Here is a 144,179-nt window from a genome sequence, read left to right as displayed (position 1 = left end):
TTTCTGTACCTTCTACATTACCTTTTAAATGATAAAATACATGGTATAACATATATATAAATCGATACATTGTTACACATAGATAACACATTATATAAATTATTGATTAACATATGTTGTAAACTAAATATACCATACAGAGATATATATAATATAATTATGATTATATAAATTGAACATCATACAGCAGGTGTGCCTCAAGGATATGAATCCTTATCAAGTCATTGCTTATCCACCAAATAACCTAGTTCTCCCCAGACAGACATGTCTTAGGGCTCTTTCACACTTGCGTTGTCCGGATCCGTCGTGCACTCCATTTGCCGGAGGTGCCCGCCGGATCCGTAACAACGCAAGTGAACTGAAAACATTTGAAGACGGATCCGTCTTCAAAATGCGTTCAGTGTTACTATGGCACCCAGGACGCTATTAAAGTCCTGGCTGCCATAGTAGTAGTGGGGAGCGAGGGAGCAGTATACTTACCGTCCGTGCGGCTCCCAGGGTGCTCCAGAATGACGTCAGGACGCCCCATGCGCATGGATGACGTGATCCATGTGATCACGTCACCCATGCGCGTGGGGCGCCCTGACGTCACTCTGAAGCGCCCTGGGAGCCGCACGGACGGTAAGTATACTGCTCCCCCGCTCCCCACTACACTTTACCATGGCAAACAGGACTTTAGTGGGAGCCATGGTAACCATTCAGAAAAAGCTAAACGTCGGATCCGGTAATGCGCCGAAACGACGTTTAGCTTAAGGCCGGATCCAGATTAATGCCTTTCAATTGGCATTAATTCCGAATCCGGCCTTGCGGCAAGTGTTCAGGATTTTTGACCGGAGCAAAAAGCGCAGTATGCTGCGGTATTTTCTCCGGCCAAAAAAACGTTCCGTTCCGGAATTGAAGACATCCTGATGCATCCTGAACGGATTTCTCTCCATTCAGAATGCATTAGGATAATCCTGATCAGGATTCTTCCGGCATAGAGCCCCGACGACGGAACTCTATGCCGGAAAAGAACAATGCTTGTGTGAAAGAGCCCTTAGGAAGTTGGCTTACTCCTTACAGATAATCCCATATCTTTATTAATAACTTTTAAATACAATGTCCGTTTATGTTCACAATTATTTTTATATAAACTGAACTTGCCATGAATTCATCTTGGCTTCCTCAGCCATATAATAGAACTTTGGTTCAGGCTGATTTTATTCTTAAAGGCAATGAGATGAGCATACATTTTGATTATAATGTCATTTGATAATATTGTATACGTATGAAAATGCACAACAACTCCTCTTCGCTCCTGCAGACTCCTCTGTTCCCCTCCAGACTCCTCTGTCACCTCCAGAGTCCTCTGTCACCTCCAGGCTCCTCTGTTCCCCTCCAGACTCCTCTGTCACCTCCAGAGTCCTCTAATCCCCTCCAGGCTCCTCTGTTCCCCTGCAGACTCCTCTGTTCCCCTCCAGACTCCTCTGTTCCCCTCCAGACTCCTCTGTTCCCCTCCAGACTCCTCTGTTCCCCTCCAGACTCCTCTGTTCCCCTCCAGACCCCTCTGTTCCCCTCCAGGCTCCCCTGTTCCCCTCCAGACTCCTCTTTCACCTTCAGAGTCCTCTGTTCCCCTCCAGACTCCTCTGTTCCCCTCCAGACCCCTCTGTTCCCCTTCCAGACTCCTCTCCTGCAGACTCCTCTGTTTCCCTCCAGACTCCTCTGGTACCTCCAGACTCCTCTGTTCCCCTCCAGACCCCTCTGTTTCCCTCCAGACCCCTCTGTCCCTCTTCCAGTCTCCTCTTTTGCAGACTCCTCTGTTCCCCTCCAGACTCCTCTGTCACCTCCAGAGTCCTCTGTTCCCCTCCAGACTCCTCTGTTCCCCTCCAGACCCCTCTTTTCCCCTCCAGACTCCTCTCCTGCAGACTCCTCTGTTCCCCTCCAGACTCCTCTGTCACCTCCAGGCTCCTCTGTTTCCCTCCAGACTCCTCTGTTCCCCTCCAGACTCCTCTGTTCCCCTCCAGACCCCTCTGTTCCCCTCCAGACCCCTCTGTTCCCCTCCAGACCACTCTGTTCCCCTTCCAGACCACTCTGTTCCCCTTCCAGACCACTCTGTTCCCCTTCCAGACTCCTCTGTTCCCCTCCAGACTCCTCTGTCACCTCCAGAGTCCTCTGTTCCCCTCCAGACTCCTCTGTTCCCCTCCAGACCCCTCTGTTCCCCTCCAGACTCCTCTGTCCCCCTCCAGACTCCTCTGTCACCTCCAGGCTCCTCTGTTTCCCTCCAGACCCCTCTGTCACCTCCTGAGTCCTCTGTTCCCCTCCAGACTCCTCTCTGCTCCTGCAGACTCCTCTGTTCCCCTCCAGACTCCTCTCTGCTCCTGCAGACTCCTCTGTTCCCCTCCAGACTCCTCTGTTCCCCTCCAGACTCCTCTGTTCCCCTTCAGACTCCTCTGTTCCCTCTATGGAAGCTTTTAGAAGGTTCCCATTAAAAAATGTAATGCTCATGGAAACCAAGCCCTGCAGGACTAGGTAGGATTGAAGTGGCTTCTGCTTGTCCCTGGTCTTCTTCAGGACTCGGAAACGAGAGGGATGGGAGAAAAAATGTAGACAAATATTATCCAGCAGGTAATGGGTAGACCGTCCAGCTCCTCAGGATAATCAGCCGTCAGACTTCTCTCACATCACCATCACACCCATATCTGGAGCTCTCAGTTTCTGAATGATATGGAGAAGAAGATGAGTATTTAACCCTTACTCCGCTGAGTGGATTGTCTTGCAGATTAGCAGATTGGATTTGCCATTGACATTGCCTCTGATATGAACTGTAGAAATGCTTCTCAAAGTGACCTCCGCCCAACACACAATCTGTCTCCATTCTTCTGACAGGGAAAGGCGTCTGTTTCCACCTTGTTTATGGGGAAAAAAACATCCACCGTGTTGTCTGTCTGAATCAGAATCCGCCTGAATTAAGGGCTGAGAAGCGTAAATTTTGACGTAAATTTGTTTTCCCTTAGTCCTAACAGCAGCACAAGTGGGGGGCATTTGCCCCTGTGAAGCTGGTCAGGACAGGCGGAATTTTTGTTAAATAAAAATTCTGCATCATTAGTAATTAATTAGTTAATTAATTTGGGGGGAATAAGGAGGGGGTCCTTATATAGGCCGTCCTCCATAGGGCTAGTTGCTTTTTTAAAAAGTAATCATAACAGCATAGAGGGAGGGATATTTATGTGCTGCTGTTAGGACTAAGGGAAAACAAATTTACGTCAAAATTGACGCTTCCCTTTCGTCCTAACCAGCAGCACAAGTGGAGAAGTAGCAAGGAACCTCACACAAATTTTGGGAGGGCTAAAGGACTTTCTACTAAGTAGTTGAACTATCCCACAGGAGTTAGAGAGCTGACCTATGGACGAGCAGCATTTAACACAGACCGTCCAAAGGCTGTTCCCTCTGAACGCCTACTCTCTAGGCGGTAATGGGAAATAAAGGTGTTTTGCGTACTCCACGAGGCAGCAGCACAAATTTGCTCTAAAGGGATTAGTTTCCTTTCCGCATATGATGTAGAAACTGCCCTTGTAGAATGGGCAGATAAGAAGGATGGCGGTGGTAAGTCTTGGGACGTAAACGACAGCTTAATAGCCTCTTTAATCCAACTGCTCATGGTGGGCTTGGAGCCCTCTGTTGTTCCCCGAATCCTCAGTTCTGTTCAAGTATATTCTGAGGACCCTTGGGATGTCCAAGGAAAGTAATCTCTCCTCCTCAGGAGTGTTAGAAGTAGGAGAAAACACCGGCAGTGTTATCGTCTGATTGGTATTCACAAACGAAGGAACCTTTGGTAGAAAGGTAGGCAGAAATCTTAACAGGACCTTGTCCTGCAGAAAACTTAAATATGGTTCCACTGCCCCCAGAGCCTGGAGCTCCCTAACCCTCTTGGCTGAGGTTATGGCCAAGAGAAATGTAACTTTGAGGGAAAGGTATTTTAAGTCTACCTGTTCCAAAGGCTCGAAGGGGGGGGGGCACAACCCCCTTAAGACCACTGGTAGCTCCCACTCAGGGATTGGTCTCTGGATGCTGGGCCTAAGCCTCTGAGCACCTTTAAGGAACCTCTTGATTAGGGGGTCCTGAGAAATTGGTTTACCAATGCATGCTGACAAGGCAGCAACGTGAGCTCTCAGTGTAGATGGGCTTAGACCCTTGTCTAGACCATCCTGCAGGAATTGAACAATATCAGAGAGAGGAGGATCTGAGGAAACTACCTCTCTATTCGAACACCATCGCATAAATATCTTGAATATGCGGGAATATTTCTGATTCGTAGAATCCGCTCTGGAGTGAGAGATTGTTCTCAGGACCTCCACTGAAAGCCCTCTAGCTTCTAGAAGGGACCGGTCAGTCTCCAGGCTGTCAGACTGAGCCTCCTCAGATCTAGACAGGGACCTGTGTTCTGGTACACTAGGTTCTGTATTAGGGGAAGCTTGATTTTGGATGAGAGGAGAAAAGTGATTGAGGGCTAACCTGACCGCCCTCAGCTCCCTCAGATTGGATGAGAGGAGTCTCTCCTGCCAGTGACGCACTTCCGGTTTCACGTCCGACTCACCGGAGCTGTACACACAATGTAAAAGGGGGACGGAGGCGAAGGTACAGAGGGAGGGGAGGGGATGGGCCGCAGTGGAGAAGGGATAGGGGGAAATGGAGCTCTGCACGTATCCTGGTCACGTGCGCGCCCCTGTCTAACTTACAGGCTACGACATAGCCAGGATGCTCTCATACTTACGCCCGACTGACAGGCAGGAGACAGCCGTCCTCTGCCTGAACCTGTAAGAGAAGAATTACAGATATAAGAATTAATGCAGAAAGTTAGCAATTTCTCCCCAAAACTACAGGGGGAGAGACTCTGGGTAGAGTCATGCCTTTCTGACCAAACAGACAGGACAGAAAAAAAGCAACTAGCCCTATGGAGGACGGCCTATATAAGGAGGGGGGAATTAATTAACTAATTAATTACTAATGATGCAGAATTTTTATTTAACAAAAATTCCGCCTCTCCTGACCAGCTTCACAGGGGCAAATACCCCCCACTTGTGCTGCTGGTTAGGACGAAAGGGAAATGAGTAAGGCCAATGTGATTGCCCTGAGTTCCTTCATCTTTATTGACAGGAGATCTGATGACAGGCACTTCTTTTCTATCCAATGATTCTTGACATGGGCACCCCAACCTGAGCCTGAAGTATCCGTGTTGAGGAGGAACTTCTCCAGATGAACCAAACATTTCCTTGCAGACAAGTAGTCTTCTGCTACATCAGTTTAGATGTTTGTAATCACATAGAAGGATTCTAAAATGACTGTCCAGAGAGTTTGGATTCTTGTCCCAGACACAGAGGAGGTAACAGTGCAGAGATTATGTGAGATATGGCCCAGAAGACCTCCTGGATTGGTGACCAGGTCTACAATACTTATTGAACTGTACAATTTGACAGACTCGAGAAATGACTTACCTCCTGGTGAATGGTAGTTATTTTTTATTACATTTTAAAGAGTACAACAAACTCTTCAGGTAAAACAATCCCCAGACAGTCCCACCAGCACAGTTAGTCCATTAGTCTCCCCTGAGCAGAGTCAGGGTCACATTTGCATAAGACATCGGTCCGAGAAAACTCAAAATCCCAATAGGAAATCCAAAGTGCACAAACACGGTCATTCCTCCACACCGACACTTAGACACACCGACACACATCCACACCGACACTCAGACACACATCCACACCAACACTCACTCCCCCATGGACCATACAGAAGAAATCCGACTCAACCAAGGTATTAGGCCCCTCGCAGACGAGCGTGTCCGGATTAGGTCCAGATGCGTCTGCAATCAGGGAAAATCATGCGAGTGCGAGTCTATGTTCCCAAGGTGGTTTGAGGCGTCTCTTACACTGGAGCATGGCTCCTACAGTCCGGAACAGATGGTTTACATATCTGTCCCTTTACTTCCTGCCGCGCTGCACTGTGGGTCCCAGTGCTTCTCCTGTCTAACATCGAGTCCCTGCACCCGCCCCCCTCATACATATTAATGCATCCTGCACAGCCTTCACTCCTCCTTCCATCCGCCCCCCTCATACATATTCATGCTTCCTGCACAGCCTCCACTCCTCCTTTTATCCGCCCCCTCATACATACTCATGCCTCCTGCACATTCAAGTACCGGGAAGATTCCGATCCTTGCTGGGAGACTGGGGGGAGGTCCCTCGTTAGTAATAAAGGACTTGATCCAGGGGAAAACACATCCAATTCGGATTTTGGCCTGCTCCGCCGCTGCTTTAAGGGCCATACCCTCTTCGTGGTCACCCTTAGCAACGGCCTAGAGAGCGAAGTCCAGCGTGAGTCTGCCTACAGGACTTGCCTCCATAGACCACGCCATGTCCACCTCCGAGGAAACATGGCAGGTGGCCCCCAACGAGCCTTCTGTAATTCACGCAGCTTGCGGCAGCATCCAGTCTGATGCCGCTGACCATGCCATATTATTTCGGGGCCCCCTGGTTCCCGCGATATTCCGGGGAAGCCCACAAACTGAAAGACTTTAAAGACCAGATCCTGGCCTTATTCCGGCTCTATCCTATCTCCGCTGAGCAAGAGATGTATATTCTCTTAGCGCAGTTAGAAGGGGCCGCCCGCAGGGAGGTAATGTCATGGCCCAGCTCCGAAAAAAATAACATGGAACAGATCTTTGATCGCCTCGGCACCACCTTTGAAGCCAGGACGGTGTCGGAAGTTAAGATGCGATTTTTCAGCCGGAAGCAACAGCCCGGTGAGTCACTTCGTGATTTTGCTTTGTCCCTGCAAGAGACCTTGAGGGCTGTGGTCCAGGTGGACCCCCGAGAGGCTGAGGACCAGGACCGGACTCTGAGAGAGCAGTTCATTGCGGGTGTAAACGCTAAGCACTTAAAGGGCCAGCTGAGGATGCTGTCGGCCCAACACCCCAATTGTGCGTTTTTGGACTTTAAAGAGCTGGCCATCAGTATCCTGGGTCAAAACCCACCCACAGGGCCGGCAGTCTCCCTTGAACCTCAGGCCTGCCAGCCAAAAATTATTGATGTGAAACCGTCCGGAGCCAGTCAAGCCACCCAGGCTCCAGTAACAGATGTGGTGGCAGCGTTAATGGAGCAAGTTAACCATCTCACTAAGAGCCTGGAGAAGGTGTGCAGGAAAATAGAGGAATGGGAAAGACCATTGTTGTTGGAAGACGAAAGCCCCCTACCTCAAAGGCTCCTCCCGCCTGCATATAAAGAGGTCTACCCCAAAGAACCCGATGGACGACCGAGTTACCGGTCTAAGAATCGCAAACAGCCTGTCTGCACCTATTGTAAAAAATATGGCCATACTGAAACAACATGTTGGCAGTTAAACAGGCCACCCCCGAGGCCGAGGACCGCCCCTCGGGAGTTAGAACAGTAGGTCCAAAGGATCCAAGTTGGATGCCCAGATACGTGGGATCTCGCCCAAAAATTAACATATGCATTAACGGGATAACTTTTGAAGCCCTGCTGGATACTGGGTCTCAGGTCACCACCATCCAACGACCCACCTTTGACAAATTCTGGGATTCAAGTCTCCTCACCCAGCCACCGGAATCCTGGCTGGATATCATTGCTAGCAACGGCAAGCCGGTGAAAGTCCATGGGTACTGGGAGCCTACACTTCAGGTGGGAGAAGCCACCTTACCACAGCAAGGTGTGATTGTGGTGCAAGCCGGAGATAAAAGGGGACACCCTGTGATCTTAGGGACTAATGTCTTTAAAAATTGTTACTCCGATGTGCTTGAGGCACTGAACCAATCCATACCTTCAGCTTCACCTGCTTCTAAAAGAGTCATTTAAAAGACTATCAGTGTGCTGTGTGCTCAGCAAAAATTTGCGAATGGAAAAGGAGAAATCTGTACTGCCTGGATCCGGGAAAACCGGCCGGTAATCCTGCCACCGAATTCCCAGATCATTCTGTGGTGCCGTGCTGTACTAGGGATCCAGGGCCAAGACTATCAAGCCCTGGTGGAGCCTATCCAAATTGAGAATCATCCCTTCGTGCGAGCAGCCAAGAGCCTGGTGACTGTATCTCAAGGTAAAGTGCTTGTCCGTTTGATTAATTTCAGTGATCACCCTGTTGCTCTCTCTAAGCACTGCCCTGTTGCTCAACTTTTCCAGGTATCCTTCCAGGATGTTATCCGTCTGCCTGCCACGGAGTCTTCTCAAACCGCACAGAGCAGCAGCGCCCCTGCCAGCACCTCTTCAGTATCCTGGTGGGAGGAAGTTCATGTGGGGAACGAATCCACCCCGAAGGATCAAATAGAGGGAGTCCTGAATCTGGTGAAAGAGCACCACAAGGCTTTTAGCAAGCACTCCACGGACTATGGAGAGGTCAGTGTAATCAAACACACCATACCCACTGGCTCTCATCCTCCTATCAAGGAGAGATACAGACCCATACCACCTACTACTTACCAGTCTATAAAAGAGATACAGGAAATGAAGGACTCTAATGTAATCTGGGACAGTCATAGTCCCTGGGCTACGCCCCTAGTTCTTGTTCGTAAAAAAGATGGCAGCATTAGGTTCTGTGTGGACTATAGAAAAATCAATCAAATCACCCACAAAGACGCTTATCCGTTGCCACGCATTGAAGAGTCTTTGACTGCCCTGGGGTCATCAGCCTACTTCTCAACTCTGGACTTAACCAGTGGATACTGGCAGGTACCTATGGCCGCGGAAGACCGGGAAAAGACCGCTTTCACTACGCCTATGGGCCTGTTTGAATTCAACTACATGCCTTTCGGACTGTGTAATGCTCCAGGGACGTTCCAGCGGTTGATGGAGCGTTGTTTAGGCCATAAGAACTTTGAGACTGTATTGCTATACTTGGATGACGTCATTATCTACTCCAAGACATATGAGGATCATTTAAAACATCTGGCTGAAGTGTTTCAAGTCCTCGTTAAATATGGCCTTAAAATCAAGCCGTCCAAGTGCCATCTGCTGAAACCAGCGGTAAAGTACCTGGGACACGTTGTTAGTGCAGAAGGAGTCCAGCCTGATCCTGATAAACTTGCTGCTGTCCGTAATTGGCCTACTCCTTCCACCGTGAAGGAGGTGAAAAGTTTCCTCAGCTTTGCAGGATATTACAGATGCTTCATCCCGTATTTTGCACAGATTGCGGATCCGATCCAGGAACTCCTAAGGGGGCATCCCAAAAAGAGTCCAAAGACTCCTATCCCCGTTGAATGGAATGAAGAACGGGAGATTGCCTTTCAGCTCCTAAAGAAAAAGCTGACCGAACCCCCTGTCCTGGGTTACTCGGATTATCAGAAGCCGTTTCACCTCTATACGGATGCCAGTAAAAGAGGCCTGGGAGCCGTGTTGGCTCAGGTGCAAGACAATAAAGAAAGGGTGATTGCCTACGCCAGCAGATCCCCGAGGGGAGTTGAGAAAAGCAATCAGAATTATAGTTCCTTCAAACTGGAATTCCTTGCTTTAGTGTGGGCTGTGACTGAAAAATTCAAGGACTACCTTGCCGCCATTCCATTTGTCACCTTCTCTGACAACAATCCCCTGGCGCATCTGAATACAGCCAAGTTAGGGGCTCTGGAGAAAAGATGGGCCTCCCGCCTTGCCAACTATGACTTCACTGTGAAATACAGGGCAGGCCGCTCAAATGATAATGCTGATGCCCTGTCTCGGCTTCCCACTACAGAAGCACCAGACAAACCAAAGGATGACTGGGAAGAAGTGGAGTTGCCGGCGTTTTACAACAAATTGGCTCAACAAGATAATGTTCACACTGAAAATAACTCAGCTGCTAATCCCTCTTCATCAAACAATTCTGAGTCCAGGGGCGAACAAGAAAGGTGGATTAAGCTCCAGTCAGAAAGTAGAGTCCTCGGTGAACTGCTCGACTTCCTTACTAGTGGGAGAACTCCTGAAAGAGTCCGCAGGAAGAGTGCAGACCCAGAACTATTGAAACTGTGGAGACATCGCCACCAACTCTTCCTTCAAAAAGGCCTGTTGCTAAGAAGGAGCCTGCATACAGTGTCCTGTAATAGGGTGTACCAGATCCTCATACCACGTCGAGACGCCAGTCTTGTATTATAGATGTACCACAACCGGTCCGGACATTTCGGCGTGCAGAACACTGAGGCCACCATTCGCAGAAGGTTCTATTGGATTGGGATGAGAGAAGACATTGAAAAATGGTGCCGGGAATGTACTGCCTGTGCCGTCGTGAGAAGTGAGCGCCATGACCAGAGAGCGCCTCTCCATCCTATTGTGAGTAAAACTCCCCTGGAGCTTGTTGCCATTGATCATGTGAAGTTGGAGCCAAGTTGCTCAGGTTAATTTTGTTATCGCAGTGCCCGTGAAGGACCTGACAGCCAAGACTGCGGCGGAAGCATTCTGGAAGTATTTCCTCCTGCCCTATGGCTGCCCAGAGAGAATCCTCCCCGACCAGGGGTCTGCGTTTGAATCCCAGCTGTTCCAGGAGATGTGCCTGCTCCACAATTGCCAGAAAGTCCGGACCACGGCCTATCATCCGCAAGGTAATGGACTGTGCGAAAAGATGAATCAAACTCTCATTGAAATGTTGAGAGCAGTACCCCCTGAGACAAGGGGTAATTGGCCTACTCTGCTGCCACAACTTATGTATACGTATAACAATACAATTCACTGCTCCACCGGGTATACGCCTTTCTATTTGATGTTCGGCCGTCAAGGGAGGCTGCCTGCCGACCACTCCCTGGACGTGCAAGTACCCGATGTCATCAACCCACTACCAAAGACTGATTTGGTGGTGGAGCATCAAAGACGTCTTCTTAATGCCAAAGAGATTGTTCAGGAGCACATGGAAAGTGCCCGAGAGCGGCAACAGAGAGACTATGACCTGGCTGCTTATGCGGAACCTCTTGATATAAGAGACGTGGTGTGGTTTAGGAATAACCACCGAATCAGTAAACTGGACAGTAAGTAGGAGAGGACTCCTTACGTCATAACTGATATTTCTAATGCTGAGGCCCACATTTACCAAATTTCCAGGGAAGGTAAAGGTTCCCAGACTGTACACAGGAACCGTTTAAAGCCCTGCATAGAAGGAGAAACTGCAGCAGGGGACGTTGAGCCAGAGTCCCCTGAGCCAGAGTCGTCAGCCCAACCTGTTGATCCTATGCAGGCTGTTGAAAACCTGTTACATGATAAAGAGCCACTTTATTGGTTCCTCACACCCTGGTTGAACTTGGTGGTACCGGCTCCAGTTCCTGCTAGTCCTCGACCCCAGGATGACCTATCCCAGGGTATACCTGAAAGGGCTCCAGAGCCTGTGGATCCCTCTGGCCCCCCTGAGCCAAGGCAAGAAGAGTCTCTGCCAGTAAGGAGGTCTACTAGGGGGCACCCACCTGTGAGATTCGAAGACTATGTTGTTGACCAGAGTACCTCACCCCGGGAAACTCTTGTTTAACTGTCTACAAGACCCGGGTATGAACTCATGTTTGTCTTTTGAGCCTCCAGGAACTTATGTTATTGTTGCAATTTTATTATTATGGACTATCTTGGTTATTCCTGATATGCTGTACCAGGTCAGCGCCCCTGTTCCCTGTTTTATCCTGTGAAGAGAACGACTGCCCCCTTCACCGCATTTGTCCTTTGCCAACGGAGCTGCCTGATATTTTATTGTAAATGTAGTGATTGTTGTATATGCCTGCTTTGCATTTTTGTCTTTCAGGTCACAGTCTCCAGCTGGGCGGGCCCCTGTGTTGCGCCGAGGACGGGCAACCTCAAAGCAGCGGGGTATGTAGTGTCCCACTATGTAAATGTGGGCACTACTCAAGGGTCAATTGGGTCACGTTGTTCTCCACCTCCTGTGGAACATGGTCATGGTATTTTGTATTGCATTTTAATGTATGTCGTCATATTATCTCCTGTGTACCAGGCCTGTTAGGGGTGTAGTTCCTCCTCCTAGGCAGTAGAGGGAGCTAGGGAACCCCCTAGTATATATAGTTAGGCCCAGACAGGAAAGAGGGGGTGCAGTCTAGTCCAGGAGGCTAGGTAGTGCAGTCTAGCCTGCCTGAAGTGCTGAGCAAGTAGCTCAGAAGTTAATCCAGGAGAAGAAGTTGCCTCCTGAAGATATCTAGCACCTTGCAGAGTACAGAGCAGAGCGACCTTTATCCAGCCAAGTAGAAAGCTGAAGGGCAAAAGGATATTTACAGCAAGAGGATTTATACCAGAGGAAGGTTTCCCTACCCAAGGATAAAGCCAGCAATAGGGCATACGGGCCTTGGAGAAAGCCAGACAGGATCTGAAGACAGTACAGCCTGATCTGTGAGTGCTTATACCCTCTGTGTATCTTGCAAAGACTTTGCCTGCCATTTATGTGAAGCCTGCCTGTTATCAAGACCCTGCATATGAAACCAACTGAAACCTGTATATAGTTGAACTGTTCAGTAAAAAGGAGTTCTGGTTCACTACAACCGTGTGTACCTCAATTATTCCTACAATAAATCGGTGTGCCACCGTTACCGGCACTGGCGTCACAAACTATAAGGGATCTTGCCACCGCCACACTAAACCTACAACACCCAGGGCACCTCACCTACCACCAGGCCCGGTCCCTATTTACAGAGAGTGCCCCAGAGGATCCATGTGCCAGCCTCTCCATCACTGCTGTACGCCTGCCCAGGGCATATAAAAACTGTGAGTACCAATAGCAACCCTCGGTCTGTTAACTGCCCCTGTGACCTCACAATCGCTCACCCTGCAGGACTGGCGTACTGAACCTACACCCTGCACTAAACCCTATCAGCTACACTATTAACTAACTAACCTACACTATCTCACACTAACTATCTGGATTATATATATGACTGAGCTACCTAACTAATGTACCTAACACCCTACACTGGAACCTAATCAGCTAACCTATTCCCTAACTAACCTACACTATCTCACACTAAATATCTGGATTATATATGAGGTATCAGAAGTATTAGAAAACAGCAATTCAGCACAGCACAATTATCACACTGCTCTCTCTCACAACTGCATGAAACAGCACAAAATGGCTGCTGGAAATGTTCTTATATAGTAAGGGGTAGGCAACTTTTCTATTGGTTGCTAGGGAGTGCTCCCCCTTAGGCCTCTTGCACACGACCATATGGCTTTTTCAGTATTTTGCGGTCTGCAAACAACAGATCCGCAAAAAATACGGATGACGTCCGTGTGCATTCCGTTTTTTGCGGAACGGAACAGCTGTCCCCTGATAGAACAGTACTATCCTTGTCCGTTATGCGGACAATAATGGGACATGTTCTATCTTTGAACGGAACGGAAAAATGGAAACGGAAGGCATATACGCCATCTTCCGGTTTTTTTTGTGGATCCATTGAAATTAATGGTTCCTTATACGGAACGTAAACGGAAAAAAAAAAAACGTTTGTGTGCAAGAGGCCTTAGACTGTGTCTATATTTATAGGGAGTGTGGTCACAGAACTAGGGGTAATTTAGCTCATTAATCTAATACTCACTGAAGTAAGGCACATGAGAAGAGATGCCATATGTAGGTAAACAGACAAAGCTAAGGATCTGGATGGGCCATAAAATCACTACAGATCACAAGCATTACAACAGTCACATAAATCACTGGTCAATTGGAAGAGCATCTCTAGGACTAATCACAAGGATATCAGACTTGCAGAAAATAGTATACATTGATGAATAGGCAAAGTTCTACACCAGGGAAGATGGAAGCTGCACTATTAGGCCCCTTTCACGCGGGCGAGTATTCCGCGCGGATGCAATGCGTGAGTTGAACGCATTGCACCCGCACTGAATCCTGACCCATTCATTTCTATGGGGCTGTGCACATGAGCGATGTTTTTCACACATCAGTTCTGCGTTGCGTGAAAATCGCAGCATGTTCTGTATTCAGCATTTTTCACGCACCATAGAAGTGAATGGGGCTGCGTGAAAAACGCATTGCATCCGCAAGCAAGTGTGGGTGCGATGCGTTTTTCACTGATGGTTGCTAAGAGATGTTTGTAAACCTTCAGTTTTTTATCACGGGCGTGAAAAACGCATCAAAACGCATTGCACCCGCGCAGAAAAAACTGAACAACTGAACGCAATCGCAGACAAAACTGACTGAACTTGCTTGCAAAATAGTGCAAGTTCCACTGAACGCACCCGGACCTTATCCGGACACGCTCATGTGAAAGAGGCCTAAGAGCAGCTGTTACTATCCCACTCAGCTCCTCCATTGCTCCCAGCCTGAGAGAACGCTCTCCTGTCTCCAGGTCTTCTTGTAGGGCCACCTGGTTGCACAATGCCCCTGATGAGCATTAGGTCTCTTTCACACGGGGGTTGCGGGAAAATGTGCGGGTGCGTTGCGGGAACACCCGCGATTTTTTCCGCGCGAGTGCAAAACATTGTAATGCGCTTTGCACTCGCGTGAGAAAAATTGCGCGTGTTTGGTACCCAAACCCAAACTTCTTCACAGAAGTTCGGGCTTGGGATCGGTGTTCTGTAGATTGTATTATTTTCCCTTATAACATGGTTATAAGGCGACATAATAGCATTCTGTATACAGAATGCATAGTAAACCATGTTATAAGGGAAAATAATAATGATCGGTCTCCATCCCGATCGTCTCCTAGCAACCGTGCGTGAAAATCGCACCGCATCCGCACTTGCTTACGGATGCTTGCGATTTTCACGCAGCCCCATTCATTTCTATGGGGCCTGCGTTACGTGAAAAACGCACAAAGAGGAGCATGCTGCGATTTTCATGCAACGCACAAGTGATGCGTGAAAATCAGCGCTCATGTGCACAGCCCCATAGAAATGAATGGGTCGGTATTCAGTGCGGGTGCAATGCGTTCAACTCCCTCATCTCATCCGCGCGGAATACTCGCTCGTGTGAAAGGTGCCTTAATGAAACATGCGTGGGATGGAGAAATAGAGATACATAGGGCGACTAGTATAGGGTAAGGATCTGGACAGAGTCACCCTTCTCAGGGTGGGTGCTCCGTGGTTAGGTCCCCAGGGCCTGGGTACCAAACATGCCGATTTTTCTCACGTGCGTGCAAAACGCATTAAAAAGCTTTGCACTCGTGGGAAAAAATTGCGCATTTTCCCGCAACGCACCCGCATCTTTTCCCGCACGTCACCCGCAACGCCCATGTGAACCAAGCCTAAGGGTTGAATACTCATCTTCTTCTCCAAATCATTCAGAAACTGAGAGCTCCAGATATGGTGATGTGATGTGAGAAAAGTCTTAGGGCTGAATATCCTGAGGAGCTGGACGGTCTATCCATTACCTGCTGGATAATATTTGTCTACATTTTTTCTCCCATCCTTCTTGTTCCCGAGTCCTGAAGAAGACCAGGGACAAGCAGAAGCCACTTCAATCCTACCTAGTCCTGCAGGGCTTGGTTTCCATGAGCATTACATTTTTTAATGGGAGCCTTCTAGAAGCTTCCATAAAGGGAACAGATGAGCCTGGAGGTGACAGAGGGGTCTGGAGGGGAACAGAGGAGTCTGGAGGGGAACAGAGGAGTCTGGAGGAGTCCGAATGGTATAGAGCAGCGGTTCTCAACCTGGGGGTCGATCGGCCCTTTCCGGGGGGTCGCCTGAGGCTTCCTATTGTGGGTCGCCCGCACAACGGCAGCGGCCCCTTATCCTCGCGCACAGGAAGTGATGTCCTATCACTGCCTGTGCTTGAAAGAGCCTGTCTGCTGAGGTCCGAGTTTTTTCGTTAATGACACCGCCGCTGAGCACCACTGCCACCAATGATTTAATTGATCCTGGCTAATTTTATTTTAATTATTTGGCTGAGCAAGGCTTAATTTATTTGGGGGGACATGAAGCACCGCTGATTTATTTATTTGGGGGACCCTGAGCACTTCTGATTTATTTATTTGGGGGACCCTGAGCACCATTGATTTATTTATTTGGGGGAAACCTGATGCACCGCTGATTTATTTATTTGGGGGAGACCTGAAGCCCCGCTGATTTATTTATTTGGGGGAAACCTGATGCACCACTGATTTATTTATTTGGGGGAGACCTGAAGCCCCGCTGATTTATTTATTTGGGGGACCCTGAGCACCACAGATTTATTTATTTGGGGGGGACTTGAAGCACCACTGATTTATATACCATGCTTCAATACAAAATTTCATTTATTTGTAATTAGAAATAAATATTTGACAATATATAACATTTGGTCTTTGTGATTAATTACTCTGCTTTAATTATGTTCAATTTGTAGCAATAAAAATACATCCTGCATATCAGATATTTACATTACAATTCATAACAGTAGCAAAATTAGTTATGACGTAGCAAGGAAAAAAATGTAATGGTTGGGGGTCACCACAACATGAGGAACTGTATTAAGGGGCTTTAGAAAGGTTGAGAACCACTGGTATAGAGGGATCTGGAGGGGACATAGAAGTCTGGAGGGGAAGAGAAGAGCCTGGAGGGAAGCTGAGGACGTGGAACGTGTAGAAGCCAAACCGCAATCCACGCGAGAAGCAGTGTTTGGCAGCACGGAGACGGAGCGGAGGAGGAGCCGTCTAGGATCTAATCTGCTTGTGGATCCTAGAGGAGCAGCGCCGTCCGTTCTTCTTGCTTTTTATGTCTGGTGTGAACTGAACCCACTTCACAAGGGACCTGCAGCGCTCACACGAGGAGATACAACTCGAGACTAAGGCCTCATGCACACAACAGTATTTTTTCACGGTCCGCAAAATGGGGTTCCGCTGTTCCGTGATCCGTTTCCGTTTTTGTTTCTGTGTGTCTTCCTTGATTTTTGGAGGATCACCAGACATGAAGGAAAGTAAAAAAAAGTAGTTTTGGTGTCCGCCTGGCCATGCGGAGCCAAACGGATCCGTCCTGACTTACAATGCAAGTCAATGGGTACGGATCCGTTTGACGTTGACACAATATGGTGCAATTGCAAACGGATCCGTCCCCCATTGACTTTCAATGTAAAGTCAGGAGTCCCTATTAATATACCATCGGATCAGAGTTTTCTCCAATCCGATGGTATATTTTAACTTGAAGCGTCCCCATCACCATGGGAACGCCTCTATGTTAGAATATACCATCGGATTTGAGTTAGATCGTGAAAACTCAGATCTGACAGTATATTCTAACACAGAGGCGTTCCCATAGTGATGGGGACGCTTTAAGTTAGAATATACTAAGAACTGTGTACATGACTGCCCCCTGCTGCCTGGCAGCACCCGATCTCTTACAGGGGGCTTTGATCCGCACAATTAACCCCTCAGGTGCCGCACCTGAGGGGTTAATTGTGCGTATCATAGCCCCCTGTAAGAGATCGGGTGCTGCCAGGCAGCAGGGGGCAGACCCCCCTCCCTCCCCAGTTTTAAATTCATTGGTGGCCAGTGCGGCCCCCCCTCCCTCCCCTGTATTAAATTCATTGGTGGCCAGTGCGGCCCCCCTCCCTCCCTCCCCAGTATTAAATGCATTGGTGGCCAGTGCGGCCCCCCCTCCCTCCCCAGTATTAAATTCATTGGTGGCCAGTGCCGCCCCCCTCCCTCCCTCCCCTGTATTAAATTCATTGGTGGCCAGTGCGGCCCCCCCTCCCTCCCTCCCCAGTATTAAATTCATTGGTGGCCAGTGTGGCCCCCCTCCCTCCCTCCCCAGTATTAAATTCATTGGTGGCCAGTGCGGCCCCCCCTCCCTCCCCTGTATTAAATTCATTGGTGGCCAGTGCGGCCCCCCTCCCTCCCCAGTATTAAATTCATTGGTGGCCAGTGCGGCCTCCCCCCCCACCCCATCATTGGTGGCAGCGGTGAGTTCCGATCGGAGTCCCAGTATAATCGCTGGGGCTCCGATCGGTTACCATGGCAACCAGGATGCTACTGCAGTCCTGGCTGCCATGGTTACTTAGCAATTTTAGAAGCATTATACTTACCTGCGATGTCTGTGACCGGTCGGGCGCTCCTCTTACTGGTAAGTGACAGGTCTGTGCTATAAGCAATGTGCCGCACAGACCTTTCACTTACCAGTAGGAGGAGCGCCCGGCCGGCCACAGACAGCGCAGGTAAGTATAAGGCTTCTAAAATTGCTAAGTAAACATGGCTTCCAGGACTGCAGTAGCGCCCTGGTTGCCATGGTAACCGATCGAAGCCCCAGCGATTAAACTGGGACTCCGATCGGAACTCTCCGCTGCCACCAATGATGGGGGGGGGATTTTAATTAGGGGGGGGAGGCCGCACTGGCCACCAATGAATATAATACTGGGGAGGTAGGGAGGGGGGCCGCACTGGCCACCAATGAATTTAAAACTGGGGAGGGAGGGGGGTCTGCCCCCTGCTGCCTGGCAGCACCCGATCTCTTACAGGGGGCTATGATACGCACAATTAACCCCTCAGGTGCGGCACCTAAGGGGTTAATTGTGCGGATCACAGCCCCCTGTAAGAGATCGGGTGCTGCCAGGCAGCAGGGGGCAGTCATGTACACAGTTCTTAGTATATTCTAACTTGAAGCGTCCCCATCACCATGGGAACGCCTCTGTGTTAGAATATACTGTCGGATCTGAGTTTTCACAATGTGAAAACTCAGATCTGAAAAAGCTGTAATGCAGATGGATCTGCGGATCCGTCTGTGCAAAAGTAGCCTACGGACACGGATCATGGACGCGGATGAGAATCTTGTGTGCCTCCGTGTTTTTTCACGGACCCATTGACTTGAATGGGTCCGCGAACCGTTGTCCGTCAAAAAAATAGGACAGGTCATATTTTTTGGACGGACAGGAAACACGGATCACGGACGCGAATGACAAACGGTGCATTTTCCGAGTTTTCAACTGACCCATTGAAAGTCAATGGGTCCGCAGAAAATCACGGAAAACGGACACAGATGCACACAACGGTCGTGTGCATGAGGTCTTATTCTATAATTTTTAACATCTCAGTATAGATAACACAGGATCCACTATTTACAATAGGTGTCACAGCTTACCTCCTCCCCCTCCCTGCACAATGACCTCTGCTCAGTTCACAAAGCATGCCCACTAGTGTTGGGCAAGCATGCTCTGCCGAACACTAATTTTACTTGAGCATTGCGATGCTAGGCACATCGCGTTGTTGTCACGGCCAGTGGTTTGTTTTGTGACACTTTCTTTCACTTGGTTGCCCGTGGCAACGTGTGGTGTTGTGTGCATGTGGTGGCAGTGTCTCAGCCCTATGGCTGATCCCCAGGACATGATTGCCATGCATGCCGTTGCCCACGGCAACAGGTGAAGTGTGTTTGTTTATGTGTGTATTCCCCTTTAAGAGTCCGTCTTCCCTTCCCTGGTGTTGGAAGGGTTAAATCCCTTCTGTGTGTGTGAACACTGGGTGTGTCTGTGAGGGTGTGGCTACTTGGGCCTATAAATCCTCAGTGAATATCCCTTGTCTGAGGGGTGCTTCAGCCATGGTTAGCTGGAGCAGCCTCCTGTGTATTCCATCTGCCAGTGGGGGCCACCCTTGTGGTCATAGGTTTATGTATGGTGTTTAGTAGATGTTTGTTTGGTCTTTATTTATTGCAGAATATGGTTTCCTGGGTTCCCGTGTGATGTCTGTGTGTGCGGTGTCCTTTGTGTTGTTTGTGGACAGCAGCACTTGCACGTGGGTTCCAGGTTGTGTGTCTGTGGCAGGTAAGTGTAGTACTAGTCTCACTTACCTGTCATTGCCATATGTCTGTTTCTGTTCCCCTTTGTAGCTTGGCCACTTTAGACTCCTGTTCCTCCGTGTCCAGGAGGAAGGGGCTGTCTACCCAGCTCCTAGCTCAGGGATCGGTGCAGTGTCAGTAGGGATCCGAGGTTCCTGAGCATGAGCCCTCCTACCTTCAAGGGCGGCTCATGCAGCTAGGAGTCAGGGTCAGATTAGGGAAGCTCTAGGAGGTGACCTGCTCCCTAATTCTGTGGTTCTGGCCAAGTAGCGACCTAACATCTCGTGGCACCACACGGCTGAGGGTTTTTCCCATCCTCAGCCGTGACAGTTGTTCGGCCGAACACAGTGTGTGCTCGAGGGCAATGCTTGAGTCTCTTCTCCGCACGTTTGGTGGCTGCTACACAGCCAATAAACGTGCATGTAAGTGCTGCCATTTACTGTAATGCCGTAGCCATGTTGGCTACTGGCATAACAGTGATTTGCTGGCCGGAATGCTATATAGCACCCGATGACACGTGTTCGGCTCCGTCTTAGTTAGGGAGAGCTGTGCTGAAGAAGGGACAAATAGTGTAGGGAGTGAAATAGTAATATTTTATTGAAAAAACTTGTTAGAGACCCAAAAGTCATTTTAAGGACTATTGTATCTGGCAGTAATGTAGTTATTAGCGCAACCTATGCTAAATTCCGTGGAATTGTTAGAGAGACTCAAAAGTCCTTTCAAGGACTATAGTTGTATCTGGCAGCAATATATATTTTTAGTGCAACCTGCGCTAAATAGCTTTCAATTGTTTGTCCGCTGCAGACAGCAACATTATCTGCGCTACATCTCCTGTGTAACGTGTGCGCAGCCTAAAAATATCTGTGACATCCAGTGTATTTTTTCTGTAGACGGTGTCCGCTGCGGACAGTTACATTACCTGCGCTACATCTCCTGTATAACATTTGCGCATCCTAAATATGAAGTGACATTAATTCAGTGTAATTTTTTATTAGCCGCTGGTGACAACGACATTACTTGCGCTATACCTCCTATTTAACGTTTGCAGATCCTAAATATCAGTGACATTCAGTGTACTTTATTTGCGCATACAGTTACAAAACCTGCGCTACTGTACGTGTGACATACTTGCAAGCATATATACCATTTAATATGTGAAAGGCGAGCAGTAAGGGACGGGGAAGTGGGCGCGCTGCTGATGGTACATGCAGAGGCCGTGGCCCTGGGTGTGGTGAAATTGTGCCTGCTGCCAGAGCACAAGAAACACACTCATGCACGATACCTAGCTTCATGTCCAAGTTTGCAGGGTGGCACAGGACACCACTCTCTAAGTCAGACCAGTGCGACCAGGTGGTCGGTTGGATTGCAGCAGATAATGCTTCCAGTCGGTTAAGCACCACCCTGTCTTCCACAAAGTCCAGCCTTAGTGGCCAAGAGTCTGGTCAACAGAATCCTCGCCCTGATACTCCTTCCTCCCACCATGAAGAGTCTTGCCAAACAAGTGATCCCACACTCGGATATTCCGAGGAGCTCTTTTCAGCACTATTTCTTGACAAGCCTGCTTGAAGAGGGACATGAGATGATACTGTGTCCTGATTCCTAAACACTTGAGCATCCACAGTCCCAAGAAGATGACGGTGGGGAACGGCAATTAGTGTTTCACGAGGTGGATGATGATGATGAGACACAGTTGCCAATAAGTCAACCGTAATTAGTGTCTCTAAAGGTTGATGATGAGGATGAGACATAGTTGTCAATAACTGAGGTTGTTGTTAGATCAACAAGTCAGGAGGATAACAAGAGTGAGGAAGTGGAAGAGGAGGTGGTGGAGGATGAAGTCACAAGACGCAGGCCCGAATGCCTCCCGCCATGCACCTGGACCTTTGAAAGCACCATCAGCTACCACATCCACTTCTTTGTCCTAGCGCAGAGTACAGATGTCTATACCCCAGGCCTTTGAACGAAAGCGCAAATACCCAGCCACCCACTCACAGGCCATAACACTAAATGCGCACCTTTCCAAATTGCTGGCCCTGCCATTTAGGCTTGTGGGCACTGAGTCTTTCCGTAGCCTGATGCTTGTGGCTGTCCCGCGTTACTCTGTCCCCAGCCGCCAATATTTTTCACGGTGTGCATTCCTAGCCTTACACCAGCATGTGTCCCGTAACATCACCCGTGCCCTGACCAACGCAGTTATTGGGAAGGTCCACTTAACGACTGACACATGGAGAAGTGCTTTTGGCCAGGGACGCTACATTTCCCTGACGGCACACTGGGTGAACGTTGTGGAGGCCGGGAGCGAGTCGTAACCTGGGATGGCACTGGTGCTACCGACGCCAAGGATTGCAGGCCCTACTTCCATCAGGGTTTCCACCACCACCTACGTTAGTGGCTGCAACCCCCCTACTCCACCTCTGAATTATCATCTTGCAGCACCAGTCAGTAGCTGGAAGCAGTGTAGCACTGCAGTAGGGAAGCGTCAACAGGCCGTGCTGAAACTGTTCTGCTTAGGTGACAAACAGCACACCACCGCAGAGCTATGGCAGGGGATAAGGGACCAGACTGAGCTGTGGCTCTCGCCACCCAACCTACAACCAGGCATGGTTGTGTCTGATAATGGCCGTAACTTGGTGGCGGCTTTGGAGCTCGGCAAGCTCAGACACATCCCGTGCCTAGCCCACGTGTTCAACCTAGTGGTTCAGTGGTTTCTCAAAACCTACCACAATTTGCATGAGCTACTGGTGAAAGTGCGCCGTGTGTGTGCCCATTTCAGGAAGTCATCGACAGCTTCCGCCGGTCTGCCAACACTGCAGCAGCGCTTGAAATTGCCAGCTCACCGACTGTTATACGACGTGAGCATGTGCTGGAACTCCACGTTCCACATGTTGGCCAGGCTTTGTGAGCAGCAGATGGCAGTAGTGGAATACCAGCTGCAACATGGTCGTCGCCTTTCCAGTCAGCTTCCACTCTTCACAAGCGATGAATGGGCATGGATGTCTGACCTCTGTGAGGTTTTGCGCAACTTTGAGGAATCAACACAGATGGTCAGCGGCGATAACACTATTATCAGTGTCACCATCCCACTTCTGTGTCTACTAAAACGCTCGCTGCTCACAATTAAGGCCGACACTTTGCATGTGGAAGAGGTGGAAATGGGGGAAGACATTACACAGGGTGATTGCCAGACCACTCTCAGTTCATCTTCTCAGTGCGGATTGGATGATGATAAGGAGGAGGAGGAGCAGGAGACTGTTGCCTCCGCTACAGAGGGTAGTACCCATGGAAGTTTTATTCCATCTGTTCAGCGTGGATGGGTAGAAGAGGATGAGGAGATTGAGAGTTATCCTCCTGATGAGGACAGCGAAGTCTTGCCTGTTGGGACTCTGGCACACATGGCTGACTTTATGTTAGACTGACTTTCCCGTGACCCTCGCGTTGTATGCATTTTGGCCAACACCGATGACTGGTTGTTCACCCTTCTCGACCCCCGCTACAAAGAGAACTTCTCATCATTTTTGTGGTGGAGAGGACCAGAAAAATGGTGCAATACCAGATGGTCCTTGTGAAAAAATTGCTCCAAACATTTCTAGCTGACAACGCTGGCGGCAGAGTCCGTAGTTCCTTGGCCAACCGAGGAGTGGAGACGAGGGGAACATACAGCAGTTCCAACAGAGGCAGGGCAAAACTCTCCAAGGCCTGGGACAGTTTCATGACACCCCCGCCAGTACCCTCAACCTGATGCACGGCCTACTTTCACAAGGAGGGAAAGATTTTGGAAGGAGTACGTAGCAGACCGTGTCAGCGTCCTCAATGATCCCTGAGTGCTGTACAACTATTGGGTGTCCAAGCTGGACACATGGCATGAAATGGAGCTCTACGTCTTGGAGGTGCTGGCCTGCCCCGCCGACAGCGTTTTTTCAGAGCGGGTATTTAGTGCTGCTGGAGGCATAATAACTGAAAAGCATATCCGCCTGTCAACTGAAAATGCTGACAGGTTGACTCTTATAAAAATGAACGAGGCCTGGATTGACCATGACTTCTCGACTCCACCAGAGGAAAGCGGCTGAACATAAAGGCACTTTAAATGTGGCTTTTATGGTGTATTGAATACACTGTATTCCCATGCACCCCTTCCACCACTAAAAAGGGTCACCAGCAGGCCCTCGCCCATAATGTTTTTGAGGGTCACCAGCAGGCCCTCGCCCATAATGTTTTTGAGGGTCACCAGCAGGCCATCAATCATAATTTTTCAAGGCTGTGTATGATGCCCTCCTTTATGTGTAACAAAGGGTGTATTGAAGTTCCTTGTAATTTTTGGCAGCCCTTGCACTTTCTATACAAGTTGGTAAGGCTGATTAGTCAGCCTGCATTTGTGGGAGGGGCGGAGGCTCTTCATATACGAGCCACAGCCTCACTCACAGGCGTGTGTTCTCAGGTGCACAGGCCGCATGTTACCTTGTCCGTCCAGGTTCAGCCACGGCTGATACTATATGTTTTTGTCTTGTTACCTGGATCGCCCAGGCCACGTTAAATGTTGTATGTCACCTGGATCGCCCAGGTTCAGCCACTGCAGATCACGGCTATGTCATTTGTCTTGTTACCTGGATCGCCCAGGCCGAGTTACATGTTGTATGTCACCTAGATCGCCCAGGCCACGTTAAATGTTGTATGTCACCTGGATCGCCCAGGCCACGTTAAATGTTGTATGTCACCTGGATCGTCCAGGCCACGTTAAATGTTGTATGTCACCTGGATCGCCCAGGCCACGTTAAATGTTGTATGTCACCTGGATCGCCCAGGCCACGTTAAATGTTGTATGTCACCTAGATCGTCCAGGCCACGTTAAATGTTGTATGTCACCTGGATCGCCCAGGCCACGTTAAATGTTGTATGTCACCTGGATCGCCCAGGCCGAGTTAAATGTTGTATGTCACCTGGATCGCCCAGGCCGAGTTATATGTTGTATGTCACCTGGATCGTCCAGGCCAAGTTAAATGTATGTCACCTGGATCGTCCAGGCCGAGTTAAATGTATGTCACCTGGATCGCCCAGGCCGAGTTATATGTTGTATGTCACCTGGATCGTCCAGGCCAAGTTAAATGTATGTCACCTGGATCGTCCAGGCCGAGTTGAATGTATGTCACCTGGATCGCCCAGGCCGAGTTATATGTTGTATGTCACCTGGATTGCCCAGGTTCAGCTACTGCAGATACCATGCTATGTCATTTGTCTTGTCACCTGGATCACCCAGGACAAGCTAAATGTTGGGTGACAACTGGACCGTCAGGTTCAGCCGCTGCTGATACTACGCTATATGTCATGTTTTGTTGTTAGAATAAGTCTCTGCCATACCCCACTCTATCGGTATATTGGGTTTACTCTACTCGCACCCAGAGCTGCTTTCACACGTCCTATACTACTACAGGTTCTTTCCAGGCCCATTTCAAGAACTGCATTCATGTCGCTGTTACATCTATGTTATGCTCCGTTCACAACCAGAGCTGCTTTTATACCAAATTTCATGCTCTGCTTATACCCAGAGTTGTGTTCACACTTATACTGCTACACCAGGTCGCATACCCCACTCACCAAAGCCGCTTTCCATGTCTGCTGTCACATCAAGTTAATATTCCGTTCACATCCAAAGCTGCGTCCGCATGTCTGCTTTTACATCTTGTCCTATACTCCATTCACTACTAGAGCTGGGTTCACGTGTCTGCTTTCGCATCACGTCAATACTCTGCTCACTTTCAAATTGCATTCATACGTCTGCTTATACCATGCTTTTCATGCGCTACCCATACTCAGAGCTGCGCCCATTCCATGTTTTTTAGGTACCACTCGCATCCAAAGCTCCATTCACCCATTTGTTGTTACATCATGTGTTGTACTCTGCTTCCACTCAAAGCTGCATTCTCCTGTTCATTGCTACGTCATGGTTTTACTCAATAGTCTCACCGGGGCAGTCTGCACCCACCGCTCTGGTTCTTTAATCCTGGTTCATATTCACTCAGACTGGTCTCCTTTTACTTCTGGTTCGTATTCACTCAGATTGGTCTCCTGCCCCAGTTCACCAAACAGCTCCTCAGCGGAGGTCAGTCGGCCAATAGGAGTAAGTTCCTGCTATGTTTTCACAGCTGTTCATTTGTTTGTCACGATAAGAGACTTCTCTTAGCGAACTTGCAATGCCTCAGGCTCTTGTTTTTCTCCCATCTCTGTTTCAATTTCATGTTTACGTTTTATGGTTCGCGGTGGTTAGTGTTATGTATGCATGTGCTTCGGATTTCTAATGTCTATATTTTCAAAGCCTGTTGGCAGTTATGTTCCTTAGGCCACCTTCTAGCCAATCCAATCATTCAAGCCTCTGCATATCCTATCAGGTCCGGCTTACGTTTTAATTACTTATCGTCACCGCAACGTCATCCCTCTGGCTTCGGGGGCCCTATGACTGATCCGGCCTCATGGCTCCGGGGGCCCCTTGACCGTTTTTCATGTTTTGTTTTGTTTGTTAGGGGTACGACATGGTTGTAGGCTGGTTAGTGTCCCAGGTTTTCTGTTGGAGGGGGTTATGGCTATGCGAGTCCCCAAGGCATTCTGGTGCTGCATAAGTGGTTTAAAAAAAAAACAAAAAAAACATAAGAGGCTCATCCGAGTGGCTGTTCGCTTATAGGACCTCACGATTGGCACTGACACATGGAGTTCGAACGGCCATCTGATACTTTTTTCCGCCATAAGAGTCTCGCACGCATAGCTCCCACCATAAGAGACTTGCACGCATGGCTCCCGCCATAAGGGACTCGCACGCATGCCTCCCGCCATAAGGGACTCGCACGCATGGCTCCCGCCATAAGGCGCACCTTTCAGAAGTTTTCTTTTGTTCATTTATATTTTACAGATTAGTACTTGCGGTTCATTTCAGCCTCATTTCATTAAGAAGCTTTACCCCATGTCTTTGTCTTTCTAGGTTATCGAGTCCCGGTTGATTACTAAACCCGTCGGGTTAAGCCCCAATCTTTTCCCCAGCCGTCCTTAATTCTAAGGTTCGCATCCCGGCGGCTGCCCGGCCCCATGGGCCCTGGTGGTTGCTTCGGCCCCATGGCTTCAGGGGTCCGACCAATGGTTGTCTGTCCACCTGTGCAGCTATGCTTTTGGTTTTGAATGACTCACATCTTTATCTGCTTGCCAATTTATGTTATTTAGGTTTCATTTTAGTTAATGTCCGTTATTATCTCCATTTTCTGTCACGTTTCCCTTCGTCTTTTCAGGTCATGCAGTTGAATTCATGTTGGGGGTCACCTTCCACGTCGGTCAGGTCTCGTTCCTAACGATATTTTGCCTTGCATGTTATTCAGGCCACGTAGTTTATCTTAGGTATCGCCTGCCACATCGGTCAGGCTCATGGTTTAATGTCACCTGCACCTTATTCAGGTCACTTATTATAGTCATAATTTCTTGATTTAAAAAACAAACAAACAAAAAAAACTCTGCCCCATGGCTTCGGGGGCCCGACGACTGCTTCGGCCCCATGGCTTCGGGGGCCCAATGACTGCTTCGGCCCCATGGCTTCGGGGCCCGACGACTGCTTCGGCCCCATGGCTTCGGGGGCCCGACGATGGCTTCGGCCCCATGGCTTCAGGGGCCCCAATGACAGCTTCGGCCCCATGGCTTCGGGGCCCCGATGACGGCTTCGGCTCCATGGCTTCGGGGGCCCGATGATGGCTTCGGGGCCCGATAACGGCTTCGGCCCCATGGCTTCGGGGGCCCGATGACTGCTTCGGCCCCATGGCTTCGGGGGCCCGATGACTGTTTTCAGTCCTGCTGGGCTGATTGCCTGGTTGGTTGTCCATCTGGGCTGATTTGGCCCCTATGTATCACATACATACCTGCTTCCCTAATAATCCATGTTGATCGCTCACTTTATGTTTTGACCGCAAACCGGTCCGGTTCGCCCTACAGCATCATTGTCATGTCTTACGCAGATATTTCGTCTTGCTTTAATTGTTCATGCTTTCGTTCAGGTCCTGCCAGAGGAAGAACAAGTAGGGTAATTCCCTCCAGCATTTCAATCTCCGATCGTAGTCTCAACCAGATCCCCGCGCAAAGTCTTTGCCTTTTTACCACGACTAGGAATTCATTTTCGCCGGTAGCTTCATTGCAATTGCATTCTCTCACTCATGGGAGGGCATAGACAGAATCTTGTATATTATGGCTTTGTAGCCTCTTGCCGCACTAACCTCAGACTCCCTACAACCACGTTGAATCTGGTTTTGGACAAGGTCTAGCATTTCCTCACGGTAGAAGATTCAGATAGTAGGTCGGTCTTCACGTCTCAAGCGTTAAAACAATTCTCAGGGGCACACAGTAGAACAACGCGCGGACCACGGCTAGCAGATAGCTGTTGTCTGAGGAACTATTCAAGGATTATCTTCCTATCTACATAGTTCTTTTTGTCCCTCATTCCTGCATAGTCTAGGCAGTTAGGTTTCGGTCCCACAATCTCCTGAGGCTAGGGCATTGCCAGTACTCCGTAGAACCAAAACTTTACAAGGTTCAGTTGGTTTTCATGATCCATTTCACAACATATTCCCGGTCCTCCATTCTGCTTTGGGGCAGTATCCACAATATTGAGCATCATGTCATCCACAAGATGGGTTGTAGGTCTCCTTCTGGCCTTGCCTCACACACCCCGAATTTTTCGCTCTAGATCCCTGACGCCTTGCAGTTGGCTTGGGGATCAGTTTGCACATGCCATTCGAGTTCTTTTTCTACCCTACTTGGCTTGGTTTTTGCCCACTTACAGGCCTACCCTCGATCATGGCTTAGGGCACACAACAGCCATTTAGTCAGGTTAGTTAAGACACGCCTAGCTGGGTTAGGTTGTTCCCGTTGTTTCTCTCCCCAGGGTTCTTCGGACATCTCTTGGCCGTAGCCATGACCACAAGTAAATATACAGGGAAGAATGTTTCCAAACCATTTTTCCTCTAAAATCGATTTTATCTACTATTATTGTCAGTCTGTAAAAGTGGCGCACTACTCGGACAACATCGCTCCCAGCAGCGACCTGGGAGTCCAAGATGCATCCAGACATCCTCCTCCCCATGCTGTTCCCGGACCATTTCAGTGGTGTTTCCATCACTTTCTGACCTTTTCATGTGAACCAGACACCTTCCTCTCTTCAGAGCAGGGGGTGCTTAGTTTAATGCTCGGGTTCTCCCACTGACTTCCATTGTGCTCAGCAGAGCCCCCGAGCATCCTGAGGTGTTCGACCCGAGCACTTTGGTGGTCGACCAACACTAATGCCCACAATCCTCTCCTGTCTACTGTGCCCATAGTCCATGCAGCTGCTATAAATCATAGCTCTAAATGCTGCTCTCAGCATCGGGAAAGATGGCCACCCCCGTAATCATGTGCAGAAACAGAGGAGAGAACTACAACTCCCAGCATGTCCAGGCTGTCATTATAGTATAGCAGAGAAAAGGACTATAACTCCCAGGCTATCACAAAAAATCTAAGGAGAGAACTACAATTCCCAGCACATCCAGACTGCTATGATAGGATATCAGAGAACTACAACTCCCAGCATTTCCTCGGCTGTAAAGAGAAAAAAAAATACTCAATCCTACAGTTCCTTCTCCACAGAAAGCTCCGCCCCCTCATGTCACATGACTAACATCACTGCTTCTTCCCCACCTCTTCACTGCTGACCCCGCCCCCTGCACTGATCACATGACAGTGACATCACCCCAGATCCTTCACCACCTCCTCTCCTCTCTACTGCTGAGCCCCGCCCCCTGCACTGATAACATGATGGTGACATCATCACAGGTCCTTCACCACCTCATTTCCCCACCAATGCTGAGCCCCGCCCCCTGCAGTGATCACATGACTGTGACGTCACCCCAGGTCCTTCAGCTCTGGCAGTGCAGCAGATACTGGGCAGGTCCTGGTCGGTAGTCAGGGCTCTTGTTCTCTCTGGTATCAGCCATTCCTCCAGCCTGCAGGTAAGATGAGCTGTGAGGAGACAGTGTGGTGGAGAGCTCAGACATGTCACCTCTGGAGATTCTCCTCCATTACACACAAGGAATCCTTCTCTGCTCCTCAGCTTAGTATGATGGGGGGAGGAGTAGTGGGGATAGTGGGGGTTGTCATCATTCGCTGGCCCCTGGAAATCATGTGGTGGGGCCCTGAGAAGCGGGGCCCCTCCAGGCTCAGGAAGTGCGGTTCTGGAGTAGGGTTGGGCGATATACCGCGGTATTAAAAAAACTGCGATATGGCGATATTGCTGTTTCCTAATTACCGCAGTATTTTGTGACGTCATAGAAGCGGTCATGTGCGCTGACCGCTTCTAAATCTGCGTCCCCGGCCTCCCGCCCCAGCATGAACCGATACTGGACATTTGCAGAGTACTTGTACTCGTGCAAATGTCCCTGATGCCTGCTGGCCCCTTGCGGCGGCGCTCTTAGCAGTTCGGCGTGGGGGAAGGAATTCTGTGACTCGCATTCCCGGCACCCGACCTCTGAGAGGACGCTGTGATCCGCGCAATTAACCCCTCAGGTGTGGCACCTGAGGGGTTAATTGCGCGGATCACAGCATCCTCTCAGAGGTCGGGTCCCGGGAATGTTCTTCAGTCTCTGCATTGGTGGCAGTGGGCAGTGCGCCCCCCCCTCCCTCCCCAGTATTAATCATTGGTGGCAGTGGCCACAGGGTCCCCCTCCTCCCCCCCATCATCAGTGGCAGTGGGCAGTTCCGACCTGAGTCCCAGCAGTGTAATGCTGGGGCTCCAATCGGTTACCATGGCAGCCAAGATGCTACTGAAGTCCTGGCTGCCATGGTATGTTAGTGAGCAGCATTATACTCACGTGCGCTGTGGCCGCCAGGCGCTCCTTCTTCTGTCTGTGCGGTGCATTGCTAATGCACAGACCTATGAGAAGAAGGAGCGCCTGGCGGCCACAGCGCACGTGAGTATAATGCTGCCCACTGCCACCAATGATGGGGGGGAGGAGGGGGACCCTGTGGCCACTGCCACCAATGATTAATACTGGGGGGGGGAGGGGGGCGCACTGCCCACTGCCACCAATGATGGGGGGGAGGAGGGGGACCCTGTGGCCACTGCCACCAATGATTAATACTGGGGGGGGGGGGGGGGTACCAGAGGGGGCTGATAAGAGGGAGAGGCTGGGGGGCTGATCAGAGGCTGGGGGCTGTTTTTTGGACTTTTGGTTGGTCAGTGGTCACAAAATAAATGTGTTATTTATTTAATTGTTATAATTGGTATCGGTGAGTACTTAAAGGGATTCTGTCACCTCGTATAACACAAATTCTGATTTTAAACCAGTCATGCTCCACAGCTTACCTTGGATCGGCTGTGCTGTTCTATATTGTAATCCGTCCAGCAGTTTTGCAGAAAAACGACTTTTATAAAACCCTGAAGGTGCCCAGAGGGGCGTTATGTTCCCCTTAGTGTGCCCAGTAACGCCCCTCTTACAGTGCCCAGAACGCCTTCCTCCAGAATCCCTAACCGCCCACAGCGTCTCATCCCTCTCCTCCCCCTCCCCCCCCCTCCCTGACGGCCGAGCGAAGTCTCGCGCGAGCATCTGACGTCACTGGGCTCGGCGCATGCCCAGTGACGACGATGAAGCTCCTGCCCTCAGTCTTCAGCAAATCGCACTGGCGCAGCCCTCAGTGGGTACTGCGTCTGCGCGAGACTTTGCTCGGCCGTCAGGGAGGGGGAGGGGAGGGATGAGACGCTGTGGGCGGTTAGGCATTCTGGAGGGCACTGTAAGAGGGGCGTTACTGGGCACACTAAGGGGAACATAACGCCCCTCTGGGCACCTTCAGGGTTTTATAAAAGTTGTTTTTCTGCAAAACTGCTGGACGGATTACAATATAGAACAGCACAGCCGATCCAAGGTAAGCTGTGGAGCATGACTGGTTTAAAATCTGAATTTGTGTTATACGAGGTGACAGAATCCCTTTAAATAAGAGTATCAGTACTCGTACTCGGTCTAAAAAAATGGTATCGGGACATTCCTACTACAAACCTCGTTCTGGTACAGAATTAACCCTGTAATGTTTTTGTTGTTACTAGAAGTCAATCGACTAGTTACAGATACCCGAAATGGTGAAAAATTACATATAAAAGTATAACAATTAACGTCTCCTTGTGGCCCCAAGTGTTTTTTTCTTCTAAATGGGCATTTATCGCGATAAATTTCTTAATATCGTTATCGTGTGAATATTTTTGATATCGTCCAACCCTATTCTGGAGGTGACATCTGGTCTTGTCCCCTGGATGATTTCCTCTCCTCTTCTCATAAAGGCGCCTGCAGTACTAGAAGCCTCCAGCTCCTCCAGTTCTCTCCTCTTCTCCTGAACGAGCCACCAAGGATGGACAGGAAGGAGATCAGCAGAAGAATATTAGACCTCACCTTGGAGATCATCTCCCTGCTGAGCGGAGAGGTAAACTTTTCTAGATTTCTCTCCTCTGTATTGTATTCTGTAACAAGTCAGACATCGGGAAGGAGAATCCATCATAGGAAGTGATAGGAAGAGTCCAGGGTCTTAATGCCCATCTTCCTGTCATGCTGAAGGTTATGCACAGGCAAAACTGCAGAGAATGAAACAGTTGATGCAACCTCCCGTATATCCTTTCCAAGTGTATGAAAAGCTTCTTTCACCTTTGAAACCTCATTGCAAGCCAGATCGTTTGTCCCAAGATGGAGAATAACATCCACTTCCCTTTCCTGCTTTGCTTGCCTAACAATATTAAGGATCCGTCGTCTATCCCTGCTAGCGGTAGCACCAGGGAGACATCTCACAACACCATTCTCCTCAAACTTCACACCTCTTATGATGGAATCGCCCACCAACAGCTGCTTACTATCAATCCTCACCTTCTCCTTTTTGTCTTTGGCTGCAGTCTAACATACTTTAGGCATGGGAGATGATTGTTTCTCACCCACTGTGCTTGAGCCATCCTCCATGTTGCTCTTGCACTCTGAAAGTGCTGCAAATGAATTATGGAGAGCCACAGACTGTGGGACATGCCTTCTATCCACAACTCCTAGTCTACCAGAACCTACAGTAACCCATCTTCCATTTCTAGGGGGCCTCTGTGGCAGTGGCATTGCAACGTTCTCAGCCTGAGTTTGTTTAGTGGTTAATTTAAAAATCTCATATTTCAAAAAGGTAATTTCCTGCTGCTTTATGGAGAGCTGTCTACAGATCAGACAGTATCCAAACCTCTGAAGAGTGGAACCTGAAGTAAAAGCACAACAATTCCTGCACAGAACCAGGTCTGCCATTGTAAAGAGGGGAAAGATTTTAAACAAACAAATCTTACTTGTTTAGATTGTATCCACCTCCAGATTACCTCCTGAGTATCTCCAATGCACTTATAACAGCAGCCTTGGAAAAGCAGCAAGCTATGATTAGCAAGCTAACACAAATATCCCTCCCTCTATGCTGTTATGATTACTTGTTAAAAAAGCAACTAGCCCTATGGAGGACGGTCTATATAAGGGGGGGGGAATTAATTAACTAATTAATTACTAATGATGCAGAATTTTATTCAGCAAAAATTCCGCCTGTCCTGACCAGCTTCACAGGGGCAAATACCCCACTTGTGCTGCTGTTAGGACTAAGGGAAAACAAATTTATGTCAAAATTGACGCTTCCCCTCTTTATTCTTCTCCTCCTCAGAGGAGGAAAACAGTTTATCCTGAATTCTCCATCAGGGGCTTCCTCTTCAGACCTGCATTCCGGGAACAATTACATCTCAGTCTTTATGTCGTCCATAGGAGACTCTAGAGAGGTGACCACAGCTCTGTACAGACTGTTATATCAGAGAACTACAACCCCCAGCATGTCCAGAGGAGAGAACTACAACTCTCACAATGTCCAGACTGTTATATATCAGAGGAGAAAAGTACAGAATGTTATATGATATCTCAGAGGTAACACTCCAGGCTGTTATTGTAGGTTTCAGAGGCGAGAACTACAACTCCCAGCATTTTTCCAGTTCTGTAGGAAAGAAATCATAAAATGCTTTCTCCATACAAGGATCATTCCTCACATGTCACATGACCACAATTACAGCTCCTCCTCCTTATCTCTGCTCTACAGCTGACCCCGCCCCTTCACTGATCACATGATAGTGACCTCATCACAGGTCCTTCACCACCTCCTCTCCTCTTCTAAGCCCCGCCCCCTGCACTGATCACATGACGTGACGTCACCCCAGGTCCTTCAGCTCTGGCAGTGCAGCAGATACCGGGCAGGTCCTGGTCGGTAGTCAGGGCTCTTGTTCTCTCTGGTATCAGCCATTCCTCCAGCCTGCAGGTAAGATGAGCTGTGAGGAGACAGTGTGGTGGAGAGCTCAGACATGTCACCTCTGGAGATTCTCCTCCATTACACACAAGGAATCCTTCTCCGCTCCTCAGCTTAGTATGATGGGGGAGGAGTAGTGGGGATAGTGGGGGTTGTCATCATTCGCTGGCCCCTGACTGTCCTGGTGAGGGGCCCCTGCCTCCAGGAGGAGAATGAATGGAGCGGGGGCCCGGCCTGAGCTCAGCTCTCTCCAGTTTTTTCTCTAGGAGTTCTGGACACAGCTGAGCACAGCCCAGAGGTGGGACCTGCATCTATCAGACATTTATCTCCTGTGGAGCCACCAGAGATCTCCATGTTGGGGCCCCTAGAATCCATGTGGTGGGGGCTCTGAGAAGCGGGGCCCCTCCAGGTTCAGGAAGTGCGGTTCTGGAGGTGACATCTGGTCTTGTCCCCTGGATGATTTCCTCTCCTCTTCTCATAAAGGCGCCTGCAGTACTAGAAGCCTCCAGCTCCTCCAGTTCTATCCTCTTCTCCTGAATGACCACCAAGGATGGACAGGAAGGAGATCAGCAGAAGAATATTAGACCTCACCTTGGAGATCATCTCCCTGCTGAGCGGAGAGGTAAACTTTTCTTGATTTCTCTCCTCTTTATTGTATTCTATAACAAGTCAGACATCGGGAAGGAGAATCCATCATAGGAAGTGATAGGAAGAGTCCAGGGTCCTGGAGAACGGCCTCCAGACCTTCCAAGTGATGGAGAACCTGAAGATCAGCCCCCAATATGGTGAGTGATGTGTCATGTGACCAGTGACCAATAGTCATGTTGTAGGAGCCATGAGAAGGTAAGTAGGCACGTTGTACCAGGAGGAGAGGGCCGGAGGAGAGCACATGGCCCCTGAGGGGTTTATTCCCTAAGTGTCTCTCTCCATCCACAGGAGTACACAATAGTGAAGAAGACATCGGGGGACTGTGTGACTCCCATCATCCATCTCCAGGAGTCAGGAGGGCGGAGCAGGACCCCTCACCCCATCACAGAGCCTCCCCCTCACCCCCTGATACATGAGCAGAAGATCCTAGAACTCACCCACAAGATGATGGAGCTGCTGACTGGAGAGGTGACACTGCTGGGAATGCTGGGAAATTCTCCAGTAACAGCACTGGAGGGGTCTGGGTGATGACGGTGTCATTGTGTTGTCAGGTTCCTATAAGGTGTCAGGATGTCACTGTCTATTTCTCCATGGAGGAGTGGGAGTATATAGAAGGACACAATGATCTGTACAAGGAGGCCATGATGGAGGAGCACCAGCCTCTTATATCACAGGGTAAGAGCCGTCATGTGCAGTGTATACACGTGTGTGCAGTGACATGTAATGGAGGACACCAGCCTCTTATATCACAAGGTAAGAGCCGTCATGTGCAGTGTATACACGTGTGTGCAGTGACATGTAATGGAGGAGCACCAGCCTCTTATATCACAAGGTAAGAGCCGTCATGTGCAGTGTATACACGTGTGTGCACTGATATGTAATGGAGGAGCACCAGCCTCTTGTATCACAAGGTAAGAGCCGTCATGTGCAGTGTATACACGTGTGTGCAGTGATATGTAATAGAGGAGCACCAGCCTCTTATATCACAAGGTAAGAGCCGTCATGTACAGTGTGTACACGTGTGTGCAGTGACATGTAATGGAGGAGCACCAGCCTCTTATATCACAAGGTAAGAGCCGTCATGTGCAGTGTATACATGTGTGTGCAGTGACATGTAATGGAGGAGCACCAGCCTCTTATATCACAAGGTAAGAGCCGTCATGTGCAGTGTATACACGTGTGTGCAGTGACATGTAATAGAGGAGCACCGGCCTCTTATATCACAAGGTAAGAGCCGTCATGTGCACTGTATACACGTGTGTGCAGTGACATGTAATGGAGGAGCACCAGCCTCTTATATCACAAGGTAAGAGCCGTCATGTGCAGTGTATACACGTGTGTGCAGTGATATGTAATGGAGGAGCACCAGCCTCTTATATCACAGGGTAAGAGCCGTCATGTGCAGTGTATACACGTGTGTGCAGTGACATGTAATGGAGGAGCTCCATCCTCTTATATCACAGGGTAAGAGCCGTCATGTGCAGTGTATACACGTGTGTGCAGTGACATGTAATGGAGGAGCACCAGCCTCTTATGTCACAAGGTAAGACCCATCATGTGCAGTGTACACACGTGTGTGCAGTGACATGTAATGGAAGATCACCAGCCTCTTATATCTCAGGATAAGACCCGTCATGTGCAGTGTATACACGTGTGTGCAGTGACATGTAATGGAGGAGCACCAGCCTCTTATATCACAAGGTAAGACCCGTCATGTGCAGTGTATACACGTGTGTGCAGTGACATGTAATGGAGGAGCTCCACAGTTTCTTCTCACATTACATTAGAGGCTACGTGTTCTTTATATGTCAGTCATATCCATAGGGCTCCAGTCACATGATGAGAGCGTGTCCTTCTGGCCTCCATCGGGCCGGTATAGTAGACTATACTACAGAGACGTCTTGTACAATCCGTGTTCTGCATTGTATATATATTGTAGATCATACATGGAGTTTATGGGCAATGTCCGCCCCTGTACGACTGTTTGTCATCGATGTAGAACAGGCGTGTGTTATGTAAGTCGTTGGTGTCTCAATAAAATGTGAAAAAAATTGTGTTAAAATTCTTGTCTGGCATCGGCTTTAAATTTCTAAATGTGATCATGTTGTCCATCACTTCAGCGATTATCTGCTCATCCCCTTCAGACTGAACGTGTGACTTCTAGCAGTAATTGCATGTCCCAGAATGTTCCAGCTGCATTAGAGCGTGTTCACACAGGGCACATTTATTGTAGACATTTCCATGTATTGGGTTGTTTCTGCAGCAGGTGCATGGATTATTACAAGCCACATTCAGGGTAGCGGGACAGTCACAGAAATGTCTGCAGCTGATCTGCTATGTGTGAACTTGCTGGTAGATAACCAGTGACTGATCTGTGCTGCTCTTATAATCTGTCCAAAAAGGGGGATTTTAAGGTTCCACATATAGAAACAACAGGCAGGTTCTGCAGGGGCGGGGCTTACGATGCTCCATTGTGCAGCAGATCTGTCCTCCAGCCCAAGCTCCTGTGATAAATGTGGAGCATCTCTAGATTTACTCTGTACGTTTTAAACAGGATTACTAAATCTGCCCAGTTGTTTACCCAATGGTTGCAGGGTGTCCAGACCATGAGACAGCAAAGCAGCTCCAAACCATGATGTCCCCTTTCACCAGCTACAAATCATTATGCCACCTTTACCAGCTCCAAACCATGATGCTTCTTGTTTTATTCCAATGATGTCTAGTTGCTGTTGAAAGGCAAAATGTGTTGGCAGAGAGCAGGGCTCGTTTCCAGACATGGTCAGGCTTTTACATTTTTTTAGTTTTGTTAAGTCATTATTTACTGTTTGTAATAAAAGTCATGACCTGGTGCAAACCAGAATCCTGGACTTTGTCAGGAAGTTATAGAAGCTTTGTAAGGCTGGGATCACAAGTGCAGTTTTTTGGCCAAAGTCAGGAATGGATTCCAAATGAATGAACACTTCTCCTTCCTGCTGGATCAACTTCCAGCCGAATTGGAATGTTATAAGCTAAAATTTTAAAATACATTTTCATTTTTATCTTAACAGAAAATCCCAGTAAGAAATGTGAAAATGTCATGTTACCACTAGATGAAGATATCATGCAGCGCTCTTCAGGAGAAAACCTAATTTCCCTTAATGTACATCCAGGACTTCACAGTACAGATCTGTCATATAATCCTCCTAATTATGAGGAACCTTCTCCTGACCAATCACAGATTGTTACCGCAAGTACAAGTCAGAAAAGGATTAAAAGGTTTCATTGTGGTAAAGAATCCACAAACAGCTCAGGACTTTCTACACACCAAAGACATCTCAAAGGAGAGAAAACATATTCATGTTCAGAATGTGGTAAATGTTTCACACGGAAATCATATCTTGCTACACACAAGAGAATTCACACAGGAGAGAAACCGTATTCATGTTCACAATGTGGGAAATGTTTTAGACACAAATCACGTCTTGTTACACATGAGAGAAGTCACACAGGAGAGAAACCATATTCATGTTCAGAATGTGGGAAATGTTTTATAAGCAAATCAAATTTTATTAGACATGAGAGAATTCACACAGGAGAGAAACCGTATTCATGTTCAGAATGTGAGAAATGTTTTACACACAAAGCAAGTCTTGATGCACATGAGAGAAGTCACAAAGGAGAGAAGTCGTATTCATGTTCAGAATGTGGGAAATGTTTTACACAGAAAGCAAGTCTTGATGCACATGAGAAAAGTCACACAGGAGAGAAGTCGTATTCATGTTCAGAATGTGGGAAATGTTTTGAAAAGAAATGCAATCTTATTAGACATGTGAAAATTCATATAGGAAAGAAGCCGTAGTAATGCTCAGAGTGTGAGCAATGTTTTACACAAAAATCAGATCTTGTTAGTTATGAGAGAAGTCACAGAAGAGTAAGGATACGATCACAATTCCAGAATTTAGACTTTGATTTCGATTCCAATTAACACCTTAACGTCCCTGGACGAGAATGCCCTTCCTAAGGCTGCATGCACACGACCGTGGTGTGTTTTGTGGTCCGCGCGCGTTCCGCAATTTGCGCAACGGCACGGACAGCTTTCAATATAAATGCCTATTCTTGTCTTCAAAGTTATATTTTTTTTGCGGGGCCACGGAACTGAGCAACGGACGCGGACAGCACACAGAGTTCTGTCCGCATCTTTTGCGGCCCCATTGAAGTGAATGGGTCCGCATCCGAGCCGCCAAAACAACGGCCGTGTGCATGAGGCCTAACCTTCAGGTACATCAGGCACTAGTTAACTCTATGGAAGATATGTTGTTTATGCTTTTTTAAGGGTAGCATAGAATAACTAAAAGGTAGTGTTCAAAAAACAATTTTTTTTTTATTGATATACAAAATGTAAAAGGCTATCTGCCCACTATAGAAGCAAAATAAAATGAGGGTAGGGAAGAATGTGCATTCAATCAATACAATTGGCTAGGCTGCCACAGCTTGCCCCATTCAATATTCTGGGTCTGGTGAATACGCTCATGCGCCCACTTTGCCCACTTGTAACAGCGGCAATGTGGCACCCCGTCAGGCATACACCGATTGTATTTGAAGCGCACCCACAGACGAACAGTTAGTCCTATGTACCCTAAAAGCACCTGTCCATGCCCTATATGTGATCAGTTAATATATTGCTATGCTAAGTACACTCAGGTACAATGGTGCTATAAATTCTAATTCTCCTCACCATTCAACGCGTTTCTTTGCTGTAAAAACGGCAATTCATCAGGAGCATCTCGGAGATAAGATACATTGTTTAATCACATGTATTGCGCGCCACTGATGGCGTGCACGCGAACAGATCATAGCCAGCGGCACTATGTAGGCCTAGCGCGGCCGCCAAGTTCTATCTTCTAAATAGCTATAGTCAAACCCTCCAGGGGGAGCCTGCCGGCGGAGCATCCAATCAGAGAGGAAACATCAGAAGATCCACCTCCCCTCCATCGTCCTGGTTCTCAGCTTAAAGGGGTTGTCCGGGTTCAGAGGTGAACACTGACATACCTCCATTTTCACCCAGGGCAGCCCCCCTGACTCGAGCATCGGAGCAGTTCATGCTCCGATGCTCTCTTTTGCCCTGCGCTAGATCGTGCAGGGGCACGGGCTCTTTTGTTTACAATAATACACTGCCGGGCTGAAGTTCGGTGATGTCACCGGCTCTGATGGGCGTGCTTTAGTGTTGCCCTAGCCGTTTTACTGGCTAGGGCAGCGCTAAAGCCTAACCATCAGTGCCGGTGACGTTACTGGGCTAACTGGCAGCCCCATGGAGAGCCCGGTTCGTCACCAAAACTCTTGAAAATGCCTTTGCCCTGCGCGAGTTAGCGCAGGGCAAAGGAGAGCATCAGAGCATGAACTGCTCCGATGCTCAAGTCAGGGGGGCTGCCTGGGTGAAAATGGAGGTATATCCGGGTACCAAGTAGCAGTACATTTAGAGCGGTGCCCAGGGACTCCCTGCACTTACTATTATATCTGGGCAGCACTCCGTTCGCCCTCTGTGGCCCCCGTTACCGTCTCCCGTGCTGTATGCTAATTACTACTATGGGAGCAATGGAGAGAAGACATCAGCTTTTCTCCCTGGGCGTTCCTTCTCCTTGGCTGTAGCGCTGACCAATCGCAGCGCAGAGCATCACAGCCAGGGAGAAAAGCTGATGTCTCCTCCCCATTGTTACGATAGTAGTAATTAGCATACATCGTGGGAGACGGTAACGGGGGCCACAGCAGGCGAACGGAGCGGCGCCCAGATATAATAGTAAGTGCACGGAGATCCCTGGGCGCCGCTCTACATGTCCTGCTACTTACGTCCGGACCCATGAAAGGTCCTCTTTATTGCCGATGGTGACATCGATGCAGAATTTAAGGTGAACCCCAGGCGGCTAATACAAACATGTCATAAGTGGGGACACCGCACAGTAATGCACTAGATACAGGTAAAGAAAGTGTTAAATGCTAAAGACGAGGTGATTGAAATTGCGTGAGACGCTTCTGTCATATAACAACGCCTCCCATTGATAGAGGTGGTATAGCGTCCCGCCACTGCAAGTGAGGACATATAGTGGCTACTCCTGCCAATTGATAATCCTATATGGTATGGGGCGCTGATAGTGCAAGTATACAGGTCACACATGGCACATAATTTACTTTCACAAACTCATGATAAATGAGCGTAGCTGGATCCAACTGTACATCAACCACAAAGGAAGGGGGTACCAGTCATGGAGATCAAAACGTATCTCAAAATAGCTTTTTACCGCCCAACTCCCCCAAAAAAAGGAGGCAGTCATAGACACTCACCAATTAGACTCCCTAAATAAAACAGGTGTATGAAATAAATTCATTTAGGCTCCTATGTCTCACAGTTTGCAGCCTAAGGGTCCACTCTGCCTCCTTATCAGTGTCACCTCCTCTAGAGGATGGTCTGACATGCTCAATCCCCTGGAAGCTGATACAATCAGATCTTTCAGGATCGGACTTCATCACATGTTGTGCCAACGGGGTATCGTCTTGTTTTCCAATGTCCGAGAGGTGTTCCCCTATTCTTCTAAACTCAGTTTCCATCTTACCCACGTACTGTTTGGAACAAATACAAGTGGCCAAATAAACCACAGCCACCGTTTTGCAGTTAATAAATAAATTTGTTAAACTGTTACCTGTAACGGAGCTGGTTATTGTGTTGCCTTTCTTGATGGTCTTACAGGCAACACAATTGCCACATTTGAACATGCCTGATGGCTTCTTCGGGAGCCAGGGGTCACTGATGGGAGTATTAAATGTGCTGCGTACCAGCTTGTTCTGGTTCTGATCAATGGTCAGCTAGGTTGATACACTGCTCCAAATTAGATAGATACGTGCATGCACGGCGAGAGAAATAACACTGACACTCTAGATAAGGTCAAAGCAGAACTCTAATTTATTAGGTGGGGTAGGGATGAGTGAACCCGAACTGTATAGTCCGTGTCACGGACCCGAACCCGAACATTTTCGCAAAAGTCTGGGTTCGGTGTTCGGCGCTTTCTTGGCGCTTTTTGAAAGGCTGCAAAGCAGCCAATCAACAAGCGTCATACTACTTGCCCCAAGAGGCCATCACAGCCATGCCTACTATTGGCATGGCTGTGATTGGCCAGTGCAACATGTGACCCAGCCTCTATTTAAGCTGGAGTCACGTAGCGCCGCACGTCACTCTGCTATGATCAGTGTAGGGAGAGGTTGCAGCTGCTGTTAGGGCCAGATTAGACAGTGATTAACTCTGCAAAAACACTTAATTCAGTGATCGATCTACAGCTGTAGATCATTGAACTGCTGCTATTTAATTGCTCACTGTTTTTAGGCTGCCCAGAGCGTTTTTATGTCACTTTTTTCTTGGGTGATCAGGGGCCATTTTGTGGCTTGTGGTGCGCCAGCACAAGCTGCCACCAAGTCCATTTAACCATCAATAGTGTGGTTATTATTTTGCTATATCCTACATCAGGGGCTTGGCTGTGCTTGCTATTTTATTGAGGGGTAATATACAATTGGCCAAAATAGCAGTACCCTAAATCTGGTGTTTCAGCTGTGGCTAGCCAATTGTAATACTGTCTGCCGAAGCACAGTTTTTGTTCTGGGTTGAATACAATTCCCAACTTAGTAATCCCCTAAATCATTTTTTTCTGCTGTATCAGGCCAAGTTTAAATTGATCCATAAAAGGGTATATTAGATTTAAGGTGCGGATAGGGTCATCCTCAATAACTTCACACGCTACCGTGCATCTCCAAGTCTAATTCTGTCCGTAAAAGGGATACCTGTCATCCAGCGCCTAAATACTAGGCCTACAATTTATATTCAGCTAAATCTGTTGTTACTGTTGTGCCTGTATTAGTGTAATACGGTACCTAAATAGATAGCCAGATAGTGTTAGGTGCCTGTAAAAAAAAAAGGCCTGAATTTGAATTCAATACATTGGGCCAAATAATTTTTTTCTTATTGTGGTGAACGGTAACAATGAGGAAAACATCTAGTAAGGGATGTGGACATGGTCGTGGTGGTGTTAGTGGACCCTCTGGTGCTGGGAGAGGACGTGGCTGTTCTGCCACAGCCACACGTCCTAGTGAACCAACTACCTCAGGTCCCAGTAGCCAGCAGAATTTACAGCGATATTTGGTGGGGCCCAATGCCGTTCTAAGGATGCTAAGGCCTGAGCAGGTACAGGCATTAGTCAATTGGGTGGCCGACAGTGGATCCAGCACGTTCACATTATCTCCAACCCAGTCTTCTGCAGATGGCGCATGAAAACCAAGCCCATCAGTCTGTCACATCACCCCCATGCATATCAGGGAAACTGTCTGAGCCTCAAGTTATGCAGCAGTCTCTTATGTTGTTTGAAGACTCTGCTGGCAGGGTTTCCCAAGGGCATCCACCTAGCCCTTCCCCAGGGGTGGAAGAGATAGAATGCACTAACGCACAACCACTTATGTTTCCTAATGATGAGGACATGGGAATACCACCTCAGCACGTCTCTGATGATGACGAAACACAGGTGTCAACTGCTACGTCTTTCTGCAGTGTGCAGACTGAACAGGAGGTCAGGGAGGAAGACTGGGTGGAAGACGATGCAGGGGACGATGAGGTCCTAGACCCCACATGGAATGAAGGTCGTGCCACTGACTTTCAGAATTCGGAGGAAGAGGCAGTGGTGAGACCGAGCCAACAGCGTAGCAAAAGAGGGAGCAGTGGGCAAAAGCAGAACACCCGCTGCCAAGAGAGTCCGTCTGCTATTGGCCACCGCCATCTGGGACCCAGCACCCCAAAGGCAGCTTCAAGGAGTTCCCTAGCGTGGCAGTTCTTCAAACAATGTGCTGACGACAAGACCCGAGTGGTTTGCACGCTGTGCCATCAGAGCCTGAAGCGAGGCATTAACGTTCTGAACCTTAGCACAACCTGCATGACCAGGCACCTGCATGCAAAGCATGAACTGCAGTGGAGTAAACACCTTAAAAACAAGGAACTCACTCAGGCTCCCCCTGCTACCTCTTCTGCTGCTGCTGCCTCGGCCTCTTCCTCCGCCTCTGGAGGAACGTTGGCACCTGCCGCCCAGCAAACAGAGGATGTACCACCAACACCTCCGTCACCAAGCATCTCAACCATGTCACACGGCAGTGTTCAGCTCTCCATCTCACAAACATTTGAGAGAAAGCGTAAATTCCCACCTAGCCACCCTCGATCCCTGGCCCTGAATGCCAGCATTTCTAAACTACTGTGGACACAGACAGCTTCAAACAGCTCATGTCGCTTGCTGTCCCACAGTATGTTGTTCCCAGCCGCCACTACTTCTCCAAGAGAGCCGTGCCTTCCCTGCACAACCAAGTATCCGATAAAATCAAGTGTGCACTGCGCAACGCCATCTGTGGCAAGGTCCACCTAACCACAGATACGTGGACCAGTAAGCACGGCCAGGGACGCTATATCTCCCTAACTGCACACTGGGTAAATGTAGTGGCGGCTGGGCCCCAGACGAAGAGCTGTTTGGCGCACGTCCTTCCGCCGCCAAGGATCGCAGGGCAACATTCTTTGCCTCCTGTTGCCTCCTCCTCCTACTCTGCTTCCTCCTCCTCTTCTTCCACCTGCTCATCCAGTCAGCCACACACCTTCACCACCAACTTCAGCACAGCCCGGGGTAAACGTCAGCAGGCCATTCTGAAACTCATATGTTTGGGGGACAGGCCCCACACCGCACAGGAGTTGTGGCGGGGTATAGAACAACAGACCGACGAGTGGTTGCTGCCGGTGAGCCTCAAGCCTGGCCTGGTGGTGTGCGATAATGGGCGAAATCTCGTTGCAGCTCTGGGACTAGACGGTTTGACGCACATCCCTTGCCTGGCGCATGTGCTGAATTTGGTGGTGCAGAAGTTCATTCACAACTACCCCGACATGTCAGAGCTGCTGCATAAAGTGCGGGCCGTCTGTTCGCGCTTCCAGCGTTCACATCCTTCCGCTGCTCGCCTGTCTGCGCTACAGCGTAACTTCGGCCTTCCCGCTCACCGCCTCATATGCGACATGCCCACCAGGTGGAACTCCACCTTGCACATGCTGGACAGACTGTGCGAGCAGCAGCAGGCTATAGTGGAGTTTCAGCTGCAGCACGCACGGGTCAGTCGCACTGCGGAACAGCACCACTTCACCACCAATGACTGGGCCTCCATGCGAGACCTGTGTGCCCTGTTGCGCTGTTTCGAGTACTCCACCAACATGGCCAGTGGTGATGACGCCGTTATCAGCGTTACAATACCACTTCTATGTCTCCTTGAGAAAACACTTAGGGCGATGATGGAGGAGGAGGTGGCCCAGGAGGAGGAGGAGGAAGAGGGGTCATTTTTAGCACTTTCAGGCCAGTCTCTTAGAAGTGACTCAGAGGGAGTTTTTTTGCAACAGCAGAGGCCAGGTACAAATGTGGCCAGACAGGGCCCACTACTGGAGGACGAGGAGGACGAGGATGTGGAGGAGGACGAGGATGAAGCATGTTTACAGCGGGGTGGCACCCAACGCAGCTCGGGCCCATCACTGGTGCGTGGCTGGGGGGAAACGCAGGACGATGACACTACGCCTCCCACAGAGGACAGCTTGTCCTTACCTCTGGGCAGCCTGGCACACATGAGCGACTACATGCTGCAGTGCCTGCGCAACGACAGCAGAGTTGCCCACATTTTAACGTGTGCGGACTACTGGGTTGCCACCCTGCTGGATCCCCGGTACAAAGACAATGTGCCCACCTTACTTCCTGCACTGGAGCTTGATAGGAAGATGCGCGAGTACAAGCGCGCGTTGGTAGACGCGCTACTGAGAGCATTCCCAAATGTCACAGGGGAACCAGTGGAAGCCCAAGGCGAAGGCAGAGGAGGAGCAAGAGGTCGCCAACGCAGCTGTGTCACGGCCAGCTCCTCTGAGCGCAGGGTTAGCATGGCAGAGATGTGGAAAAGTTTTGTCACCACGCCACAGCTAACTGCACCACCACCTGATACGGAACGTGTTAGCAGGAGGCAACATTTCACTAACATGGTGGAACAGTACCTGTGCACACCCCTCCACTTACTGACTGATGGTTTGGCCCCATTCAACTTCTGGGTCTCCAAATTGTCCACGTGGCCAGAGCTAGCCTTTTATGTCTTGGAGGTGCTGGCCTGCCCGGCGGCCAGTGTTTTGTCTGAACGTGTATTCAGCACGGCAGGGGGCGTCATTACAGACAAACGCAGCCGCCTGTCTACAGCCAATGTGGACAAGCTGACGTTCATAAAAATGAACCAGGCATGGATCCCACAGGACCTGTCCATCCCTTGTGCAGATTAGACATTAACTACCACCCCTTAACCATATATTATTGTACTCCAGGGCACTTCCTCATTCAATCCTATTTTTATTTTAATTTTACCATTATATTGCGGGGCAACCCAAAGTTGAAAGAACCTCTCCTCTGTCTGGGTGCCGGGGCCTAAAAATATCTGACAGTGGCCTGTTCCAGTGTTGGGTGACGTGAAGCATGATTCTCTGCTATGACATGAAGCCTGAATCTTTGCTATGGGACCTCTCTCCTCTGCCTGGGTGCCTGGGCCTAAATATCTGACAATGGACTGTTCCAGTTTTGGGTGACGTGAAGCCTGATTCTCTGCTATGACATGAAGACTGATTCTCTGCTGACACGAAGCCAGATTCTCTGCTATGGGACCTCTCTCCAATTGATATTGGTTAATTTTTATTTATTTTATTTTTATTCATTTCCCTATCCACATTTGTTTGCAGGGGATTTAACTACATTTTGCTGCCTTTTGCAGCCCTCTAGCCCTTTCCTGGGCTGTTTTACAGCCTTTTTAGTGCCGAAAAGTTCGGGTCCCCATGTGCAGCACGCCAGACCTGCAGGGTATAGCGAAGTGAGGTCACGGTTATGGGCAATCGAGGGTTGCTCACTGTATTGGAGAACCCTGGGCAGGCATGCAGCAGTGAAGGGGAGGTAGACACAGTTCCTCTGGGGCACACTCGGTATGTAGGGACCAGGCCTGATGGTGGATGAGGTGCCCTGGATGTTACAGGTATTTTGACTGCCTGGGGCAAGGTCCCTTTTGGATTCGTGACGCCAGTGCCTGTAACGGTGGCACACCGATTTATAGCTGGAATAATTGAGGTACACAGGTGGTATAGTGAACCAAACGTTGCTTTACTTAAAGGGCTTCTGTCACCCCACAAAAGTCTTTTTTTTTTTTTTGGATAGTTACATTCCTTATAGCGCGATATAGGAGAATATAATCTTGTCACTTACTTTCATGCGGCCGTTTCTTTAGAAAACGAAGTTTTATAATATGTAAATCCGGTCTCTACCAGCAAGTAGGGCGTCTACTTGCTGGTAGCAGCTGCAGAAAACCGCCCACTCGCCGTGTTGATTGACAGGGCCAGCCGTGATCTCCTCCTCCGGCCGGCCCTGTCAGTATTTCAAAAATCGGGCGCCTCTGTTCATTCGGCGCAGGCGCTCTGAGATGAGGAGGCTCGTCTCCTCAGAACTCCCTCAGTGCGCCTGCGCCGATGACATCACCGAAAGAGAAGACGTCATCGGCGCAGGCGCACTGAGGGAGTTCTGAGGAGACGAGCCTCCTCATCTCAGAGCGCCTGCGCCGAATGAACAGAGGCGCGCGATTTTTGAAATACTGACAGGGCTGGCCGGAGGAGGAGATCCCGGCTGGCCCTGTCAATCAACACGGCGAGGGGGCGGTTTTCTGCAGCTGCTACCAGCAAGTAGACGCCCTACTTTCTGGTAGAGACCGAATTTACATATTATAAAACTTCGTTTTCTAAAGAAACGGCCGCATGAAAGTAAGTAAGACTATTATATTCTCCTATATCGCGCTATAAGGAATGTAACTATCCAAAAAAAAAAAAAGACTTTTGTGGGGTGACAGAAGCCCTTTAACAGTCCAACTTTGTACATGCAGATGGTAATACAGTCCTTTAGATCAAGTACTTCACAAGCAGGGTTAATCCACAAGATGGCAGGTATTGATTATGCAAGATACTCAGAGGGTAAATCCACAACACACTCAGAATCAGGTTGTACCTTTCCTCAGAAATAGCGTACACTGTCCTTTCTAGAACTCCTGTCTGGTTTCAATCCCAAGGCCCGGATGCCTAAATGCTGGCTTATATCCTTGGTATATATATATATATCTTCCTCTCGTATTAAATCCTTGCTTTGCTTCCTAAAGCATCTGCCTATCAGTGTTACTTATCTTTGCTTGTAATATCCTTGCTTGACTGATGAAGGACTGTGGGTTTCTCCCAGGAGGTCCTGTCCTGCTACTGGGGTGTCTAAACTGAGCTAATCCTAGCCTCAGGAGCTTCAGGTGGACGAAGTAACTCCTCTAGTCCCCTGGAATGAACTAACTTCCCCTGTCTGTGCCTACCAATATATAACCAGGGCTCTCTGGCTCCCTCTAACGCCCGGGAGGCTAAACTGCACCCTGACAGGCCTGACACCAGTTAACACAGGGAAAATGCATACATATGACATTAAATGCAATTAAGACACATTAACCCCTTTTGTGCAGTGCCCCCCTTTACCTAGTGGGACACTACACATTGACTTCAAAGTGGTTCGGGTTCGGGACGAAGTTTGGGTCTGGTTCGGATCCCGAACCCGAACATTTCCGGGAAGTTCGGCCGAACTTCTCGAACCCGAACATCCAGGTGTTCGCTCAACTCTAGGTGGGGGCTTTACATTATATACCCTGAGTGGGCTCACATCATTGGTGTTTTAGCAAAAAGGAATGTAAACAGGAAATAAGTTTAAGGCATATGTATGATAGACTCAGAGGAATTCCTGACAGTTTCAAGTCTTTGCTGCAAATAGTTTCAATCATAGAATGCACGCTGGGGGTTGTCTCTCGGACAGACATCATTTTGTAAGTGACAAGAAAGTGCCCATTATATTCCATAACAGTCCCCACTTGGATTCTTGATTGTAGAACTTTCCCTGCCTTGTGAACCCCTGGGAATACCATTCGCAATCCTCTCCACCCACAGTGGCGACAACCTACCCCTTTTGGGTAGACTCCCGGTTAATCAGACTTATGATAGTACCCTGGGATTCATCTTTCCCTATCTCGGTACGACATCGTAATTGGTGGGGGAACTTGTGTTGAATTCTTTGGTTTCTATTTCTTCTTCACCATATAGCAGCATGATGGGCTGTTCAGTAGTTGAAATCACAATTTTTTTCACATATTTTTCAGACACAGGGTACAATGCAACATAACACTACTGACATTAATACTAGCATCAAGACTATCACCATACCTATCTGGGTGAGGAAGTATTTCCAATTTTTGAACCATCCAAAGTACTTATCCCATGGGTCTGTTATCCCTGAGTTATGTTTTAATTCCCCTGAGAGGTTAGTAAGCTTGTTTATTGCTTCAGTTACCTTCCCTTTGGGGCCAGTGTTATCTGGGATGTAGGTGCAGCAAGTTTTCCCCAATCATTTTACAAACTCCCCCAGTCTCAGCTAGGATCATATCTAGGGCCATCCTGTTCTGAAAGGCCACAGCAGAAGTAGCCTCTAACTGTAACTGCAATTCCTTTTAGGGCATTACGGGTGTAGTTTCCAAATCTTTGCTGATTATAATATATGTAGTTCATCCAGTTGACGTTCTTGTTGATTGTCACCATTGGGAGTAGGGATTCAAATCAGCTGCCACCTGATCTCTGGCCTTAAACTCATTGGGGACCCCCCCCCCTTGGGACTCCTATTGCGTCTAAATACACATGTGGGTCAAAGCTCCCCTGTGGGGTGGCCTTCCTTTTTGACCTCCCTAAATAGGTTTTTTGAGTATACCCTCTAACTGTGGGGTCATCTTCTAGTATGTGAAGGCGCATTATGGCTTTCGCTAGGGCGCATTCCCCAGACCAATTGCCTTCTAACCTAGTTCTTATTTTTCCGTCTCCACAGATCCAATAGATGTCCCCCAAAGATACCCTCTGATTCTGTGTTTCAGTGGACAGGTTGCTGTAGGATGAGCACTACCCCTCTGTGAAGTTGCCCAAGAATCTCTGACTGCCAGGGTTGAAGTAACAGGTGTAGTTACTGGGGTATTTGGTTATGCCTTCATCTGGTTTGGGGGTTTTTATAACCAGGGGGTATTTACTCGTCTTATTGTGTGTGTCAGCATTGTATTTTATCCATTCTAACCACAGGTTGGTGTCAGAAAATCCTGTCTCGGCGGCCATAGTATCTTCAAAGGTCGGGTCTGCTATGGCTGTCATCTCCCGAAGGGAGGTAGTGTAGAGTTTGGACGGACCCTTCTCTATCTTTGTGAGATTATGTAGGGCTTTCAGGTGGAACATGCCCATGTCCCCAGCAGTTACCCCCATCCAGGTGCCTATAAGGTATGTCCCTGCGTCATTGAGGCTAGGGTTTTCTATTGTGAGGGTAAGTGGCATGTTGGAGCCTGTCTGTCCATTTGGGTGGCATCTTCCACTCTTAAACAGTGTAATGCGGGTAAGCAAGGATTTACCCATTTTGTCCTTTTTGTCTCGGGCACTCTGAGGTCTGTATCCCCATGGGTCACCTGTGTTCCACCCAACTTCTCCCCACGAGTTACACTGTTCCCCATACTGGTTATCAATGACACAGATGTATGTGGCTCTATGGCTGCCCATTTGGTACATGCTACATTGCCATGCTGGCATTAGGCACAATACTAGACTGCAGTAATCAAATTTGAAGGTAGCCACGTGAGTGCTGGAGGAATTAAACCAGAAAGTGGTCAATATGTAGCCATCCTTCTCTTTTTGTTGGGTAATGGCCACTTGTCCTCCTGTCTTTGGAAGATTCTGTATATAAGTGATAACTGTTGCAACAGGCATCATGCAGATTCAGCGGTGTTTCCCTCGATATCTGGAGCTGGCACTCGTATTCTTTTGCAATGTGATGCGTGGATCCAGTTAGGTCTCCCCTCGAGTTTTACAGAAGTTGGGGTGGTCAGCAGCACCTGGTAAGGTCCCTCGAATCATGGTTCGAGGGTGCTTCTGAAGTTCTGATATGCTTCTTGACCGCCACCCACTCTCCAGGTTTCAGAGTGTGGCTTCCTTCTAGGGAGTTAGGATCTGGAATGGAAGAGAAAACTTGTGCATGTATGTTATACAATTGTTTACTCAGAGCTATCACATATTTGGCAACAGATTCATAATGCATTTGCAACTGTTGTGGGAAATACTGTCCCATCCTTGGCCCTGTCCCAAATAGGATCTTGTATGGTGTCAGTTTGTGTGGAGGCCTTGGTGTGTGCCTAACTGAAAAGAGTGCTATAGGCAAGCACTGAACCCAATTGAGTCCTGTCTCCCTGGTCATCTTCAACATTTTTGACTGCAACAGCCTGTTCAATCTTTCAACTTTGCCAGTGCTTTGGGGCCTGTAGGGGGTGTGATACGCCAGGTGCGACCCTACCATTTCCCAGACTTCTTGGGTTAATCTGGCAGTGAATGCTGGGCCCTGATCACTCTCAATGACCTCAGGTACTCCGAACCTACAGACAAGCTCCTGCATCAGTGTTTTAGCAGTAGTAGTTGCTGTCTGATTTCAGACGGGGTAGGCTTCTGGCCACCCAGAGAACAAGTCTATCACTGCCCGCACATATTGAAACCCTTGGCACATTGGCATCTGGATGTGGTCGATTTGTATCCTCTGAAAGGGATATAAGGCTTTTGGCATTAGACATTTCTGGGCCGTGGGCTCGGTTCTACCTGGATTACACTCTGCGCAGATGAGGCACGCTTAAGTATGTCTCATCAGGACGTGGGTGATCCCTTGGGCCACCCATATTTTATCCATTAGCTCTTTTATGATGGTTTTGGATTGGTGGGTGGGTCCATGAGCTATTGCGGCTATTAGGGGATAGAGAGTTCTGGGTAGGCATACTCTCTTTCCTTGTGTCCAGAGTCCGGATTCTTCTTCGAGGGCTGACTCTTTCAACTAGGTTTCCTTTTCCCTGGGATTGGCCTGTTTCTGCATTTGTTTCAGTAGGTCCCATGTGACTTCCTCTTGCTCCAGATCTTCTTGTACTGTCAGGATCTGTTCTGTCTGGGCTCCTTCCTCTTCCATTGCTGCTCTCTTCGCGGTTTGATCAGCTAGGGCATTTCCTCTGGCCTCAGGAGTGTCAGTTCGTGTATGGGCCTTTATCTTGATCACTGCCACTTAAGTGGGCAGGAGTACTGCTGCTATTTGAGCCGCTACTGCTGAGGCATTTTTGATTGGGGTTCCTGCAGCTGTGATGTAATCTCGTGCCTTCCATATTAGTCCAAAGTCATGAACCACTCCAAAGGCATATCTGGAATCCGTGTAGATATTAGCGGTGGAATCTTTTGCCATGAGGCAGGCTTCAGTGAGGGCAATGAGTTCAGTCTCCTGTGCTGACTGGTCTGGGCGCAATTGTTTTGCACACAGCACTTCATGCTCACTAGTGACTGCCATGCCTGTGTGGAATTTCCCTTTGTCATCGGCGTACCTTGAGCCGTCCACAAAGAGAACTCAATAAGGGTTTGTCAGAGGAGTGTCTTGGACCGATGGTGGTGTCCCTACTTCAGCTTCCATCATTGTGATGCAATCATGATCCTGTTCCTGGTAAAGAGAGTCAGTTGAGGTCCATAGTTCTTCTTCCTGAACATCTTCTTCACCATGCTGATCAATAAAATCTTCAGAAGCTTCTCCTGAATCTCTATTATACTTCCCCCATGGAAGAGGAAGGAGTGCAGCAGGGTTAAGAATGTGACATTTCTGAATGGTGACATTATCTGGCAGGAGCAGACTACACTGCAGCCGGAGGTGGCGTTGTGCAGTCAGGTGTTTGGGTTGTGTCTGCTGGAGGATGGCAGAGATGTCATGCGGAGCCAAAATAGAGAGGGGGTGCCCAAGCACAATGTCAGATTTGACGTCCGGAAGGGGCAACTCTGGCTACAGGGTCAAGGCGCTTAGAGTACTAGCCCAGCGGTCTGTCGCGTCCACCATGAGTTTTGGTAAGAACTCCAGTAGCGTGACCTTGACGTTCCATGACATACAGCCGGAAGGGAAGGCTGTAGTTAGGAATCCCAAGGGCTGGAGCGGTTGCAATTGCTGTCTTCAACTTGTCAAAGGACTCATTAGCCTCCCTTGTTAACTGGAACACAGAGGTTCCATTCCGGGGAATACACTCATATAGGGGCTGCATCAGTACTGAGGCATCGGGGATCCAGGGTCGGCAGTAGGAAATGAGGCCTAAGAAGGTCTGCAATTGGTGTGGAGTGTCTGGTATCCGTATGTTTGAAACTGCCTTTTTCCTGGAATCAGTCAAGTGTTTACTACCTTGGGCAATACAGTGTCCAAAAAAGACTACCTTGGGTAAACACAATTGGAGTTTGGTTTGAGATACTTTGCAGCCCAATTCGGCCAGGAACTGTAGGAGATAGATTATGCAAGACAGACATTCCTGAAAACTTGAAGCACAAAGGAGGAGGTCATCCACGTATTGTAGGAGTTCAACCTCCAGGTTGTCTGCCTGCCATGGTTGGAGCATGGAGGTCATGGCTTTGCTAAAGCATGATGGGCTATTCTGTGCTCCTTGAGGCATCATAGTCCAAGTGTATTGGTTGCCTGCATGTGTGAATGTGACAATCTTCTTTTAATTTTCTCTTTGGCCTTGCAGACAATGTTCTCGCTTATCACACATGCCAATGTCATGACGTCACTCCCCCTTCCAGCAATGATGGCCCCCTGTCTCTCACTCTGTATTCAATGATCAACAGAGACACGTACGGTGCGGGGCACACAATGCTTTTTAAGTTTCTCCAGAATGAGAGCTGAGTATTCTCCAGTGTTGTTCTTTACTATACTTTGTAGATATGACCACGTACACCCATATGTCTTGTATATTTGATCTAATTTACGGTAAAACAGCATGGGGTGGGTCTCGGGGTCCGGCAACTGACTGACAATTGAATACAGCTGATTTGGTGTGAATGACACATATCTAGGTGGCCCCCTGGATATTGCTTTAGATAAAATGGTCTTTTTTGCATATCTTAAAAATTCAGATTGTTCTCCTGCCACATTCTTCATCTGTTCTTTTATCTCATGTAACTCATACTGTAACCGCTGCTCCTCCTCGGTCAAGTCTGACCGCCGCTTTGGAGTGCTAATATCTACAGGAGAGGGGAAAGTTGTATGCACAGGGCGTGATTCTGCTGGGTTCTCATCCCCACCATCCTCCTCCTCCTTCTTTCCAACCATCACTTGAACAACGTGCTGTGGCAGACTGAATGTGCCATCAGGATTTATCATGGGATAGAGTGCTTGAACTTGTGGGCTTACAGGCAGGATGGAGGGATCTGGGTTACTGGGGGTTAACAGTCCAGCCGTGGGCGTCGGCTGGGAATATGACAGTGTCTCAGGAAGAGCTGTGGGTAGGAGATGTCGGGGAGCTACAGGAATGTGGCTATGTGGGCATGAAGAACCACATACGAGGCACGTAACACTCGAGGGAGGATTCTGTTGCCCACATACGGCGCAGGTCCACCCTCCCCCCTTCTTCTTGATGACACCATAATTATAAGTTGGCTGCTGCCAGGGCATACAGTAATATCTCCCTGTCTTTGCATTATATTTTTGTTCTCCCCCTGTCCGTTCAAATTGTTTGCTGCAGTCAAGCCACACTTCCACTGCATCTGCTATCTTTTCATCAGCAAGCTTGCCTTTTTTTTCATTTAACAGTGCTCTCCATGTATCAACACAAAGAGTGCCACCTTTACACATCTCATAATGTTTCTCCAACCTGGGTAAACACTTTACAAAGCTTTCCCTTTCTTGTCCGCCACATACTGCTCCGGTGAGCAGCATCCCTTCGGGACACTTTCAACATTTCCAATAATGTAATATCTCCTGGAACCGTCTAGTCCGTAACCTGTGCTTGCACCCTGTGTTCCTGAACTACCTGAGTTCTTCTTTGAGTCAGACACGTAGTACACCTTTGGACCGGTTCTGACTGCCTCCTACCCTTCTACTATCCGGACAGACGCCTCTGGCTGTACCACGATGTAGGCTAATGAGGTAGGCTAGACAACTCGGACTCCAATGTGCACTCCTCATGCCAGACAATATTTCTTTTAAAAGATATATATTACTGTGAATCTTGCTACTTTGTTACCAATTACAGATTCAGAAATTGTAGGAATGGAATGGTAGCACAGGTAGCCTTTTGTCTGATTTAGCTGAAAATGATCTTCATGATTGTATACAGTTGATGCAACAAGAAACTTCTAGATTTTCTCATGTGCATGAAAAACCTCTTGATAACCCTGATCTTGAGTATTTTGTAGATGGAAGCAGGTTTATGAGAAAGGACGGCCGGTTCCACACTGGATATGCAGTGGTCACACAACATGAGGTAGCCATTGCTGAACCACTCCCTCCGCACATGTCTGCACAGGAGGCAGAGCTGAAGGCACTCACTGAGGCATGTTAATTGGCTAAGGGGAAGAAGGTGAACATCTATACAGATTCAAGGTATGGTTTTGGTATTGCACATGACTATGGACCCAGATGGCAGGCTAGAGACTTTCTAACTTCTGCAAGTCAGCCCATTAAAAACAAAGACTCTGTGCTTGAACTGATGAACTCATATATATATATATATATATATATATATATATATATATATATATATAAATAAATTTTTATTACATTTTTTCAACCATTTACAATTTTAAATCAGTACATAAAATTTTTACATACATATCAAAATTGTTCATATCAATTTATTTAATTTATGATTATGCCTCCCCCCACCCCACCCTAGCGCACCGTTTGCTCCTTCCAAAAGGGAAGGGAAAAAAAATGTAAAAAATAAAATCCCTCTCTTTCCTCTCTCCCACAGTTCTCTCCCCCCCTCTCCACCTCATCCCCCAACACCACCTTCCTCCCCAAGACCACTCAGTTTTTGTTTACCCATTTCTGCCATAACCTAGTAAATCAGATTTTTTTCTTTCCTACCAAATAAAATTCCTCCCTGGCGAGCGAAACACCGACTGAACCCTCCCATTCCTTAACCGTGGGAGCAACACTCCCCCCCCCAGCGTCCAACAATGCACTTCCTGGCCTGGAATAGCAGTCTGGAAGCTAACTCTCGGTGCTGAGGGACATCCATTCCATCCATCACCCCCAAGATACAGCTTTCAAACTTGGCACTTTAAACTGGTGGTATTCCTCTATTTTTTCATATACCTTTTCCCAGTACTCTTGGATTTTTACACAGGTCCATAATACATGTATATCATCCGCACCTACCTCACCACATTTTGGGCACTTAAACTCTTTAGACTTATAACACTTCATTAACATCTTGGGAGAATAATATAGGCAATACAGTATATTAAATTGAGTAATTCTATGAGAAAAATTTCTTGAGAATTTATTTTTGGCCTGTATGGCCAGTTCCCAAAAATCTTCCCGTTGAGAGTATAGATCACTTGGCCATTTATACCTTAAACTGTCTATTGCTCTTCTCTTGGTCTTTTGATGTAACAAGCATTGATATATTCTTGAGACCAATTTCCTCCCTGGTGTTAATTTGATAATATTAACTAAAGGCTGAAAGTAGGGCGGTTATTTGTGCCCCTTTTCCTAACGTCTTATTCAGTGCTTGTTTTAGTTGGAAAAAAAAAAACTCAACTCTGTTGGCAATTATCTTATGCTTTTCGTAGGGAATTATATCCCCTTCTATCCATACCTGGCCTATTTTATATATTACATGTTTCCACCAAATTTTTGGTTCACTCAACTTTAATTCTGTGAGATAAATATTATCCCACAGTAAAGTATCAGCATGAAAACCACTCTGAGGCCACAAATCTCTTGCCAGCTTCCAAATTTTAGCCATCAACACAATTAGGGGTATTTTATTACATTCCTGTTGCATCAGAGTACCTGCTTCCAGTATTAGAAAAATATTACATTTCTCCAATCTTTTATTAATCCCTGCTATTATATTCTTGTATCTTTGCGTGTTGCTCCATGTTATCATATTTTTTATATAACCGGAAATAAAATAGAGTTCCAAGTCTGGTACAGATAATCCACTCTCCTTCTCGTGAATACACAATATTTGTGCCTTTATCCTCGTTTTTTTCCCCACACCATATTAAATCCGTTAATAAGCTAGTTAATATTTTATAAAATCTCTTGGGGATCGTCATCGGTGTATGCCACAAAATATAATTCAGAGCGGGTAATAAACACATTTTCACCCGAGAGATACGGCCAGCCATCGAGACCTTCAATCTTTTCCAAACCTCTATTTTCTTCCTCATTTCTTGTATTTTTGGGACCACATTCAGCTGTACATAGTCCATGGGATTTAGGGTAATCTGGATACCCAAATATTTAACGGGTTCATTAATCATCTTAATTTCCAACATCCCCGGTCTAAAGTTGTTCAGAGGATCAATCGGGACACAAGCTGATTTAGACCAGTTTATTCTAAGACCGGCATATTCGCCAAACTGATCAAACACTTGAAAAATCTTAGAAAGTGATCCATGTGAACCCACAAACAGCATGATGTCATCTGCATACAAGGCAATTTTTTCCTCGTTAAGTGCCATACCTAAACCCCATAATATCTTTGTCTTGCCTGATCATATCGGCCAGCGGCTCCATAACTATACCAAATAGCAGAGGAGAAAGGGGGCATCCCTGTCTGACCCCCCTACCAATACATATATTTTCAGAATATTCTCCATTCACTATCACCCTTGCGAAAATTTCCGTATATAGTAACTCTATCCAGGAAACAAAGCTATCACCAAATCCCATTTTCCGCAGTGTACCAATCAAAAAGGGCCATTCTATAGTATTGAAAGCCTTTGAAGCATCTATGGTTACGATGATCCGTTCTCCACAATTTGTGGGTTCATACTGGGTGTTTACAAAATATCTCATATTGTTATCAGTTGTAGTTTTCCCTGACATGAACCCCGATTGATCCTCATGAACAAGGACCGAAACTACACTCCTAAGTCTAGTTGCCAAAATCCTAGCCAATATTTTGTTTTCAGTGTTAATTAATGAAATTGGACGGGATGAGTCCGGAAAAGCTGAATCCTTCCCAGGTTTTAAAATAAGTTTAATTAGAGCTTCTTGCAAAGTATCTGGCAGTTTCCCTATCTGCTTCGAGGTTTCCCACATCCTAAGCATTTTAGGTATTAATATTTCTTTATATTTGGCATAAACCTGAAACGGAATACCATCTAATCCTGGGGTCTTATTCTTTATTATCCTAGATAATGTATCATTCACTTCCAAGGAAGTTACAGGAGCTTCCAGGGACTTACATTGATCTATTGTTAGGTGTTTTAGGTGGTGTTTTTTTCCTTATAGTTTTTCAGTGCTTCCTCACTACCCTCCTGTTTTAGTGATTTAAATACTTTCTTTTTGTCTTTTATTGCTTTCTTTACAGTTCTATTTATCCACATTGGTTTCTTCTTGTTCCTTAACCCTTTATTTCTATAAGGTATTGTAAAAAGTAACAAGGGTCCGTCATTGACGGAAGATACACGTCACCGAGGTTCCTGGCCTCGGTGAGGTAAGAACCGGGTTTTTCCCTGAAGTGTCAGTTTTGCAGTTGCAGTCTGACACTTCAGCTGTATGGCTGTAAAGCCGATCCGGGCCGGTTCTTATTGGGAGCAGCCAAAGAGCAGTGTGGGTGGCTGTTGCCCATGGTTCCAGGCCGGGTTTTGGCTGGGATATAAAAAAAAAACAGCCAGCACGTTCAGCTGGTGTGGATTATCCTCCATGACAGAGAAGCTGTGGAGTCTGTGTCTTGAGAGCCGCATGCTGGGTAAACAGGCCTCTAAAGCCTGCTGTGGACTGCGGGTGGAAAACTACTGACCAGGTGAAGGTTTTTTGCACTGTGGACTTTGTGTGGTGTGAGCAGGCACGAAAAACTGAACACCATTACTTTTGGCTTGTTTTTCCTATTGTGTGAATAAAACACAGAACTTTGCTTTACAACCTTGTTTTTGCCTCTGTGCTGCGTTCGCTTACCCTGCCTACCAGAGCGAATCCCCACAGTATGTACCGATCACAATTAGATTTTAGGATGATTTTAAAAATATCCCATTTTGTGGCGGTATTTTTATTCTTGAGGACTTTGTCCCAGTTAGTTAGGCCTATGGCTAAATTTATCTTTTTGAAGTTTGGTATTTTTGTTCCTCCCTGTAGAAACGCTCGTTTGAAGGATAATTGGAAGGTTATTACTTTCTGGTCACTATTTCCCAGGTGTCCCCCGACCTGCACGTCTGTTGTTCTGTCAGGTCTATTGGTTAATACTAAGTCCAGTATGGCCGTCCCTCTAGTCGGGTCCGGAACCAGTTGGGAGAGGTAAGTGTCTTTGGTTGAGATATACAAGTTTCAGTTTCCCAGTCTATATCTGGGTAGTTGAAGTCCCCCATAATAACCACCTCATTATGATTTGCCGCCTCGTCTATCTCGTTTAGTAGTAGATTTTCTGTGGACTCTGGTATATTAGGTGGTTTGTAGTAAACTCCTATTAGTAATTTATTGTTGTTTTTACCTCCATGTATCTCTACCCACAGTGACTCCACATGTTCATGTCCCTCACTTATATCTTCACAGAGTGTGGGCTTTCGACAGGACTTTACATAAAGGCAGACCCCCCCTCCCCCTCTCCGGTTTTGGCGATCCTTTCTAAACAGACTGTAACCTTGTACATTAACTGCCCAGTCATAGCTATCATCCCGCCATGTCTCAGTTATTCCCACTGTTATAGCTATCATCCAGCCGTGTCTCAGTTATTCCCAATGTCATAGCTATCATCCAGCCATGCCTCAGTTATTCCCACTATGTCATAGCTATCATCCCGCCGTGTCTCAGTTATTCCCACTGTTATAGCTATCATCCAGCCGTGTCTCAGTTATTCCCAATGTCATAGCTATCATCCAGCCATGCCTCAGTTATTCCCACTGTCATAGCTATCATCCAGCCATGTCTCAGTTATTCCCACTGTCATAGCTATCATCCAGCCATGCCTCAGTTATTCCCACTGTCATAGCTATCATCCAGCCATGCCTCAGTTATTCCCACTGTCATAGCTATCATCCAGCCATGTCTCAGTTATTCCCACTGTCATAGCTATCATCCAGCCATGTCTCAGTTATTCCCACTGTCATAGCTATCATCCAGCCATGTCTCAGTTATTCCCACTGTCATAGCTATCATCCAGCCATGCCTCAGTTATTCCCACTGTCATAGCTATCATCCAGCCATGTCTCAGTTATTCCCACTGTTATAGCTATCATCCAGCCATGTCTCAGTTATTCCCACTATGTCATAGCTATCATCCAGCCATGTCTCAGTTATTCCCACTGTCATAGTTATCATCCAGCCATGTCTCAGTTATTCCCACTGTCATAGTCCTCCTCACACATCACTAATTCCAGCTCCCCAGTTTTATTAGTCAGGCTTCTGGCATTAGTATACATACATTTGAGAGGGTTATGTATATTTTCTACCCTATACCTTTCCTTCTGAACTGTTCTAGTCCCTCCTTCCATTCCTCCCCCAGTCCCACTACCTTGCCCCCGGTCTCTATCTGCACTATCTTCCCCTCCTATAATGTAATTACCCTCCCCCCCACAAGTCCCTAGTTTAAACCCTCCTCCAACCTTCTAGCCATCTTCTCCCCCAACACAGCTGCCCCTTCTCCATTGAGGTGCAGCCCGTCCCTACGATAGAGCCTGTAGCCCATAGAGAAGTCGGCCCAGTTCTCCAGGAACCCAAACCCCTCCTTCCTACACCAGTTCTTGAGCCACTTGTTAATCTCCCGCTGCCTTTCTTGTGTGGCTCGTGGTACAGGCAGTATTTTGGAAAACACTACCTTTAAGGTCCTTGCCCTAAGCTTTTGACCTAAATCCATAAAATAATTTTTAAGGACTCTCCACTCTTCCTCTAACTTTGTCATTGGTTCCGATATGGACCATAACCGCTGGATCTTCTCCAGCGCCTCCCAGTAATCTGTCAACCCGATCCGCAATGTGTCGAACTCTAGCGCCAGGAAGACAACACACTGTTCGGCGATCACGGTCTTTGTGACAGATCGCGCTTTCTGTACTGCACATGACTATAACTTACTTTGTGATATAAGAGACTGGTGCTCCTCCATTACATGTCACTGCACACACGTGTATACACTGCACATGACGGCTCTTACCTTGTGATATAAGAGGCTGGTGCTCCTCCATTACATGTCACTGCACACACGTGTATACACTGCACATGATGGCTCTTACCCTGTGATATAAGAGGCTGGTGCTCCTCCATTACATGTCACTGCACACACATGTATACACTGCACATGACGGCTCTTACCTTGTGATATAAGAGGCTGGTGCTCCTCCATTACATGTCACTGCACACACGTGTATACACTGCACATGACGGCTCTTACCCTGTGATATAAGAGGCTGGTGCTCCTCCATTACATGTCACTGCACACACATGTATACACTGCACATGACGGCTCTTACCTTGTGATATAAGAGGCTGGTGCTCCTCCATTACATGTCACTGCACACACGTGTATACACTGCACATGACGGCTCTTACCTTGTGATATAAGAGGCTGGTGCTCCTCCATTACATGTCACTGCACACACGTGTATACACTGCACATGACGGCTCTTACCCTGTGATATAAGAGGCTGGTGCTCCTCCATTACATGTCACTGCACACACATGTATACACTGCACATGACGGCTCTTACCTTGTGATATAAGAGGCTGGTGCTCCTCCATTACATGTCACTGCACACACGTGTATACACTGCACATGACGGCTCTTACCTTGTGATATAAGAGGCTGGTGCTCCTCCATTACATGTCACTGCACACACGTGTATACACTGCACATGACGGCTCTTACCCTGTGATATAAGAGGCTGGTGCTCCTCCATTACATGTCACTGCACACACATGTATACACTGCACATGACGGCTCTTACCTTGTGATATAAGAGGCTGGTGCTCCTCCATTACATGTCACTGCACACACGTGTATACACTGCACATGACGGCTCTTACCTTGTGATATAAGAGGCTGGTGCTCCTCCATTACATGTCACTGCACACACATGTATACACTGCACATGACGGCTCTTACCTTGTGATATAAGAGGCTGGTGCTCCTCCATTACATGTCACTGCACACACGTGTATACACTGCACATGACGGCTCTTACCCTGTGATATAAGAGGCTGGTGCTCCTCCATTACATGTCACTGCACACACGTGTATACACTGCACATGACGGCTCTTACCTTGTGATATAAGAGGCTGGTGCTCCTCCATTACATGTCACTGCACACACGTGTATACACTGCACATGACGGCTCTTACCCTGTGATATAAGAGGCTGGTGCTCCTCCATTACATGTCACTGCACACACGTGTATACACTGCACATGACGGCTCTTACCCTGTGATATAAGAGGCTGGTGCTCCTCCATTACATGTCACTGCACACACATGTATACACTGCACATGACGGCTCTTACCTTGTGATATAAGAGGCTGGTGCTCCTCCATTACATGTCACTGCACACACGTGTATACACTGCACATGACGGCTCTTACCTTGTGATATAAGAGGCTGGTGCTCCTCCATTACATGTCACTGCACACACGTGTATACACTGCACATGACGGCTCTTACCTTGTGATATAAGAGGCTGGTGCTCCTCCATTACATGTCACTGCACACACGTGTATACACTGCACATGACGGCTCTTACCTTGTGATATAAGAGGCTGGTGCTCCTCCATTACATGTCACTGCACACACGTGTATACACTGCACATGACGGCTCTTACCTTGTGATATAAGAGGCTGGTGCTCCTCCATTACATGTCACTGCACACACATGTATACACTGCACATGACGGCTCTTACCTTGTGATATAAGAGGCTGGTGCTCCTCCATTACATGTCACTGCACACACGTGTATACACTGCACATGACGGCTCTTACCCTGTGATATAAGAGGCTGGTGCTCCTCCATTACATGTCACTGCACACACGTGTATACTGTGCACCTGACGGCTCTTACCCTGTGATATAAGAGGCTGGTGCTCCTCCATTACATGTCACTGCACACACGTGTATACACTGCACATGACTGCTCTTACCTTGTGATATAAGAGGCTGGTGCTCCTCCATTACATGTCACTGCACACACGTGTATACACTGCACATGATGGCTCTTACCCTGTGATATAAGAGGCTGGTGCTCCTCCATTACATGTCACTGCACACACATGTATACACTGCACATGACGGGTCTTACCTTGTGATATAAGAGGCTGGTTCTCCTCCATTACATGTCACTGCACACACGTGTATACACAGCACATGACGGCTCTTACCTTGTGATATAAGAGGCTGGAGCTCCTCCAATACATGTCACTGCACACACGTGTATACACTGCACATGACGGCTCTTACCCTGTGATATAAGAGGCTGGTGCTCCTCCATTACATGTCACTGCACACACGTGTATACACTGCACATGACGGCTCTTACCTTGAGATATAAGAGGCTGGAGCTCCTCCATTACATGTCACTGCACACACGTGTATACACTGCACATGACGGCTCTTACCTTGTGATATAAGAGGCTGGTGCTCCTCCATTACATGTCACTGCACACACGTGTATACACTGCACATGACGGCTCTTACCTTGTGATATAAGAGGCTGGTGCTCCTCCATTACATGTCACTGCACACACGTGTATACACTGCACATGACGGCTCTTACCTTGTGATATAAGAGGCTGGTGCTCCTCCATCACATATCACTGCACACACGTGCCTAACGGGAATTTTCCCGGTAGGCCAGTCCGGCCCTGCCCACCCCCTCATGCACTGATCACATAACTATGACCTCATCACAGATTCTCCACCACCTGTTCTCCTCTCCACTGCACTGATCACATGACAGTGATGTCATCACAGGTCCTTCCCCCCTTTTCTCCTCTGCACTGGTGAGCTCCGCCCTCTTTACTGGTCACATGACAATGCCATCATCACAGGTCCTTCACGACCTCTTCTGTTCTCTACTGCTGAGCCCCGCCCCTTGGTCACATGACAGTGAGGTCACCCCAGGTCCTTCAGCTCTGGCAGTGCAGCAGATACTGGGCAGGTCCTGGTCGGTAGTCAGGGCTCTTGTTCTCTCTGGTATCAGCCATTCCTCCAGCCTGCAGGTAAGATGAGCTGTGAGGAGACAGTGTGGTGGAGAGCTCAGACATGTCACCTCTGGAGATTCTCCTCCATTACACACAAGGAATCCTTCTCCGCTCCTCAGCTAAGGGCCCTTTCACACTTGCGGCAGGACGGATCCGACATGCTGTTCACCATGTCGGATCCGTCCTTCCGCTATTTCGCTGTGCCGCCGGACCGCCGCTCCGTCCCCATTGACTATAATGGGGACGGGGGGGGGGGGGGGTGCTCCGGCGAAAGCCGCCGGACTAAAAAGTCGGACATGCAGGACTTTTTAGTCCGGCGGCTTTCGCCGAGAGTGGGGGTTATTATTGTTTATTATTAAAGCGCCATTAATTCCATAGCGCTGTACATATGATAAGCGGTGCACATACATAATTCAGGGAATTGCACTAATTATAAACCAGACAAGTTACAGACTGGTACAGAAGGAGAGAGGGCTTACAATCTACATGGTATGGGGGAAGGACACAGTAGGTGCGGGTGAAGCTGGTCATGGCGGTATAGAGGCAGCAGGGTCACTGGTTGTAGGCTAGTCTGAAGAGGTGGTTTTCAGGTTTCTTTGGAAGGATTCCACTGTAGGTGAGAGTCTGATGTGTTGGGGTAGCGAGTTCCAGAGTATGGGGGATGCACGGGAGAAATCTTGGAGGAGATTGTGGGAAGAGGTGATAAGAGAATAGGAGAGAAGGAGGTCTTGTGAGGATCGGAAATTGCGTGTGGGGATCTATTGGTGAGTAGTGGGAATAGTGGGGGTTGTCATCATTCGCTCCTGTGGGTCCACCAGAAATCTCCATATTGGGGCCCCTGGAATCCATGTGGTTGGAGCTCTGAGAAGCGGGGCCCCTCCAGGCTCAGGAAGTGCGGTTCTGGAGGTGACATCTGGTCTTGTCCCCTGGATGATTTCCTCTCCTCTTCTCATAAAGGCGCCTGCAGTACTAGAAGCCTCCAGCTCCTCCAGTTCTCTCCTCTTCTCCTGAATGACCACCAAGGATGGACAGGAAGGAGATCAGCAGAAGAATATTAGACCTCACCTTGGAGATCATCTCCCTGCTGAGCGGAGAGGTAAACTTTTCTAGATTTCTCTCCTCTTTATTGTATTCTGTAACAAGTCAGACATCGGGAAGGAGAATCCATCATAGGAAGTGATAGGAAGAGTCCAGGGTCCTGGAGAACGGCCTCCAGACCTTCCAAGTGATGGAGAACCTGAAGATCAGCCCCAATATGGTGAGTGATGTGTCATGTGACCAGTGACCAATAGTCATGTTGTAGGAGCCATGAGAAGGTAAGTAGGCACGTTGTACCAGGAGGAGAGGGCCGGAGGAGAGCACATGGCCCCTGAAGGGTTTATTCCCTAAGTGTCTCTCTCCATCCACAGGAGTACACAATAGTGAAGAAGACATCGGGGGACTGTGTGACTCCCATCATCCATCTCCAGGAGTCAGGAGGGCGGAGCAGGACCCCTCACCCCATCACAGAGCCTCCCCCTCACTCCCTGATACATGAGCAGAAGATCCTAGAACTCACCCACAAGATGATGGAGCTGCTGACTGGAGAGGTGACACTGCTGGGAATGCTGGGAAATTCTCCAGTAACAGCACTGGAGGGGTCTGGGTGATGACGGTGTCATTGTGTTGTCAGGTTCCTCTAAGGTGTCAGGACGTCACTGTCTATTTCTCCATGGAGGAGTGGGAGTATATAGAAGGACACAAGGATCTGTACAAGGAGGCCATGATGGAGGAGCACCAGCCTCTTATATCACAGGGTAAGAGCCGTCATGTGCAGTGTATACACGTGTGTGCAGTGACATGTAATGGAGGAGCACCAGCCTCTTATATCACAAGGTAAGACCCGTCATGTGCAGTGTATACACGTGTATGCAGTGACATGTAATGGAGGAGCTCCAGCCTCTTATATCACAAGGTAAGAGCCGTCATGGGCAGTGTATACACGTGTGTGCAGTGACATGTAATGGAGGATCACCAGCCTCTTATATCACAGGGTAAGAGCCGTCATGTGCAGTGTATACACGTGTGTGCAGTGACATGTAATAGAGGAGCACCAGCCTCTTATATCACAGGGTAAGAGCCGTCATGTGCAGTGTATACACGTGTGTGCAGTGACATGTAATGGAGGAGCACCAGCCTCTTATATCACAAGGTAAGAGCCGTCATGTGCAGTGTATACACGTGTCTGCAGTGACATGTAATGGAGGAGCACCAGCCTCTTATATCACAAGGTAAGAGCCGTCATGTGCAGTGTATACACGTGTGTGCATTGACATGTAATGGAGGAGCACCAGCCTCTTATATCACAAGGTAAGAGCCGTCATGTGCAGTGTATACACGTGTGTGCAGTGACATGTAATGGAGGAGTACCAGCCTCTTATATCACAAGGTAAGAGCCGTCATGTGCAGTGTATACACGTGTGTGCAGTGACATGTAATGGAGGAGCACCAGCCTCTTATATCACAGGGTAAGAGCCGTCATGTGCAGTGTATACACGTGTGTGCAGTGACATGTATTGGAGGAGCTCCAGCCTCTTATATCACAAGGTAAGAGCCGTCATGTGCAGTGTATACACGTGTATGCAGTGACATGTAATGGAGGAGCTCCAGCCTCTTATATCACAAGGTAAGAGCCGTCATGGGCAGTGTATACACGTGTGTGCAGTGACATGTAATGGAGGAGCACCAGCCTCTTATATCACAAGGTAAGAGCCGTCATGTGCAGTGTATACACGTGTGTGCAGTGACATGTAATGGAGGATCACCAGCCTCTTATATCACAGGGTAAGACCCGTCATGTGCAGTGTATACACGTGTGTGCAGTGACATGTAATAGAGGAGCACCAGCCTCTTATATCACAGGGTAAGAGCCGTCATGTGCAGTGTATACACGTGTGTGCAGTGACATGTAATGGAGGAGCACCAGCCTCTTATATCACAAGGTAAGAGCCGTCATGTGCAGTGTATACACGTGTGTGCAGTGATATGTAATGGAGGAGCACCAGCCTCTTATATCACAAGGTAAGAGCCGTCATGTGCAGTGTATACACGTGTCTGCAGTGACATGTAATGGAGGAGCACCAGCCTCTTATATCACAAGGTAAGAGCCGTCATGTGCAGTGTATACACGTGTGTGCATTGACATGTAATGGAGGAGCACCAGCCTCTTATATCACAAGGTAAGAGCCGTCATGTGCAGTGTATACACGTGTGTGCAGTGACATGTAATGGAGGAGTACCAGCCTCTTATATCACAAGGTAAGAGCCGTCATGTGCAGTGTATACACGTGTGTGCAGTGACATGTAATGGAGGAGCACCAGCCTCTTATATCACAGGGTAAGAGCCGTCATGTGCAGTGTATACACGTGTGTGCAGTGACATGTATTGGAGGAGCTCCAGCCTCTTATATCACAAGGTAAGAGCCGTCATGTGCAGTGTATACACGTGTATGCAGTGACATGTAATGGAGGAGCTCCAGCCTCTTATATCACAAGGTAAGAGCCGTCATGGGCAGTGTATACACGTGTGTGCAGTGACATGTAATGGAGGAGCACCAGCCTCTTATATCACAAGGTAAGAGCCGTCATGTGCAGTGTATACACGTGTGTGCAGTGACATGTAATGGAGGATCACCAGCCTCTTATATCACAGGGTAAGACCCGTCATGTGCAGTGTATACACGTGTGTGCAGTGACATGTAATAGAGGAGCACCAGCCTCTTATATCACAGGGTAAGAGCCGTCATGTGCAGTGTATACACGTGTGTGCAGTGACATGTAATGGAGGAGCACCAGCCTCTTATATCACAAGGTAAGAGCCGTCATGTGCAGTGTATACACGTGTGTGCAGTGATATGTAATGGAGGAGCACCAGCCTCTTATATCACAAGGTAAGAGCCGTCATGTGCAGTGTATACACGTGTCTGCAGTGACATGTAATGGAGGAGCACCAGCCTCTTATATCACAAGGTAAGAGCCGTCATGTGCAGTGTATACACGTGTGTGCATTGACATGTAATGGAGGAGCACCAGCCTCTTATATCACAAGGTAAGAGCCGTCATGTGCAGTGTATACACGTGTGTGCAGTGACATGTAATGGAGGAGCACCAGCCTCTTATATCACAAGGTAAGAGCCGTCATGTGCAGTGTATACACGTGTGTGCAGTGACATGTAATGGAGGAGCACCAGCCTCTTATATCACAGGGTAAGAGCCGTCATGTGCAGTGTATACACGTGTGTGCAGTGACATGTATTGGAGGAGCTCCAGCCTCTTATATCACAAGGTAAGAGCCGTCATGTGCAGTGTATACACGTGTATGCAGTGACATGTAATGGAGGAGCTCCAGCCTCTTATATCACAAGGTAAGAGCCGTCATGGGCAGTGTATACACGTGTGTGCAGTGACATGTAATGGAGGAGCACCAGCCTCTTATATCACAAGGTAAGAGCCGTCATGTGCAGTGTATACACGTGTGTGCAGTGACATGTAATGGAGGATCACCAGCCTCTTATATCACAGGGTAAGACCCGTCATGTGCAGTGTATACACGTGTGTGCAGTGACATGTAATAGAGGAGCACCAGCCTCTTATATCACAGGGTAAGAGCCGTCATGTGCAGTGTATACACGTGTGTGCAGTGACATGTAATGGAGGAGCACCAGCCTCTTATATCACAAGGTAAGAGCCGTCATGTGCAGTGTATACACGTGTGTGCTGTGACATGTAATGGAGGAGCACCAGCCTCTTATATCACAAGGTAAGAGCCGTCATGTGCAGTGTATACACGTGTGTGCATTGACATGTAATGGAGGAGCACCAGCCTCTTATATCACAAGGTAAGAGCCGTCATGTGCAGTGTATACACGTGTGTGCAGTGACATGTAATGGAGGAGTACCAGCCTCTTATATCACAAGGTAAGAGCCGTCATGTGCAGTGTATACACGTGTGTGCAGTGACATGTAATGGAGGAGCACCAGCCTCTTATATCACAGGGTAAGAGCCATCATGTGCAGTGTATACACGTGTGTGCAGTGACATGTAATGGAGGAGCACCAGCCTCTTATATCCCAAGGTAAGAGCCGTCATGTGCAGTGTGTGCAGTGACATGTAATGGAGGAGCACCAGCCTCTTATATCACAAGGTAAGAGCCGTCATGTGCAGTGTATACACGTGTGTGCAGTGACATGTAATGGAGGAGCACCAGCCTCTTATATCACAAGGTAAGAGCCGTCATGTGCAGTGTATACACGTGTGTGCAGTCACATGTAATGGAGGAGCAGCAGCCTCTTATATAACAAGGTAAGAGCCGTCATGTGCAGTGTATACACGTGTGTGCAGTGACATGTAATGGAGGAGCACCAGCCTCTTATATCACAGGGTAAGAGCCGTCATGTGCAGTGTATACACGTGTGTGCAGTGACATGTAATGGAGGAGCACCAGCCTCTTATATAACAAGGTAAGAGCCGTCATGTGCAGTGTATACACGTGTGTGCAGTGACATGTAATGGAGGAGCACCAGCCTCTTATATCACAAGGTAAGAGCCGTCATGTGCAGTGTATACACGTGTGTGCAGTGACATGTAATGGAGGAGCACCAGCCCATGTCATGACGCTCCTGGCTCTTTTTTTTTTTTTTTTTTTTCTGATGTCAGATGTTTGGACTCTGCAGTTATGGAGTCAGCAGCGGGTTGGCGACTATTATGTACTATGCACCTTCGCAATTGGCGACCCTACTGTGTAACTTCACATAGTCTCCACTTTAAGGCTGGGTTGCTGTGGTTCCTTCCAAATAATACCGATCACAGGTGAAGGTGGAATGTTTAGGAGGGAAGACATTTCAGAAAGTGACTTGTGTGAGCTGTGGTTCCTGTTACAGGACCACACTGGAATTCAGGGTGCTCCTTAGAATTTAATAAATGTCTGTATAGGCAGATTGCATGGTCAAGGGTTGGATGTTATACACTGTGGTAATGGTAGACTGTATGGCTAGAGGCTGGATGTTATACACTGTGGTAATGGTAGACTGTATGACTAGAGGATGGATGTTATACATTGTGGTAATGGTAGACTGTATGACTAGAGGCTGGATGTTATACACTGTGGTAATGGTAGACTGCTTGGCTAGAGGATGGATGTTATACACTGTGGTAATGGTAGACTGCATGGCTAGAGGCTGGATGTTATACACTGTGGTAATGGTAGACTGTATGACTAGAGGCTGGCTGTTATACACTGTGGTAATGGTAGACTGTATGACTAGAGGATGGATGTTATACATTGTGGTAATGGTAGACTGTATGACTAGAGGATGGATGTTATACACTGTGGTAATGGTAGACTGTATGACTAGAGGATGGATGTTATACACTGTGGTAATGGTAGACTGCATGGCTAGAGGATGGATGTTATACACTGTGGTAATGGTAGACTGTATGACTAGAGGATGGATGTTATACACTGTGGTAATGGTAGACTGCATGGTTAGAGGATGGATGTTATACACTGTGGTAATGGTAGACTGTATGACTAGAGGATGGATGTTATACACTGTGGTAATGGTAGACTGTATGACTAGAGGATGGATGTTATACACTGTGGTAATGGTAGACTGTATGACTAGAGGATGGATGTTATACACTGTGGTAATGGTAGACTGCATGGTTAGAGGATGGATGTTATACACTGTGGTAATGGTAGACTGTATGACTAGAGGATGGATGTTATACACTGTGGTAATGGTAGACTGCATGGCTAGAGGATGGATGTTATACACTGTGGTAATGGTAGACTGTATGACTAGAGGATGGATGTTATACACTGTGGTAATGGTAGACTGCATGGCTAGAGTCAGGTAGATTCTGACCGGACGATTGCGAAGATATATACTACGCCATACAAAGCAACTGGCGGCAACAGATGAAGACGTGGTAACGTAAAACCAATCAATTAACACAACAGCATTCACTTTGTGTTATTTATATCCCATGCAAGTGCATATGAATCTATGACTTTGAGGTCTAGTTCTACTGAACTGATACCAACTTGATATAAATTGGATTGATCTATCTCCCGGGTCATTTTCACCTCTCATATTGCGTTACGGGCATTGGGACATTGTTTTGACATGTGCGGTATATTTTTTTTATTGTATTTTTAGCTTTTTATGATATGTTACAATCTGTATGTGATAATTTCATGTTTTATGCCTAATTGCTCTAAATTTTATTGTGGATACTAATCAACCATGTGTATGCCTGATATTGAGTGACCCCCTACCAAAGTTTTTACTCCATTTTCTACGTACCAGCATTTGGGAGTGCTGTGGGGTAGTGCACCTTTCCAAAAGTGGAACAGTGAGAGAGCCACCATCTTTTTTCATTTTTTTGATAGCATCATTAATACTTGCTAGCGTCAACAGGGTGAGTTCCGCCATCATACATGATCGAGTTGGATAGCTTTCTTTTCCCCCCTCCACCACCCTCATCATTATCTCCTGATCCTTTATTTTCCTTTTGCCTTTTCAGACACACTGATACATCCATACCGTTCTGTTTGCCCATGGAATCAGGCTTAGGGGGGCTCCAGAAGAAGGAGGGCAGGGCCCGGCAACCTGCGAGGAGGCCTTTGTGCCCTCTGGTACCACATCCTCCTCCTCCCCAACTGGAGTTGGGGGATCCTTGTCAAGGTTGGATACTGGTTGGAGAGATCCACAGGAGGGGCCCCAACTAATTCTTCCTCTGGCATCTGGTCAAGGGTGAGTGGGACAGATGAATCCCACTCCAGAGAGGGCTTGCGACCCTCTCCTTTCTTTTTCCTCATGCTCCGTTTGTTCCTCCTATCCCTCAACCACATCCTGTAATCCTCATCCAAGCTTTCGCCATACGAGGATGCGGATGTAACGGAGAGGTTGGCTTCCTCAGGCTGAACCCCAGGTCCTCCCTCCTCATCGCTGTACGCTGGGTCACTACAACCTGGATCCTTAGCTAAAAGGCCTGCCAGAGGATCAACTAAGGGACCAGCTGCCGCCTGCTCCCTATCTCTACGGCGTTTTTCTTGCTGTTTAATCTTGGAAAACCTTAAGTTCTTAACTGTACCTTGTCTGCTTCTTCCAGTGTTGGTATCACTGGCACTCGTCCCTTCACCAACTGTCCCAGTCCCGGCAGCAGGCCCTTCTTCAACAACAGAACCAGCTTCATGGCTAGCATCCGCTTGAGTCTGGGCCCGGCCCTGAGCCTTGTTGGTAAAGGCAAGCGGACAACGACTGAAGGGATGACCCGGGTCCCCGCACAGGTTACACCGAATCAGCCTAAAGGATGTGGCAAGATGGCCAATGTCCCCACACTTTGCACACTTGCGAACGTCGCATTGTGCGCTAAAGTGGTTGGGACTACCACACCTATAGCAGACCTTTGGCTGTCCCTGATAGAATTATGGTTTTCTATCCCTACCCAAGAAAGCAGAGGAGGGGATATGAGCAACTGAGTTGCCCTGTGCCCTCAGCTTTACGCTGAAGGTCAGGGCACCTGACCAGATGCCATGATCATCCAAAATTTGGCGGGGAATTGTCAAACTTCGTCATAACGACTGAGCCATGTCATAATGTCCACACTAGAAAGTGATTCGTTACAGGTTAAGACCGTCACTTTCTTGACCATCGTCTGGCGGGTTATAGCCTGGACAGAAAATCCCTGCCAGGCCGGGGTGTTCTTTGCCAGTTCATATTTAGACCAGAAGAGCTTAAGCCTCTCTGGTCTAACTAAACTAACATCGAAACTCTTGGTGCCATAGGGATGGATTAGGGCAAAGATGTCATTTACCACAAAGCCCATCCCCAGTAGATGCTCCACAACGTCTTACATGGAAGGTGTTGCTTCCTCACTTCTCCAAGAGAAACGGACCACATTCCTATGGCTCCCCCCGGATGTAGGGAGAGACCAAATGGTCTCTCCCCCTCTTTCCTCTCGGAAGGTTCTCAGACCATGTCTCTCTGTCCAAAAAGACAGGTTAACCGGTTCACCCTCCACCTGTATGGAAGTCTCTTTCCCCTTCCTCAAAGCCTCCAAGAGGCGCCGTTGCAAGTTACCATTACCTGATTCCCTGGGCAAAGAGTCACCTGCAGCCACACTAGCATATGATCTCCTATTTGGACTTACACAATCCCCTGCTTCCCTTGCAACCTGCCTCCTCCCGTCTGCCTCTTCCTCAGCCTCTTCCTCCTCGACTTCCGTATCTGCTGCATAAGCAGCTACCAATTCCTCATTCATACTCTCACCATTTATATTCTCATTTGCCTCACCATTCATTTCACTATTTACATCCTTATTTGTAACAATGTCCTCATTCATACTCTCATTTGCGTCTCCTCCTAAGTTACCACTCGCAACATCTTTTACCTTGCTTACAATCTTATCGCTCTTCACTCCCCTCAGACTGGTTGGGTTCCCTAAAGAAGTACTGGCGTCATCGGGGGCAGGGTTTGAAGGGCCCCCCATTTCAGGAACTGCGGAGGACTTCTTACCCCCCACACCCCTCAACCTCTCTGCAGCCCGCACAGTCCCTGAAGATTCTTTAAATTCTTTACTGGTTTCTTTATAAACCTTCCAGATTTTGCTTTGGCCCTTTCAACTGTCTTTTCCTGAGCCTTGTCCGCAACACTGTCAGGGGTTTGACCCTATCTTCTCCTGTGTTCTCCTTTCCACTGCAGGAAAGGGGGACACCTTCTGCCACCATCTCAGATTCATTCTCCCGTGCTGTTTGGCCTGATTCCACTACAGGAACCGGGCTGGGCTCAGCAATGGGTTCAAAAGGCACAAAACGTAATACTTCTTCTTTTATGATCTTCTTTTTCTTTTCTCTTACCACCAATTTGCCCACCGGGGATTCCAGCTGCCTGATCTCCACCATTGCCCATCTGGTAATGAGTCCACCTCTGATTCAACCGCTAACTCCTTCACATCCATACCGTTCTGTTTGCCGACGGAATCAGGCTTAGCCCCCCTCCAGAAGAAGGAGCGCAGGGCCCGGCAACCTGCGAGCAGGCCTTTGCGCCCTCCGGTACCACATCCTCCTCCTCCCCAACTGGAGTTGGGGGATCCTCGTCAAGGACCTGGTACTGATTGGAGAGATCCACAGGAGGGGCCCCGACTAATTTTTCCTCTGGCATCTGGTCAAGGGTGAGTGGCACAGATGAATCCCACTCCAGAGAGGGCTTGCGACCCTCTCCTTTCTTTTTCCTCCTGCTCCGTTTGTTCCTCCTATCCCTCAACAACATCCTGTAATCCTCGTCCATGCTTTCGCCGTACAAGGATGCGGATCTAGCAGAGGGGTTGGCTTCCTCAGGCTGAACCCCAGGTCCTCCCTCCTCATCGCTGTACGCTGGGTCACTACAACCTGGATCCTTAGCTAAAAGGCCTGCTAGAGGATCAACTAAGGGACCAGCTGCCGCCTGCTCCCTATCTCTTCGCCGTTTTTCTTGCCGTTTAATCTTGGAAGGCCTTAAGTTCTTAACTGTACCTTGTCTGCTTCTTCCAGTGCTGGTATCACCGACACTCGTCCCTTCACCAACTGTCCCAGTCCCAGCAGCAGGCCCTTCTTCAACAACAGAACCAGCTTCATGGCTAGCATCCGCTTGAGTCCGGGCCCGGCCCTGAGCCTTGTTGGCAAAGGCAAGATTCCAGCTGCCTGATCTCCACCATTAGTCTCCCCCCAGACCTTCCTTCATCCCCAGAGGATGACATAACTGGTTCAGAGGGGTCCCCTTGGCCACCCGGTAATGAGTCCACCTCTGATTCAACCGCCAACTCCTTCACCTTCCTCTGGCTTCCAGACCGCAGCCCTAACGGACTGGAGCCAGACATGCTTTCAAACCGACAGTCATTTTTTTATTTTTCAATAAACGGCCCTCCATTTTTCCCTATAGAGACCCTCTTTTCCTCCAAAGTCTCAATCTCCTCCTCCAGCTTCTCTAGCCTGGAGGAGAGGACCGCTCTTGTCCTGAACTTTCATTTTCTTATACTCCAATTTAAGTCGTTTTAATTCCTTCTTTACCTCCTCATACTGGTTTAAAAATACGCCACCCTTGATGAGTATAATGAGGGGGTTTTAGTGGGGCCCATGACACCCCAATTAAACAGTCTCCTGGCCTCTCCAGCTGGTACACCAGAGGAGATACCAGGAGAAGAGCCAGAAATACCAGCAACAACACCAGGAGCTAAGTCACTACTAGTTACACCTGAAGCACCCCTTCTGGGCTGAGGCACAGAAATACTACTAGCTTCACATACCTCACCCTTTGGGGTTTCAGGCTCCATCCCTGCAGCTTTTCTTGGTCCAGAGACTTCGCAGGCTGCTCCGGCTGCTTGTTCAGCAACCCGACCTGCCGGCTCTGCTCTCTGTTCACCCGCTGCCTGCTCAGCAGCGGGCCTTTCTTTTCCATCCAGCTTCCCCGGGTGCAGAGTTATCTGCTCTGAAGAGGAGTCCAGAGAGGATCCTAGGCTTGTTTCCCTCCCAGGACCTCTCCTGACCCTGCCCGGTGCATTGCTGGAGTCACACAGGGATTCCTGTAGTGGATCTCTGCTGCTCATGGTTGCCGATCCACTCCTGCCCGCGATTTGAGCGGGGCTGTCATCTGCTCCCTGCGGCTTTGCAGCCGCACGCTGCGGGGTTCTCTGAGGCTTTTCACTGGCTTCCGGTGTCACATCGCCGCTGTCTCTTGGTGCTTGAGCATCAGGAGGTAAGTCTCCAGTTTCAGGGGGTCTTCCTGCTGCACGCAGGGTTCCGATATGACGTGTAGATAAACGGCGGCAGCCGGGGGCTCAAGGATCCATACCGGGAGAACACGCCACCCCCCTGGGGAAAGGCCAGCGTATCCCCCGGCACACGATGTCATGCTCTCGATCCTCTCCCAGAGCGCAGCACAGAGGAAGAAACACAGCTCCTCCCACAGGATGTTAAACACTGTGGTAATGGTAGACTGCATGACTAGAGGCTGGATGTTATACTCTGTGGTAATGGTAGACTGCATGGCTAGAGGATGGATGTTATACACTGTGGTAATGGCAGATTGCATGACTAGAGGCTGGATGTTATACTCTGTGGTAATGGTAGACTGCATGGCTAGAGGATGGATGTTATACACTGTGGTAATGGTAGACCGCATGGCTAGAGGATAGATAGATATTATATACTGTGGTAATTTTAGACTGCATGGCTAGAGGCTGGATGTTATACACCTGTGGTAATGGCAGACTCCATGACTAGAGGATGGATGTTATACACCTGTGGTAATGGCAGACTCCATGACTAGAGGATGGATGTTATACACCTGTGGTAATGGTAGACTGCATGACTAGAGTATGGATGTTAATTATCTGGGGTTATAGCACTAAATGAAACACATGAATCCAAAGGTTAAGACATCCGGACCAATACTTTACTCCATATAGTGTATATCTACCTAATCATAGATCAAGATACATATGAGATGATATGTGTAATCTATTATATACCACCTCAGATCATGGTCTACACGACTCTGGGACTTTAGCACTGGTGGTGAGGAGCAGAACATTGATAACTAAACCTAAAGAAGCTGAGAGAAGAGTCTGATCTATGGACGGATTTACAGGAGACCATGTATTCAGTCACTGTGTGCTTGTGTCTCCACAGATGGATCCAGGAGGAGAAATCCACCAGAGAGATGTCCCCGTCCTCTGTATTCCCAGGACTGTCCAGAGGAGAAGGTCCCAGAGAACCCTCAGGTAGATGGAGCTGAGCCCTGTACACATCTATATAGGGGGGTCCTGCAGTCATAGAGGGGTCATAGATTGTGGGGGTCTCTTCTGTGGATCTGTTAGATTTCCCACCTGTCTGCTGTATTGTACTGAATTGTTACAGATGACAAATCAGGGGGAAGATCTGACTGATATTAAAGTGGAGGATGAAGAAGAGCGGATGATGGGCGATCCCCCGTTTAAGAGTGAGGTGGAGGAGGACATTCCAGGAGATGTCACCACAGGTATGGAATCATGAATGCAGAAAGGGAATTCCGAGGTTTATAAACCGTTCCACAAATGGACATACAGTTACGTTCATTGGATGGCACAGAAGCTGTGCCCGCACCATTTGTATCAGGAGCTGGGCTCCTACTGCAGTGATTGAGAGGAGCAATAACTCTTATCCCAGCCGTTTAACACCTTAGATGCTGTGGTAGATTGACTGGGTAGCTGTCAAGGACATCAGTCCCCCTTGACTTGTTCGCAGATTGCTAATGTTTCCTATGGCAGCTGAGAGCCTGACAGTGGCCCACCATGGCTGCCATCTTGGTACTCCTATTAGGCCCTGCCCGAGGCCTCTCAATTCAAGCTCCCTTGCTCCCTTTATCGCTGTTCAGGTATCCGTCTTGTAAACTTCTGGATAGACTGGGTCATATGTGCCTCTGCAGCCAATGACTGGCCTCAGTGGGGAGGTGTCCCCGAGCAATACATCACTGCTGGGTCACATGCTGCTTGGGGGCACATCACAGCTAAGGCCAGTCACTGACTGCAGTGGCGCATGTGACCCTAAACGTTTAAAAATTTACAGAAAGTGGAACAGAAGACCACTGAAGGGAGCCGTAACGGAGCAGTGGGGAGCGGGTGAATATGAGTTTTTTCAACAGGTACAACAGACTGGGTTGAAATAAAAAATCTAGACAACCCCTTTAGCCACCGTGACGTATCTGTATGTCATAGTGGCTGAGGGAATGTATGGAGGGGCACCTGGCCGCTATGTCCAGGATCGGGGATGACGCAGAACCTGGTAATTTAACCCCTCAGATACCGCGTTCAAAAGCGATCGCAGCTTCTGTGAGGCTCCCTCTGCCTTTTGATTGGAGCACCTGCAGTGAAATTGTAGGACTCCAATCGGCTACTATGGCAGCCTCAAGCCTGCCAAAGTTGCCCAGGCCTGTCATGGTAACCTGTCTGCTTAGCTGTGCACGAGGCATGGCTCAGCAGGCAGCGCGTCATAATCCCATTCACCATAATAGATCTCTATTATGGTGTACGGGACAAGGGATCAACAGATCCCAGGGACCAAAATGTATTATGTAAAAATAAAGGAAAAAAACATAAAAATAGTAAAAGTTTAAATCATTAAAGTCATTTTCCCAATTTTACATATTAAAATAAATAAACAATAAAATATTTTTCCTGTTCGATGAATTTCGTAACATAAAAAACAAACACGCAATTTGTAATTTTTTGGTCACCTTATCCCCCCAAAATGATTGAATAACAGTGATCAAAAAGTTAAATGTCCCCAAAAATTGTACCAATAAAAACTGCAGTTTGACCTCCAAAAAACAAGCCTTCATACAGCTCTGTAGATGGATGTATTAAATCGTTATGGCGGTCAGAAAATGGTGATTTCTTTCAAATAAAAACGATATGTTTGGTATCGCTGTAATCCTTTTGAGCCGCCGAATAATGAAGTCATCACATTTTTAGTGTACAGTGAAATCCGTAATATCGCACTAAGAATTTTTTCCCATTTTCGATTACAAGACATGATAAATTAAATGTGCCATTAAAAAAGACGACTTATCCTGCAAAAATCTTAAAAAGTTATGGCTATTGGAATATGGGAAGGAAAACGAAAATGACAAAACGGTGGATTTTTGTTGTTTTTTTCATCTCTGCATATCAAAAGCTATAACATTTTTATTTTTCTACTGACATAGCCTATGAGGGATTTCTTTATGTGGGATGAGCTGTATTTTTTAATGCCAACGTTTTGTGGTACATCTACTGTGTTGCATAAGTTTTAAAAAAATTTCCTTTATGCCCATGACAGCACCCTGAGAGACAGGCTGCAGCTCAAAACAGCAAAGAGGCACACCTATGGAGAGCTTTAAAGGGGGGAACACTCCCATCCCCTCCGCTCCTATTTCTTGTCCTGCTGGAGAGTGTGGGAAGTGTAGAGGTGTAGAGCTTCCTTGGCCCTGCAGGACCTCAATGCTGTTTATGTTAGCTAATGCAGTTTATGTTACCTGTGGGTATAAGACTGGTAGCTCCACCTCGTATCCTCCTCAGCCCTGGGCAGAATGTCTGGCAGGCGCTGGATGCCATCCCCTCATGAAGTTTCGGTGAAGTTTTCAGTTTACTGTGCAGTTGACTCCAGGCCATTTTAGCGCCGGATATCTGGTCCTTCTTTTTCCCCTAGGCTGTTTGGAGATCATGTCTGGATGTTCCCCCTAGAAGTGGTATTACGGAAGTCTTTCCTTCAGGTTGCTGGGTGCACTGGACGTGACTACCAGTTTTTGGCTGCATGTGGACGCCAGCAGGGGCGGACATTTAAAATCAGCCTGGTTGGCTGAGCCGTGTTGGAGTAGGAGAGCCCAGCCAGACTTTGTTGGATCGCCAACTTCTTCTTGCTGCTAGGATGTAAAGGTTTTGATCATGTCGCCCCTTTTCGTTTTTCCTCAAGACTATACAAGTTAAATGGGTTTTCCAAGTAATTTTTATTGATGACCCATCTTCACTTCTATGGGACGGTTCTGCAGTAAACACTTGAACAGGAACGAGCCGTCCCATAGTAGTGAATGGGACGGATTAGGTTTAATTACATTGCTCACCGCTGCGATGTCGAGGGTGATCAGGTAATCAATGAAGAAAAGGCTGTGCTGGCACGGCGTACGCCTTCACTTCAAGCAGCTGATTTAAAACAAATGAATGCATATAAAATCAAACAGTGGAGAAAAAGATGCACCGTTTGATTTTATATGCATTCATTTATTTCAAACTTTGTAAGTATAATAAAAAAAAAGTGTGATCATAAGAACCCCTGCGGTACTTCACTATGTTGGGTTGTCTTGCTAATATTTAGGAGACAAGAAGTCCGACTGGAGAGAAAGTCCCGTTGTTTATCCAGTGATCAATTGTATCGAAAATAGGCTGTCTGTGTGCCTTCGAACACTGATACTTCCATTGTGGATTTAGGAGCTGCGCCGTCTTTGTTCGCCTATAACGTTATCGACAAGCTCAATGTACCTCCTCCCCTGCTGCTGCTGGCATCTTACACATACGTAGTGTATTTAGTTTCCAGTAAAATAAAGCAGCGGATGCAATTAGATGCTGTAATAGCACACTGAGACTGTTGCTGGAAGACAGACACTGGGGGCCTGTATACTGTGTGGGGGCCTGTATACTGTGTGGGGGGCCTGTATACTGTGGGGGTTGGCGGTATACTGTGGAGTGCTATACTGCTGTACTGTATAGTGTGGGGTGCTGTATCGTGTATAGTTTGGGGTGCTATATACGGTGAGGTGCTATACTGCTCTACTGTATACTGTGAGGTGTTGTATACTGTGGGGTGCTGTATACTGTGGGCTGCTATACTGCTCTACTATATACTGTGGGGTACTGTATAGTGTGGGGTGCTATACTGCATACTGTGTGGTGCTGTATACTATAGGGTGCTATACTGCATACTGTGGGTTGCTGTATACTATAGGGTGCTATACTGCATACTGTGTGGTGCTGTATACTATAGAGTGCTATACTGCATACTGTGGGTTGCTGTATACTATAGGGTTCTATACTGCATACTGTGGGGTGCTGTATACTATAGTGTGCTATACTGCATACTGTGTGGTACTGTATACTATGGGGTGCTATACTGCATACTGTGGGGTGCTGGGGTGCACTGTAACACTAGGGTGAGCCGAGCCCCGGTCTACTTCCTGCAGAGCGGTGCCCACTTCCAGCCTAAGCCCAGCTGCCCAGAGCACTGATCCTGAGCCGCTGGAGTCTTCAGAACTGGAAGTATTTACAGTCATTCACTGTACTCTACCCGATGTGTGGATTTTTTGTGTGTGTGTTGTGGTGGAGGGCGTGATTGCCTGCTAAGGTGTGGGAAGGCGGGATCCAGGGGGCCCAAGTAAATTTTTGCCCAGGGTCCAATCAATATTAAAGACGGCCCTGGATACTTTTAAGGAAATTCGTATTAAACACACCAATTCACAGTTGGTGTGGAAGAGCACAATGTCTTGGCAGAGTGCAGGGCTAGTAGTTACCAGACATGTTCAGGCTTTTCTACTAATTGATTTTGTCAGGATGTTATAAAAAGCTTTATAAGGATGGAATCACATGTGCAGTTTTTTTTAGTCAAGGACAGGAATGGATTCAAAATGAATGGCTTAGGCTAGTTCCACACTAGCATTTGTCAGATCCGGCAGGCTGTTCCTGCCCTCTCCGTAGCTGTATTTTTCCGTCCGATTCTTGGCATATTTGCCAGGTTAAGGCCAGATCTTCACTGGCCCCCATTATAGAAAATGAGGTAGAATGGCATCCATGCAGCTTCCAGCAACGTCGGATACAGAGAGTTCCAGCAAGCTGTTCCCTGACGGATCTGACAAACACTAGTGTAAAACTAGCCTTATACCTTTCCTTCCAGTCTACTATGAATGTTATATGTTTGTCTACTCTGTAGTTTAGAAAGAAACTCACAAATTTAAATTTTTATCTCAACAGAAAACCCCTGCAAAAACTCTGAGGGAAACTTCATGTTAGCTCTAGATTATAAAGTGGAAGATGAAGACAGCATGCAGCACTTTTCAGCAGAAAGCCATATTACCTTTAATGTACATCCAGGAATTCACAGTACAGATCTGTCATATAATCCTCCTAATCATGAGGAACCTTCTCCTGACCAATCAAAGATTGTTGCCACAAATATAGGTCAGAAAGGAGGTGAAAGGTTTCAGTGTGGTAAACAGTTCACTAAAAGCTCAAGTCTTTCTACACACAAAAGAATTAACACAGGGGAGAAGCCATACTCCTGTTCAGAATGTGGAAAGTGCTTTACAGAGGAATCAACTCTTGTTATACATGAGGGAAATCACATAGGGGAGAAGCCATTTTCATGTTCACATTGTGGGAAGTGTTTTAAACGAAAATCAATTCTTGTTGCGCATGTGAGAATTCATACAGGAGAGAAGCCATATTCATGTTCAGAATGTGGGAAATGGTTTACACGAAAATCAGATCTTGTTACCCACAAGAGAAGTCACACAGGAGAGAAACCATATTCATGCTCAGAATGTGGGAAATGTTTTACATGGAAATCAAATCTTTCTATACATAAGCGAAGTCACACAGGGGAAAAGCTATATTCATGTTCAGAATGTGGGAAATGTTTTACACAGAAATCAAATCTTATTTCACATGAGAAAAGTCATGCAGGAGAGAAGCCATTTTCATGTTCAGAATGTGGGAAATGTTTTACACACAGATCACATCTTGTTAGACATGAGAGAATTCACACAGGAGAGAAACCATATTCCTGTTCAGAATGTGGGAAATGTTTTACACATAAATCAGATCTTGCTAAACATCAGAGATTTCACACAGGAGAGAAACCATATTCATGTTTAGAATGTGGGAAATGTTTTGCACAGAAATCAGATCTCGTTACACATGAGAGAATTCATACAGGAGAGAAGCTATATTCATGTTCAGAATGTGGGAAATGTTTTACACAAAAATCTAATCTTCTTACACATGTGAGATTTCACACAGGAGAGAAGCCATATTCATGTTCTGAATGTGAGAAAAGCTTTACACATAAATCAGATCTTGTTATACATAAGAGAAGTCACACAGGAGAAAAGCCATATTCATGTTCCATATGTGGGAAATGCTTTACACATAAATCACATCTTGTTAGACATGAGAGAATTCACACAGGAGAGAAACCATTTTCACATATTTAACATGCTGAGTTATTCATGGACCTTAAACAACTAGTAACAGTGCTTTTTTAGCCCGGATCTTCCAGACAACCAAATTATATTTTCTAACGGAGACTAAGATCCATGTAGGATACGTACTATGGGTATAAGGAAGTGAATAAGAGCCTTGCTTACTTCCAGAGCAGTAAAGATGAATTGTCCCCATGAACCTTGCTTCTTATCACTGTATTCATACCTCCACCCACACTGCGGAGTGACACGGGGAGAAGTAACAACGCTCCATGTAATAGTTTTATAACGTATGTGGACATATTAATATTTCATCTTCATCCAAACAGTATTTACAGATAAAATAAACTCTTCTATTTTCTCCATGACAGCACCACCATTTTCACTGACAGACATTGTCTTCTTGGCTCATATTATACTTTCTCCTAGCGCTATGACCTTTATTGCTCCTACAGACTAACCCTCCTGTGCGGAGACAGTGATATTGGTGGCATGATGACTATATCACTGATTTATCTGACCGGGTGATCTGTGATAATTAACCTCATATGTACATTCCTGCGGTTTAATGGTAAACCTATCTAGATACTGAAGCTAAGTGATATATCAGTGGTGGGAATTGCTTGTGATTAGGGTTTAGGGACCCGAACTTGACTCGAACCCGAACCCCATTGAAGTCAATGGGGACCCGAACTTTGGTGCACTAAAATAGCTTTAAATTAGTCGCAGTAAGGTCTAGAGGGCTGCAAAGAAAGCAAAATGGGGGTAAGAGCAGGACAGTTGCCCTGCAACCAAATGTGGATAGGGAAATTACTTAAAAAACATAGAATAGAAAAAATAATAATAATAATCTTGAACTGGGAGGCGGAGGTCAAAGTGGAATAGGAGGTTGAGGAGACGGTGGACGTGGCAGTGTAGGTGGAAGCAGCGGTGGAGAAGGACGTAGCCAACACTTTTTTTGTATTTTTATCCCTTTATTTTTTTTATAAATTTGGGAAGACCCCAAAACATTGGGAACTAATAAAGAGAATACAAAGAGAAGGTGCGCTGGAGTCTAACAATGGCTGAGTGCTGCCGATATGCTTGTCTATTCAGCACAAGGTACGGACAAGTCCTGTGGGATCCATGCCTGGTTCATTTTAATGAACGTGAGCTTGTCCACGTTGGCTGTGGTTGTCTGTGATCATCCCCCCTGCCGTGCTAAACACATGTTCGGACAATATACTGGCCGCAGGGCAGGCCAGCAGCTCCAAGGTGTAAAGGACAAGCTCTTGCCATGTGCCCAATTTGGAGACCCTCTGTGGGAGGTGTATCATCTTTGTCCTCTGTATCCCCCCCAGCCACGCTCCAGTGATGCCCATGAGCTGCTTTGGGTGCCATCCTGCTGTGAACACGGTTCTTCCTCCTGATCATCCTCCAGAACTCTGTCCTGGCTGGACAGTTGTGTACCTGGCCTCTGTTGGTGCAGGAACCCACCCCCCGAGCCACTTGTGAATGACTGGCCTGATAACCGTGAAAATGATTCCTTTTCCTCCTGTGCCACATCCTCTTCCATCATCGCCTAAAGTGATTTTTCAAGGAGACATAGAAGTTGGATAGTAACGCTGAAGATGGCGTCATCGGCACTGGCCATGTTAGTGGAGTACTCGAAAGAGCGCAACACGACACGCAAGTCCCGCATGGAGGCCCACTCGTTGGTGAAGTGGTGCTGTTCCGCAGAGTGACTCACCCGTGCATGCTGCAGCTCAAACACCACTATCGCCTGCTGCTGCTAACATAGTCTCTCCAGCATGTGCAAGGCAGTGAGCGGGAAAGCCGAAGTTACGCTGCAGCGCAGATTGGCGAGCAGCAGGGTCAGAACGCCGAAAGCGCGCGGAGACGGCCCGCACTTTCTGCAGCAGCTCTGACATATCGGGGTCATTTTTCAGGAACCTCTGCACCACCAAATTTAGCACATGTGCCAGGCAAGGGATGTGCGTCAAACCGGCTAGGCCCAGAGCTGCTATGAGATTATGCCCGTTATCGCACACCACCCTAACCCTAACCACTCATTGGTCTGTTGTTCCATGCTCATCCACAGCTCCTGCACGGTGTTGTTTTTTTCCCCAAAACAGATGAGTTTCAAAAAAGCCTGCTGTCGTTTCCCCCTGGCTGTGCTGAAGTTGGTGGTGCAGGTGTTACACTGACTGGATGAGGAGGAGGAAGTGGAGTAGGAGGCAACGAGAAATGTCCTGCAATCCTCGGTGGGGGAAGGACATGCCCCAAACTGCTATCCGCCTCAGGCCCAGCCACCACTGCATTTACCCAGTGTGCAGTTAGGGAGATATAATGTCCCTGCCCATGCTTACTGGTCCACATATCGATGGTTATGTGGACCTTGCCACAGATGGCATTGCGCAGTACAAACCTGATTTTGTCTGCCACTTGGTTGTGCAGGACAGGGATGGCTCGCCTGGAAAAGTAGTGGTGGCTGGGAACCACGTACTGTGGGACAGCCACCACCATAAGGTTTTTAAAGGTCTCCGTCTCTATCAGATGGATTGACAGCATTTCAAAGGCCAGGAATTTTGAAATGCTGGCATTCAGGACCAGGGATTGCGGGTGGGTAGGGGGGTACTTCCTCTTTCTCTCCAGTGTTTGGGGGATGGACAGCTGAACGCTTACATGTGTCAGTGTGGAGATACTTTGTGACGGTGGAGGAGATGGTGGTGTTGCTGCCACATCCTCTGTTTGCGGGGTGGCAGGTGCCACTGTCAATCCAGAGGGGGAGGAAGAGGCCGAGACTGCAGCAGAAGAGGGAGCAGGAGGAGCCTGAGATCTTTTGTGGTTTTTGAGGTGTGTACTCCACTGCAGCTCGTGCTTTGCATTTAGATGCCTGGTCATGCAGGTGGTGCTCCGGTTTAGAACATTTATGTCTCACTTCATGCTCCGATTGCACAGCGTGCAAACCACTCGCGTCTTGTGATCAGCAGATTGTGAGAAGAACTGCCACGCCAGGGAACTCCTTTGAGCTGGCTTTGGCGTGCTCAGTCCCTGGGTGTGGTGGGCAGTAGCAGGCATTTTGGCTAGGGTACGGCCACTCTGCTTTTGCACCCTGCTCCTTCTTTTGCTATGTGGCTGGTGCTGTGTGATCGCCACCTCTTTCTCCGAACTGCACAGGTCACTCGCATGACCTTGATTTTTCATGTGGGGTCTAGGACCTCATCATCCTCCACCCACTCCTCACCCCTGCCCTCGTTGCCGGTCTGCACACTGCAGAAAGTCACAGCAGTTGGCACTTGGCACCTGTGTTTTGTCATCAGGGGACGTGCTGCGGTGGTCCTCCCATGTCCACATCCTAAAACATAAGTGGTTGGGCATCAGTGCATTCAATCTCTTCCACTTCTGGGGCAGGGTTAGATGGATGGGCCACGGAAACCCTGCCAGCAGAGGACTCAAAAAGCATAAGAGACTGCTGCATGACTTGGGGCTCAGACTGCTTGCCTAATTTGCAAGGGGGTGAGGTGAAAGACAGATGCCCATGGGCTGCAGGTGCTAACTCTGCGCTTCCAGCAGGGGACCGGGTGGGAGACAATGTGAAGGAACACCCAATCTACTACCAACGTCTCTACTTGTTTTGGCCTCACCATTCGTACAACGGTATTCGGGCCTACAAAATAACGCTGAATGTTCTGTCGCCTACGTGCACCTGAGGAAGGTGTTTCATTTGGGCATGTAGCTGGCACTGATCGACCACGTCCTCTCCCTGCAACAGGAGCTCCATCAATACCAGCAGCACCCCGACCAGGGCCACGTCCATTATTTGATGCTCTCCTCATTCTTTGAGGTCACCCACCGAACTAACAGACGGATTAACTATATTAATATTCCTGTCACGTATGCAGTGCAGGTGTACCTAAAAAAAAAATGTGTATATGTCACTGTCACGATCAGTGTGGGGGGAAAACTCCACACTGAACACAGGAGGGAAGGGGAACAGTAACTGGGTCTGGAAACTAGGGAAGAAACAGGTTACCTCCTAACCAACCCTAATCCGGGCCCTAACTATCTGTAGAAATATTAATATGCAGTATACCTAGGCCTTTATATCCCTATAAGGCCCTGGAAAAAGGTTAGGACCAGAGACAACCCATTCATCCCCAAATGGATGAATGGAAGTCTCTTTCTCAGGCCAAGATACAAACAACACGGAATAAAACAAACACAAACGCGACACTTAACTTCTGTAGACACGGACGAGCAGGAACACCAGAGACAAACTCACACCAGCTCAGCCAGACCCAAATGAAGCTATCTACCGCATAGTCAGAAGGGTGGGGTCAGACTATAAAGGGTAGAAGTGATGACCACTGAGCAACAGCTGAGAAAAGGGAAGTGGTCATTAATCCTATCAATACTGAATCAAGAGAAATCAAGGAGACTGTTAGATTCCTCCACGCACAGCCAATATCTTTGATCTCCTGACATCGGTCACCTGAGGTACCGTGAAAAAAACCTCCCAGGCTGTGAGCTCTGCGCTGCGATTGGACAGCGCTACAGCCTGGGAGAAGGCATGCCCAGGGAGAAACAGGGCAGACTCCTCCCAGCATAACCAAATCAGCGAAACTACCGGGGGACATAGCGGGAGAATGGAGCGGTGCCCCGGAATAATAGTAAGTGCAGTGAGATCCCAGGGTGCCGCTCTACACAGCCTGATAGTTATCTTACAATGTTTGGACCGATGAAAGGTCCTCTTTAAATCTGGTGAAAAACAGCGACCATCTGGCCTGCCTTGGATTCAGTCCTTTAGACGACTCAAGGTAAGCCAGATTTTTGTGATCAGTAATCACCGTAATAGGATGAATTGCTCCTTCCAACCAATGGCGCTATTCTCCAAAAGCCAACTTAATGGCCAGCAATTCCCTATTACCCACGTCATAATTTATTTCAGCAGTCGAGAGTATTTTAGAGAAAAAAGCACATGGGCACCATTTACTAGGTGAAGGACCTTGCGACAAATCTGCTCCCACCCCTACCTCAGATGCGTCAACCTCTACAATGAATGGCTGAGACACGTCCGGTTGCACCAGAATAGGGGCTAAAGCAAAACATTCCTTCACAGCAGAAAAGGTTTGTAATGCAGGCTCAGACCAAACAGAGAAATCGACCCCCTTCCTAGTCATGATAACTGATATACGTGGTCCTTGTGACCTGGATACGTCTTTTTTATGTGCTGCATATTTTTTTAAAACTTCTCTTTTATTTATTTATTATTTTAAACAGCTAATTACACATTATAGACTCTTTAAAAATTCTCAGTCATAGGCTGGCTGGTTAATTATTTTCCTCTTTCACCATTTATTATCTGTATTTCTTTCCAGCAAAAAGTTGTAGCCTCGGCTGTGTATACGCTCCGGCTGGCAGTCACGGTTCCAACCTCCTCTTATGCTATTTCATTAGCTCTTATCTGAGCTTCTACTATTTTTATAGCTCTCCTTTATTTACTGGAGGTTGATATATTGTATTCACTCCAGCCGCTAGAACGCTACTGCCGACGGTCAACCTACACTCCTCACTGCGCTGTCTGATTGCTCTTGTTAGAGCGCCTGTCTGCTATCACTGGTTCTAAAAACATTTAACACACATACACCCTGCGTCCCGACATGTGTCTCTGGACACCCAGCGTCTTCAGGGGAAAAAACAGGTATGTGTGTTTGGGGGCGAGGACTATGCTTTAAAGGTTCGGTATCTGATGACGTTTCTTACTCAACCGTACTGGTCCTTGTACAGTGACCCCTACTCTTCACTACCTTCCTCCAATCCCTGTAGGCTTACCTTCCTCCCAGGTGTCGCCTTCTTTCTACATCATGCCGCAGTCTCATCTTCGCCCGTACGCTGCACAAAGACTTTGCGCAAGCGCATGAACTTAGAAACTCAAGCCTTTCATGTTTCTAATGCGCATGACTGGGGACTTAGTCTGAATTTCATCTTCATCATGCTACATTTTCATCTTCGCCCGTACGCTGCACAAATACTTCGCGCACGGACTTAGAAACTCGAACCTTTCATTTTTCTAATGCGCATGACTGGGAACTTAGTCAGAATTTCCTCTTCATCATTTTCATCTTCGCCCGTACGTCACACAAAGACTTCGTGCATGCGCACGGACTTAGAAACTCTAACCTTTCTTTTTTCTCATGCGCATGACTGGGGACTTAGTCAGAATTTTCTTTTATACGTCCCACTATATTACCAGAGATATCCACATCCACCTATATTATTCTAAGGGGGTATTCTCCAGATGGATAGAATATAGGGGCGGAAAGAGAGGGGAGGGAAGGGGAAAGAAAGGAAAAAGACATTCATGGATTAAATTATAACCATATTGTTTTAATAGGGGATTCAGTATCTATGAACTTATTTTATATGCCCTTATAATGCTGTGTCTATATATTTAATAGATGCTCTCTTTTATTTTTTTATTTTATTTTTATATGTCTTAGTTATGATTTTTCTTCTCCCTTTTATTTTAATTTTCTTTATATAGGAACCGGATTGGTGTGGCGAGAGATGGTGCGTCACTCTTCCAAGGATGTAAGTTGATTGTTTTATGTTTTAGCGATATTTTGTTATTTACCCATATTCTTTCTTTTTAATTTTATATTCCCCTATCCACCTATTCTATTTTTTAGTCTATTAATTTTCTTGTCTCTATAATATGACCTTTTGTTACTTTTTTATTCTTTTTAAGAAAAAGTTTTTTTTATTATTTTGTATGTTGGTCTCCATTACTTTTTTATATAGAAGTAGGATTATAAAAATGAGGCAAAAGTGAAACCCTCATTTATTCCTCCTGGCGAGAGAGATTTCAGGCGATAGCTCCATTTGGTCTCCTCTTGTGTTAGCTTCTTGTCTATATCACCTTGTCTGGGGCCTCTTCTAACCTTCTGTATACCCCATATTTTTAAGCTTGAGGGGTTCCCTTCAAGTTGATCAACTATATGTTTTGATAAAGGTGTTTCTTCATTGGTATTTAGGCTACTCAGATGTTTCGAAATTCTTCTTCTCAGCTCCTGAGTTGTTTTTCCAATATAGAGCTTTGGACATGCACATTGTATTGCGTACACCACTCCTGTGGTCCTACAATTAATGTAGTCTTTTATGGTGTAGATTTAATCCATGAATGTCTGTCTTTTTCCTTTCTTTCCCCTTCCCTCCCCTCTCTTTCCGCCGCTATATTCTATCCATCTGGAGAATACCCCCTTAGAATAATATAGGTGGATGTGGATATCTGGTAATATAGTGGGACGTATAAAAGAAAATTTAGACTAAGTCCCCAGTCATGCGCATTAGAAAAATGAAAGGTTCTAGTCTCTAAGTCCGTGTGCGTGCGCAAAGTCTTTGTGCAGCGTACGGGCGAAGATGAGACTCCGGCATGATGAAGATGAAATTCAGACTGCATGCGCAAAGTCTTTGTGCAGCGATGAGACTGCGGCATGATGTAGAAAGAAGATGACACCTGGGAGGAAGGTAAGCCTACAGGGATTGGAGGAAGGTAGTGAAGAGGAGGGGTCACTGCACAAGGAGCAATACGATTGACTAAGTAAGAAACGTCATCAGATACCGAACCTTTAAAGCATAGTCCCTGCCCCCAAACACACATGCCTGTTTTTTCCCCTGAAGACGCTGGGTGTCCAGAGAAACATGTCGGGACGCAGGGTGTATGTGTGTTAAATGTTTTTAGAACCAGTGATAGCAGGCAGGCGCTCTAACAAGAGCAATCAGACAGCGCAGTGAGGAGTGTAGGTTGACTGTCGACAGTAGCTGTCACGGGTGATGTTGCAGATAGCTGGAACTTATAAATAAACGACTGACTGGCTTGATCCCAAACTAAGGAGCATATGGGTGAGCCCTATAAAACCCTAAGAGCTCTCCCTGACTGCTATGCCCATGCAAGGGTCTCAATGGAAGACGATTGCATGCCCACGTACCTAAGACTGTGTGACACCTGAAAACCCTATAATAGTGAGGGGACACGACCACCGGCTCCCTGCACTTAATACGGACGGAGTCAGGGTCACCTAGAATCAAGCCAGCAAGGAAACACAATAAAGGAAAAAACTTATCTGAGCAAACAGCAGCCGCCTCCAGCAGTGAACACTTCATCCAGGAACTAGTATAAACCGCAAAGTGAGGCAGTATGGGAGGGAATATAAAGGAAGATTAGTCTAAATAAGTGACACCTGGCAGAAGGAAAGGAGATGACAAAGTGAAACCAAAACAAAGAACGTCATACAAGAGGTAGAGAAGAACGTCTGTCAGACCTTCTCACAGAACTGGCGGTGACAGTAGCGCTCTAGCGGCTGGAGTGAATACAATATATCAACCTCCAGTAAATAAAGGAGAGCAATAAAAATAGTAGAAGCTCAGATAAGAGCTAATGAAATAGCATAAGAGGAGGTTGGAACCGTGACTGCCAGCCGGAGCGTATACACAGCCCAGGCTACAACTTTTTGCTGGAAAGAAATACAGATAATAAATGGTGAAAGAGGAAAATAATTAACCAGCCAGCCTATCACTGAGAATTTTTAAAGAGTCTATAATGTCTAATTAGCTGTTTTAAATAATAAATAAATAAAAGTGAAGTTTAAAAAAAAAATACAGAACATAATAAAGACGTATCCAGGTCACAAGGACCACGTATATCAGTTACCTAAAAAGTAAAACGTTTAGATGTGCTGTGAGGTCTTACCCACTTTGCACCTTCCTAGTCATGTCTCTTAGGCTGGGTTCACACGAGCGTGTCCGGATTAGTTCCGGATGCGTCCCGGTGTGTTGCGGCAAACCCGCGCGAGTAGGAATGCAATTGCAGTCAGTTTTGACTGCGATTGCGTTCCGATGTTCAGTTTTTATCGCGCGGGTGCAATGTGTTTTGCACGCGCGTGATAAAAAACCGACTGTGGTACCCAGACCCGAACTTCTTCACAGAAGTTCAGGTTTGGGTTCGGTGTTGTGTAGATGTAATTATTTTCCCTTATAACATGGTTATAAGGGAAAATAATAGCATTCTGATGACAGAATGCATAGTAGGTGATCAGTTGAGGGTTAAAAAAAATAAAAAAATTAACTCACCTTCTCCGTTTGTTCGCGTAGTTCTCCCGGTCTTCAGTTCTTTAAAAAGATGAACTATGGGCTAAAGGACCTTTGATGACGTCAGATCACATGCTCCATCACCGTGGTGATGGACCCTGTGATTGGAGCATGTGATCTGACGTCACCAAAGGTCCTTTAGCCCATAGTTCATCTTTTTAAAGAACTGAAGACCGGGAGAACTACGCGAACAAACGGAGAAGGTGAGTTAATTTTTTTATTTTTTTTAACCCTCAACTGATCACCTACTATGCATTCTGTCATCAGAATGCTATTATTTTCCCTTATAACCATGTTATAAGGGAAAATAATACAGTGTATAGACAGTCACCTAGCAACCGTGCGTGAAAATCGCACCACATCCGCACTTGCTTGCGGATGCATGCGATTTTCACGCAACCCCATTCACTTCTATGGGGCCTGCGTTGCGTGAAAAACGCAGAATATAGAGCATGCTGCGATTTTCACGCAACGCATAAGTGATGCGTGAAAATCATCGCTCATCTGAACAGCCCCATTGAAATGAATGGGTCCAGATTCAGTGCGGGTGCAATGCGTTCACCTACCGCATTGCACCCGCGCGGAAATCTCGCCCGTGTGAACGCAGCCTTAAAGGTTTAACCACAGTTGAATAGTTAAAAATGAATTCACGGTAGTAGTTGGTGAATCCCAAAAACCGCATAAGCGCTTTCAGATTTTCGGGTCGATCCCAGTCCAACACCACAAGGACTTTCTCAGGATCCATATGAAAACCTGAGGATGAGAGCAGGTAACCCAGGAATTGCAATTCCTGAACAGAAAAAACACAATTTTTCCATCTTTGCATAAAATGTATTCTCTCTTAGAATCTGTAACACCTGTCTCACATTATTCTTATGAGTCTCTATGTCTGGAGAATAAATTAGTATGTCATTAGAGTGTATTACTGTACAGCAGCGGGCGCATGGCATCATAGCAACCAATGACACCGTGCGCTCCTGAACTCAGCAGGAATCCAGACCGGTATCTCACGGTCTGTGTTCCACGGACATGTGCATGAGGCTTAAACAAATCCGGAATCAAAGGACGGGGGTAAGGATCACGGACGGTAATACGATTGAGCTCACGGAAGTCCAGACATGGTCTAAGGGTACCATCTTTTTTTTTTTACAAAGAAAATCCCAGCATCCACTGGGGATTTGGATGGTCTGATATGACCCTTCGCCAAGCTCTCGGTAATATACTCTCGCATGGCCTTTCTTTCAGGCTCCAAAAGATTATACAACCGAGATTTGGGCAGTTTAGCTCCAGGAATAAGATTGACGGGACAGTCATACTCCCGATGCGGAGGTAACTCCTGGTTATCACTCTCAGAAAACACATCAGAAAATTCGGTAATGAACGAGGGAACAGTTTTAGTGGTGACCACAGAGAAAGATGCATTAAGACAGTTGTCCATGCAAAAATCACTCCAATCGAGAATCTGTCTCGCTTGCCAGTCGATGGTAGGGTTATGTTTGCTTAACCATGGCAAGCCCAAAACCATTGGAGCAGGCAGACCCTCCAACACATAACATGAGACAGATTCCTGATGGAAATCACCCACTTTTAAATGGATGTCATTTACCACCTGCGACAGGAATTTTTGGGTAAAAGGTGCAGAATCAATTGCAAAGACAGAAATGCTTTTCTCTAGTGCATTAGTAGTCAACCCGTGAATGCGTACAAACTGTCCATCAATCAGGTTAACCACAGCCCCACTGTCGATAAATACCTAGATTTCCACAGTTTTGAACTCTAGCGCCACCTCGGCAGACAGGAGAAATCGGGTACTACCAGTAAATGACAAAAGTAAGTTTTCTTGCTCCCCACCCACGCCACCAATAGTAATTTGGGGATTAAGTGTTTTTTTGTTTGTTTACACCTTGACGCTGAATGAACGGACAAATATTCACGAAATGTCCCTTTTTTCCACAACAAAAACAGACTCCCTTCATATGACCAGAGTTCTTACCAGCAGTCCCAGGAGTATCTCCCCCTAACTGCATAGGCTCCTCACAAGGCGTAACCACAGGTGTCTCTTTACCATGAGTGTCAAAGGAAGCCGCCACCTTATTTGACAGTACGTCCTGAGGGTAAGGACCCTTAGATCTCCCCCTCAGGCGTCTATATAGACGTACAGCAAGGGACATAGCTGCTTCCAATGATTCAGGTTTTTCATGAAAGGCCAATGCGTCCTGCAGCCTCTCAGACAGACCCTGACAGAACTGGCTACGGAGAGCAGGATCATTCCACTCCGTATCCGTAGTCCATCTCCTAAATTCAGAGCAATAGATTTCCACAGAGCGCACTCCCTGCCGTAAACCACGTAACTTGGTCTCAACCTGAGAGATCTGATCCAGGTCATCATAAATAAGACCCAAGGCTCTAAAAAATGTATCTACTGTCTGGAGTGACGGTGATCAGGTCGGCAGAGAAAAAGCCCAAGACTGTGCATGATCCTTAAGCAAAGAAATGATCATACCCACACGTTGACACTCATCCCCAGAAGCAGGGGCTTCGTTAGGTCAAAACATTCGGGGCTTGAGCCCTGGATGTTTTGTCCAGTGCCCCGAATGTTATGCTGGTAGCATTCATTTTTTATTTGGCTATTCCAGGGCCCTTTAATATTGATTGGACCTGGGCAACCCACCACAGACCATCCCCCCACCCCCCTTGTTTTTGTTCTGCTGATCCGCTACTTGCGGGCTGCGTGGGCATGAGTTCAGTCATTTTGGTGCGCAATCCCGTCCTGTGGCGCGGGATCGCGCACCGAAGTGACTGAACTCATGCCCGCGCAGCCTACAAGTAGCGGATCAGCGAAACAAAAACGAGGGGGGTGGGGGGATGATCTGTGGTGGGTTGCCCAGGTCCAATCAATATTAAAGAGCCCAAGCAAAGATTTCTGCAGTGGTGTGGAAATGAAACATAACAGATATTGGAAAGTTACTGAATGTTGTATTATATAATCTCTGCAGTACTGCACTTCATTTGCGTAAACCAGAACACCCCTTTAAGTATACCTTTAATGAGCAATTTCAACACAGTGGGCTTGTGCCCCGGATGTTTTCAGACCCTAGCAACACCCCTGCCCAGAAGAGTATGGACGCAGCTTAAACTACAGGGTGGGCCATTTATATGGATACACCTTAATAAAATGGGAATGGTTGGTGATATTAACTTCCTGTTTGTGGCACATTAGTATATGTGAGGGGGAAACTTTTCAAGATGGGTGGTGACCATGGCGGCCATTTTGAAGTCAGACATTTTGAATCTAACTTTTGTTTTTTCAATAGGAAGAGGGTCATTTGACACATCAAATTTATTGGGAATTTCACAAGAAAAACAATGGTGTGCTTGGTTTTAACGTAACTTTATTCTTTCATGAGTTATTTACAAGTTTCTGACCACTTATAAAATGTGTTCAATGTGCTGCCCATTGTGTTGGATTGTCAATGCAACCCTCTTCTCCCACTCTTCACACACTGATAGCAACACCGCAGGAGAAATGCTAGCACAGGCTTCCAGTATCCGTAGTTTCAGGTGCTGCACATCTCGTATCTTCACAGCATAGACGATTGCCTTCAGATGATACGAGATGTGCAGCACCTGAAACTACGGATACTGGAAGCCTGTGCTAGCATTTCTCCTACGGTGTTGCTATCAGTGTGTGAAGAGTGGGAGAAGAGGGTTGCATTGACAATCCAACACAATGGGCAGCACATTGAACACATTTTATAAGTGGTCAGAAACTTGTAAATAACTCATGAAAGAATAAAGTTACGTTAAAACCAAGCATACCATTGTTTTTCTTGTGAAATTCCCAATAAGTTTGATGTGTCACATGACCCTCTTCCTATTGAAAAAACAAAAGTTGGATTTAAAATGGCCGACTTCAAAATGGCCGCCATGGTCACCACCCATCTTGAAAAGTTTCCCTCCTCACATATACTAATGTGCCACAAACAGGAAGTTAATATCACCAACCATTCCCATTTTATTAAGGTGTATCCATATAAATGGCCCTCCCTGTACAACTTACACGATTCCCTGAACCGAATGAAATTGTCACTACCCCCAGAAAATCTTTCGGGAGAGCAACCTTAGGTTCAGGACAGGCCTGGTACCCACCATCGGAACCAGCCTACTGTGGTCTCTGAATCCGTAAGACTGTCGCGCAGAGGTCAGCTACCTCCAATGACAGTCCCTGCAGCTGTTCGACCATTACAGACATAGGAAATGGCGGTTTTTATGGCGGTAGATAATGTCATGATCAGTGTGGGAATCACTGTCACAGGTTTTGCTTGTGTCATGTGACCACGGAGCGTGAGTGAAGCTCTTGCTATTACTTGCGCTCTGTGGTCACCCGCCAGCCCGCTGCACTGTCCTCATGACACATCGTGCACGTAAGCGCACACTATGACCTGACACTGTGTAACGTCAGGAGGACAGTGCAGTGCGCGGGGAAGAAGATGGACGAGCTGTGGAGCTGCGTCTTTACAGGAAAGGTAAGTATGTTCTTGCACTGGCGTTGGGGACATGGCTAGGAGGGGGAGATGGTGGCACTTGGGGGGGGGGGAAGCTGATGGCACTGGGGAGGAGCTGATGGCACGGGGGGGGTTGATAAGTTTTTATAAAGAAAAACATTCTTTTAATTAGTTTTTGTTATTAGAGTACTCGATTAATCGTTAGAATAGGTAGAATACTCGATTATAAAAATAGTCGATAGCTGCAGCCCTACAGGGAACCTTGGAGCTCAGTCAGGGACCCTCAGCCACTGTCTGGGGAAGGTTTAGTGGGCGCGTGTACTGGCCCTTTAAAAGACTGGACAGGAGCGCAGACATGCCCTAAGGGCAGACTAGACAAGACGATGGAGGGTATGGTGAGTGGTGCAGCGCCTGTCCCTACAACGGACAGCAGGAGGGCGGTGGGCACAAACTGCAGTGCAGCGGTTTTTGTCCGGCCGATTCTCAGCGTATTTGCCGGGTAGCGGCTGGATCTCTGCCGCACCCTATTATAGTCGGGGGGAAGGTGGCAGTATCCGGCAATGCCGGCTCTAGAGAGCTCTGGCTGGGTGTTCTCTGCCACAGATGTGAAACTGGCCTGTGAGAGCGCTCAAAGAACTACGTGAGGAGGCCGTGTCTGCACAATTGTGTCTATTACATCCTGTGTGGAGGACGGCGGTGTCAACGGGGGCCGGGCGAGACGCTGTACCGGTCTCCATAGAGACTGGATTCTAATGGACCCGGCTCAGGCCCACTACGGGGGATGGGGGGGGGTGATACTTTAACTGACTACTTGTGACTGGCTATTAGCTGACCACACCCCCAGCAGGACAAAAAAAAAGAGACTGGTAAGACGCCGACAACCGGCCACTGCCATTATTCATCCTGACACCGACACAATCGGGTCTGCAGAGTGCAGGGGTCAGGATAGGCCTGGGTCCGCCCTTCTCAGGGTGTAGAGCACAGCGGACTAACACCCCGCTAGACGACCACATAACGTGAGTGTGACCCCACAGATCTGAAGACCTGCCCCGCAGCATACTAACAGACGAACACCCCGCTGGACGACCACATAACATAACAGTGACCCCACTGATCTGAAGACCAGCCCCGCAGCATACTGACAGACAAACACCCCGCTGGATGATCCCAGGGTGTGAGAGTGACCCCACAGATCTGAAGACCAGCCCCGCAGCATACTAACAGACGAACACCCCGCTGGACGATCACATAATGTGTGACCCCACAGATCTGAAGACCAGCCCCGCAGCATACTGACAGACAAACACCCCGCTGGACGACCACATAACATGAGAGTGACCCCACTGATCTGAAGACCAGCCCCGCAGCATACTAACAGACGAACACCCCGCTGGACGATCCCAGGGTGTGAGAGTGACCCCACAGATCTGAGGACCAGCCCCGCAGCATACTAACAGACGAACACCCCGCTGGACGATCCCAGGGTGTGAGAGTGACCCCACAGATCTGAGGACCAGCCCCGCAGCATACTAACAGACGAACAACCCGCTGGACGATCACATAATGTGTGACCCCACATATCTGAAGACCAGCCCCGCAGCATACTGACAGACAAACACCCCGCTGGACGACCACATAACATGAGAGTGACCCCACTGATCTGAAGACCAGCCCCGCAGCATACTGACAGACAAACACCCCGCTGGATGATCCCAGGGTGTGAGAGTGACCCCACTGATCTGAGGACCAGCCCCGCAGCATACTAACAGACGAACACCCCGCTGGACGATCCCAGGGTGTGAGAGTGACCCCACTGATCTGAGGACCAGCCCCGCAGCATACTGACAGACAAACACCCCGCTGGATGATCCCAGGGTGTGAGAGTGACCCCACTGATCTGAGGACCAGCCCCGCAGCATACTAACAGACGAACACCCCGCTGGACGATCCCAGGGTGTGAGAGTGACCCCACTGATCTGAGGACCAGCCCCGCAGCATACTAACAGACAAACACCCCGCTGGATGATCCCAGGGTGTGAGAGTGACCCCACTGATCTGAGGACCAGCCCCGCAGCATACTAACAGACGAACAACCCGCTGGACGATCACATAATGTGTGACCCCACATATCTGAAGACCAGCCCCGCAGCATACTGACAGACAAACACCCCGCTGGACGACCACATAACATGAGAGTGACCCTACTGATCTGAAGACCAGCCCCGCAGCATACTGACAGACAAACACCCCGCTGGATGATCCCAGGGTGTGAGAGTGACCCCACAGATCTGAAGACCAGCCCCGCAGCATACTAACAGACGAACACCCCGCTGGACGATCACATAATGTGTGACCCCACAGATCTGAAGACCAGCCCCGCAGCATACTGACAGACAAACACCCCGCTGGACGACCACATAACATGAGAGTGACCCCACTGATCTGAAGACCAGCCCCGCAGCATACTGACAGACAAACACCCCGCTGGACGACCACATAACATGAGAGTGACCCCACAGATCTGAACACCAGCCCCACAGCTGTAGTTCTGTGCCAGGTCCCTGGTACCGTAGAATCCTGATCCTTGTGAAGTACTATTAGCTCTTTTAGATATATGGAGACTTGCAAGTGTAAGGGACTCCTCCCCTAAAAATCTCCTGTTTTTGTGTCTGTACGGGTGCTCCTAATGATGTATCTGCCAACCACTCCAAGACTGATATTTCAGCTGGATTGAACCGGCGGTCACCGTGAAACCAAGAGGTCCTATGGTCGCCGGCGTCTCTCCCTCTATATTGGTTTGCGTGTTTCCAGGTGCATTTCTAAACATTCTGTACAGATTTAACTTTCTGATGGCTTTGAACAGGTCAATTTCAAAATTGACTGGGTCAAACTGCTCCACCAGACGGTAATTAGGCCCCCTGTTGAGGACTCTTTCACAGTCTGGTGGAAGCACGGAGCCGGTCAAGTTGATTACCAAATTGGACATTTTCATCCTCTTCTATTATCGTCTCCAAGAGACTTGCTTTCTTTTGTGTCCTTGTCTTTCATTTTTCTTCCGCCCCTCCTGGTGTTCCTCCCAAAGGGGGCCCTTTACCTTGTCCTTTCATGCTTGTTGCACCCCTTGAGTCATCGGAGATGCTTCAGTCGGAATCTGTTGTCCAATAATCGCTTTTCACCCGGCGTCGCTGTTGGCGTTTCTGGCCCAATTTTCTTTGATTCCAATCAAAAATCCGTTCTTGGTCCTAATCTTGTTTATCTCTGAGGAACTTATCCCGTTTCTTTTCTTTTATCTCACTCTGGATTACAAAGAACTTTTTTTCAAGACGTCTGTTGAATATTTGAAGCAAGCTTTCCGTGAGGCGCGTTTGTAGTTCGCCTCTAGCCTTTTGGAGGTCATCCTTTATTATTAGGTACTCTTTCTCATTTCTTTTTAGTACACTTTCTAATATTCTCATGGAGAAGTCCTGATGTAGGGCCTGCCGTTCCTTTGAGAAATCCTTGTCTTCTTGGTATTGAGACATGTCTTTATATATGCGTAGACCTCTTGGTACTCGACCACTGTCTCCGTATGATTTAAGAGAGCTGATTGGCCAATACAGACCTACCTCATTTTCTGCCAATTGCGTGGTCTTGATCTCTAAGGCTTTTGTACTAAGTGTTTCATATGTATCTTTGAGATTACACGGCATGAAGTATGTGTCCGCCCCTTCTCTGCCTTCTATTACACCCAAGTGCGGTTCTTCTGTAGTGACTTCCATAGCTGGGGATGAATTTGGAGCGTGCTCTACTCTATTAAAAAGTAATATGCAGAAATTGGGACATTTTGGAAGGAGATGACAATTTAACAAATGTAAAGGGCATTCGCCCCATTATTGCATTTAGGAGGTGCCATACGCTCAAAGATAAGATTTGTGTCTTAATACACTATGTAACACCGGCTCCAGGGCGACGTCAGACGAGTGCGCCGAGTCAGTGACGCAGCGGATGACGTCACAATGGTGAGGGCCAGATGAAGCGCTGATGCGCGAAACGGCCGTCGCGGAATTTCAACCACTGCATGCCTGTATGTAAGTCCGTCCCATGCCACACTTACATGTACTCAGCCATATACATGTACCCAGCTTTCTGATGTTTTCAGTCATGGATGTAATCAGTTACAGTTGCTCATGTATTCAGCTTTTGATGTACCCAGCGATCCATCTGTTGCACTGATCGGTGAGTGCCGCCTGAATATTTTCTTTTCATTTTTTGGTATGATACTGCTGAAGGGCAGAGCCCCATCGGGTAGCACGCCACTACACCCCGTGCATTAATAGTGACATTCAACTGGAACCCAGGGGAAAGATAGCAGTGCCACTCAACAATTGTCACCCTACTATACAATCTCTGGGCGGAAAGAACAGGAATGAACTACAACTCCCAGCATTTTTCTGGTTCTGTAGGATGGAAACCATTAAATGCTTTCTCTTTACAAGGCTCATGTCACATGACCACAATTTCAGATCTTTATCCACTTCTTCACCAATCTAATGCTGAGCCCCGCCCCTGCACTGATCACATGACAGTACCACAGGTCCTTCCCCACCTCTTCTCCTCTCCTGAGCCCCGCCCCCACTAATCACATGGTAGTGACGTCACCCCAGGTCCTTCCCCCAACTCTTCTCCTTTCCACTGCTGAGCCCCGCCCCCTGCACTGATCACATGACGGTGACGTCACCCCCAGGTCCTTCAGCTCTGGCAGTGCAGCAGATACTGGGCAGGTCCTGGTCGGTAGTCAGGGCTCTTGTTCTCTCTGGTATCAGCCATTCCTCCAGCCTGCAGGTAAGATGAGCTGTGAGGAGACAGTGTGGTGGAGAGCTCAGACATGTCACCTCTGGAGATTCTCCTCCATTACACACAAGGAATCCTTCTCCGCTCCTCAGCTTAGTATGATGGGGGAGGAGTAGTGGGGATAGTGGGGGTTGTCATCCTTCTCTGCTGGATGAGAGAATCTGCTCCGTGTGAATCTATTGGTAGAAGTCATTATTTTATACAGAAACGTCCTCCAGGCTCCTTCCTCCTCCCCTCACAGGCCGGGCCCTATAGTTACCATGGAGACCGGCCCCGCACAGAAAGTATGTGGCCCAGGGTTTAATGGGAGAGGAGCCTGGAGGACGCTGTCAGCGGATAACTCCCATCATCTATGCTCACGTCCTCATCATTCTAATTATGTGGCCGATGTGATGTAAAGGGTTAGTGCCCCCAGTAATATTAATGCCCCCATTAGTGCCCCCCGGTAATATTAGTGCCCCCATTAGTGCCCCCCAGTAATATTAACCTCTTCAGGACACATGGCGGGGGGATCAGAAACTTCAAATAACCTTTATTTTTGTTATCTGCCGGCGGGCGCAGCGGGGGTGGGGGGGGAAGGGGTGCGGCAGGGAGGGCGGGCGGTGCAGGTGGTGCTTGGGGGGGGCGGGCAGGCATGCGATCATCCGCCCGCCCCCTCTCATAGGATAGCCGAGCGGTTTGCAGAGTGTCAGCACATTGCTGACACTCTGCTTGAAACGCCTGACATCTGTGCTGGCACAGATGCCATGCGTTTAACCCCTTCCATGCCGCGGTCCGTAGGGACCGCTGTATGGAAAAGGTTAAGAGGGAGGGAGCTCCCTCCCTCTCCCATCGGGGGCTGCTGTGCATATTCAGCCCCCGATGGGAGAGGGAGGGGGCCCCCCTCCCTCCCCATCACCCACTGCTCTGCTGTGGCAGAGAGTGATGGGTACCATGGCAACCGGACGCCTTCACAGGCGTCCGGCTGTCCATGGTACTGATCAGAGACTGTCCATGGCGCTGATTAGACTTCTGCTGTACTGTACTATGGTGTACTGTACTGTATTATACAGACATCAGACCCACTGGATCTTCAAGAACCAAGTGGGTCTGGGTCAAAAAAAAGTTAAAAAAAAGTGAAAAAAAAGTAAAAATCAAAAAACACATTTATCACGGATTAAAAATGAAAAAAAATACAATTCCCTACACATGTTTGATATCACTGCGTCCGTAACGACCTGATCTATAAAACGGTCATGTTACTTTACCCGCACGGTGAACGCCATAAAAAAAAAAAACTATGATGAAATTTACATTTTGCCCCCCTTACTTCCCAAAAAAGGTAATTAAAGTGATCAAAAAAGTCATATGGGACTTCCGGTTCCGGCGCCGACATGTGAGGACGCTAGGCACAAGAGCTCCGTAGCAGTTGAGACATAAACATAATCACATTTCCCGTGTGCCGTGGGAAACCGAACGAATTCGATATCTCAATTACCGACAACAACGTATGGATTGGTTTCTGACCACCATGGGCAAGAAAACAAGAGGCAGAGCGACTTCTCCCTCGCGGCCTGAGGAACAGGCTGCTTCAATGATGGCGCCTAACATGCATGAGGCGACGTTGTCTGCTGAGCCGCCGGGAAGCGCAAGTGTTACACAACAAATTGACTATAAGGAGCTGGCGGTGGAGGTAGCCACACAATTAGCCCCGGATTTGCGGGAAACTTTAGCATCTTCGATCGCCAACGTCATGCAACAGTTGCAGGAGGCAGTCCAGCAGCACGAGACCCGACTGGATGAGGCGGAAGGTCGCTTACAAGTAATAGAGGACACCACGGAATCGATTCTTCTAAAGCTCCAAACAGCCTTAGCCCACAACAAGCGCCTGTGGGAAAAGCTGGAGGATTTAGAAAATAGATCCCGGCGCAACAACTTACGGTTAGTGGGTCTCCAGGAATCCATACCCCAGGGGGACTTGCTTAATATTTGTGAGCTGGAATTGCCTCAGGCCCTGGGGATAGCGAGACGCTGCAAAGTGGAGCGCGCTCACAGAGTGGGCCCTCCCCGCCCGGCTATTGATAATCAGCCGAACAGACCGAGACAAGTAGTCATGCGATATCTAGACTACACGGATAAGGAGGCAATCTTCAAGGCTTTTAAAGCCCGCAAAGAACCCGTTACATTAAGGGGAATGAAAATTCTTATGTTCGGGGACTATTCCGTGGAGGTCACGAAGAAGCGCAAGGCCTTCTCCCCCTTATGCACTCCGCTTCATCGCGGGGGAGTCAAATTCGCCCTACTATATCCGGCCACCTTGAAAGTTTTTAAACTTGATGGTTCCAGCAAGACGTATACCTCACCTGAGAAAGCCGTGGCTGACTTGGACGGGAAAATAGGTCCTATAACGCGTGGCCAACGGAACTTATTTAAAAGTGCGCAAGAAGATCCATCTTCAGACGCGGACCAGCAGGACGGCCCGCGTCTTAAAAAGAATCGCTGAAAATCCTGGCAGGTTCAACAGGAGATTCTCAGGAGGTGCTGACGAACTGTAAAGGGAGGGACTCCTGCAGTGATTGTAAAGGGACACTCTCTTTATTATGGGGAGTCTGGAATTAATGTTGCTGGGTAAGAAAGACGAGGTGGGACAGATCATATTGTTCCAAATGTCTTTGCCTTATTGTTTTATATCTTTCTCAATTGTTTCTGTGGTTGGGGAGCATTTGCAGCAGTTCTATGCCTGACGCCACATGTGGAAAAAAGTGAAGTCTGTTAGAGCTGTGGAGGAAGCACTAGTCAGATCTATAGTGCACTTCGCTCTGGGGATGTTATTGTTCAGTATGGTTTACTGTTATAATATGGGGTGTTGTTGGGAGGGTAAGGGGTCTCACAGTGGGGTTTATGTTAGTCACAAGCAAATAACTGCCTCAGAAGGGTGTTTCTATCCTTTTTACGGCTATGAAAATTGTGTCGTGGAACGTTAAAGGGTTGCGCCCCCCGCAAAAGCGCAATATGATTTTAAAACGCTTAAAACATTTAAGGGCTGATATTGCCATATTACAAGAGACCCACTTGTTAGAAAGTGACTTTCACCGCATGGAGAAGTCCTGGGTAGGGAAGGTAGTGGGCTCTCAGGCAGTACAACACAAGGCAGGGGTACTGTTCCTATTGCATAATAATTTTGCCTATGACATTCTTGGGGTTGAATCTGATGATTCGGGGCGCTGGTGTACCTTACACCTAAGTACAAAGTCGGGAGAGATTAAACTGCACAACATATATGACCCCAATGGTGATAATAAACGCTTCTTCGCTGATCTGGCGACCAGACTGAATAGGGACCCGGTGTCCAAACAACTAGTTGGAGGTGATCTGAATACGGTAGTCAGTACGATGGAGGATAGGAGACGAGCAAGTAACCGTTCGGATCTTCCTCATACACATGAAAAAGTGCTTGAGCCCTTCTTGAGGGATACAGCCATGACAGATATATGGAGGCTCGCCAACCCAGACGATAGGGACTTCACTTTTTATTTGCCTCCACATGATTCCTGGTCCAGGATCGATTACTTTCTAGTCTCAGATTCTCTGAGACCGAGAATAATGGATCCGAATATCCACGACATGGTGATCTCGGATCATAGTCCGATTTCTGTGGTGCTTTCGGAGATTCAGCCAAAGGGTCAGGATATCATCTGGAGGTTTCCCTCTTACTTGTATAATGATGGAAACTTTAGTGATGTTCTTCGAGGGTGGTACTTGGAGTTTAGGGGAGACAACATGTCCAGCGTTGAAACTCCGTCTTTATTCTGGGATACAGCTAAGGCTGTCCTTAGGGGTAGTATAATAGCTTATGTAAGGGGCTTGAAGAAAAAAATTTCGGACCAACTCCAGGAACTTAGTTTTTTTACTGAGAAATGCATACACAGCCTATCAAGCTAACATGACTTCACAGAATAAGGAGGCTTGGCATCTGGCTAAAAGGGAATACGAGCTGTGGTACGAGAGAAAAATGAAATGTGATATGTCCAATTTAGAGAACAAGTATTTTAGGGGAGGGAATAAGTCTAGGCGGCAACCCCACATCCTGAAAATAGCTGACGCTGGGGGTGTCATACACAATAAATCTGAAGAAATAGTTTCCATCCTAGGAGATTACTATAGGGACTTGTACAGGGATCCGGGACCCAAGGCCCCATTGTCGTCCTTTCTCTCCAAGTGTGTAAAGCTGCCTACTCTTACAACAACTCAGATGGACGCACTGAACTCCCCAATATCTGAAGATGAAGTGCTTGCAGCCATTAAAGGTTTACATTTACATAAGGCCCCGGGTCCTGATGGATACACAGGGGAATTCTTTAAGATGCTAGGGGACGATCTAAAAAGCCCATTAGCGGCGGTGTTCAATGGTATACTGACGGGTTTTCCGTTGTCGTCGACTGATAACTTAGCATATATTAAGTTAATCCCCAAGCCAGGGAAGGATGCCTTATGCCCTTCTTCGTATCGCCCAATATCTTTAATCAATGTAGACCTTAAATTAGTGGCGAAGATTATGGCGGACAGGCTCTCTTCTTTTGTGCCGGGGTTAGGGTCTCCTTCTCAGTCTGGATTTGTCAAGGGTAGAGCTGCTGTAACCAACATTAGAAAAGTCCTGACGGTACTGGATGCAGTTCAGTGGAACACTTGTCCTTCTCCGCGTCCGTCGCTGATGTCGATAGACGCGGAGAAGGCATTTGATAACGTCAGGTGGGATTGGTTGGATGAGATTTTGGGTAGAATGGGTTTCGGTGGTCCAGTCCGAACTTTTATTTCAGCACTTTATACATCTCCTAAGGTGAGGATAGCAATTCCAGGTTTTTTATCATCTTCTTTCCCACTGTGTAGGGGAACACGTCAGGGATGCCCGCTCCCCCCGTTATTGTTCAATCTAACATTAGAACCGCTGGCTCGCAAGCTGGAAGGGGGAGACGTCTTTAGAGGAATAAAAGTAGGTCAGAAAGAAATATATACATCTCTTTTTGCAGATGATATATTACTGTTCATGGCCGACCCTTCGGAAGATCTGGAGAAAGTTCTACGACTCCTAGATTCTTTTGGGCCTGTCTCAGGCCTCAAAATAAATCGGGATAAATGCGTTCTGATGCCGTTAACGTCACTGAAGATTAGAGAAGTGCTTCCCAAATTGTGTGAGGGTATTAGGGTTAGTGATTCCCAGATGACATATTTAGGAATTAAGATAGGAAAGTCTCCTTCATCCCTTTACAATCTAAACTACCTCCCCTTGTTTAAAACAATTAAAAGCGACCTCGATAGGTGGCAGAGTCTCCCGTTATCCCTGTCAGGCAGGAGTCATCTATTGAAAATGGTATGTTTTCCCAAACTTTCTATTTGTTTATGGAAATGATAAAACTCTGTATCACCTTTGTACTGAATCTGTAATCAAAGTCTTGTATTCTGTGGAATGGTGAAAACAATAAAAAAATAAATACGCGAAAATAGTACCAATCAAACCGTCACCTCATCCCGCAAAAAATTAGACCCTATCTAAGATAATCGCCCAAAAACTGAAAAAACTATGGCTCTCAGACTATGGAGACACTAAAACATGATTATTATTTTTTGTTTCAAAAATGAAATAATTGTGTAAAACTTACATAAATAAAAAAAAGTATACATATTAGGTATCGCCGCGTCCATAATAAACTGCTCTATAAAAATATCACATGACCTAACCCCTCAGATGATTACCGTTAAAAAAAAAGTGCTCCCCGTTATTAATAATGTCCCTATTAGTGCCCCCAGTAATATCAATTTCCCCTTCTCTGCTTGTTAAAAAAAAAATAATAATAATAATCATCTCATACATTTAATTAACCTTTTATTCTTTTTTTTTTGAGGCTGCATGAAGAAAACCAGCAATACGAGCCTTCTCCTGAATGACCACCAAGGATGGACAGGAAGGAGATCAGCAGAAGAATATTAGACCTCACCTTGGAGATCATCTCCCTGCTGAGCGGAGAGGTAAACTTTTCTAGATTTCTCTCCTCTTTATTGTATTCTGTAACAAGTCAGACATCGGGGAGGAGAATCCATCATAGGAAGTGACAGGAAGAGTCCAGGGTCCTGGAGAACGGCCTCCAGACCTTCCAAGTGATGGAGAACCTGAAGATCAGACCCCAATATGGTGAGTGATGTGTCATGTGACCAGTGACCAATAGTCATGTTGTAGGAGCCATGAGGAGGTAAGTAGGCACGTTGTACCAGGAGGAGAGGGCCGGAGGAGAGCACATGGCCCCTGAAGGGTTTATTCCCTAAGTGTCTCTCTCCATCCACAGGAGTACACAATAGTGAAGAAGACATCGGGGGACTGTGTGACTCCCATCATCCATCTCCAGGAGTCAGGAGGGCGGAGCAGGACCCCTCCCCCCATCACAGAGCCTCCCCCTCACCCCCTGATACATGAGCAGAAGATCCTAGAACTCACCCACAAGATGATTGAGCTGCTGACTGGAGAGGTGACACTGCTGGGAATGCTGGGAAATTCTCCAGTAACAGCACTGGAGGGGTCTGGGTGATGACGGTGTCATTGTGTTGTCAGGTTCCTATAAGGTGTCAGGACGTCACTGTCTATTTCTCCATGGAGGAGTGGGAGTATATAGAAGGACACAAGGATCTGTACAAGGAGGCCATGATGGAGGAGCACCAGCCTCTTATATCACAGGGTAAGAGCCGTCATGTGCTGTGTATACACGTGTGTGCAGTGACATGTAATGGAGGAGCACCAGCCTCTTATATCTCAGGGTAAGAGCCGTCATGTGCAGTGTATACACGTGTGTGCAGTGACATGTAATGGAGGAGCACCAGCCTCTTATATCACAGGGTAAGAGCCGTCATGTGCAGTGTATACACGTGTGTGCAGTGACATGTAATGGAGGAGCACCAGCCTCTTATATCACAAGGTAAGACCCGTCATGTGCAGTGTATACACGTGTGTGCAGTGACATGTAATGGAGGAGCACCAGCCTCTTATATCACAAGGTAAGAGCCGTCATGTGCAGTGTATACACGTGTGTGCAGTGACATGTAATGGAGGAGCACCAGCCTCTTATATCACAGGGTAAGAGCCGTCATGTGCAGTGTATACACGTGTGTGCAGTGACATGTAATGGAGGAGCACTAGCCTCTTATATCACAAGGTAAGAGCCGTCATGTGCAGTGTATACACGTGTGTGCAGTGACATGTAATGGAGGAGCACCAGCCTCTTATATCACAAGGTAAGAGCCGTCATGTGCAGTGTATACACGTGTGTGCAGTGACATGTAATGGAGGAGCACCAGCCTCTTATATCACAGGGTAAGAGCCGTCATGTGCAGTGTATACACGTGTGTGCAGTGACATGTAATGGAGGAGCACCAGCCTCTTATATCACAGGGTAAGAGCCGTCATGTGCAGTGTATACACGTGTGTGCAGTGACATGTAATGGAGGAGCACCAGCCTCTTATATCACAGGGTAAGAGCCGTCATGTGCAGTGTATACACGTGTGTGCAGTGACATGTAATGGAGGAGCACCAGCCTCTTATATCACAAGGTAAGACCCGTCATGTGCAGTGTATACACGTGTGTGCAGTGACATGTAATGGAGGAGCACTAGCCTCTTATATCACAAGGTAAGAGCCGTCATGTGCAGTGTATACACGTGTGTGCAGTGACATGTAATGGAGGAGCACCAGCCTCTTATATCACAAGGTAAGACCCGTCATGTGCAGTGTATACACGTGTGTGCAGTGACATGTAATGGAGGAGCACCAGCCTCTTATATCACAAGGTAAGAGCTGTCATGTGCAGTGTATACACGTGTGTGCAGTGACATGTAATGGAGGAGCACCAGCCTCTTATATCACAAGGTAAGACCCGTCATGTGCAGTGTATACACGTGTGTGCAGTGACATGTAATGGAGGAGCACCAGCCTCTTATATCACAAGGTAAGAGCCGTCATGTGCAGTGTATACACGTGTGTGCAGTGACATGTAATGGAGGAGCACTAGCCTCTTATATCACAAGGTAAGAGCCGTCATGTGCAGTGTATACACGTGTGTGCAGTGACATGTAATGGAGGAGCACCAGCCTCTTATATCACAAGGTAAGAGCCGTCATGTGCAGTGTATACACGTGTGTGCAGTGACATGTAATGGAGGAGCACCAGCCTCTTATATCACAGGGTAAGAGCCGTCATGTGCAGTGTATACACGTGTGTGCAGTGACATGTAATGGAGGAGCACCAGCCTCTTATATCACAGGGTAAGAGCCGTCATGTGCAGTGTATACACGTGTGTGCAGTAACATGTAATGGAGGAGCACCAGCCTCTTATATCACAGGGTAAGAGCCGTCATGTGCAGTGTATACACGTGTGTGCAGTGACATGTAATGGAGGAGCACCAGCCTCTTATATCACAGGGTAAGAGCCGTCATGTGCAGTGTATACACGTGTGTGCAGTGACATGTAATGGAGGAGCACCAGCCTCTTATATCACAGGGTAAGAGCCGTCATGTGCAGTGTATACACGTGTGTGCAGTGACATGTAATGGAGGAGCACCAACCTCTTATATCACAGGGTAAGAGCCGTCATGTGCAGTGTATACACGTGTGTGCAGTGACATGTAATGCAGGAGCTCCACAGTTTCTTCTCACATTACATTAGAGGCTACGTGTTCTTTATATGTCAGTCATATCCATAGGGCTCCAGTCACATGATGAGAGCGTGTCCTTCTGGCCTCCATCGGGCCGGTATAGTAGACTATACTACAGAGACGTCTTGTACAATCCGTGTTCTGCATTGTATATATATTGTAGATCATACATGGAGTTTATGGGCAATGTCCGCCCCTGTACGACTGTCTGTCATCGATGTAGAACAGGCGTGTGTTATGTAAGTCGTTGGTGTCTCAATAAAATGTGAGAAAATTTGTATTAAAATTCTTGTCTGGCATCGGCTTTAAATTGCTGAATGTGATCCTGTTGTCCATCACTTCAGCGATAATTGATTGCTGCCCATTACCCCTGAGGAAGCCAGTGTAGCTGGCGAAACATGTCGGGGGGCAGTGTTAGGTTTTAATTAGCGGTCACTCCGTCACTGTCTATTAGTTCCTGAATATCAGTCCGGATGGACTATAGGTTCCACATTGCTAATAGTTGGTATCTTTAGGAGATAGTGTTGGCTAGTTCACGTCGGCACTATCTGTCAGCAGACAGCTAGCACCTCTAGTCGCCTGGTGTTTCGTACACCACAATACATTTCATAGGCTTTTCAGCAAGGCTACTAGAGTTAGTTTCAGACAATACTTGCTGACGTGATACGGCAAACAATTGCCCGTTCCCCTCTGGGGGCTAGGGATTGTGCAGGTTCCTCTCCCACCTTTCTCTTCCCTCCCTACCTCCTATAATACCATGAGCCATAATTAACAGTGGCAGGGTGACTGTGTTTTTAAAGTCCTAGCTACTTTTTTTTTTTTTTTTTTTTTTTTTTTTTTGTTTTCAATGGTCTGTACAACCAAGAACTTTGGTGTTCTATGCATATTATTCTGTTTTTAATGCATATCGAATAAAAGTGATATATTAATTGGACTTGGGCCAAGATAGGTTTATTGCCTACTCAGGCATTTGTAAATAAAGTTAATATTAACCTTGCCCTAGTCTGGTCCTGTAGTTATAGAGAAAACAATCTCAGAATGGCTTGGATAAGTAAAAGCGTTCCAAAGTTATTACCATATAAAGTGACACGTGTCAGATTTGCAAAAAATGGCCAGGTCCTTAAGGTGAAAAATGGCAGGGTCCTTAAGGGGTTAAGGTTCCACATGTAGACACAACAGGCAGGTTCTGCAGGGGCGGGGCTTACGATGCTCCATTGTGACAGAAAAGCCAACCACTAAGTGGTATAGAGGTAGACAGACTTGTGTAGCTGTGCAGCAGATCTGTCCTCCAGCCCAAGCTCCTGTGATAAATGTGGAGCCTCTCTAGATTTACTCTGTACGTTTTTAACAGGATTAGTAAATCTGCCCAGGTAATTACCCAATGGTTGCAGGGTGTCCAGACCATGAGGCAGCAAAGCAGCTCCAAACCATGAAGTCCCCCTTCACTAGCCCCAAATCATGATGTCCCCCTTGATCAGCCCCAAACCATGATGTCCCCTTCACTAGCCCCAAATCATGATGCTCCTTGTTTTATTCAAATGATGTCTAGTTGCTATTGAAATGCAAAATGTGTTGGCAGAGAGCATGTGTCAGGAATCATCCTGTGATGTCTGTTTAGTTCAGACTGTCTTGCCCTTAAGTTTTCCCTCAGTTAAGATGGTGGATTGTGTCTCAGCTGGGTGCCATCTTGCTTCCTGTTTCAGATATAAACCTCTCCAGCCTGTTACTCATTGCTTGAGTATTGTGTTTTAGCTCCTGCTTGTGCAGTCCTCTCGCCTGGAACTTGCTCTCTGGTTTGTTCCTTCTTCTTGCGGTTTACCATGTTATTCCTGGACACCTGCCGACCACTCTTTGGGTTTCCCCCTGACTTCTCGTCTGGATCCCTGCCTTCATCTGCATTCCTGCTACCTCCTGTTCAAGACTCCGTTGCCTCCTGTGTTTAGGCCTTGTCCCTGCCATTGGATTCCAGCAGTATTCCACTGGTATCATGACAGAATACTCAAGTCTAAAAAGGAGTGCTCCGGGACTGGGAGTTCAGAGGTTCGCATTAAACAACTGCAGACTGCTATGGCTTATATGCGCACCGAGATGCAGACTTTGAAAAATAAATATGACGCCTTTGAAGGACAGTCTTCCCACAACATCCAAATTTATGGACAAGCGATTCAAGAGCTACATGGTACCATGCAGACATCTGACCGGATAGTCCACTTTGAGAATCGAGTTTCTGTACCACGCGCTATAGTGCCTGCAATGACCCCTAAGTTGCCACCAATCAGACTTGGCGGAGACAAATCCCGGGGATTGCTCAATCAATGTAGGCTATACTTTGATGCAAATTCAACTCAGTTTCCTAGATGATCTAAAGTCTTATGTATTATTATGCTGCTGACACATAAAGCCATTGTCTGGGCTAGTCCGTCGCCCGGCTAAATCACTTAGAGGACTTTATCAATGCCATGAGTCAAATGTTTGACAATCCCAATCGAGGTGCTACAGCTGAAGCAGCATTACTAGCATTGCACCAGGGCCCTGTCACAGAGTATGCAATGGAGTTGAAGAGGTGGCCTGTAGACACCGATTGGAACGACGCAGCGCAAATGTCTTTTTTTTAGGAAAGGACTATGCAGCGCATTAAAAGATTAACTTGCTTGTGCGGAGGCCCCTTTAGGTTTGGATAATTTTATTAACCATTGCATTCGAATTGATACCCGACTGTCTGAACGACGACAAGAGAAATGGGCTACCTTGAATTATGATACTAAGCAGTCCCAAAAACTCACTGAAAAAAGTGGCCTAAACGGGTGAAAATGCTCCAAACCCAGACACTGTAGCGTGTCTATAACCGGGGGAGCAATTCCTCTGCATGTGGTCCGCAGACAACGGCAATCCCCAGCAAAAAATGCGTACAATGGAGGATGCCGGGGCGGACCGCATGCACCACAAGAACATCTGAGACACCGTGATGTGGTGCATGAGGGGCTCCGATATGTTCCTGACTGGAAAGTATTGGCAAAGTTCTCAGCTTTTAACATCGGCCTGATGAATTAGCTAGTATTGTCAGTTGCATATCATTTTGGTGCATTGTTTGCAGTGAATTGTACTAAGCAGTCCCCCTCCTTTCCAATCTCCATTTCCAAGGAACCCCAAAGAAAGATTTACAGAGAATCAGGAAGTGAGCCTATGCAAGTAGATTCCATACTAAGACATGAAAGCGTTGATGGAAGGGAGCACAGGCTCCGGGAAAGTATATGCTTTTACTGTGAAAAGTTTGACCACTTCCTTATCAACTGCCCTAGTCATCCGTGGAGGTTGGTGGCAGCTATTACAGATCCTGACTTTTCAGATGGAGAATCAATTCCTTCGTAAACATAATTATCTGAGAAAGCAATCATCCATTCCATTCCATCGGTGGCCCCTCATATTAAGAAAGAGAATAAAGACTCCCATTGCTTCCTTCCCATTAAGTTCTTGATTAACTCTCAGTGGATATCCACCGCTGCTATGGTAGACTCCAGGGCTAGTGGCAATTTATGGACCTTTCTTTTGCTCAAAGGCATGGGGTTAAATTTCAGAAAAAACTCTCACCCATGGTAATGGAGACCGTAGATGGATCTCCACTGAGCTCAGGGCCAGTGGATCAAGAGACGGAACCAATTGAAATCATTATAACACCCCATCACCGTGAAGTCCTATAGTTTCTATTGATCTCTTCTCCACATTTCCCTGTTATTATAGGCCTACCCTGGTTGCAAGCACAGAACCCTGTTATCAACTGGGAAACCAAATAAATAAGCTTCCTAGTGGAGGATATTCTTTCGACAGCTCAGTCTGAACAAGGTTCATAAAATCCGGCTCAAGATAATAAGTCAATAGAGTTACCCTCTGTATATAAGGAATTTGCGGGCGTTTATGATAAACAAATTGCGGACAAGCTCCCCCCACACCGACCCTACGATTGTCCTATAGAATTGCTTCCTGGTACATTTATACCTTTTGGAAACATCTACCCTTTGGAAGGCCCTGAACTAAAAGCCCTCAAGGACTACATAGAAGAAAATTGGGCTAATGGGTTTATCCGCCCATCTTCCTCACCGGCGGGGGCTCCCATATTTTTGTTAAGAAGAAGGACTGTTCTCTAAGACCTTGCATTGATTATCGAGAACTTAACAAAATTACAATCAAAAATCGTTATCCTCTACCATTGATCCCCGAGCTTTTGGAGAGAGTGCGACATGCAAAAACCTTTACCAAGTTAGACCTGCGAGGCGCCTATAACCTGGTCCGTATCAGATCTGGAGACGAATGGAAGACAGCTTTTGGGTCATGTTACGGACATTTCAAATATCTTGTTATGCCTTACATTAAGATTGAAAAATTTTAATTTCACCAGACTGAGATCCAATTCCTTGGCTATAAAATATCACCTCATGGTCTACACATGGACTCTAGCAAGATTAAAGCAATAGTAGACTCGCCTACCCCCAGGAGCATAAAATATGTTCAACGTTTCAGGTTTTGCAAATTTTTATAGACGCTTCATTAAGAATTTCTCAGAAATAATTATTCCTATTACACAGTTGACTAAGAAAGAAAATGTTTTTGCCTGGTCTCCCCAAGCACAGGAATCCTTTTGTCTCCTAAAGTCCAAGTTCACAACAGCCCCTGTATTAGTTCATCCTGACCCAGAACTCGCCTTCATTGTGGAAGTAGATGCTTCAGACTGTGCTATAGGGGCTATTCTGTCTCAGAGAACAGTAGACAAGGGTTTATTGCATCCGTGTGCTTTTTTTCTCCCAACGTTTATTCCCTGCAGAGAAGAATTATGATGTGGGGAATAAAGAACTGTTAGCTATCATTGCAGCTGTTAAGGAATGCAGGCATCATCTTCAAGGAACCTCAGCAAATAATAGTTCTAACTGATCACCGTAATTTGGAATTCCTTAGATCTGCCAAATGTTTATCTCCTCGCCAAGCTCGTTGGAGTCTCTTCCTCAATCAATTCAACTTTGTAATCTCGTACAGGCCCAGTTCCCATAACGGCAAGGCAGATGCTCTATCTAAACATTTTTCCAATTATTACACTTCTACGATTCCACTCAAGACTATTGTTCCTGAGTCTAATTTTGTGGGAGTAATCCATAATTAGGACTTGCTTGAAGAGATAAAAAAGGCCTATGACACAGACTCCTTGGTGTCTCGACTACCTGATGATGTGCATTTAAAGGGTTTCTACCACCAGAAATACTGTTATGTAGCTGACTGATATAGCGATGCACTAATGTCAGCACTTCATAACAGTATGTTTCTAACATTAGTCCCTGCAGCCGTTTTTGTAAAAAAAGCACTTTTATTATATGCTAATGAGCTTCTAGGTGCTATGTGGGTGTAAAATCAGCACCTAGAGGCTCCGTCTACTCGCGCTTTATCCCGCCCAGGTCCCCTGTTCTGCCCGCCCAGCTCCTCTTGATTGATTGCACGGTCCACCGCATCGTTGACGAAATCCCGCACCTGCGCCGTTCACTTCTGTCAGTAGAAATTTTAAACTTAAGGTTCCTTCACCAAAACTAGGACAGAAGTTTGTTGGGCCTTATAAGATTATCGGGATAATTAGTCCAGTAGCTGTTCGGCTCAAGCTCCCACGATCTATAAAGATTCATCCTGTTTTTCATGTGTCTCTACTAAAGCCGGCCGTGCCCAACCCTTTTCCAGAACGTGTCCCTCCTCCTCCCTGTAACAGCGTCCTCGTGCGACACTGTCCCCCTGCTAGCCGCCAAGGTGCCGGACGCCGTGCTCACCTGTGATCATGATCTGTGCTTCCCTGTCTCTGCTGCTGCTCTGGAGATTCCGCTCCGCAGCTTCCAGTCAACCTGAATTCTGCTTGTGCTTGGCTGCTGTACGCATCACTCCTTGAGTGGGGCTGTGTTGTGTCAGGTGATTCCATTGACCTACCCTGGCTCTCCTGGAGGTATTTAAGTGGCTCAGCCCTCTACCCAAGTGCCTCAGAGTCAAGGTCCTATCCTGTGCATTTGAGCTTGCTACCACTTGTATTCCTGACTACGTGCCTTATTCCTAGACTACACTCTTCGTCTGATCCCTGCTTGCTTGCATCGCTCCTCCTGTTGCCGACCCGGATTGTCTGACTTTGTTCCTGTGCCGTCTGACCTGAGCCATTGCTTGTCTCGACTACGTCTCTGCCTCATCCACCGATCCTGTCTGGTTGCTCCTGGTAACGACCCTGCCTGTCTAACTACGTCTATACTGTCGGTACCAGATGCTTCTTGGTCTGCCCAGACCAGCTGCTACCAACTCTGGGACTGCCCTGGAGTGGTACCTGGCAGCTACCGTAATGGCCCAAGTCTATCCTCACCACCAGAGGCTCTAGCGAAGACCAGGTAGCTGCTTAGTCAGGCCCCTACAGGGTACAGCCAGTCTGTAGCACAGTGGGTCCACTTCCAATGATTCCTGACACTCCCAATACGGAGGAGATAGATGGGCAAGAACAGTTTGTTGTAGAGAAAATCTTGGACTCTAGAATTTTCAGAAACCATCTACAATACCTCATTAAGTGGCAGGGTTATGGGTCTGAAGAGCATTCTTGGGAACCAGTGAGTAATATTAATGCTCCCCGACTGATCAAACAGTTTCATCAAAGACATCCTGGGAGACCAAGTCAGGTCTCGTCCAGAGGCCGCTGTTGAGGTGGGAGTAATGTCAGGAATCATCCTGTGATGTCTGTTTAGATAACACTGTCTTGCCCTTAAGTTTCCCCTCAGTTAAGATGGTGGATTGTTTCTCAGCTCGGTGCCATTTTCCTGTTTCACATATAAACCTCTCTAGCCTGTTACTCATTGCTTGAGTATTGTGTTTTAGCTCCTGCTTGTGCAGTCCTCTCACCTGGAACTTGCTCTCTGGTTTGTTCCTTCTCCTTGCGGTTTACCCTGCCTTCATCTACATTCCTGCTACCTCCTGTTCAAGACTCCGGTGCCTCCTGTGTTTAGGCCTTGTCCCTGCCATTGGATTCCAGCAGTATTCCACTAGTATTGTGACAGCATGGCTCCTTTCCAAACATGTTTTTTTTTTTTTTTTTCGTTTTGTTAAGTCATTACATAGTAACATAGTACATAAGGCCGAAAAAAGACATTTGTCCATCCAGTTCGGCCTGTTAACCTGCAAGTTGATCCAGAGGAAGGCAAAAAAACTAAACTGTGAGGTAGAAGCCAATTTTCCCCACTTTAGGGGAATAAAAAATTCCTTCCCGACTCCAATCAGGCAATCAGATAACTCCCTGGATCAACGACCCCTCTCTAGTAGCTATAGCCTGTAATATTATTACGCTCCAGAAATACATCCAGGCCCCTCCTGAATTCCTTTATTGTACTCACCATCACCACCACCTCAGACAGAGAGCTCCATAGTCTCACTGCTCTTACCGTAAAGAGTCCTCTTCTATGTTTGTGTACAAACCTTCTTTCCTCCACACGCAGAGGATGTCCCCTCGTCACAGTCCTGGGGATAAATAGATGATGGGAGAGATCTCTGTACTGACCCCTGATATATTTATACATAGTAATTAGATCTCCCCTCAGTCGTCTTTTTTCTAAAGTGAATAACCCTAATTTTGATAATCTTTCAGGATACTGTAGTTGCCCCATTCCAGTTATTACTTTAGTTGCCCTCTTCTGGACCTTCTCCAACTCTGCTATGTCTGCCTTTTTTACAGGAGCCCAGAACTGTACACAGTACTCCATGTGTGGTCTGACCAGTGATGTGTAAAGTGGTAGGACTATGTTCTTATCACGGGCATCTATGCCCCTTCTGATGCAACCCATTATCTTATTGGCCTTGGCAGCAGCTGCCTGACACTGGTTTTTGCAGCTTAGTTGGCTGTTTATTAAAATTCCTAGATCCTTTTCCATGTCAGTGTTACCGAGTGTTTTATCATTTAGTATGTACGGGTGACTTGCATTATTCCTTCCCATGTGCATAACTTTACATTTGTCAGTGTTAAACCTCATCTGCCACTTATCTGCCCAAGCCTCCAGTCTATACAGATCGCTCTGTAGTAGTATACTGTCCTCTGTAGTATATACAGTATACTGTCCTCTGTAGTATATATATATACAGTATACTGTCCTCTTCAGTGTAAATTACTTTACACAGTTTAGTGTCATCTGCGAAAATTGATACTTTACTATGCAAGCCTTCTACAAGATCATTAATAAATATATTGAAGAGAATAGGGCCTAATACTGACCCCTGAGGTACCCCACTAGTGACAGTGACCCAATCTGAGTGTGTACCGTTAATAACCACCCTCTGTTTTCTATCCCTCAGCCAGTTACTTACCCACATACAGACGTTTTCTCCCAGTCCGAGCATTCTCATTTTATATACTAACCTTTTATGTGGTACAGTGTCAAATGCTTTGAAGAAGTCCAGATATACGACATCCATTGATTCTCCGCTGTCAAGTCTAGAACTTACCTCCTCATAGAAACTGATTAAATTAGTTTGGCATGACCGTCCCTCACGAAGCCATGCTGATATGGCGTTATTTGCTTATTTCCGTTGAGATGCTCTAAGATAGCATCTCTCAGAAAACCTTCAAACAGTTTACCCACAACAGATGTTAAACTCACCGGCCTATAGTTTCCAGGCTCTGTTTTTGGACCCTTTTTGAATATTGGCACCACATTTGCCATGCACCAATCCTGTGGGACATTCCCTGTCAGTATAGAGTCCGCAAATATCAGAAATAAGGGTCTGGCTATGACATTACTTAATTCCCTTAGGATACGGGGGTGTATGCCATCCGGTCCTGGCGATTTGTCTATTTTAATCTTTTTAAGTCGCTGTTGTACTTCTTCCTGGGTCAGACAGGACACTTTTAATGGGGAATTTATTTTTACATTCTGCATGTCATCTGACGTGTTTATTTTCCTCAGTGAATACATTGGAGAAAAAAATATTTAACAGCTTTGCTTTCTCCTCGTCGCTCTCTGCGACTCCACCCTCATTACTCTTTAAAGGGCCGACACCTTCAGATTTATACTTTTTAACATTTATATAATTGAAGAACATTTTAGGGTTAGTTTTACTCTCTTTGGCAATTAATCTCTCGGTCTCTAGTTTGGCCGCTTTTATTTGTTTTTTACATGTTCTATTTTTTTCCTTATAGTTTTTCAGTGCTTCCGTGCTACCCTCCTGTTTTAGTGATTTATATGCTTTCTTTTTGTCATTTATTGCTTTCTTTACAGTTCTATTTATCCACATTGGTTTCTTTTTGTTCCTTAACCTTTTATTCCCATACGGTATTTACCTCTCACAATGAGATTTTAGGATGTTTTTAAAGATATCCCATTTTGTGGCTGTATTTTTATTTTTGAGGACTTTGTCCCAGTTAGTTAGGCCTATTTACTGTATGTAATAAAAGTCATGACCGGGTGTAAACCAAAATCCTGGACTTTGTCAGGAAGTTATAGAAGCTTTGTAAGGCTGGGATCAGAAGTGCAGTTTTTTTTTGGCTAAAGTCAGGAATGGATTCCAAATAAATGAACACATCTCCTTCCTGCTGGATCAACTTCCAGCCTAATTGGAATGTTATATGTTTGACTACTATGTTGTTTGCAAAAAAAAACTTTAAAACTAATTTTCATTTTTATCTTAACAGAAAATCCCAGTAAGAAATGCAAAAATGTCATGTTACCACTAGATGAAGATATCATGCAGCACTCTTCAGGAGAAAACCTTGTTACCCCTAATGTACATCCAGGACTTCACAGTACAGATCTGTCATATAATCCTCCTAATTATAAGAAACCTTCTCCTGACCAATCAGAGATTGTTACTGCAAGTACAAGTCAGAAAAGGATTAAAATGTTTCACTGTGGTAAAGAATCCACAAACAGCTCAGGACTTTCCACACACCGAAGACATCACAAAGGAAAGAAAACGTATTCATGTTCAGAATGTGAGAAATGTTTTAGACGAAAATCAGATTTTGTTAAACATGAGAGATGTCACACAGGAGTGAAGCCATATTCATGTTCAGAATGTGGGAAATGCTTTGCCCAGAAAGTATGTCTTGTTACACATAAGAGATATCACACAGGAGAGAAGCCATATTCATGTTCAGAATGTGGGAAATGCTTTGTCCAGAAAGTAAGTCTTGTTACACATAAGAGATGTCACACAGGAGAGAAGCCATATTCATGTTCAGAATGTGGGAAATGTTTCACACGGAAATCATATCTTGTTAAACATGAGAGAATTCACACAGGAGAGAAACCATATTCGTGTTCAGAATGTGGGAAATGTTTTGCAATTAAATCAAATCTTGTTAGACATGAGAGATGTCACACAGGAGTGAAAGCATATACATGTTCAGAATGTGGGAAATGTTTCACACGGAAATCATATCTTGTTATACATGAGAGAAGTCACACAGGAGAGAAAGCATATACATGTTCAGAATGTGGGAAATGTTTTAGACAAAAATCCAATCTTGTTACACATGAGCGAATTCACACTGGGGAAAAGCCGTATTCATGTTCAGAATGTGGGAAATGTTTTACACAGAAATCAAGTTTTCTAAAACATAAGAGGAATCACACATGAGAGAAGCTGCATTATGAATGAGAAAAATGTTTTTGCTTCTAAAGCCATAATTAAGAGTCATTAGTGAAGTCACACAAGAGAAGCCATATGTCCACAATATATCACTGGGTCATAAACATTGTTTTCATTTCGGGTTGTATATTTGGATATAAAAGCTTAATTGATGTCACATAACAGCTTCTATAAAACATCTGATAAATCCTGATTAGGAAGACATATATATTCTGTTCATGACTTATATTTTAAACCTTACAGTTAACCCTTTCAGCCCCAGAGGGTTTTTCGCATTCTCGTTTTTTTGCTCCCTGCCTTTCCAGGACTATTTTCCCGTTTACATAGCTGTATGAGCGCTTGTTTTTTGTAGGACAAGTTGCATTTTCTAATTCTACCATTTAATATTGCAAACGATATAGTGGGGAGATGGAAAAAAATTCCACGTGGGGTGAAATTGTAAAAATAAAGCAATTCCACAACAGTTTTTTGTTTTGTTTTTACGGTGTTCCCTATACGGTAAAACTGACCTGTTACTTTCATTCTCCAGGTCAGTACAATTAGTGCGATACCACATATGTATAGTTTTTCTTGCATTTTTTTTTTTTTTTTTCCTTTTCATCACCATATTGTGGCCTCTATAACTTTTTTTTGTAGTTATGTGTACGCAGCTGTGTGAGGGCTCATTTTTTGAGGAATGATCTGTAGTTTTCATTCATACCATTCCGGGGTATTTTTTTTGTTCACTTTTTTTATTTATTTTTTTCCCGATTTGCCATATCTGAAAAATATTTAATAGTTTGTATGGGCGCTTTCGCACACGGCGATACCCATGATCTGTATTTTTTTTTATAGTTTCCAATTTTTTTATTTATATTTTAGGGAAAGGGGGTGATTTTTTAGATTTTAAAAAATATATGTTTTTAAACTTTTTTTTTCATAGTATTTTAGAGTTCCCATAGGGAACATCAGATTTCTTCTCTCATACACCAACATTGGAGTGTATGAGAGTTACAATGTATTCCTATGAAGCCCTGCCACAGGCAGGGGCTTCTTAGGAGCTAACATGCGGCAGCTTGAGGGCTCTTTCACACTTGCGTTGTCCGGATCCGTCGTGTACTCCATTTGCCGGAGCTGCCCGCCGGATCCGGAAAAACGCAAGTGAACTGAAAGCATTTGAAGACGGATCCGTCTTCAAAATGCATTCAGTGTTACTATGGCACCCAGCACGCTATTAAAGTCCTGGTTGCCATAGTAGTAGTGGGGAGCGGGGGAGCAGTATACTTACAGTCCGTGCGGCTCCCCGGGCGCTCCAGAATGACGTCAGAGCGCCCCATGCGCATGGATGACGTGATCCATGCGACACGTCATCCATGAGCGTGGGGCGCCCTGACGTCACTCTGGAGCGCCCGGGGAGCCGCACGGACAGTAAGTATACTGCTCCCCCGCTCCCCACTACACTTTACCATGGCTGCCAGGACTTTAGCGTCTTGGCAGCCATGGTAACCATTCAGAAAAAGCTAAACGTCGGATCCGGCAATGCGCCGAAACGACGTTTAGCTTAAGGCCGGATCCGGATTAATGCCTTTCAATGGGCATTAATTCCGGATCCGGCCTTGCGGCAAGTGTTCAGGATTTTTGGCCGGAGCAAAAAGCGCAGCATGCTGCGGTATTTTCTCCGGCCAAAAAACGTTCCGGTCCGGAACTGAAGACATCCTGATGCATCCTGAACGGATTTCTCTCCATTCAGAATGCATTAGGATAAAACTGATCAGGATTCTTCCGGCATAGAGCCCCGACGACGTAACTCTATGCCGGAAGACAAGAACGCAAGTGTGAAAGAGCCCTCAGTTCACTACGGAGGACTGAGGCTGCCGCACAATGCATCCGACTCCCCTGATCCTCATGTTTGACCACAGCATCTGAAGGGTTAAAAGTCTGAGATCATTGTTACCGCCAGTCACGGACATTAGCTGCTGGTGTCTTCTATATGAAACATCAGGCACCTGGCAACTATGGCGCGTGCAAGAGCTTATTGTTCCTTCCGGAAATGAAGTAATACATTCTCAACCTTCCTGATCGCTTTACTCCAGGCTAAATAGATCTCAGGACATCTGGAAAGATCTAGGGAATGGAGATGATATTCAACATTACAGTAAAGTTCATAACAGACACTGGAAGGAGGAGACCTGATTACAGTTACCAAAAAACAATCCTTTGGAATAAGAAGGAATCTGAAGTACCGATCCACTAATGACAAGACTAGGATCATCCTGTTCTTATGGCAGGTGTCATGGCCAGATGGAAATTACCTCTTTAGGTTAGGTATTTATGTGGGCCCTCCTCCAGGGATTCAAAGGTAGATGATCTTAAAACTTTTAGGACCAAGGTCAAGTCCTATTTTTAGTATGGAAGGCTACATCTTAGTAAACCATTCAGGAACCTTTTTTATCAAGGACTATTGTGACAAGGATAAACTTACAGAATGGGCAACATTTTGACTTTTTAGGTTCATAATCTAAGGCTTTTTCCAAATTTGTCTTTCAGGAAACCTAAGAGGCTGATAGAACTATCCACCCCTTAATAGAATTCAAGCTGAATAGATTCACTTGATCCTTGTGTATGCCCTTTAAGTGGAGACCTGGTTATGACAAGGTCTTCTGGACTATTTCTTAGAGACCATTAGGTTGATATAGTGGCAGTACGGTTGAGTCTCCACAGGTTCTGGCAGAGCTGAGTGCTCTAGACACACACAATATGCACTGGGGGAAGTCTTCAGATACACCCTTGACTCATTTGAATGAGCTGGAATCAAAATGAACTTTTCATGAATTGAAAACCAGAGTGTGGTAAAGGTCTTCATGATTTAATCAAAGAGTCTTCAAGATAGTTAAAGAGGCTGGTCAAACTTTAGACTGTCAAACTGAACCTCTTCAGGTCTTGACAGAGTTCAGTGTCCTAGACACACAAACTGCAGTGGGGGAAGTCTCCAAGTTATACTATTGACTCAACTGAATGAGTTAGGCCTGAATCTACCAAAAGATTATTTTTCCTAACGTGTGGTAGGATCTTCATGACTACATCAGAGAGGCCTCTAGATAGAAATCGTGGCTAGCAACCTTCAGACTGTCAGACTCAATCTTTCCAGATATTGGCAGAGTTCAGTGCCCCACATATCAAGGGTCTACACTGGGGAAAGTCTCAGTAACACCCTTGACTCATCTGCATGTTGGTAACCATGACCTCTCTGGCCCGAACAGTATGATAGCTGTACTGTCGTCTGGTCTAGCCTGATTTTCATCAATACCCTAATTATCATGAAAACTGGAAGAAAAATGTAGGCCAGCCTGAACCTCCAAGGAATGGACAAGGTATCTGCTGCCATGGGATTGTCCGCCTAATAAAGGGAAAGGAATGTTTCCATCTTGGCACTGAACCTGATTCCAGTGAGCAAATTGTTTGAAGATCTCTGGATTCAGAGACCATTAACCTAGACCTAGACCTTGACTTTCGGTCAGCAACAATGTTGAAGGAGTCTCAAACAAGTACAGTAGACAGAGGGGTCAGGCTTCTGTCCATGTCATGACCTTTCCCACTTCTTTAAGAAGGGTTTCTGATTTGGTGCCAGCCTGTTTATAATGTCTGCTCTTACACTGTTTCCTCATGTCTGTGGGGTGAGTTAGATACGATCTTCTATAGCATTAAAGTCTTTGGGGTTTGAGGAAAGAGACTCCTCAAGGGACTCCAAGAGCCCAATGACTGACTATATGCCCCTCTAGGTGAGTTCTCAACCTAGTTCAGAGCCATTATTGGTCAACAGAATCCAGATCAGGTGGAAAACAACACACTTATCTCTGAAATGTTTCTACCATCTGTAGGATTGACAAGCTTGAAATGACAGGATACACCAAATATTCAACCCCTCTGGGTTACGGTTTCTACAGGCTTAGGATGTCACATTTGGGTGTGGGAGGGAAACACCACGCCAAACATAGGAGGGAAAGGGGTGAAGGAATAAGGCCTGGAAACTAGGGTAGGGAGATGGACACCTAGTAAAACCCTAATCAAAGTCCTGACTAACTACCCGTATGAACAGACCCCAGAGGTCTGAGTTCATACACAGGAATACCTAATGTCTTAACTCACCCAATAGGACCCTGGTACTAATGTCAGGACTGAGACAACCTGTTCATCCAAAAGGAAGGACGAACAGGAGTCTCCCTCAGGCCTTAATACAAATGACAGGGAAAAGCTACACACAAAATAACCCAGACAAAATACAAAAGGGAAAGAAAACACTTAACTTCAAGTGGCAATGGCAGCACCAGGAACTCAGCGAAGATCCACACACCAGCTATCAACAACTCAAACTGAGGCTATAAACTGTATAGCATAGTGGGAGAAACAACCATAAATAGAGAAGGTTAAATGACCATAATAACCACACCTGGGGAAAGAAGGTGCGGCAAGCACCAGAAACAACACAGACGTCATTTGATCCAAACGGAAAACATGTTAGATCAAACCACGTGTTGCCAGTCTCACCGATCTCGTGCCACCTGTTGCGGGAACGTCCGTGACAGTACCCCTCTTTCTACTCGTGACCTCCGGCAACCCAGGACCAACCTTATTCGGGTCAGACTGTTAGGGCAAAACCCCTACTTCTATGACCTGCTGGGGTCCAAATCAGGTATTGATGTGAGTACTCGGAAGAGATAAACAATACAGACTCAAGGTTGTATCAGAATGATCTCTTATCTTTATAGGGCGGATACAAAATATTTATACCCATTTTCTAGAACTCAAGGACAACATAGATATAGTCATTTTACGTAAGCATCGCTTGATTAATAATAATAATTTTCTTTTTTGATGTTTGCAATTACAAAAAACCTTATCTTATCCTTGAGTTGTTCATCCTTGAGAAGTATCTAGAACCAGTTGTACTCCCAGAACATCAGACACACATAGTTCTGAGAACTAACAAGTAATTAACTTTGTTTGCCTCAAGTACACACGGCTCAGCAATTCTCCATTCTAACCTAAAATAAACCAGGAAAGTAAAATGGAATCCAGGATACAAAATGAAGGTGCAATCCCTCACAGAGACCTGTGAAAGGCTTTCACCAAATGACTGGCATTCACGTCAGATGCCGGTACCCACATCCTCTCCTCTGGTCCATAACCCTTCCAGTGAACAAGATACTGAAGAGATCTATAGAGAACTCGAGAGTCAAAATTCTTGGTGATCTGGAATTCCAAACTGCCGTCCACCATGAGAGGTGCAGGTGGCAAGGGGGACGACTCCAAAGGTTCGTGAAGCACAATCTGAATTTTCTGAGCCTGAGGAAGTTCAAGACGAAAAGCTACAGGATGAATAATGGCCGTGATCTTATATGGACCAATAAACCTTGGATGCAACTTCCAAGAAAGAGCCTTCAACTTAATATTTCTTGTGGACAGCCACACAAAATCCCCCACACTTAGGTCCGGACCATTTATACGTTTCCTGTCAGCCGCACGTTTATACAGTTGTGTTCAAAATAATAGCAGTCAGACATCACTAACCTGATCAATCACTGTTTTTGGTAGAAATTATATTTCTACATGGTAAATAATTAGCAGGTGTAGTAGAGTAATAGAAACCCAACAGACCCAACAGTCATGACATGCATAAGGCTGATTCTCTGTAATTCAATCACTTATTGAAAGGGGCATGTTTAAAATAATAGCAGTGTGGAGTTCAATGAGTGAGGTCATTCATTCTTTGAAAACCAGGTGGCAATTATTGCCCTCATTTAAAGCGAACCTTTCACCTGGATTTCACTTAATAAACTATCAAAAGTACCTTATAGATCATCCTCATTGTGTTAGCATGTATATGCATGGAAAAATCGCTTTATAAATTACTCTTCTCCAGCTCCACAAGTTACGGTAGAAGTCAAGGGGGTAGCCCTTCCCTCACTCCAGGCTGTAACTCCCCTGCCCTAACCCCGCTCTAAGCAGTGTAATTGACACCCGGCTCAGTCGCCAGGACCGCGCTTGTACAGGCGGCGCATGCGCCGTCGGACTCAAGTGCGATCCTGTAACTGAATCGCGCAAGCGCCGTTCCCGATGCCTGCATGTCTTCTCTTCCTCACGCGTTAATCAGTTACAGGATCGCGCTTGAGTCCGACGGTGCATGCGCCGCCTGTACAAGCACGGTCCCGGCGACTGAGCCGGGTGTCAATTAGACTGCTTAGAGGCGGGGTTAGGACAGGGGAGTTACAGCCTGGAGTGAGGGAAGGGCTACCCCCTTGACTTCTACCGTGACTTGTGGAGCTGGAGAAGAGTACTTTATAAAGCGATTTTTCCATGCATATACATGCTAACACAATGAGGATGATCTATAAGGTACTTTTGATAGTTTATTAAGTGAAATCCAGGTGAAAGGTTCGCTTTAAGGAAGGAAGGCAACAAATGTTGTACCTGCTGGTTACAGTGCATTTCTCTCTGAAATTCTGAGGAAAATGGGTCGTTCCAAACATTGTTCAGAAGAACAACGTACCTTGATTAAAAAGTTGATTGGAGAGGGGGAAACATATAAAGAAGTGCAGAAAATGATAGGCTGCTCAGCTAAAATGATCGCAAATGCTTTAAAATGGCAACCAAAACCTGAAAGACGTGGAAGAAAGCAAAAAACTACCATTCGAATGGATATAAGAATAGCCAAAATGGCAACAATCAGTTCCAGGAAGATGAAAGAGGTTACAATTTGCCAAAGAGCACACTGATGGCCTAAAGAGACATTTTGTGGACTGATGAAAGTAGGATTGTTCTTTTTGGGTCTAGTGGCCGGAGACAGTTTGTCAGACGACCCCCAAACACTGAATTCAGCCCCAGTACACTGTGAAGACAGTGAAGCATGGTGGGCAAGCATCATGATATGGGGATGTGTCTCATACTACGGTGTTGGCCCTATTTATGGCAGACCAGGGATCATGGATCAGTTTGAATCCATCAGAATACTTGAAGAGGTCATGCTCCTTATGCTGAAGAGGAAATGCCCTTGCAATGGGTGTTCCAACAAGACAACGACCCCAAACACACCAGTAAACGGTCAACATCTTGGTTTCAGACCAACAAGATTGACGTTATGGAGCGGCCGGCCCAATCCCCGGATCTTAATCCAATAGAAAACTTGTGGGGTGACATCAAAAATGCAGTTTCTGAGGCAAAACCAAGAAATAGAGAAGAATTGTGGAATGTCGTCCAATCATCCTGGGCTGGAATACCTGGTCACAGGGGCCAGAAGGTGGTGACTCCGAGCAACACAGACGTCCAGCAGTTCTCAGAAACAGCGGTTATACAACTAGATATTAGTGACGGGATTCAGAGGAAAGCAAAATCTTCAAACATTTCTCAGTTTATATAGTGAATTTTGAGTTTGTAAAGAAGAATACAAACACTACTAATATTCACTTTTCTTCAGTTTTTTTGAGAAACAACACAAATTTGATATATTTTCCTTCATGTTTTGATTTGGAATATGATGTGTAGTGTTCCCAATGCATTTGTGTATATAGAAATAAAAGCTATTAGAAGGATTTTGAGCTTTATTCACTTTTTTAAACACACTGCTATTATTTTGAACACAACTGTACTTGTTGGCCATATTCATCAAGTTATTTTGAATTTTCCGCCATATAGAAGACAATGATGACGAAAAACGTTCCTCCTCAGGGATACTGGAAGTATCCGAACTAGGGAATGTGCCAAGTTGTGGGTGAAACCCATATGCCCCAAAAAATGTCGACTTACCAGTGGACTCCTGTCTACGATTGTTTATGGCAAACTCTGCCAAAGACAAAAATGAGGACCATTTCTCCTGGTTCTCAGAGACAAAACATCTTAAGTAAGTCTCCAGACTCTGATTAGTGCGCTCCGTCTGTCCGTTCGTCTGAGGATGAAAAGCAGAAGAAAAGGACAGTTGTACCCCCACCCGAGTACAGAATGCTCTCCAGAATCTGGACACAAACTGAGTCCCACGATCCGAGACCACGTCAGAGGGAATGCCATGAAGTTTCACAATGTTGTCATCAAACACAGTGCTGCAGACAAAAAAAAAAGTCAAATGAAATTTTTAGTCGCCAAATTTAAAATGCATACAATTATGGTATAATAATAAAAAGGACGTGTCTCACCTTGTGTAGTCGCCCATTTGTCTCTCCTTTTGATTAGTTCTTCTAACCCCATCAATCTTGAGGCTCACCGTACTTCATTACACCCCCCACCTACTCTCACCCACATGGCTACTGTAGTCATCCCAAAAAAAAAAAAAGATCATGCTTCCTTCATCCCTAGGTGCTGGGCCTTCGCTCATTCGCTTCTAGGCCTCCGCTGCTTGTCTTGGGTTTCTCCATTAAAACTTTTATCTTGATGCCGCTGCAGCCAATCACTGACCACAGTGGAGATCTGCTCCCTCGCATCTCAAGACCATTTACCTTAATGCAAGGGAAGCAGTGATCAGTTATTGGCTGTAACGGCGTCAAACAGGACGTTTTCATGAAGGGACTCAAGACAAGCAACGGAGACTGGGGAGCAAACGAGCCGGGACCCAGCACTGGGGATCAGGTAAGTGTGATCACCAACAAAGGTCCTGCCAGTCTTTAAGGAGTTCATTTTTTTTAAGGGGGTTTCAAACCACTATTCTTCTATATATGACACAGAATGGGTTAAAATAAACTATCCCCGCTGCACTCCTTTTTACACATTTAGAAAAAATATAATATAGCAGATAAAAAATTTTTTTTTATATATATACACTCACCTAAAGAATTATTAGGAACACCTGTTCTATTTCTCATTAATGCAATTATCTAGTCAACCAATCACATGGCAGTTGCTTCAATGCATTTAGGGGGGTGGTCCTGGTCAAGACAATCTCCTGAACTCCAAACTGAATGTCAGAATGGGAAAGAAAGGTTATTTAAGCAATGTTGAGCGTGGCATGGTTGTTGGTGCCAGACGGGCCGGTCTGAGTATTTCACAATCTGCTCAGTTACTGGGATTTTCACGCACAACCATTTCTAGGGTTTACAAAGAATGGTGTGAAAAGGGAAAAACATCCAGTATGCGGCCGTCCTGTGGGCAAAAATGCCTTGTGGATGCTAGAGGTCAGAGGAGAATGGGCCGACTGATTCAAGCTGATAGAAGAGCAACGTTGACTGAAATAACCACTCGTTACAACCAAGGTATGCAGTAAAGCATTTGTGAAGCCACAACACGCACAACCTTGAGGCGGATGGGCTACAACAGCAGAAGACCCCACCGGGTACCACTCATCTCCACTACAAATAGAAAAAAGAGGCTACAATTTGCACGAGCTCTCCAAAATTGGACTGTTGAAGACTAGAAAAATGTTGCCTGGTCTGATGAGTCTCGATTTCTGTTGAGACATTCAAATGGTAGAGTCCGAATTTGGGGTAAACAGAATGAGAACATGTATCCATCCTCTGATGGCTACTTCCAGCAGGATAATGCACCATGTCACAAAGCTCCAATCATTTCACATTGGTTTCTTGAACATGACAATGAGTTCACTGTACTAAAATGGCCCCACAGTCACCAGATCTCAACCCAATAGAGCATCTTTGGGATGTGGTGGAACGGGAGCTTCGTGCCCTGGATGTGCATCCCTCAAATCTCCATCAACTGCAAGATGCTATCCTATCAATATGGGCCAACATTTCTAAAGAATGCTATCAGCACCTTGTGGAATCAATGCCACGTAGAATTAAGGCAGTTCTGAAGGCAAAAGGGGGTCCAACACTGTATTAGTATGGTGGCACTAATAATTCTTTAGGTGAGTGTATATATATATATACAGTTGTGTTCAAAATAATAGCAGTGTGTTTAAAAAAGTGAATAAAGCTCAAAATCCTTCTCATAGCTTTTATTTCCATCCACACAGATGCATTGGGATCACTACACATTCTATTCCAAATCAAAACATGAAGAAAAATATATCAAATTTGTGTTGTTCCTCAAAAAAAATTGAAGAAAAGTGAATATTAGACTGTTCAAAAAAATAGCAGTGTTTGTCTTCTTCTTTACAAACTCAAACATTCACTATATAAGTTGAAAAATGTTTGAAGATTTTGCTTTCCTCTGAATCCCGTCACTAATATCTAGTTGTATAACCGCTGTCTCTGAGAACTGCTGGACGTCAGTGCTGCTCGGAGTCACCACCTTCTGGCCCCTGTGATCAGGTATTCCAGCCCAGGAGGATTGGACTACATTCCACAGTTCTTCTCTATTTCTTGGTTTTGCCTCAGAAACTGCATTTTTGATGTCACCACACAAGTTTTCTATTGGATTAAGATCCGGGGATCGGGCCGGCCGCTCCATAACGTCAATCTTCTTGGTCTGGAACCAAGATGTTGCCCGTTTACTGGTGTGTTTGGGGTCGTTGTCTTGTTGGAACACCCATTTCAAGGGCATTTCCTCTTCAGCATAAGGAGCATGACCTCTTCAAGTATTCTGATGGATTAAAACTGATCCATGATCCCTGGTCTGCGATAAATAGGCCCCACACCGTAGTATAAGAAACATCCCCATATCATGATGCTTGCCCACCATGCTTCACTGTCTTCACAGTGTACTGTGGCTGAATTCAGTGTTTGGGGGTCGTCTGACAAACTGTCTCCGGCCACTAGACCCAAAAAGAACAATCTTACTTCCATCAGTCCACAGAATGTCTTTAGGCCGTCAATGTGCTCTTTGGCAGATTGTAAGCTCTTCAGCACATGTCTTTTTTTGAACAGTGGGACTTTGCGGGGGCTGCTTGCAGATAGCTCTGCTTCACATTAGGGCTGCAGCTAACGATTATTTGAATAATCGATTAGTTGTCGATAATTTCATCGACTAATCGGGAAAAACACCAAAATGACAAAAAAAAGGGGTTTATAAGATTTTAATAGAAAAATTATGTTCAAAGGCCATATTAAAACAAATTGTGGATGGCACTGTTATTGGGGATCTGTGGATGGCACTGTTATTGGGGATCTGTGGATGGCGCTGGTATGGGGAGGGGGATCTGTGGATGACACTGCTATGGGGGGATCTATGGATGCCACTATATAGCATCTTATGCTATATGTGTCATCCACAGATCTCCCCCATAACAGTGTCATCCACAGATCCCCCTCCCCATAACAGTGGCGTGCACAGATCCCCCTCCCCATAACAGTGCACAGATCCCCCTCCCCATAACAGTGCACAGATCCCCCTCCCCATTACAGTGCACAGATCCCCCTCCCCATAACAGTGCACAGATCCCCCTCCCATAACAGTGCACAGATCCCCCTCCCATAACAGTGCCATCCACAGATCCCCCTCCCATAACAGTGCACAGATCCCCCTCCCATTACAGTGCACAGATCCCCCTCCCATAACAGTGCACAGATCCCCCTCCCATAACAGTGCACAGATCCCCCTCCCCATAACAGTGCACAGATCCCCCTCCCATAACAGTGCACAGATCCCCCTCCCATAACAGTGCCATCCACAGATCCCCCTCCCATAACAGTGCACAGATCCCCCTCCCATTACAGTGCACAGATCCCCCTCCCATAACAGTGCACAGATCCCCCTCCCATAACAGTGCACAGATCCCCCTCCCCATAACAGTGCACAGATCCCCCTCCCATAACAGTGCACAGATCCCCCTCCCATAACAGTGCACAGATCCCCCTCCCCATAACAGTGCACAGATCCCCCTCCCCATAACAGTGCACAGATCCCCCTCCCATAACAGTGCACAGATCCCCCTCCCATAACAGTGCCATCCACAGATCCCCCTCCCATTACAGTGCACAGATCCCCCTCCCATTACAGTGCACAGATCCCCCTCCCCATAACAGTGCCATCCACAGATCCCCCTCCCCATAACAGTGCACAGATCCCCCTCCCCATAACAGTGCCATCCACAGATCCCCCTCCACATAGCAGTGCAATGGGTCGTTCCAGACATTGTTCAGAAGAACAGCGTACCTTGATTAAAAAGTTGATTGGAGAGGGAAAAACATATAAAGAAGTGCAGAAAATGATAGGCTGCTCAGCTAAAATGATCGCAAATGCTTTAAAATGGCAACCAAAACCTGAAAGACGTGGAAGAAAGCGAAAAACTACCATTCAAATAGATAGAAGAGTAGCCAAAATGGCAACAATCAGCTCCAGGAAGATGAAAGAAGGTGTAAAGTTACCTGTGAGTCCTGTTACAATTAGAAGACGCCTGTGTGAAGTAGGGCTGCAACGATTAATCAAAGTTATCGATAATATTCGATAACGGGATTCGTTGTCGACAAATCCCGTTTTCGAATAATCGGCCTATTCGTTGCTATGCGGGCGGGAGCGGGCGGTCAGGCGCTATACCTGCGGGTCCTTGAACTTTAAATCAGCGCATCTTTATTACCTTACAAAAAAGCTCCAGTAACAGGCAGAGCGGGCGGCGGTGTAACGTCACTCACTCACGTGACGCGCATGCTCCGCACACTTTATGAATGAAGCAGGTGCGTCACGTGAGTAAGTGACGTTACACCGCCGCCCGCTCTGCCTGTTACTATCAGCCTATCATTTTCTGCACTTCTTTATATGTTTTCCCCTCTCCAATCAACTTTTTAATCAAGGTACGCTGTTCTTCTGAACAATGTCTGGAACGACCCATTTTCCTCAGAATTTCAGAGAGAAATGCACTGTAACCAGCAGGTACAACATTTGCTGCCTTCCTTCCTTAAATAAGGGCAATAATTGCCACCTGATTTTCAAAGAATGCATGACCTCACTCATTGAACTCCACACTGCTATTATTTTGAACATGCCCCTTTCAATAAGTGATTGAATTACAGAGAATCAGCAGCATGCATGTCATGACTGTTGGGTCTGTTGGGTTTCTATTACTCTACTACACCTGCTAGTAAATTATTTGCCAAAAACTATAATAAATAATTTCTACCAAAAACAGTGATTGATCAGGTTAGAGATGTCTGACTGCTATTATTTTGAACACAACTGTATATATATATGTTGGAAGGCTGAAAAGTCAGCCTGAATTTGTGGGAGGGGCGTCTGACCTTTTTAAGCGCCGTCCCCCGTCTCCTCTGGGCGCTTCTGTTCACCCCCCCCCTTCTTCTTCAAACTCCCTGCTAGGCTTACCCTCGCTCCTGGCTCCCGGCACAACACAGCCAGCTTAGGGCAGGGGTAGGTGCTTCTCCTCGTCTGTTGCCTTTAAGCCTCTCCCATAAATATACACTGCTCAAAAAAATAAAGGAAACACAAAAATAACACTGAATTAATTAAATATTCTTCTGAAATACTTTGTTCTGACAAAATCACACAAAAATAAAAAAATGGAAATCAAATTTTTTAACCCATGGAGGTCTGGATTTGGAGTCACACTCAAAATTAAAGCGGAAAAACACACTACAGGCTGATCCAACTTTGATGTAATGTCCTTAAAACAAGTCAAAATGAGGCTCAGTAGTGTGTGTGGCCTCCACGTGCCTGTATGACGTCCCTACAACGCCTGTGCATGCTCCTGATGAGGTGGCGGACGGTCTCCTGAGGGATCTCCTCCCAGACCTGGACTAAAGCATCTGCCAACTCCTGGACAGTCTGTGGTGCAACGTGACGTTGGTGGATAGAGCGAGACATGATGTCCCAGATGTGCTCAATTGGATTCAGGTCTGGGGAACGGGCGGGCCAGTCCATAGCATCAATGTCTTCGTCTTGCAGGAACTGCTGACTCCAGCCACATGCGGTCTAGCATTGTCTTGCATTAGGAGGAACCCAGGGCCAACCACACCAGCATATGGTCTCACAAGGGGTCTGAGGATCTCATCTCGGTACCTAATGGCAGTCAGGCTACCTCTGGCGAGCACATGGAGGGCTGTGCGGCCCGCCAAAGAAATGCCACCCCACACCATTACTGACCCAATGCCAAACCGGTCATGCTGGAGGATGTTGCAGGCTGCAGAACGTTCTCCACCGCGTCTCAAGACTCTGTCACGTCTGTCACATGTGCTCAGTGTGAACCTGCTTTCATCTGTGAAGAGCACAGGGCGCCAGTGGCGAATTTGCCAATCTTGGTGTTCTTTGGCAAATGCCAAACGTCCTGCAAGGTGTTGGGCTGTAAGCACAACCCCCACCTGTGGATGTCGGGCCCTCTCTGGTATACGAGAGAACTAAAAATAGTGATAATAGAATGCAACAGACTAGAGAGGGCATGGAGGAAAAACCCGATAGAAGAATCACAGCTAAAATATAAGACCCAACTGACGATTTACCACAAAGCAATCTTTAAGGCCAAACAAGACCATTTTGCTAGCGAGATCGAAAACGCTGCTCAAAAGCCTAAAAAGATCTTTCAGATCATTTTCGATCTAGCTAACCCTGATGGCCTCAAAACCACTATCCCCGAATCCCAAGACCTCTGCAACGACATCTCGAAATTTTTTAAACAAAAAGTTGATGACATCCAAAACGACATCTTGCTAGCTCAACAGGCAACTGCTCCCCCCATAGAGAACAACGTGATAAACCCCACCCACACCTTTACTCTATGCCCTTTAAAACTTGAAGACCTAACTAAAAGCATGAAAAATATGTCCAAAGCAACTTATCCCCTCTCCAATATCCAAACTAAATCTCTTATTGAATGCACGACCACCATTGCCCCGTTAATTCTAAGAATTATAAATGACTCCTTTCTCAGTGGTAACGTCCCTGAGACTCTCAAGTTAGGAATCATAACTCCCCTCCTCAAGAAACCAGGAGCAGACATAAATATGATGGCCAATTTCAGACCGATTACCAACATCCACCTAATAGCTAAAATCATGGAGATAGCAGTGGCAAGCCAACTCCAGCTGCACGTAGAACAGCATCGACTTCTAGATGAACATCAGTCGGGCTTCAGGCCAACACACAGCACGGAATCAGCCCTGGTCAGCCTTTGGGATGAAGCCCTAGGGGTCGCTGACGAGGGAGGGGGGACTTGGCTGGTTCTCCTAGACATGTCGGCAGCCTTCGACACTATCAGCCACTCCATCCTCCTAAATAGATTAAAAGCTGACATTGGAGTAGATAACCACGGACTTGCCTGGTTTGACTCTTTCCTGAAAAACAGAGCTCAGAGAGTCAAACTGGGCTCATTCTTTTCCCCAGTCGAGAAGGTGGAGTGGGGAGTCCCTAAGGGATCTCCCCTCTCGCCATTACTCTTCAATATTTATGTCCGACCTCTGCTCGCCATTCTGAAGGAGTATAACATCAGCTTTGAGTCTTATGCGGACAATACACAGATCCTTTTGAGAGTATCGAAATCCGCTGATGACTATAAACTCATGCAAGAAGGACTAAATAAGGCCAGGAACTGGCTAGCACATAACCACCTCAAACTCAACCCGACCAAGACTGAGCTTATTGCACTACATAAAACACCTGAGGCTGCCGCCCCGTCTATCTTTGGGGAAAACGTTGCCATCGCCACACAAGGAAAGAGTCTGGGGATAATTTTGGATCAAGAAATGAGCCTCCGTCCCCAGATTAAAGAAGTAATACGGAAAGCAAACTTCGCCCTATTCCTTCTAAAAAAAGCCCTACCGCTTCTCCCCAACACATGCAGACAGGTCGTGGTGGGAGCGCTAGTCAACTCCCACCTGGACTACGGCAATGCAATGTATGCGGGGCTACCAGAAAAAGATCTGAGAGCTCTGCAACTCTGTCAAAACAGAGCGATCCGGCTCATCAAGAAACTAGACTGGACAGACTCTGTTACAAAAGCACGCAGGGAACTCCACTGGCTCCCAGTGAAAGAGAGAGTGCAGTTTAAGCTGTGCTGCTTAACACACAAAGCCCTCCACAAAACAGGCCCCATCTATCTGCAAAAAAAGATAACACGTTACCATCCTCCTAGAGAACTGAGATCCACCTCAGCCTCCCTTCTGTCGGTGCCAAGAACCCGCCTCAAGACAAGGGGGGACAGACGTTTCTCAGCATTAGCCCCCAAGATCTGGAACTCCCTCCCAGAACATATCAGAACAACATCAGATTACCTGGAATTTAGGAAGCTGGTTAAGACCTGGCTATTTGTGTAGGATGACGTAGGGGCTCACAAATATAGCCGTCCACAAGCGCTTCGATCGGATTGAGTTCCTCTAGAGCGCTATACAAGGACTTAGTAACATAACATAACATAACATATCACCCTCATGGAGTCTGTTTCTGACCGTTTGAGCAGACACATGCACATTTGTGGCCTGATGGAGGTCATTTTGCAGGGCTCTGGCAGTGCTCCTCCTGTTCCTCCTTGCACAAAGGCGGAGGTAGTGGTCCTGCTGCTGGGTTTTTGCCCTCCTACGGCCTCCTCCACGTCTCCTGATGTACTGGCCTGTCTCCTGGTAGCGCCTCCATGCTCTGGACACTACGCTGACAGACACAGCAAACCTTCTTGCCACAGCTCGCATTGATGTGCCATCCTGGATAAGCTGCACTACCTGAGCCACTTGTGTGGGTTGTAGACTCCGTCTCATGCTACCACTAGAGTGAAAGCACCGCCAGCATTCAAAAGTGACCAAAACATCAGCTAGGAAGCATAGGAACAGAGAAGTGGTCAGGTCACCACCTGCAGAACCACTCCTTTATTGGGGGTGTCTTGCTAATTGCCTATAATTTCCACCTGTTGTCTATCCCATTTGCACAACAGCATGTGAAATTGATTGTCACTCAGTGTTGCTTCCTAAGTGGACAGTTTGATTTCACAGAAGTGAGATTGACTTGGAGTTACATCGTGTTGTTTAAGTGTTCCCTTTATTTTTTTGAGCAGTGTATATATATATATAATTCAACTAGATCGACACAGCCTGTTACATAACAGGGATGTACCACCTAAATATATATCAACAAAATGAGGACCGGTACTATATAGTATCCATTGAAATAGTTTCTTTATTATTAAAAAAATGACATAAAAGACATAAACCAATACATAAATATGGAGACTATTCAGAGTGCCATAAAAGGCAGTCCACATATAAATCACTGTAACAGCAATGGATAGTCGCTATACATCCAGCTATATTACTTAGGAGGGGCTATATATCAACCGTCAGGTCAGCATAGAATATCCAAGCTGGCTCTGGCTGTGTCAACAGCTCCCTAACTCCAAAGATACATGCAGCTGGGGCATAGGCAGGGTGTAACCAATATACTTATATGGAGGCCGACATCCTATATGATGCATCACGATGCTACTATGTGTGTAGTCAGGCCGATCAAGGTCTCATTCTCTTACCCTATATCCAGTGCGGTATAAGTGTGGGCTAGCTTCGTTAGGCGTGCTCCTCGACGCACGTTTCGCTTTTAATGCTTCATCAGGAGGGGCTAATTTTTTAATGAATCCTGAGGTCTTTTAATCTGGTACTTGACCAATGGCGCAATCGCTTTAGTGTCATGTGACTTCACTGACGTAAACTTCCTTTCCGGCGCGGCATGCGATGGCTAGATTGGGAAATGTAATGGGGCTTCCACCCTTCCGTCTGCGTGATCGAGGTGAGGGCAGAAGGCGTCTGATGTCACCCAGATCTCGCCTGACGGGACGGCGAAAGTCCTCCCATCCGCAATCCATGACGCGCACTGAAGTATAGGTCTAGGTTTCTTATGTATCGGAAGGAAACGGGAAAGGGGGGGGAGAAAGGGGGAAAGTTGAACTTCATCTCTTCTTGATTGAATATATATATATTTTTTCGTGTTTGTTGTTCATCTTCACCATATGATAATATATCAATAGTGGAGATAACCTATATATTTAGTAGGTATTTTATATTAGAGACCTTGATCGCCTCAATAACATCCAAAAGTAGCCACATATGATATCGCTACATCAGCATACAGTCTATATGGTGATTACATGCTCTATATACATAGAAAATTATACTTTAGGAGCTTTACTCTTTATTCTCAACACCTCTGCCTGCCTGTCAGTGAATGAAAACCTTTGTTTGCTCTCAGAGGGAGGAACGATTACCCACATTCTACTGCTGCTCACTGTGTAACTGTGGCCGGACATGGACATTCAGTCTGTGAATGTCAACCTTGAAGGTTTCCATTCACTGCCAGCAAGCAGAGGTGTGGAAAATGTAGTAGACCTCCTCTGGTAGCTGAACTAGCCTGTGCTTAACCCCTTATAGGATGCTTTAGGGTCCGTTCACACGTCCGCAAAATGGGTCCGCATCCATTTTGCGGAACGGGTGCAGACCCATTCATTTTCAATGGGGCCGGAATGTGCTGTCGGTATCCGTACTTCCGCATCCGTGCTTCCGTTTCCGCCAAAAAATAGAACATGTCCTATTCTTGTCCGCAATTGCAGTCAGCATTAGGCATTTTCTATTATAGTGCCGGCGATGTGCGGTCCGCAAATTGCGGAATGCACATTGCCGGTGTCCGTGTTTTGCGGATCCACAAAACACTTACGGACGTGTGAATGGACCCTTAGTGCCATTATCCCTCTTTTTAACTTCACTACATGTCTTCGGAGCAGAAAGGAGAAGCTAACCATCTGCCCATCCCCCACGTGTCGGTGAGGAGCCGTGTACGAACATCGCCGTCCTTTTCTTGATCGTGCGCGGTATAGGCGGCAATCCCTCCTTGTTAAACTGCATACCTTGGGACTGCTGAGCGAATCCCTGGGGGGATACTTGTCTTGTCAAATAATAATAATATAGATGATGTGATTTATGATCAGAAATGGTTTTATTACAGACGTTACTGTGCATTGATAGGACTGCACTGGTTCCACAGCACAGTATGTCTGCAGGAGCTCCGTCCTGACCTTCCAGCACTGCCGGGGTCACATAGCATTACAGTGATTTATGATGCTATGTAACCCTTAGGCCCCTTTCACACGGGCGAGTTTTCCACGCGGCTGCAATGCGTGACGTGAACGCATTGCACCCGCACTGAATCCGGACCCATTCATTTCTATGGGGCTGTGCACATGAGCGGTGATTTTCACGCATCACTTGTGCGTTGCGTGAAAATCGCAGCATGCTCTATATTGTGGGTTTTTCACGTAACGCAGGCCCTATAGAAGTGAATGGGGCTGCGTGAAAATCGCAAGCAAGTGCGGATGCGGTGCAATTTTCACGCACAGTTGCTAGGAGACGATCGGGATGGGGACCCGATCATTATTATTTTCCCTTATAACATGGTTATAAGGGAAAATAATAGCATTCTGAATACAGAATGCATAGTAAAATAGCGCTGGAGGGGTTAAAAAAAAAAATAATAATAATATAACTCACCTTAATCCACTTGTTCGCGCAGCCGGCATCTCTTCTGTCTTCTTCTTGTGCGCTCATCACATGGTCCGTCACATTATCCATCACCATGGTAAAAGATCATGTGATTGACCATGTGATGAGCGCAGTGATGTCAATAGGGCTGCGCGAACAAGTGGATTAAGGTGAGTTAAATTTTTTTAAAATTTTTTTTAACCCCTCCAGCGCTATTGTACTATGCATTCTGTATTCAGAATGCTATTATTTTCCCTTATAACCATGTTATATGGGAAAATAATACAATCTACACAACCTTGAACCCAAACCTGAACTTCTGTGAAGAAGTCCGGGTCTGGGTACCACATTCAGTTTTTTATCACGCGCGTGCAAAACGCATTGCACCTGCGCTATAAAAAAACTGAACAACGGAACGCAATCGCAGTCAAAACTGACTGCACCTGCGTACCTACTCACGCGGGTTTGCCGCAACGCATCCGGACCTTATCCGGACACGCTCGTGTGAAAGAGGCCTAAGGGTTACTAGCATCATAAATCAATATAATGCTATGCGACCTGGTTAGTGCTACCAGTGGCGCACAGACAGGTCCAGCGGGTCTGGTTCCCCCTAGAAGAACCAGTGAATCATTTTTTTTTATCCCTCCGGGCCGCACCGCTGATCACTACCGGTGGCGCGGCCCTGGTTCTAGTTCCTGGCGGCGGAGGGGGGGGGCAGTAGGAGATGAGCACTCCCATTGTGGAAGCGCTCATCTCCATATTCATTTGCATCGCCGTCCTCAGGATAGTGATACAGATGGCTGTGCTGCGGCGGGGCAGGGAGTGGCGTCTCCCTTACCTGTTCTTCTGATAGGCCGCAGGGATTAGTGCCTAAGGCCTATCAGAGGCCGTCTTAGGTGGCGCGATGACGTCATTATCATTACACCACCTGAGCCGGGCAGCACACAGCAGGGACACAGGCCGAAAGAGGCCTGTGGTGGGGGGGATATTTCTTACTGGCACATTATGGGGGAGAGGAGCACTATAAGGGCATCTGGGGGCTCTAAAGGGGCATTATTTTGGGGCACTATGGGGAAGTGGGGATCTACTTTTTTTATTGGCACATTATGGGGGGGGTGACGAATACCCCACCTCGTGCCCGCTTGACATCGCCTACGTCGAGCTCACGAGCCGCGCTAGGGTCACGGGTTACCAAAAACGTGACGTTACGCCCTCCAGAGGAGCAGGTACGGTCAGCGTGGTACAGTTTACACATACACCTCCTGTCCACGCGGGCACAGAGAGGCAACAAGCTGAGAGAGCCTTTTGAAAACAGCGCTGTCTCCGCCCAGGTATCTGCCACCAGCTTTCATTTGATATAAGCCCGGTTCGCTAACGGGATTATACAGGGTGAGAAACCAACCCACGGTAGCTTATAACTAGGCCAAAACACGGACTTGGGGATTCGTGATCGAGATACAAGACAGCACAAGATTAAATTATATATTTAATCGCCGTAAGGGCTCACTAGATATAACACTATACATACAGAGTATATACAGCGGTCTAAGGTTACAGATACAGGTTATATGGGTGCAACAGGGTTAAGCAGAGCAAACGTCAGTTACCGGTAGATGAAAGTTCCTTTGGGTCATAAGGGTGGAATAGTCCTTGGCTGCAGTCACGTGGGGGCAGTGAGGTCAGCTGGTTCCTGGTCTCTCCAAACACATTGGCATGATGTAACCCCCTTCAGAAAAGACACTGCCCTCTGGCTTGCATGGGCTTATGACCTGTAGCTGGCCGCTCCCCTCCCCGCCTATGGGTAGGGTCCACCCCTCCTTCTCTGGTGCTGGGAGCAAATGACCCATAAAACCCCTTAGGGCTCATAGCCCAGACCAGAATGTCGCAGGAAGATGGTTCCGAGCCCAATTGATCCGCCTAGGTTCCGGCTACAACTAGAGTCTAGGGATGAGCGAACCCGAACTGTATAGTTCGGGTTCGTACCGAATTTTGGGGTGTCCGTGACACGGACCCGAACCCGAACATTTTCGTAAAAGTCCGGGTTCGGGTTCGGTGTTCGGTGCTTTCTTGGCGCTTTTTGAAAGGCTGCAAAGCAGCCAATCAACAAGCGTCATACTACTTGCCCCAAGAGGCCATCACAGCCTTGCCTACTATTGGCATGGCTGTGATTGGCCAGTGCAGCATGTGACCCAGCCTCTATATAAGCTTGGGTCACGTAGCGCTGCACGTCACTCTGCTGATTGAAGCATAGGGAGAGGTTGCAGCTGCGACGTTAGGGCGAGATTAGGCAGATTAACTCCTCCAAAAGACTTAATTCAGTGATCGATCTACAGCTGTGGATCATTGAAGTGCTGATATTGAATTGCTCACTTTTTTTAGGCTGCCCAGAGCGTTTTTATATCACTTTTTTCTGGGGTGATCTGCGGCCATTTTGTGGCTTGTGGTGCGCCAGCACAAGCTACCACCAAGTGCATTTAACCATCAATAGTGTGGTTATTTTTTGGCCATATACTACATCAGGTGCAGGCTGAGCCTGTGTCACCCAAGTGCATTTAACCATCAATAGTGTGGTTATTTTTTGGCCATATACTACATCAGGGGCAAGTTGAGCCTCTCACCCAGCGCCTAAAAAATAGGCCTGACATTTCTATTCCTCCAAATCAGTACAGTTTTAGCTGGTCAAGTTATATTTAGTGACCGTAAAAGCACAGTTTTTGTTCTGGGTTGAAAAACTATTCCCAAATTTGCCATTCTCAAAATTAGTGGTTTCTGCTGTATCAGGCCTACTTTAAATCTATCCCAAAAAGGATATCTTAGATTCAAGGTGCTGATAGTGTCATTCTGAAAAACTTAACACACACGCTACAGTGCAGATACAAGTCTAATTCTGTGATTAAAGGTATATCTGTCACACAGCGCGTAAAAAATTGGCCTCACATTTATATTCAACCAAATCTGTCATTACTTGTGTGCCTGTATTAGTGTAAAACGGTACCTAAATAGATAGCCAGACAGTGTTAGGTGTCTGTAAAAAAAGGCCTGAATTTTAATTCAATACATTGGCCCGAATAATATTTTTCTTATTGTGGTGAACGGTAACAATGAGGAAAACAACTAGTAAGGGACGCGGACGTGGACATGGTCGTGGTGGTGTTAGTGGACCCTCTGGTGCTGGGAGAGGACGTGGCCGTTCTGCCACAGCCACACGTCCTAGTGTACCAACTACCTCAGGTCCCAGTAGCCGCCAGAATTTACAGGGATATTTGGTGGGGCCCAATGCCGTTCTAAGGATGGTAAGGCCTGAGCAGGTACAGGCATTAGTCAATTGGGTGGCCGACAGTGCATCCAGCACGTTCACATTATCTCCCACCCAGTCTTCTGCAGAAAGCGCACAGATGGCGCATGAAAACCAAGCCCATCAGTCTGTCACATCACCCCCATGCATATCAGGGAAACTGTCTGAGCCTCAAGTTATGCAGCAGTCTCTTATGCTGTTTGAAGACTCTGCTGCCAGGGTTTCCCAAGGGCATCCACCTAGCCCTTCCCCAGGGGTGGAAGAGATAGAATGCACTAACGCACAACCACTTATGTTTCCTGATGATGAGGACATGGGAATACCACCTCAGCACGTCTCTGATGATGACGAAACACAGGTGCCAACTGCTGCGTCTTTCTGCAGTGTGCAGACTGAACAGGAGGTCAGGGATCAAGACTGGGTGGAAGACGATGCAGGGGACGATGAGGTCCTAGACCCCACATGGAATGAAGGTCGTGCCACTGACTTTCACAGTTCGGAGGAAGAGGCAGTGGTGAGACCGAGCCAACAGCGTAGCAAAAGACAAAGAGGGAGCAGTGGGCAAAATCAGAACACCCACCGCCAAGAGACTCCGCCTGCTACTGACCGCCACCATCTGGGACCGAGCACCCCAAAGGCAGCTTCAAGGAGTTCCCTGGCATGGCACTTCTTTAAACAATGTGCTGACGACAAGACCCGAGTGGTTTGCACGCTGTGCCATCAGAGCCTGAAGCGAGGCATTAACGTTCTGAACCTTAGCACAACCTGCATGACCAGGCACCTGCATGCAAATCATGATCTGCAGTGGAGTAAACACCTTAAAAACAAAGAAGTCACTCAGGCTCCCCCTGCTACCTCTTCTGCTGCTGCCGCCGCCTCGGCCTCTTCCTCCGCCTCTGGAGGAACGTTGGCACCTGCCTCCCAGCAAACATGGGATGTACCACCAACACCACCACCTGCGTCACCAAGCATCTCAACCATGTCACACGGCAGCGTTCAGCTCTCCATCTCACAAACATTTGAGAGAAAGCATAAATTCCCACCT

At 47.0% G+C, this 144,179-nt stretch overlaps 1 protein-coding gene across 1 annotated transcript; it reads left to right on the top strand.

The window, feature by feature from the left end:
* The first annotated feature begins 76,980 nt into the window (after window positions 1-76,980).
* On the top strand, window positions 76,981-120,527 carry LOC120992057 (zinc finger protein 260-like). Its single transcript, XM_040420820.1, has 3 exons — window positions 76,981-77,037; window positions 81,533-82,757; window positions 119,857-120,527. The coding sequence occupies exons 2-3, from the start codon at window positions 81,565-81,567 to the stop codon at window positions 120,518-120,520; spliced, it is 1,857 nt and encodes a 618-aa protein (XP_040276754.1). The 5' UTR covers window positions 76,981-77,037; window positions 81,533-81,564; the 3' UTR covers window positions 120,521-120,527.
* Window positions 120,528-144,179: the final 23,652 nt, after the last annotated feature.

Source organism: Bufo bufo, chromosome 2 (genome assembly GCF_905171765.1).
Source record: "Bufo bufo chromosome 2, aBufBuf1.1, whole genome shotgun sequence".
NCBI classification, from domain to species: Eukaryota; Metazoa; Chordata; class Amphibia; order Anura; family Bufonidae; genus Bufo; species Bufo bufo.
Note: the sequence above shows the minus strand (reverse complement) of the source record. Positions and strands in the feature narration are given on the sequence as shown.

Bases quoted from the DNA above. Each gene is read 5' to 3' on its own strand.
- LOC120992057 (XM_040420820.1), top strand. From the start codon at position 81,565: ATGTTAGCTCTAGATTATAAAGTGGAAGATGAAGACAGCATGCAGCAC. The intron at 82,758-119,856 runs ATTTTCACATAT...AGGAAAGAAAAC, and splicing joins ATTCACACAGGAGAGAAACC to GTATTCATGTTCAGAATGTG.